This window comes from Salvelinus sp. IW2-2015, linkage group LG23, assembly GCF_002910315.2.
Source record: "Salvelinus sp. IW2-2015 linkage group LG23, ASM291031v2, whole genome shotgun sequence".
NCBI lineage: Eukaryota > Metazoa > Chordata > Actinopteri > Salmoniformes > Salmonidae > Salvelinus > Salvelinus sp. IW2-2015.
Window position 1 is genome coordinate 40,560,278 of NC_036863.1, and position 132,330 is coordinate 40,692,607.

The 132,330-nt window shown below is 43.5% G+C and overlaps 7 protein-coding genes, 1 long non-coding RNA gene and 1 other non-coding gene across 25 annotated transcripts in view; 5 read left to right on the plus strand and 4 right to left on the minus strand.

Moving 5' to 3' along the window:
* The first annotated feature begins 12,312 nt into the window (after positions 1-12,312).
* Positions 12,313-19,260, plus strand: LOC111950402 (cell division cycle protein 23 homolog). The gene is made up of 16 exons (XM_023967951.2): positions 12,313-12,450; positions 13,300-13,372; positions 13,527-13,664; positions 13,814-13,856; positions 13,961-14,066; positions 14,190-14,322; positions 14,468-14,645; positions 14,774-14,871; positions 14,960-15,041; positions 15,232-15,385; positions 15,488-15,607; positions 15,742-15,817; positions 15,937-15,998; positions 16,271-16,349; positions 18,150-18,269; positions 18,397-19,260. The coding sequence occupies exons 1-16, from the start codon at positions 12,344-12,346 to the stop codon at positions 18,547-18,549; spliced, it is 1,722 nt and encodes a 573-aa protein (XP_023823719.1). The 5' UTR covers positions 12,313-12,343; the 3' UTR covers positions 18,550-19,260.
* Positions 18,935-26,917, minus strand: LOC111950400 (kinesin-like protein KIF20A). 6 transcript variants are annotated; one of them, XR_011473990.1, is made up of 18 exons: positions 26,819-26,901; positions 25,831-26,015; positions 25,097-25,222; positions 24,892-25,011; positions 24,632-24,770; positions 24,324-24,499; positions 24,111-24,210; positions 23,687-23,902; positions 23,370-23,556; positions 23,132-23,275; positions 22,118-22,286; positions 21,235-21,384; positions 20,887-21,129; positions 20,560-20,767; positions 20,354-20,445; positions 20,115-20,252; positions 19,130-19,691; positions 18,935-19,084 (listed from the first exon to the last, which is right to left on the minus strand). XR_011473990.1 is itself a non-coding variant. In XM_023967949.2 (17 exons), the coding sequence occupies exons 2-17, from the start codon at positions 25,996-25,998 to the stop codon at positions 19,350-19,352; spliced, it is 2,718 nt and encodes a 905-aa protein (XP_023823717.1). In that variant the 5' UTR covers positions 25,999-26,004; positions 26,819-26,917; the 3' UTR covers positions 18,935-19,349. The 6 variants fall into 6 exon arrangements, 5 of the variants coding, with proteins under 5 accessions (XP_023823717.1, XP_023823714.1, XP_023823716.1 ...); XM_023967949.2 differs by having other exon boundaries at positions 18,935-19,691; positions 25,831-26,004; positions 26,819-26,917; XM_023967946.2 differs by having other exon boundaries at positions 18,935-19,691.
* A 569-nt stretch (positions 26,918-27,486) lies between these two features.
* Positions 27,487-27,559, minus strand: trnaa-agc (transfer RNA alanine (anticodon AGC)). Its single transcript has one exon. It is a non-coding gene; the product is annotated as a tRNA-Ala (tRNA).
* A 10-nt stretch (positions 27,560-27,569) lies between these two features.
* brd8a (bromodomain containing 8a) lies at positions 27,570-45,736 on the plus strand. Of its 5 annotated transcripts, XM_023968766.2 has the most exons (20): positions 27,571-27,801; positions 28,436-28,532; positions 28,763-28,832; positions 30,156-30,205; positions 30,419-30,541; positions 30,656-30,736; positions 30,828-30,892; positions 31,292-31,434; positions 31,653-31,844; positions 32,004-32,091; positions 32,357-32,503; positions 32,784-32,917; positions 33,235-33,703; positions 33,825-33,862; positions 34,653-34,882; positions 34,977-35,069; positions 35,179-35,247; positions 35,358-35,640; positions 39,074-39,118; positions 39,770-45,736. In XM_023968766.2, exons 1-20 carry the CDS (start codon positions 27,783-27,785, stop codon positions 39,827-39,829), a joined length of 2,496 nt encoding a protein of 831 aa, XP_023824534.1. In that variant the 5' UTR covers positions 27,571-27,782; the 3' UTR covers positions 39,830-45,736. The 5 variants fall into 5 exon arrangements, with proteins under 5 accessions (XP_023824540.1, XP_023824534.1, XP_023824536.1 ...); XM_023968768.2 differs by lacking the exon at positions 35,179-35,247; XM_023968771.2 differs by lacking the exon at positions 32,357-32,503.
* LOC111950606 (dnaJ homolog subfamily C member 18) lies at positions 44,450-51,648 on the minus strand. Of its 2 annotated transcripts, none has more exons than XM_023968331.2 (8): positions 51,048-51,648; positions 49,608-49,782; positions 49,311-49,456; positions 48,879-49,085; positions 47,329-47,441; positions 46,716-46,825; positions 46,136-46,308; positions 44,450-45,982 (listed from the first exon to the last, which is right to left on the minus strand). In XM_023968331.2, exons 1-8 carry the CDS (start codon positions 51,172-51,174, stop codon positions 45,858-45,860), a joined length of 1,176 nt encoding a protein of 391 aa, XP_023824099.1. In that variant the 5' UTR covers positions 51,175-51,648; the 3' UTR covers positions 44,450-45,857. The 2 variants fall into 2 exon arrangements, with proteins under 2 accessions (XP_023824099.1, XP_023824097.1); XM_023968329.2 differs by having other exon boundaries at positions 46,716-46,828.
* A 4,282-nt stretch (positions 51,649-55,930) lies between these two features.
* Positions 55,931-109,212, minus strand: LOC111950316 (protein phosphatase 3 catalytic subunit alpha). 2 transcript variants are annotated; one of them, XM_023967800.2, is made up of 14 exons: positions 108,862-109,210; positions 85,261-85,461; positions 71,829-71,953; positions 70,269-70,380; positions 69,219-69,364; positions 68,854-68,993; positions 64,977-65,054; positions 64,757-64,851; positions 63,121-63,246; positions 62,630-62,713; positions 60,309-60,393; positions 60,093-60,190; positions 59,445-59,495; positions 55,931-57,863 (listed from the first exon to the last, which is right to left on the minus strand). In XM_023967800.2, exons 1-14 carry the CDS (start codon positions 108,914-108,916, stop codon positions 57,679-57,681), a joined length of 1,581 nt encoding a protein of 526 aa, XP_023823568.1. In that variant the 5' UTR covers positions 108,917-109,210; the 3' UTR covers positions 55,931-57,678. The 2 variants fall into 2 exon arrangements, with proteins under 2 accessions (XP_023823568.1, XP_023823569.1); XM_023967801.2 differs by lacking the exon at positions 59,445-59,495 and having other exon boundaries at positions 108,862-109,212.
* LOC139022864 (uncharacterized) lies at positions 92,458-96,078 on the plus strand. Its single transcript, XR_011473920.1, has 2 exons — positions 92,458-92,655; positions 95,838-96,078. It is a non-coding gene; the product is annotated as an uncharacterized lncRNA (long non-coding RNA).
* Positions 109,213-111,498: 2,286 nt separating the features above from the next.
* LOC111950317 (ubiquitin-conjugating enzyme E2 D2) lies at positions 111,499-114,798 on the plus strand. The gene is made up of 7 exons (XM_023967802.2): positions 111,499-111,739; positions 112,911-112,974; positions 113,253-113,284; positions 113,378-113,455; positions 113,649-113,754; positions 113,951-114,044; positions 114,134-114,798. The coding sequence occupies exons 1-7, from the start codon at positions 111,716-111,718 to the stop codon at positions 114,177-114,179; spliced, it is 444 nt and encodes a 147-aa protein (XP_023823570.1). The 5' UTR covers positions 111,499-111,715; the 3' UTR covers positions 114,180-114,798.
* A 5,087-nt stretch (positions 114,799-119,885) lies between these two features.
* The window catches only part of LOC111950638 (CXXC-type zinc finger protein 5), a 16,293-nt gene continuing 3,848 nt past the window's right edge, over positions 119,886-132,330 (plus strand). Inside the window, exons 1-3 of one of the 6 annotated variants that reach the window (XM_023968386.2) lie at positions 119,887-119,993; positions 120,108-120,180; positions 127,059-128,086. In XM_023968386.2, the coding sequence (XP_023824154.1) occupies positions 127,280-128,086 (807 nt within the window). In that variant the 5' untranslated portion in view covers positions 119,887-119,993; positions 120,108-120,180; positions 127,059-127,279. The other 5 variants (XM_023968384.2, XM_023968387.2, XM_023968388.2 and 2 more) reach the window with 5 other exon arrangements.

Below are 132,330 nucleotides of genomic sequence, written 5' to 3' on the forward strand. Positions count from 1 at the left end.
TTTATTTTCTCTTTTACAGAAAAACAGCCAACACTTTCAAAAGAGATAATGATGTTTACTTGCAAAGCAAAAACCTCAAAGCTGTCAGAGGATTGTATATAGGCAGTCATCTTTTGAAAGCTTTTCACATGCCTTTGTTTCCCACATTGATCTTAGGACTTTTGTAAATTCGTTTTCCACCGTTACAAACAGCTTGGAAATGTCAGCATTAGTTCATGCTTGTGTAAGATGTGAAGAAAATAGCAGTTGGTTCACTTGATTGAAGCATGACGTTGAAGGGAAATCATATTCCTAAAGGAGGAGCAGTTGAATATCATGTTTATAGGTTTTTATTCAAAATTAAATGTATTTCAAATACATGTAGAATATTTTTCATCATGTAATGCCTGACAATATTCCAGAAATATCCATGGCTGTGACATCAAGTCTACAGAGTGGCCAAAGTGGTTACTTATTCGGCTTCTTAAATTAATCTTTACATATTGATCAATTGAGATATTTCTTTGGGCCAACAAGCCAAACATTTGGCAGTGATATAATTTCAATTGTGACGGTGGGTAAAAAAAATCTGTTTGATTTCACCTGATTTTAACATTCGGTCATAAAGAGCACATGTTCAACTTTTTGTAGTTATACTTGTTTATTTTCCATTTACAAAGACAACAACATCAACACAGTGACAACTTTCAAACTTGACAATAAACAATAGAAAAGGGGTGGCCTGGGTCCTAACAGGACACAGGATGCCCAGCGAGCCCTGCCACAGCAAGCAGGCATCCTGTGTGACCCGCCATATGTTCCACTTCATAAAAAAAATATTTCCCCATATCAACAGGTTAAAACAAAAATGACTAGAGTAAGTGCCTCTCTTCAACTTAGTAAATAATGAAGGAAAAAAACAGGCACTAGATCGGGCACTAAGCTGTTTAAAAAATATATATGTTTTTTGTTTTTATCGATTGAATCAATACATTGTATACATCTAGGGAGTTTTTCCTAGCCACCGTGCTTCTACACCTGCATTGCTTGCTGTTTGGGGTTTTAGGCTGGGTTTCTGTACAGCACTTTGAGAAATCCGCTGATGTACGAAGGGCTATATAAATACATTTGATTTGATTTGATTGTACAACACCCCACAATATGTTAAAGTTTAGGTCTAGGTGTTGTGCTTCCAATGATTGGTATGATACGGATCTACAGTGGATGGTTAGCGGTGCAATTAATGGTGCGTTCATTACCAAGGGGGAATTTACCACATCTAGGAAAAATCCACTTGAACACCCTGCCAACTGGTAATAACTAGTTAATTTAAGGATCGGACCCTTTTTTTCAATTTCAGCCTAAAACGTCATACCCAAATCTAACTGTCTGTAGCTCAGGACCTGAAGCAAGGATATGCGTATTCTTGATACCATTTAAAAGGAAACACTTTGAAGTTTGTGGAAATGTAAAATGTATGTAGGAGAATATAACACATTAGACCTGGTAAAAGATAATACAATTGTTAATAATAATATAATTGTTACATCATCTTTGAAATGCAAGAGAAAGGCCATACAATCAGATAGGAGTTTAGCTGTAATACAGATTTTGGCCATCAGATGGCAGCAGTGTGTGTGCAACGTTTCAGACTGATCCAGTGAAGCATTACATTACTACACTATATTTTGTATCAAGTCTGCCAGGAGTTTGCCCAAAAGTGCCGAATTGGTCAATTGATACATTTTCAAGTACATAACTATAGAGAACTTACAAAAATGCTATGGTAATAAAAAATTCACGTTTACACTCATCCAGGAATGTCATACATGATTGATAATTAGCTTCCCTACAGAAAAAACACAGGGTGCGTGTGGGTCCAGAGATAGCAGGGATTCAAACTGTAGAACCCAGTTCCTACATTTGAATAAAAAATGGATTTTATCAAACAAAACTATGCTACATTTAGTCTTTGGGAACCTCAGGATGACAAATCAGAGCAAGATTCCTACATTCAGAGGTGAATGTATCAAACCAGTTGCCGTGATAAAAGTGTTTTGTTGTTGTGCACTCTCCTCAAACAATAGCATGGTATGTTTTCACTGTAACAGCTACTGTAAATTGGACATTGCAGTTAGATTAAGAAGAATTTCAGCTTTCTGCCCATATAAGACATGCCTATGTCCTGGAAAGTTGGCTGTTACTTACAATGTCATTCTAGTCACATTAGCGCACGTTAGCAACAACCGTCCCGGTTTAGGGACACCAAACCCGTAGAGGTACACAATGAAATTAAACACAGACTACACTCTGCTAATCAGGAAAGTATTTTGTGGTGGACTGTCATTACAATTGCTTCACAGGAACCTGGTAAAATGAGCTATGTTTGTAGTATCACACTTGCTAAGCCACTGAATGGCTCTGAATTCACTGTGAGCATGCAGTCAAAGCTACCACACCTTTTGGAGCACACAGGGGCTCTCAAATCATATCCTGATGTCAACAGCAAATAGGAGTTTGGCTAATTTAGCTAACTAACATACATTTTCAGAAAACAAGATATATTAAGTAGCTAGCTATTTAGCTAGCATTAGCGATGTTTGGTGGTCAATGAAACTGAGAGCTAGCTAACCACCTGAGCTAGCGAACAACGTAACAAAAGTATATTAAAAATACTCCATCAACAGGTTCTGCATTTCAGGAATCACAGTAGCAAGTACCCTGGTACACTGTTAAATTATTTAGCCAAACAATAAAAACATTTGAGAAAACTCTCAGTTTTTCCCAATGGTCTCATTAGCTTTCTTGTATTTAAAATGTGAGCTTGTTGTTAGTGCAGACTGACATAAATGTTAGTGAGACTGACATAAATGCATGTCATACCAAAGAGCCCACTAAAGTTGAATTGTCAAGACAGTCACTATTTTGTTACAATATGATTTAGCATGTTTTATATTTGCCATACATTTTTATTTAAAAAAAATATTTCTTACAAATACAGTACCAGTAAAAGTTTGGACACACCTACTCATTCAAGGGTTTTTCTTAATTTGTACTATTTTCTACATTGTAGAATAATAGTCATGGAGTGTTGCATCAAATGACCTGGCCTCCACAATCACCTGACCTCAAACCAATTGAGATGGTTTGGGATGAGTTGGACCGCAGAGTTTAATTTTTAAAATGTATTTCACCTTTATTTAACCGGGTAGGCAAGTTGAGAACAAGTTCTCATTTACAATTGCGACCTGGCCAAGATAAAGCAAAGCAGTTCGACACATACAACAACACGGAGTTACACATGGAGTAAAACAAACATACAGTCAATAATACAGTAGAAAAATAAGTCTATATACAATGTGAGCAAATGAGGTGAGATAAGGGAGGTAAAGGCAAAAAAAGGCCATGGTGGCGAAGTAAATACAATGTAGCAAGTAAAACACTGGAATGGTAGATTTGCAGTGGAAGAATGTGCAAAGTAGAAATTTAAATAATGGGGTGCAAAGGAGCAAAATAAATAAATAAATAAATACAGTAGGGGNGCAAAGTAGAAATTTAAATAATGGGGTGCAAAGGAGCAAAATAAATAAATAAATAAATACAGTAGGGGAAGAGGTAGTTGTTTGGGCTAAATTATAGATGGGCTATGTACAGGTGCAGTAATCTGTGAGCTGCTCTGACAGCTGGTGCTTAAAGCTAGTGAGGGAGATAAGTGTTTCCAGTTTCAGAGATTTTTGTAGTTCGTTCCAGTCATTGGCAGCAGAGAACTGGAAGGAGTGGCGGCCAAAGGAGGAATTGGTTTTGGGGGTGACCAGAGAGATATACCTGCTGGAGCGCGTGCTACAGGTGGGTGCTGCTATGGTGACCAGTGAGCTGAGATAAGGGGGGACTTTACCTAGCAGGGTCTGTAGATGACCTGGAGCCAGTGGGTTTGGCGACGAGTATGAAGCGAGGGCCAGCCAACGAGAGCGTACAGGTCACAGTGGTGGGTAGAATATGGGGCTTTGGTGACAAAACGGATGGCACTGTGATAGACTGCATCCAATTTATTGAGTAGGGTATTGGAGGCTATTTTGTAAATGACATCCCCGAAGTCGAGGATCGGTAGGATGGTCAGTTTTACGAGGGTATGTTTGGCAGCATGAGTGAAGGATGCTTTGTTTGCGAAATAGGAAGCCAGGGCAAGCTATGAGGAGGTGTTCTTATTCTCCATGGACTTTACAGTGTCCCAGAACTTTTTTGAGTTTGTGTTGCAGGAAGCAAATTTCTACTTGAAAAAGCTAGCCTTGGCTTTTCTAACTGCCTGTGTATATTGGTTTCTAGCTTCCCTGAAAAGTTGCATATCACGGGGGCTGTTCGATGTTAATGCAGAACACCATATGATGTTTTTGTGTTGGTTAAGGGCAGTCAGGTCTGGAGAGAACCAAGGGCTACATCTGTTCCTGGTTCTAAATGTCTTGAATGGGGCATGCTTATTTAAGATGGTGAGGAAGGCATTTGAAAAAAATAACCAGGCATACTGACGGGATGAGCAGCACGAGCTCTGAAGATAGATGGGGGGCAATCAGTTCACATATGGTGTCCAGAGCACAGCTGGGGGCAGAGGGTGGTCTATAGCAGGCGGCAACGGTGAGAGAATTGTTTTTAGAGAGGTGGATTTTTAAAAGTAGAAGTTCAAATTGTTTGGGTACAGACCTGGAAGAGTGAAGAAAAAGCAGCCAACAAGCATACGTGGGAACTCCTTCAAGACTGTTGGAAAAGCATTCCAGGTGAAGCTGGTTGAGAGAATGCCAAGAGTGTGAAAAGCTGTCATCAAGGCAAAGGGTGGCTACTTCGAAGAATCTCAAATATAAAATATATTTTGATTTGTTTAACACTTTTTTGATTACTACATGATTCCGTATGTGTTATTTCATAGTTTTGATGTCTTCACTACAAATACATTTAAAAAATATGTACCAAATATATTGATGAATATATGTTATATATATTATAAAATATGTCTGAATGTATTTTGAAATACATTTTGCAATGCATTTAACATATATTCTGATGTGCATTATACATATATTTACATCTACATTTTAAATACATTCTGTAATATATGTTGGAATGTATTTAAAATCTATTAAATCGATTGTTTTTAAATACATTATTTTGCAAATGTTTTATATTTCACATGCATCCACATTTTTTTAAACAAAAAATATACAGTGCATTCGGAAAGTATTCAGACCCCTTGATTTTTYCCACATTTTGTTACATTGCAGCCTTATTCTAAAATGTATTACATGATTTTTTCCCCTCATCTGTCTACACACAATACCCCATAATGACAAAGCGACAACAGGTTTTTAGAAATGTTAAAACATTTATTAAAAAGAAAAACAGAAATACATTATTTACATAAGTATTCAGACCCTTTGCTATGAGACACGAAATTGAGCAGGTGCATCCTGTTTCCATTGATCATTCTTGAGATGTTTCTACAACTTGATTGGAGTCGACATGGGGTAAATTCAACTGATTAGACATGATTTGGAAAGGCACACTGTCTATATAAGGCCCCACAGTTGACAGTGGATGTCAGAGCAAAAACCAAGCCATGAGGTCGAATTAATAGTAGGTAAAACTCAGAGACAGGATTGTGTCGAGGCACATATCTGTGGAAGGGTACTAAAACATTTCTGCAGCATTGAAGGTCCCCAAGAACACACTGCCTCATTCCTAAATGGAAGAAGTTTGGAACCACCAAGACCCTTCCTAGAGCTGGCCGCCCGGGCCAGACTGAGCAATCGGTGGAGAAGGGCCTTGGTCAAGGATGTGACCAAGAACCCGATGGTCACTGACAGAGCTCCAGACTTCCTCTATGGAGATGGAGAACCTTCCAGAAAGACAACCATTTCTGCAGCACTCCACCACTCAGGCCTTTATTGTAGAGTGGCCAGACGGAAGCCATTCCTCAGTAAAAGGCACGTAAAGGACTCTCAGACCATGAAAAACAAGATTCTCTGTTCTGATGAAAGCAAGACTGAACTCTTTGGCCTGAATACCAAGCGTCACGTCTGGAGGAAACCTGGCACCATCCCTACGGTGAAGCATGGTGGTGGCAGCATCATGCTGTGGGGATGTTTATCTGCGGCAGGGACTGAGAGACTAGTCAGGATCAAGGGAAAGATGAAAAAAAAATGAACGTAGAAAAGTACAGAGAGATCCTTGATGAAAACCTGCTCCAGAGCGGTCAGGTTCACCTTCCAACAGGACAACGACCCTAAGCACACAGCTTAGACAACACAGGAGTGGCTTCGGGACAAGTCTCTGAATGTCCTTGAGGGGCCCAGCCAGAGCCCGGACTTGAACCCGATCTAACATCTCTGGAGAGACCTGAAAATAGCTGTGCAGCAACACTCCCCATCCAACCTGACAGAGCTTGAGAGGATCTGCATAGAAGAATGGGAGAAACTCCCCAAATACAGGTGTGCCAAGCTTGTCATACCAAATAAGAGTTGAGGATGTAATCGCTGCCAAAGGTTCTTTAACAAAGTACTCAGTAAAGGGTCTGAATACTTATGTAAATGTAATATTTTAATAAATGTGTAAAAATGTCTAAAAACCTGTTTTTGCTTTGTCATTATGCGATATTGTGTATAGATTGATGAGGATTTTTTTTGGTTTTAATCAATTTTAAAATAAGGCTGTAACATAACAAAATGTGAAAAAAGTAAAGGGGGCTGAATAATTCCGAATGCACCGTATTTTAAATGTATTTTTTCCCGTACGGGCTGTAACTCTTTCTACTGAGCTGTGAATAAGCGGCTCTGCTGGATTTTGGTAATGCTAGGTCAGGGTTCTGTAAATGAGGAGAAATCCCAAGACTTGATTTGCTCCGGAAAACTATTAGTATACATTATGAAAGTTTACACAGCCTTTAGTGTCCTGGATGATTCAACAATCGTTGTGATTCGATAACATGAGCATTGTGTGCCAAACCTCCACCTGTTTCAGTGGAACATACAGACAAGCCTTCCAATAATCTCTTTCTCGCTCTCTTTTTCTCTCTCTCCCCTCAATTTATTTCCTTCTCGCCCCCCCCCCCCCCCCCAGATCTATGTTTATGCTGTAACATTATGGAGGAGGAACAGATCTAAAGAACAGGCAGAACGGGGGGACAGAAGTTCAAGGATGATGACTGATGACTCCTCTCTCACCCTGCTCTGCTGTGTCTCTCTCTCTCTCTCTCTCTCTCTCTTTCTCTCGCTGTGCGGCTTGCCTCCTTGGACTCCTCGGTACACCCGATGAGTTACATCTGTCGGGGAATTAAGTTAAAGTGGGCTGTCCGCACTGCTAGCCTTACACACACTCATACACACAGGACCCAGTGAGTTACGTACAATATGAAATAACCAAAGACTGGGTTTTAATCAAATCTGAGGGGAAAAGTTGGCCTTCTTTCACGTAAATTGTGACGAGCTGACTGATTTAATGTGATGTATAGCCAGGAATGTATTCCTTGGTTCCCTATTTTCACCGCCAGACAACTTCTAAGCTGCACGTCCATCTGGGAGCAGCATTTCCTAACTCCGTACCCAAAACCCACAGTCCTCAACAAGGGACCAAAACAAGGGAGTGTATCACATTACAATAAATAATAACCTTGGGGTCAAACAGGGTGTTGACTGAGCTATTGCGTATGAATGAGATGCAGCTCTTCATATTTACAGGAATGTCAGTGACATACTTCATCGATAGCTAACCCCCATCAGATGCTCATGTTAGGCTTGCCGTTATGATTTCCCCGTTAACTCAGGTTAGCACTCAAACACACTTCTCCTCCAACTCCACCCCCAACTGTCCCAGGGGGCATATTAATCACATGCCCTAAATACAGCCCCCTTCCCTCCCTGGCTGCCTCGATGCCCAGACATTAGACTTCTGTCTCAATCATTATCCACAGCCTGACACCTCTCTGGAAGACATCATACAGCACCTTGTTATAAAGGATCTGTCCACTACCTCTCACCGTGTGTGTGTGTGTGTGCGTGCGTGCGTAACAGTATAACTTTAAACCGTCCCCTCGCCCCGACACGGGCGCGAACCAGGGACCTTCTGCACACATCAACAACGGTCGCCCACGAAGCATCGTTACCCATCGCGCCACAAAGGCTGCGGCCCTTGCAGAGCAAGGGGAAACCCTACTTCAGGTCTCAGAGCAAGTGACGTAACCGATTGAAATGCTATTAGCGCGTACCCGCTAACTAGCTAGCCATTTCACATCCGTTACACGTGCGTGCACATTTTACTGTACTTGTGAATACCAAAAGTACTCACAATGATAGTAAACCAACAAATATTCAGAGAAGTTAGGACATTTTGCCATTCCTCACACTAAAAAAGGCTATTTTTAGGCATAGGTTTTAGGTTTAGAATTAGGGTGAGGGTTAGAATTAGGGTTAGGAGTTAAGGTTAGGGTTAGGGTAAGGATTAGAGTTGTGTTAGGGATTAGGGAGTAGTATAGTAAGACATGTTTCAGTTGATATCTTAAATGTATGTCGTTCACATTTTTTGTATGCTGAATATAAAATACGATCATAAGTACAGTAGGACCCATCTCTGGGCTGCACTCAGGCAGTAAGTATGCTGGCCAGACTCTGGCTGTGTCTGTGGTGCAGCCAGGGGCTCAGGTGGTGGCTGCTGCCCTAATGAGGCCAAGCTGCTGGCTGCTGTCCTCAATCCAATGTGACGGCATCATCACAACCTCATCACAGAGTCCTGCACTTGGCCTCCGAGTACTGAGGTCTGGCTTAGACGGACTGTGCCAGTACAGCAGGAACACATTCACAACACTCAGAGATGAGGTGGCATGGAATATACTGCATACGTTGTGCCCTCAGCCCACACACACAACCAGAAGAGAAGAAGGGGTGAGGATACAGAGCTGCATTAGATGAAGACAAATTTGATCTGACGTGAAAGAGAATAGGGACGTGTAATGAAAGAGAGTGTGACTGAGAGAGGTGGAGGTGGCAGGGGAGGCTATCTCTGTGTACACAGCTTTGGGTCCCATGGTGTAGTGCTCTGTGGAGCACAGAAATAGAGCCAGGCACACTAGTGGGATATTGTCCCTTTTAATTACGCAGCATTCTCAAAAGTCTCCGAGCAACTTCCTCACGCAGTTCACTGGCTCTACTGCCAGGGCACGACCGTGTGTGTGTGTGTGTGTGTGTGTGTTGTGTGTGTGTGTGTGTGGTGTGTGTGTGTGTGTGGTGTGTGTACTGTGTGTGTGTGTGTGTGGATTGTGTGTGTGGTGTCGTTGCTGCGTGTGTGAAGATAGAAGCAGAGATAGAGATAGAAATAGAGGAAAGAAAGAAAGAGGAGGATGGGAGCGAGGTGTATTAACCTTGTTATTGGGAATCTTTCAACCTGTTCAGTGAGCCATGTGGTGCACTTGTTAAACTCTCTGACAATACTTTATCCTTGTCAGTCTATTAAAGGCGGCGTTTACACTGGAGGAGATAGAGAGAGAGAGAGAGGAGAGAGAGAGAGAAGAGAGAGAGAGAGAGGGAGAAGAGAGAGAGAGGAGGAGAGAAGAGAGAGAGAGCGAGAGAGAGAGAGAGAGAGGAAGAGAGAAGGAGAGAGAGAGAGAGAGAAGAGAGAGAGAGAGAGAGAGAGAGAGAGAGGAGAGAGAGAGAGAGAGAGAAGAGAGAGAGAGAGGAGAGAGCGAAGAGAAGACGAGGAGAGAGAGAAGAGGAGAGAAGATGAGAAGCAACTGAGGGGAGGTGGACTTAGGGGATGCAGGGAAAATAAATTGCCCACGCTGAGGTCTATATAGGTCCGCTAATACAGGACTAGTAAAGGCCCAGTGCACTACTTTTGTGAAAAATATTTAACTAAATGTATTCGAGTGTTTACCGGCATTTGTAAATTGAGTCTGATAATTATCTGTACAAAACAGTTAATCTGATAATACTTGTGGAATATAAAAATGCTTGATACGTTTTCCAGTTTCTTGAAATGCAACGTATCTCTATGTGAAAGCTGAAATGGTCTATTCATTCCTTTTTAGTAGACACTTTTATCCAGAGCAACTTACTGAGTGAGTGCACACATTTTCATACTGGTCCCCAGTGGGAATCAATCCCCCAACCATAGCATTGCAAGCTCCATGCTCTACCAACTGAGCCACATCATCACATCACATCATCACAAACCACTTGATGTCTCAATGTACTCAATTACTGTATTGAACATTGTTTTTCTTCATGGTGATAAAGTCTACAGGTACAAACCTAGATGACCAGCCTATGTACAATACAGTAATGTACATTTACATTAAGTGGTTTTTAAGGATGGTAAATGAATAATGCACAACAAAATGTGGTTGTTTTCCTTGTTATTTGATCAAGAAAAATATTTAATTTGATGTGGATGTTTGTGACTTTTCCCATAACTTTGCACCTTTTGATGTAAATGTTTGAGGACAGGATTTTGTTATTTCTGGATTCCATTCTTATGACAGTTTATTTTTTTATTTTTTTTATTTTTTTATTTATTTTTTTATCCGTTATTTTACCAGGTAAGTTGACTGAGAACACGTTCTCATTTGCAGCAACGACCTGGGGAATAGTTACAGGGGAGAGGAGGGGGATGAATGAGCCAATTGTAAACTGGGGATTATTAGGTGACCGTGATGGTTGAGGGCCAGATTGGGAATTTAGCCAGGACACCGGGGTTAACACCCCTACTCTTACGACAAGTGCCATGGGATCTTTAATGACCTCAGAGAGTCAGGACACCCGTTTAACGTCCCATCCGAAAGACGGCACCCTACACAGAGCAGTGTCCCCAATCACTGCCCTGGGGCATTGGGATCTTTGTTTAGACCAGAGGAAAGAGTGCCTCCTACTGGCCCTCCAACACCACCACCAACACCACAGTCACAGAGAAAGGGACAGGGGCAACAGCTCTTACAATTCCAACTATTGAAACCTGCAAGATTCTGTTCTTAATGATACCAACTACCTTTTTTGCCAAAGTGGAGAGGCGTTGTTGCCTGTGCTACAGAGGTCTATATTGGTCCGCTAATACTAGTAAAGGCCCAGCGCACTACTTTTGTCAAAACATACATTTTTAAAAATAATATATATTATATATATTTTTCTTCTTTTCAGCGCCCCTACTTCCCTCGGCTATGGTTGCAGATATAAATGTTACAAATAGAGCTTACATTCCTTATTCTACATGTCAGAGACGCATGTTTGTTCTACCTAGCATATTTCTGTCTGAATGTTCCAAAACCATGCGTCCTGCTAAAAGATCTTAAGGTCTTCCAGAGGAGGCTTCTAGGGAGAACCATGCCACAAACCCAAGACTGTGCTCCACATAACAAACTACAGATTAGCAGCATCAGACACAGTGGGTAAAACATACTCCCACAAGCTGTTATCAAAGCAACATTCTGTTCAGAAAGCAACAAAGGCAAAGATGTTTTGCGCCATGTTTAAACCTAAAATGCATTATGATCTTGCTCTCAACCTGTCAGCCATGTTTGTGAAGGGCCAATTCATGTGTAAAGTTCAGAGGGCACAGCATGAGCAGACACAACAGGGGTGCATTCAGTAAGACAAAACGGTGTGTTCAACATTTCATTCAACGGAAACGGTACTGTACTGAACGACCAGTTGATGAATGCTGTGATTATGGTGGCCCAGAGGGACTTGTGTGCTGCACGAGTTTTGCAATTTCAAAAGGTCACACCCATATTGATGAGGCCACATCTTACCAAACCCATCAAACAGGAGTAAACGGACCTCAATGCTTGTGGAAGAACTGTGCGCACCGTTTTGGGGAAACGTGTCGTTGAAATCGTCACGCAACGTAGCAAACGTTGAATCAAACTGAACGGACCAAAAATGGACCTTGATTGGATTTGAAGCTCACTGTCCTCAATGCAAAAGATTTGCCCGTACCTGGCACATTGATTGTACCTTGAATTGAGGACAGTCAGTATTAGAGGGGGAATTGGGATTTTGTGATTGCTTGCTTTCTCTCATTTTATCACACAGTCTAGCTGTCTTTCAAAGCAGCATTCTGTAAAGTTAACTGTGTTCTGTGGTATATGCTCCCACCCCCTGGATAAATTCTGAACTGCATTGTAGTTGATTTATTTACATCTTATTATTTAGGTAGCCTATTCTTAAAATACTTCCACAGATTTCGAAAACTGTTTTAAATTGTTAAAAATAAAAACGATGTAATGAATCACTTCAGATAATAAGCAGAAAAGCTAGAGCTAAAATGTGATTGGTCAAGAACGCTGTCCAATCACAATTTGTGTTTTCATGACGTACCAATCATGGTATGAAAAATGGCGGCCTTGTGTAGTGAGTTTGGTGATTTAGTTCAAATAAAAAAACAACTGATATCTGTAATATCGCTTTGTAAAGAAAGAGGACTTGTACATAGCGTGAAATGGTAAGTAGCGCTCTTCTTGATGTAATTATGATCACTGTTCCTTTCAGTATAGAATAGCTAGATTTGGTGATCTCACAGTTGTTAGCCAGCTAGCCAAAAATATCCAACATTTTCGTTAATTTATAGCTTGTCTTGTCTTAATTCATCGGAACGGTGCTGTCTGAATGTGGACAGCCAGAGCTGTAAATTATATGGCTGTGAAAACGTACCTCAATCCAGGGAAGGAATGTGTTGTTGTACTCCTAATAATCTTCAAATGATGAAAGGTGAATCGAGAATAACGTTATTGAAATGCTGGTAGATTTGAATTAAATCGCCGTTTTCGTAAGCATATTAGGCTAGTTAATGCTAAGCAACCCAGTGGATTTAACAACACTTCTTCTGGTAGCTACTCACTCCAACACTACGCGTTGCATTCTCATAGAATCCAATGGGCTGCTCTAGCATTAGCTACCCTAGCATGCTGGTGAAAACGGCAATTTAATTAAAAACGAACAGTATTTCAGTCTTCTCAATTAACTTTTAATAATTTCGGGATGATTATGAGTATAACGACATTCCATCCCTGGATTGAGTTACGTTTTCGCAGCCATATACCACTCCGGGCTCTGTCTGTCCACATTCCGGCATAGCACCATTCCGACAAAAAAAAAGAGAAGGGGAAATAGTCGGATCCTTTTGGCTGACGAGCTAGCTAATGATAGCTTGCAAGTTTAGTCGAATCTATTTTGTTCAGAGTCAGACATGAAGCCTTCATATTTTCTGAATACAGGGGTCACATTGAAGTAGATAACACACAGAATTAACCACGTCAGTGATATCACCGATGTTTGTGTGACATTATTTCAGGGCATCAGAGTTGGCATTTGCCCTGGACCCCCTGCCCAAGAATGAACTACCCCCACCCACATTTTTTACTGAGGTTTGTGTCCAGTAATGGCTAGTTCACGATAATATTGTCCTCACAAATGCATGAACAAGCTGCTGATCACTTTTGAATTGATCGCCATTGAATTGGAGATCATTTGAATGTTTGTTACTGTCTCTCTTTACTCTGTCTGGCTTCCTGGTTGTAGGAGGATGCTCAGGACCTGGATGCTCTCGGCCTGGCCAAGTCCTACTTTGACCTGAAAGAGTATGACCGAGCTGCCTACTTCCTTCGGGGCTGCTGCAGCCAGAAAGCATACTTCCTGTACATGTACTCCCGCTATCTGGTGAGATGAGGTTTCAGCATTCACAGTAACATCGCCTCTAGAAATCTACTTTAAAAAAAAAATGAGAATAGAGATTTTTGCCTGAATCCTTGCAACTCCTCCACGATGGCCATCCTGTGTCAGGCTCTTATTTTTCCTTTGTTTTCCAGTCTGGGGAAAAGAAAAAAGATGATGAGACAGTGGACAGCCTGGGTGAGGAGCTAAGCTTTCTCTGCTGCCTCAATCAAAGCTTTGTCTCTAGACAGAGTTCAATGTCTTGATTGGTTCTATTTGTTTTGGTCTGTGATTGACGGCAGGGCCTCTGGAAAAAGGTCAGGTGCGGAACGAGGCTCTGCGGGAGCTGAGGGTGGAGCTGAGTAAGAAACACAGTGCTGGAGAGCTGGACGGATTCGCTCTGTACCTGTAAGCCCCTCCCACAATATCACACACACCCACTCAGTGGACTTGAACATGCCTGACACACATGTCTAGTCAGTCTTTAACCTCTTAAAGCTGTAATGTCTTTGCGCGTGTTTGTGTTTACAGGTATGGGGTGGTGCTGCGGAAGCTGGATCTGCTGAAGGAGGCGGTGGATGTGTTTGTGGAGGCGACCCATGCCTTACCTCTACACTGGGGAGCATGGTTGGAGCTCTGTAACCTCATCACCAACATTGAAATGGTAATGCACACATACTCACAACTTAAACAGATTCTCTTTTGTACCCACTACAATAGTTCCCAGATCTACTAGACTACAAAACATGTCCATGAGCTTCTATGGCATATTCCACTGATATACTTGTGTCTCCTCTCCATTTCGTCAGCTGAAGTCCCTGTCTCTGCCAGACTGTTGGATCAGAGACTTCTTCATGGCCCACATGTACACAGAGCTGCAGATGATCAAAGAGGCGCTGCAGAAATACCAGAGCCTGATAGAGGCAGGTTTCTCCAAGAGCACGTATATCATGTCACAGATCGCTGTGGCCTACCACAACATCAGAGGTGGGTTTATTTCACGCTTTGCTGTATCAATTTAAATGAGCAATATGAAAAAATATATTATTAGCCTTCTCAACCAGGTCTGAAGTATTTTATCCATTTTCCAGTCTGTGCTTTTCTTTGTGATTTAGATATTGACCAGGCTCTGGCTCTGTTCAATGAGTTGCGGAAGCAGGATCCCTTTCGCATTGAGAACATGGACACATTCTCCAACCTGCTCTATGTCAGGGTGAGACCCCACTGCTGCGCCACAGTAATGCCTGTCTCCATCTGGAAGTCTCTCCGTCGTTATTGACCTGTGTCTGTTGTTTCCACAGAGCATGAAGCCAGAGCTCAGCTACCTGGCCCACAACCTGGTGGAGATAGACAAGTACAGGGTAGAGACCTGCTGTGTCATCGGTAAGGGTCCCGCCACCACACAGCGGACCCGAAAGCCACACCTCAACTCCAGACATAAACCCATATCAAAACTCTTACTACGTTCAGTGCAARACCCAGACCACGCAATGAGACTGAAACTAGACCTTCCAACAGTCTTAAGAAGTGTTGTCTCTRACCAGCTCTCAAGTGCTGTCTGTCCTGTGTGTAGGGAACTACTACAGCCTGCGGTCGCAGCACGAAAAGGCAGCRCTGTACTTCCAGAGGGCTCTGAAGCTGAACCCTCGCTGCCTGGGGGCCTGGACTCTGATGGGCCACGAGTATATGGAGATGAAGAACACCTCCGCTGCCATCCAGGCCTACAGGTCAGACTGACACTCCACTATGGCATGGCTCATCCTATGGGTCCTGGGGGAGTTGATCCTCTTGTTTTTTTTAATAGTTCTGTGTATGTTTTCTTTGTTCAGGCACGCTATAGAAGTGAACAAGCGAGACTACCGTGCCTGGTATGGCCTGGGACAGACTTATGAGATCCTCAAGATGCCCTTCTACTGCCTGTACTACTATCGAAAGGCCCACCAGCTCAGGTGTGCATTTGTGTAAAAAAACAAAAACAAGGGAGAGGGTTTTTCTTGTTGGTGCTTCTTATCGTGTAGTTAAGTGTATTACCAAACGGTCACATACTGTAGTGTGAATGACGTGTCACTGTGGCCCTCCTCAGGCCCAATGACTCTCGTATGCTGGTTGCTCTGGGAGAGAGCTACGAGAAACTCTCACAGCACGTCGAGGCCAAGAAGGTTAGCAACAGCACCATTGTATTCCCGTCACTAGTTTTCCTTTTCCTGTATATTTCAATGTCATATTTTTGTCACTCCTGTAAGTTGTCATTTAAGTTCTATTCTTCCTTTTTGGCCAGTGTTACTGGAGGGCGTACTCTGTGGGGGACGTGGAGAGGATGGCCCTACTGAAGCTGGCAAAGTAAGGAGATCTTAGCGTGTACTTGTGTGTACCCGCTTAATGATGTGTTTTTGAGACTTGGTGCCGGGATTCAATCCAGTTGCGCCTGGTCTTTTTTTTTTTTTTAAGGTAATGATTCTGTGTTTGCGGCGACMGCGTTCACTGTGAACGCTGCAGATGTTGGCTCAATCAGATATGATTTTTTAAATGTCAAGCGGACTATAACGTGGATCTACCGCTGATCGGGTTGAATCCCGACCTAACATCCCCTAACRTGTTTTTTTTGTTGACAGACTTCACGAGCAGCTTAACGAATCTGACGACGCGGCCCAGTGTTATATCATMTACATCCAAGACATCTTCTCCTGTGGGGTGAGCAACCTAACTGTCCTCTGTGTGTGTGTGTATATACAGTCAGGTCCATAATTGTTGACACCCTTGATAAAGATGAGAAAAAAAGACTATATGAAATAAATACAAATACTGAGCAACATTTTATGAATGTTTTTTTCCCTGAAATTATATACTTTTATAGTAAWACAATTGCTCATAGAAAGAGATTTTGTTTAACAAGTAACAAAACAAATCTCAAAGATGGGGGGGGGTCAAAATTATTGGCACCCTGTTTTCAGTATAGGGATGGGCAACTTTAATGGGGGTGGGGGCCATAGAAAATCTGAACTCATGAGGGGCTGCAGTTGCTCGTGGGTCTGYGTACCCACATCCACGTTGCGAGCGAAACATTTTAGTGGTCCCCTCTCGACAGCAAAGATAACGTTTTGGAGTTTATTTTGTGCAGCTCTACACATTTTTGCCATGGTTGTAGAGAATATGTTGCAGTTTTAAAGCAAGTATATTCTACTTTGCCAACTCACAACAGTAAATTGAGACCCAGACTTGATTTCCTTTCGAGTTTACCATCCCTGCTATAGCACACTCTCTTTGCGAGGATAACGACACTGCGCCTTTTTCTAAAATGGAAAGAAGGTATACGCAGCCCAGCTTAAACRTAAAGACAGGCTGTTGTAGTACAATACATGCTCAAATGCCCATGTGGGCCTGTTTACATTGGTCAGCCGAAACACGCGCACAAATTAGCAATAGCTGAAGACCACCTCTATCCGCACAAAAATATGGACCATTTGATCGCGTGGCATTACCTTAATGCTAATCATGCCTCTACTTTGAAATTCTGGTGAATTGAGAAAGTTGTTTCAGGGGCACTTTGGATCGACTGCTTAGATTGTGTCGCGCCAAAGTGTCTGTCTGAACAGCTCTCTCATCTTTTTTGTAATTACTTTGTTTATTTCTGTCTTTTTTTGCTATTCAAGTGGAATGTATGTGTAGGAATCTTGAATGATGGTCATACTCTTGCTTGAATAACCTGTGCAGTTGCTACTATTGACATGAGTGGGACAGTCCCCTGCGAGGGTATGTACTCTAGGTGCTTCCTACTTAAAGCTCTGATGAAGGCGATTTCATGCCGAAACGTAAGCCGACTTTTGTTTACATGTCCCGTCAATAAATCTGTCAAATTTACGCTGCAACTGAGTGCATCTTTTTTTCTTTGTTCTCCCGGATAGTCACCAGTTTAAATGTTCTTGTGTAAGGAATATTTTTGGGGATTTCCTTTTTCTAAAATGTTTTGAGATTTGGAGAACACTTTGGGAGGGATCTTGGATTATTCCTCCATACAGAATCTTTCCAGATCCTTGATATCCTTCATCTGATGTTATGGACTGCCCTCTTCAATTCAAACCGCAGGGGTTCAAGTCCGGAGACTGAGATGGCCATTGCAAAATGTAGGTTTTGAGTAGTGCTTGGTGTTGTCTTGCTGGAAGTTCCACTTCCGGACAAGTGTCAGCCTCCTGGCAGAGGCAACCAAGTTTTTGTCTAAAATGTMCTGATACTTGGTAGAGTTCATGATGCCATTGACTTTAACAAGTGCCACCCTATCTTGTAGAGATTACTTGTTTTAATAAAATCTTTCTGAGCAATTGTATTAGTGTAAAATCAATCATGTTTTGCTCATCTTTATCAAGGGTGCCAATAATTGTGGACCTGACTGTATATAGGTATGTTTTGACCATCGAGTCAGTCTCTATGGCAAGGCCCCCCCCCCCCCTGTGTTTGCACAGTTGGAGTTGGTGTGAAAGAAGTTTGTGCCAACAGGAGCAGCTGGAGCATGCGGAGGTGAGCACGGCCCTGCGTTACCTGGGCCAGTACTACTTCAAAAACAAGCTCTATGACGAGGCGTCACTCTGTGCACAACGCTGCTGTGACTACAACGACGTAAGYGCTCCCTGTACAACCTCACATTGAACCGGTAGTGTTCATTTTTGATTTAGATACACATACTGCTTGTCCTGTATAGGTAATGTGTCAGTCTTGTCTGAGGTACGGTGCGTTCTTCCACCAGGCTCGTGAGGAAGGCAAGGCTCTGCTCCGACAGCTCTCCCAGGTCAGAGACCAGACGGAGTCCTCAACCACAGACCTGTTTGGACCGCTCTCCTCCAACAACACTCCCATCAGGAGRGTGTCCCCCCTCGACTTGTCCTCCTTCACCCCCTGACACGATACCTTCTCTACCCCACTGGCTAGCAAAAAGCCCTGCTTCACTTTGACTCCATAAAYGGGACAACCTCATCTGTGCATTGTCATAGAGATTGTTTGGAAATGACTACCCCTTTTTGTCTCTAAATGAATGTAAATATTATCTGTGTAAGTTTACGTAGTGAGGTGCAGGAGTTGCCACTTTTGAATATGAGATGAACGGTCTGAAGTGGAAATGGCATGGAGAATAAATTCATTTCTTTCCAAGATTGAGGAACAATCTAGTTAATAATACTGCATCAGTCAACTAATTATTTTGTTGGGGATATAATACAGTTMATCTTTAAGACATTTTAAAAATGGACAAAATGAGATTAACAGTCATACAACTAGAATCTCCAAAGTTATCCTGCATTGACAAACATTACTCATTTATTCAGATCATAAGTGTTTAATACTCAAACAAGATATTTGAAGACCTCTCCTCGGGGACCCCCAGCTGTTCCATGTATATTAACTATTCTGCGGTTAGCACACCTGCTTCCACTTGTCAACTAATCATTAAGACACTTGAATCAGGTGTGCTAGTTCAGGATTACATTTTTTTTTTTTACTGTCTAGGGGCCCACGAGTTGAAGCATTGCTCTACAAAAACACATTCTATAGGAAGACATCTTCGTGTATTTACAGTAACATTTGGTATAAAATAAAGTGACATATTTGAAACGTGCCATTACAAGTAAACAGTACACATTTACAATTTGGTTTGCATAATGGAATAAGAATATAAATACAGACTCCTGATTTTCAGCTCTCAAGTTAACACTTTGTGACCCTGTACCTGCCAGAGGGGCAGGGACTAGAGGAAGGAGTCAGGTGGGAGTGCAGAATCCGTGAGTGGCGTGTGGTTTGATCCTCACGGCGTCCCTGTTTGTTTCGTGACGGGGTGCGTTGTGGGAAAAAGGAGAGGAAGAAGGGTCTTTTCTCTGGGGGATGGTTCTCAGTGTTGCCTGCTGCTGCCCCACAGCCCCTCTTCTTACAGGAGCCGGGCGTAGCAGAGGTAGAGGGGGGCATCTGCATCTGGGCCAGGCACTCTGCCTTCCTCCTCAGGTCAGCCTTGACCAGCAGCAGGCCGTTCTGCAGCTCCACCAAGGTCTGGTCCTGAGGGAGGGACAGGAGGAGACGGACAGGAGTGGACAGGGTTAGAGAGGATGGCGGGGCGGGTGAGTGGAAGGAGAAACGCCACCTGGTGCAGTTGTGTTAAGTCTTTTTTAGTTTAGTGTTAAACCTGACAGTGGGTTGAGTAAGAGGAAAGAAGAAGATGGGGAGAAACAATGAAAAGGTATTGGTCTAGGGCAGTGTCTACAGATTGAAACATCTCTTCACACTGTGGGAAATCATAGAAATGGTAGGGGAAACTAATGCTGACTCCCACCTGAATAAATAAGTTACTTTTCAGAGTAACAGAAACGTCCGATGCAAAGACACACAAACTAGCAGCAGCCCCGCCCAACCCTAGTTCCCTACCTCAACAAAGTCCAACCCTGGCTCGAGGGAGAATTCTATGCTAGAATAGACGTGTACCTGTTTGGCCAGTGTGCCGTCTGCAGCTGCGAGCGCATGGCGCAGCCTCTCCCCGTCTGTGTTGCGGCAGCATGCCCTCTCGCCAGACTGCAGGTTCAAACCCAGCTTCTGCAGGTCCAGACGCAACTGACGCAGGTTCTGCAGGAGAGGCACAAACATGTTCCAACCCCAGTAACCATACCCGGTTATAGTGTTTCATACAGAATGTGTGAGAGAAGACTAGGCCTCTGGGTACTGACCTTTTGGCCCTCCACCAGCTTGCGGTTGGCAGTGTTGGTCAGGGCGTCTGAGGGCTCTGGTGGTGTGCGCTGCCCCTGGAAACACCTCAGCTCTGGGAGACAAAAAGAGAATACTAGTTAGAAAGACCCAGCTCCAATCAACACGTCAACAGTTTAGACTTCCCTCTTGTTCCCACTCATCATCCTGTCCCTCCCTTTCTTCTAACCTTGTTTTTTCTCCAGCAGCTCAGCCCGCACTCTGCTCAGCTCTCCTGTGGTTGTGGAGGCCAGGCGCTGGGAGCGACGGGGGGCGGGCCCCTCCGAGACTCCTCCCAGGGCCATGGGTGGGAAGAGGGGAAGGGGGGCTGGCTCTGCTAGGGCTACCCCTCCCTTCTCCAAGGCAGCATTCAGAGCCACTATCTGTTCATCACGCTCCTAGGATGGGTGGGAATGTGGGAAATAATCAACCTTCCGTAGCATGAGAACGTCACCATTTTAAAACCAACCGAAGTAGCTGATAACTCATCACCGAAAGACTGTCCTATCCCTCTCACCTCGATTTCCTGGTTGTAGTATCTCTTGAGACTTTTCTGAAGGTTGTTGATCTTGCCCTCAAACCTCTCCTCCAACAGAGCCCTCTCTGTCTCTAGGGTCTGGCTGAAGTCCTTCTCCATACCAGAGATCACCTCCATCATCTCAGAGAACACCTGCTCCCTGATGTTGGCCTCCAGCACCTCCTTCTCCTCCCGCTGCCGCTGCACCTCCCTCTTCAGCACCTCGATGGCCCGCAGCAGAGCCTGAACACAGCACAGACGTGACTCAGTCATGCACACTGGTTGAGCTTACAGGTCTCCACATGCAAACCGGTTGATCATTTCTTCACGGGGGGGGGGACGACATACATCTGAATCGAACATGGTGATGTCCCCCTCTTCACCATCACTGTCCTCGTCGTCCTCCATCAGAGTGATGTCATTGGAGTGAGGCTGGGGCTCCCGCAGCAGGGACAGGATGTAGGCCACCCGGGTCTTAGTGGGCGGCCCATGGACCAGCTGAGAGAGGAGACAGACCACACCGACGCAGGGGCCGCATTAGCTTTCAGAAATCGTCACTTTCAAAACGCAGATCTTCAAAACAGCGCACCTATAGTTTTTCCTTCAAACAAAATACATTAGTGCAACACAWTTGGCAGGAAATCGTTTTCATCAGATGAAAGAAGTGCAACGCTATTTGACTAGCAGCCACACAAGTAAATTAGATTAAAATGAAAATGCAGGGTACTTTTTTTTGCAAAAAACATGCATGGCCATCATTTCTAATGCTTATCAGAGTAAGAATTTAGCCGGCTACATTTCAAAATGTTTGATTGAAGTTAATCTTGCATTTTAACTTGCTACWGTAGAAAAACTACACTGGAGGGAGGTACCGGAGAAAAGTAGCCTATACATCAGTCAGAGCGCTGTCTGGTGATACAAGAACAAAGATATTTTATCCAAGAGGAGGCGCAACTGAAGCACAAAACTCAGTCCTTTTCCAKTCATGATTTGGAGCCGACCCGACTGAAGCCGAGCAGAATTTACAATAAGAAGCATTTTAGATCTGCGTTTACAAAAACACAGCAAGATATTTTTTTTGCCGTTTTACCTTCCCTTTTCTGCGCGAAAAACGCAAAATCCTGCATTAAACACGACCCCGGCAAACGTCACAACTACACCCACTGGCCGGCTCTCTCTGATGCCAGGGCTGTGTAACTGCAAAGTAAGGCATGGTGAGATGGGTTTGTACCTGTGTGGCGATGGCAGAGAACTTGAGGGCCTGGAGGGTCTCGTCGTAGGTGGAAGCACAGGGGTTGATGTTGACCACCATACTGGAGCGCCCGCGGCCGCAGAAGAAGCCCTGGAGCACTCGGGTCAGTTTACAGTCCCTGAACGGCACCACCTGAGGGGGTCGCGACCTGTAGGGACAGGAGAATGGGTTCATCAAGAGACCATCTGGACAGCACATTTTATACCCCCCCCCTCCGTCTCAGCCTCCAGTATCTATGAAGCAAAAGTCGATGTGCCGCGGGGCTAGGCTCAGTCTGTTATATCTGGTGTAGTTCTCCTGTCTTATCCAGTGTCCTGTGTGAATGCAAATATGCTCCCTCTAATCTAATTCTCTCCAGGGGGCTGTCGGGCCCTAGGGTCATGCCTCAGGACGACCTGGCCTGATGACTCCTTGCTGTTCCGAGCCGACTTGGTCGTGCTGCTGCTCCAGCTTCTACTGTTCTGCCTGCRGCTATGGAACCCTGACCGGTTCACCAGACGTGCTACCTTGTCCCAGACCTGCTGTTTTCAACCAACTCTCTACCGCACCTGCTGTTTCGACATCTGAATGCCCGGCTATAAAAAGCCAAGTGACATTTACTCCTGATGTACTGACCTGTTGCACCCTCTACAACCACTGTGATTATTAGTTGATCCTGCTGGTCATCTATGAACGTTTGAACATCTTGGAGAACAACCTGGCCTTAATGGCCATGCACTGTTATAATCTCCACCCGGCACAGCCAGAAGAGGACTGGCCACTCCTCAGAGCCTGGTTCCTCTCTGGGTTTCTTCCTAGGTTCCTGCCTTTTCTAGGGAGTTTTTCCTAGCCACCGTGCTTCTACATCTGCATTGCTTGCCGTTTGGGGTTTTAGGCTGGGTTTCTGTACAAGCACTTAGTGACATCTGCTGATGTAAAAAAGGCTTTCTAAATTTCATTTGATTGATGTATTTGATGAATTCCTGTTGTTCTGGAATAGAGTGTGTAGCCTACTTGTTGTTCTGGTTGTGCCTCAGAGCAGCGATACAGCGGCCCAGGGTGTGGAGGGAGGTGTTGATATTGTTGGCCTCCTTCATCCGCTCCCCATTGCGCTGGTCTTTACAACGCTCTGAGCCAGCCAGGTCGCAGACAGACAGCCTAGTGGGACAGAATCACTATTACTAAATGCCAGGCCACGGATACTCAGGATAAGACAGTGGGCCGGAGAATGAGAAGCSTGGATGGGACGTACTCGCTGACGAGTGTGGCCTGGCCCTGGTCAGCCTCTGGGTGGACGTGCAGGATCCGGGTGGAGAAGATGCTGTGGCTGCGGCTGGAGTTGTGGTTGAGGTGAGTGCTGGCAAAGCTCTGGTTCCTCCGGCCAGCCCTGAGCACTCTCCAAGCCTCCTCTGCACTGCGGACCTGCACCCAGGTGAGGTCTGCACAACACAAAMAGCAGCAAAACTGTCAGTAATGTGAACAAACTACAACAAAAAGCTCTCCAAGATGATCTGCATAATATAATCACGATTAGAAACCATTCTCTTTGTGAATATAAGTGTGTGTTACCTTTCACGTAAGGGTTCCCCTGCTTGTCGTCACTCAGCCGCAGAGTGGCCCTCTTCTTGGGCTGCAGGGAGGGCGGAGCATCCAGCAGGTCGTACAGGAATTCRTTGTAGATCTCATAGAAGGCCACCCACACAGAGAACTGCACTCCCTCCTCCAGGTCCTCCCCTCCACTGTGGGACAGGCTGTCGGGCTCCAGAAACACACTGTTGTCTGAGTCTGCCGGGAGCGAGACAAGGGCATGTTGAGCAGTGGATAGGCAACCACCAGGATTATACAAAAAGGAAAACACTACATATTTCCAATGCCTATATTATAATAATAATAAGCAGCTTTGTAAAGCTGTGTACATATGCCTAACTCTAGACTCTGCTTTAGGGCCCACTGGGCGTCAGAGACCCGAGCAATGTTACATTCAGAACATTACCTTCTAGCTGGGTGGCGATGTGGCTGGTTATGGAGAGTCCACCGATGCCGCTGTCCCAGGTGCTGGTGCCGTCACGCATCCGAGAAGTCATGCCACCCTCCTGTGATAGAGGGGGGGGGGGGTAATGCACGTGTCACAACGTGACTTACAGCAACCTGGCCGTAAAATACTTCCACACTTCACTTCCTGACCCGTTCTCCCAGTCTCCCTCACCTCTTTGAGCAGAGAGTCTCTGCGGCTCTCCTCAGCCCGGACCTCACYGGCGTTCAGCTGGCGTACCTCCTGGTAGAGGACAGGCTTGAGGTCCATGGCCCCGTAGAGGCGGCCCTGCAGCTTCCTGAACACAGACACCAGGGCTCTGGGAAGGAGGCCTGCCTCTCGACCCACTCCTACAGGGGGAAAGGTCACGTCAGCGCTCGGTGAGATCTCCACTTAATATGGTCATATACTTACCAAACAGATAACCACACTGCAGTAGAAACGTTTGCCTTTCTGTGGTTACATCAACAATCCAATCTCACCCTGAACGGTGTAGGTCTTGCCAGAGTTGGTGACGCCGTATGTGTAGAGGAGACGGCTCTCTCCACGAAGCACGTCTCTCACCATCTCCTTCATTGTGCTCTCGTAGAAATCCTGTTGTGTGGTCTCCGGGCCAAAGATCTGCAGAGGTACATATGAAAAGACGCCAGTGAGCATCGCGAACGTGTATGTTACAACGTATTATGTGCGTCACAGTAAAGTCTTTCATCTCGCAGGTTGTTTATGAACGGGAATCTGTTACCCGTGAGTAGCTGAATTTGTGCACGCTCTGGGCGACTCCCCTCTCTGCACACTTCATGTTCTGGGAGTCTTTGGGGGCTTTGAGCATCAGGCTMTCTTCGTCTTGCACACACACACAGCCCTGAAATGAGAGGGAGGAAAATGACACGCCTTGACGCGGGGAATGTCATAATGAGCGAGACGCAATGATTAAGTGCAGATCGTACCTGTTCCTCTCCTCTTTCCTTCTCTCCCTCGGTCAGAGGGCGGATACGCAGAAACACCCTCACTCTGTCARTGCTCCCCTCGTCGCCGTTGCCTTTTCTGGCCACTCCAGGCTTCACCAACGTTTTCTAAATAATCGGACAGATATGTGCGACAGTACTGTATTTCTGTGATGAGCAATGGAGTTGTATGTATCGTTGAACATTTTCATACTTATAGGCCTATCCCCGATCCCCTTTTGTGTAAATCAGCTACACACTTAGAAAGTATCAATGGAAAGYGGTGTTCGAGGTGCAAAATGTTTGCGAATTAATAAATGACAAAAAAATAAAAAAAGACAGACAGGATTGATAGGTCAGAATGGCTCTGAGCATTTCTGAGAAAATGGTCACTAAGCAAATGGTTTGACCAAATGGTCTCTCGTTGCTGTGTGACAAGTTGTTGGAGGGCATCACRCCCAATAAATAACTGTCCAGCGTCTACCCTAAAGCCCTTTGCAAAGAAAAGGGACACAGTCTGGGAAAACTCAAACGCTCACAAATAGTCTCCAACTTCACTGACTGATAAACAGCTGTATCAACTGTAGCAGAAGAGTCATTGATAAAAGCGGTCACCGGAAACAGGAAGTCATCACAATGTCATGTTACTTTCGCTGATGTACCAGTAGGCCTGTAATAAAGGAACCGTGGATATCTTTTGAGCGCAGTGTTATTACTTCAGAGTTAAGGCCTCTCACCTCTCTGATGGATGGCCGATGTTCTAGCCCCGGGGAGATGATGGAGAGCTCAGGCAGAGTGACCCCGTTCAGTCGGCCTCCGATGTCAGCTGCCGTGGATTCAAACACAGCCATGCCATCTTCCTCGTTAGACAGGACTCCACACGGAGACGCCATAGATAATGCCATAACAACCTGTTGGATGACTGAATTAAGATTCTGGGATCACAGAGCTGTCACGGGTAAGTGAAATCTACATCAACATGTTTTCCAGGTTTACTTAGTTAGTTGGTGCAAAGGGTCCACTTTCATATATACACACACACGGCAATCTGTTAGAAGGGGACCTTACATAAATTGAGGGCCAAAAGTCAAGTTTGCAGGTCTGCAAAAGAACAGACTGGTGTTTATTCTAGAGGGTTGTTATCCCCGTTTGTTTTCCTCTCTCAAAAGTGGTTTAATGTCCAACTAAGTCCCACCTCATCTGTTGTGTAGAGCCAGTTAACGTTATTTTTATGCCTCAATCCAAAATGGAACGACGGCATTATTACTTTTAGACATRAAAGTAGCCACAGGACTGTTGCCGCAGAGCTGAAAACGCAGCCAAGATTTTTGAACCCACATAAAGCAATCCATTGGCTGTCTGTTATTGGCAGGTAACGTCACACGCAAGTGGACTAACTGGTTTGTTTAGCTAGCTAACATTTTAATAGTTAACGGCAGGTAGTTCATCGTTTCTTAATAATAATAAAACTAATTAGCTATGTGTTGAAGATTCTTTTTTTTCTTCATGTCTAGCTAGCGGATTAGCAAAAACAAGATCTCCTAGTAGTTGCTACCGTAGACAGTTACTGTTAACGTATGTTAGCAAAGCTAAGGTCCTTCCCTTCAGGCTTCTTTATCAAGTCAATGCTGAATTATTTACCTCGTCAGTCAAGGGGAAGAGCGGCGTCTGTRAGTTATCCTCGTAAATGCCAAAAATCGAACTTTTGAAACCGAAACAACTTACTCGATCTAGCCATGAAACTCCACCTGGCAAATGTCCCCTTGTTAGCCTTCGCGCACAGCCACTTCCCCCAACGCGACTACTGATTCAACCAATTCAAACATCGCGCTTCATGTGCACAACCAATCACAGGAAAAAGGTTACACAAATGCTGACCAATACGAAGTTCGTGGCTACAGACATAGTATTCTATTGGTCAACTAAAATGACTAAAGAATGCGAATTYAGAAAGTGTTTCTTTTATCATTTGAATGTTTTTGTTATTTGTGGGTTATTTTATATATACAAATGTTCTAATACTGTCTGTTATCTAGGAAMATGCCATTGCATGGACCCTTGTCCTGGATAAAAGATMATCCGGACCGGTTGTAGTCCAAGACTATGACTAGGTTTAGTCTATCAAATCTAAGGGGAACTGCTGAATGAGGGAAAGGGTGATTTTGTGGTTAGAGAGCAAAAACACTATATGCTGTGAGTACAGGGATGGGATTTATGTCACCAATGTAGCAATGAGGGTTTGAAAAGAAAACTTGAACCAGGCAGCATCGCCGACCTCTTCCATACGGAGAGGAATAACCATTTTAAAAATTAACTGTACACAGGCCAGGGTATCTATCTTATTAAGATGCGACATCAATACAAGGTGGGCATTTTTTAATTCACAAAAAAATTGGAGGATGCGGGCATCGATCCCGCTACCTCTCGCATGCTAAGCGAGCGCTCTACCATTTGAGCTAATCCCCCGATGTGTCAGTACGGGACCACATGAGTTTATAAACGAATAGTTATCAAACACATCACTATGGTGCTGTAAATTGTTCAGTTAATGTACTTATTACTTCTACACAGCGGCAGCCACAGTGAGTCTGCGCAAAATTAACATTTCCCTTTTTCATATGAACGATCTAATTTGGTTTATACTGTACTGAGTCATATTGGGTGGGTGGAGTAATTGTATGACCAGAAGATGGCGAGCGGGGTTGGAAGTGAGTAAACGAGACTGCTGTCAAATTAGATACTGTATATGCTTTTTTAATGCATGGCAYCCAAGTGTTCATGAACCGTTTGCACACGATAGTCATGTAATTGATCTAAAGTTAGACGGCATTGCAGATCGGTCAATTCTTACTAGCCTACCCCTGCTAGCACGAGCTTTGAATGAATGGCTCACTCTTCTCTTCGTTAGCAGAAGCTCGCTAGTTAGCTATAGTAAGTCACCAGCAAAACATTGCTAGTATGTGCTTGTGCGTATTTGTGCGGAAGTTAGTAGTTTCATATGTCCGCKTAGAAAGGTGTTGATATGGGTGCTTCATGACTTTTGAAATATTCGTAGGGCATTTCGTAACACTGCTCTCAAGGTGGTAGCTAGCTCTAGCTAGCGCAACATTTCTTTTCACCCGTCCGTACATATTCAGTGTGGCCTAACCTTCTTAGTTATTTATCTGAGGTCTTCTTTCATAATTGTTAGTTAACACAATGGGATTTGTTTTGCAGGATCTTGGGACATCCTGAGCTGTAAAATATAATGTGATTACCATAAATGTGTCAAAAAATATATATATTACCTGTATTACCTGTCCTGACTAATAAGTGGGCGTCCCTCCCTATCGTTATCTGCAGAACACAAGTTGCTTGCCATGGGGCCAACGGAGCCATGGTCGGTGAGGGAGAAGCTGTGCTTGGCCACCTCTGTCATGAAGAGTGGGGACCAGAACTGGTAATGCAGCACGCTTGTCGACCTACATCATGTTACTGTAATTATTTTTTTGGACAGACCAGTCGAATCTTAGCCAGCCACCAACTTTCACTGAGTAAGACTTCCATTAATGGAAACAAGCAATAGGGTAATTGTCAGGCAATTGATTATGTGAGGAAAGATTTTCGAATAGAACTGGTCAGTCGAATAGGAATTGTGATGATGCAATTATAGGATATCCATACCCACAGGGTGTCTGTCAGTCGAGCCATCAAACCATTTGCAGAGCCAGGACGACCCCCTGACTGGTTCTCACAAAAGGTAGGCTATGCTTCAATAGATGAACACCATGAACAAACAAGAACCTGATGATAGCATCTAAAATATATTAGCCTTGGTGACCACAATGCAGTAACCTTATGGACTCTTGCCGAAATGGTTGATTGAGTGAGATAGGTGGCATGCGTCCTTCAACGTTTCGCCTATATGCATTTAACAACAGCACACCGCTGTATTCATTTAAAAAAAAAAAAAAAAAAAAACTTGATAATAATTTTTGGGATGGTTACATGTTTTTAGTGTAAAGTTGAACAACTAATACCAGATATAAAGTATGTAGAACATGTAATTGACCAATATGTTTTTAAACAAGATCATCTTTGAGAACTAACAATTATCAAAATAAAAACGAGACAGTTGAGGAGAATCTAAAATGAAAGAGATGCCATGGCATGGGACCCCCATTGATTTAATTATAATGTTTGAGTCACTCAGATAGCATAAGAACATGGCATAAGCCATGGAAGAATATGTAGAATTGCAGGAAATGAGCTTTAAAACAGCAACATTTTGTCTCTGCTGCCAAGAGGAGGGCCTCTAAAACGGTGCTGATGGTCACACCCACAGCCCCGCCCCCCTCACACTAACTTTGCCACTGCTGCTGAAAAAAATCCTTGGGAAAACACTGGTACTTTGCATGAACTACTTTCCCGAGCCCTGTTCATTTTCCTCTTCCACTGGCCTGGACTGTCAATAAACTGAGTGTACAAAACATTATGAACACCTGYTCTTTTCATGACATAGACTGACCAGGTGAAAGCTATGATCCCTTATTAATGTCACTTGTTAAATCCACTTCAATCAGTGTAGATAAAGGAGCGGAGACAGGTTAAAGAAGGATTTTTAAGCCCAAAGGCAATTGAGACATGGATTGTGTATGTGTGCCTTTCAGAGGGTGAATGGGCAAGACAAAATATTTAAGTGCCTTTGAACGGGGTATGGTAGTAGGTGCCAGGCGCACCAGTTTGTGTCAAGAACTGCAACGCTGCTGGGTGTTTCACTCTCAACAGTTTCCCGTGTGCATCAAGAATGGTCCACCACCCAAAGGACATCTAGCCAACTTGACACAACTGTGGGAAGCATTCAGTCAACATGGGCCAGCATTGCTGTGGAACGCTTTCGACACCTTGTAGAGTCCATGCCCCGACAAATTGAGTCTGTTCTGAGGGCAAAAGGGGGAGGTGCAACTCAATATTAGGAAGGTGTTCTTAATGTTTTGTACACTCAGTGTATATGCAGCCTGTTGAATTCAAGGAAATAACTGCCTTATTCTTCTCTCTCCCTATCGCTCTCTTTTTCATCTAGCACTGTGCCTCCCAGTACTCAGAACTCCTGGAGACGACAGAGACCCCAAAGTGAGCACAGCAGTAACTCTTATGTTGATGTCTTTTCCTGTGTGCGACTGGATCTGTGATGGTTCTGCCGGTGCATTTCCTATGACCAGAGGCGGTTGGAGAACATGGATAGTGTGGCTAGCGTGTTAGTCTGAAGGAGGCAGGCAATGGTTTATGGATGACATGATCTTGTCYGGATGGGTTCATGTTCATGACACGGGTATCTCTCGCCAGACGGAAGCGTGGCGAGAAAGGTGAGGTGGTGGAGACGGTGGAGGACGTGATCGTCCGCAGGCTCACGGCAGAGAGGATTGAGGAGCTGAAGCGCTTGATCAAAGACACACAGGAGAARCACAGGTACACAGGCTTTGTGCTATCTCTGATAGAGGTGGGACTATCTATTCAAGAGATCTTTGCTGCTACTTTATTGACCCAACACTGATGTCAACTGTTGGTCTGCTGCATTCACAGGAAGCTGAAGAAAGAGGCAGAGCTGATCCAAGCCGGACACCTGGACTCCAAACTTGAGGAGCTATCGGGAGAGATTGTGCAGTATGAGACTTTCTGTTACTATTTCTGTATCTAATTACCTGTATCTATTTGTGTTTTTCTGGGGGGAAAAACGACTTTCTGTTCCTGTCAGGAAGAAGAAACAGGAAGAGGAGGAGGCAGAYGTGAAAAGAAAGGCCATAGATACAGCCTATCTAGGTAAAAGATAACCCACTTCATGCACACCACCAGCTGCTTTTGCCTGTAGCTTTTCTTTATCTGCTCAGTAAATATAACAGTATTTCCTGCTATTGCTCCTTGGTCACCCCTTTATATCAGTCTTATTCCAGACCTTGTAGAACTCAATATACCAGGCAGTATACAGGTTGATTCAGATGCGTTTTATGTTTCTTGAATGATTCAATAAACTCACAGGGGATGTTGAAATAAAAATCATGCCACGGGGTTTGGATGAGGAGCTCTATCAGAAAGTATGTCTCGGGCTGAGATAGATGTGTACACAGCCACAAACGCTGGTCAAAGTAATTAGTGGATCAACTGTAGTGTGATTGGTCAAACTAAGAACAGTCTCACCCCGACGCCCCACCCCCCTTCCAGCCAGACAGGCGGTGAAGAACACCCCTAAAAGAGTGCCCAGTGTGACCGTGCGCTCTCCCCCGGGGTGCGGCTCGCCAAGCCTCGAGTTCTGCCAAGGGGACACACCCCAGAGCACACCCGAGGACCCCAGCACCTCAGTGACTGTGAGTCCCTGTCAGCTACAGGGGAACGGGGCAGGGGCAGGGGCAGGTAGAGAGATGAATGATTGGAGTTCAGTAAAAACATTCTGTCATTGTCAATTTGATGTGCTGCCACATGCTACACAAAATGCCTTTTCTTCGGTCTGCCTGCCCTACTCCCTTGCATGTTATATCCCTCCTTTTCCCGTTTCCCAACTTAATTTCCCCCCTCCTCTCCGTAGGCCCCAGAAGCAGCAGGGTTCATGCACCTGACTGAGGCCTGTGGGCTGGTTGGTGCAGAGTCAGGCCTGGGCACTCTTCTGGATGACTCCCCACAAAAGAAGCTCTTGGGCCAGAAAGCCACGCCACCACCATCCCCTCTCCTCTCTGAGCTACTGAAGAAAGGCAGTTTCATACCCACGAGCCCCAGACTGGTATGTCCGAGAGGAAACACTATATTATGCCATAGGGATTGTTCACTTCCATACTATTTAAAAACATCCACATGTAACGACCCATAGCTGTTTCAACATCTCAGACTCGTCGTCAGATGATTCCTGTTGCAGTTACAGAGTGATGTGTTTGTCTTATAGGTTGGAGATGGTGACCTGCCTGGTAATATGACAATAGCACATGACCTACAGCTCACAGGCTCCATTCTCCCTGGCTGTCTAGCAACAGGTACACACACACACACACACACACACACACACACACACACACACACACACACACACACTCACACTTGTGCTTTTGCATAAACACCCAGCAGAAAGCTTGCTTCTAGAATGTTTGCAGATGTGTACCTGTCCATGTATGCGTTTGCTAAACTTAGGTAGTCAAATAGTTAAAAATGTTGTATTGCTTAGCGTGGCATTTGTGATTATAGATCAAGGATCGGTGCGCTGTGCGTGTGTGTGTGTGTGTGTGTGTCCGTGTGCGCTAGGTGCCCCTACACTCTCTCGTCTGCTGGAGGCTGGGCCTCAGTTCTCAGCTCCGCTGGGCTCCTTGGCCAGCAGCACAGACTCCTCCAGTGCCCTTCTCGCTGCTGCTGCACCCCCCACTATGGACTCCCCCGCCTCACTACACACAGGTCTCTCCCGTTCCCTCCCTCCCTCYCTCTGCTTTTATACAGATCCTCTTCCTTCTTTTCTCGTCACTTCCTCCCCAGCATCTTTTCTGTGTCTTTTCATCTGACCGTCACACTACTGTACATGGCATCTCATTCCATCTCATCTCCTCCGACATGAACGTGAAGCCTGTCACCATGATCTTGTCCTCCATCTGTTGTCTTTACGCGGAGATTAAATATGAATCATGTTATAAGGCTGTTAATACTACCTATATATATATATGTGTGTGTCTGTATATAGGCAGGGATGAGGTGGAGGCCTCCCAGCCTGGCCCAGGGGAGGGGACAGAAGAGGGCCTAGTGACGGTGCCCTACATGGGAGATGAATTGGACCTGGAGACAGTTGGGGACATCATCGCCATCATTGAGGATAAGGTGCTCGTCCTCCGCCTCACGCACCTAAAAACGTTGATGGATACCTGTTCTGCCTATAAAGCCATAGTTCTATCAGCCTTCTCTCTAATAATAACTACATAATAGGTCTTTCTGAGGTGTTCTGAAGTTGTGCTGGTAGCCTAGCGTTTTAAGTGCATTGGGTCAGAAACCGAAAGGTCGCCGGTTCGAATCCCAGAGCAGACTTGGTGAAAAATCKGTTTATGTTCCCTTGAGCAAAGCACTTAAACCGAATTGCTCCTGCTAAATGACAAAAAATGTCAAAATGAAGTGACAGGCTCTAACCTCTCACCCTATAGGGTGATGAGAATGCAGAGGCTCTGGATGCGGCTGCAGTGGAGGCCGCTCTGTCCCTGTGTGAGGAGACTGGCCACGCCCTGTCTGGCCCCCCCTGGGAGCCCGGGCCCTTCAAGCCCCCTGAGTCTAACCCTGCCGCCCCCACACGGGCCCCACAAGCCTCCTCCTACTCCTCCTCCCKCCACGGCAGTCTGGAGGTGAAGAGGGAGAGCCTGGAGATACGGGGTGGGGCCTCTGCATGTGACAGCCAGGACATCTGTACCTCAGGGTACACACACCCCCTAGGCATCAGTGGCCTTCCTCCCTCCTGCTCGTCTATGATGCTGGAGCACAGCCAGCCTATTGGCGCTCGTCTGCAGCATGGGGTCATGGGCGGGGCCGATGGGGAGGGAAGCCCTGTCTCTCCCCATGCCACCATCAAGTGTGAGAGTGAAGAGTGGACGCAGCAAGGAGCTGACACACCACACGCAGGTATACACACACTCATAGCCCCGGCACATCAAACTGACAGCCATACAAGATGCCAAAATCAACCTGTTAGGTTCTTAGCATGACTGCCTGTTTCTGTCTCTCTTTTCACTTTTTCCCTCAGACTCTGAGGGTGGCCCCATGACAAGAGGACACTCCAAGGTACACGTCCCACTGAAGAGAGAACAGACTTGTGCTGAGACCTGTTTTCCTTTTGTTCGAACAGGGCTCTTCAACCTTTTCTTGCCAAGGGACCCCCGCCCAGGCGACCCAGGGAACCCCATCATAAGTTAACAAAAAAAAGTCCTGTCTTATTATCAGTCACATTCATTTATAAAGCCCTTTTTACATCAGCAGATGCCACTAAGTGCTTATACAGAAACCCAGCCTAAAACCCCAAACAGCAAGCAATGCCGATGTAGAAGCATGGTGGCTAGGAAAAACTCCCTAGAAAGGCAGGAACCTAGGAAGAAACCTAGAGAGGAACCAGGCTCTGAGGGGTGGCCAGTCCTCTTCTGGCTGTGCCGGGTGGAGATTATAACAGTACATGGCCATTAAGGCTAGATTGTTCTTCAAGATGTTCAAACGTTCATAGATGACCAGCAGGGTCAAATAATAATCACAGTGGTTGTAGAGGGTGCAACAGGTCAGTACATCAGGAGTAAAAGGTGAATTATCAGGTGAATGGTAATGACAAGAAGAAGTAATCAACATTTTCAAATGAATTGATTTGGTAGATAGTTTTTCGTTAATTTGACCTCCCACACATTATAATTGGAAGAGGAAGTATGAACTCGTACGACTAGCAGGTCCTTTTTCAAAGCCTGTGTGAGATACTCCGATGAGTGGAATTTGCTCAATATTAGGAGGACAAAGGATCCTCCTCTTTTCTACTGTAGGTATCTAACACAGTCTCTCTCCCCATCTCTCTGTACCCGTGTTGCGTGTGAAGGAGGAAGAGGAGGGGGTGAGCGACGGAGAGGAGAGGAGTGCCTCAGAGACTAAAGAGGGCCTGGATGGGGGCGATGAGGAGGCCTACCTGTCTGAGGCAGAAGGGGAGACGGAGCTGGAGCCCCCAGCCAGTGAGAGTGAGGACAGCTATAGTCTGCACACAGCCTCCTCCTCTCTGCAGCTGCACACCACCGCAGACTCTATCCCCAGCAGCCCTGCCTCCTCCCAGTTGTGAGTCTCAGACACGCACACACACACACACACACACCACCAAGCATGTCTATATCATGTCAAAACGCCTTCTTCCTTTTCTTGGTCTATGCAGTTCGATGTGCAGTGAGGACCAGGAGGCCATGCAGGCTCAGAAGATCTGGAGGAAAGCCATCATGCTGGTATGGCGAGCAGCCGCCAATCACAGGTAACAAGCTCGCTCATGGAACCCAGGTCTACAGCAGGACCATGCACCATGCAGCCTGCCTCTCATTTTAGCTTTTGAAAGTGATGCCCTTGCTGTTTTCCTGGCGCAGGTATGCTAATGTGTTCCTGCAGCCTGTGACTGATGACATTGCCCCGGGGTATCACAGTATTGTGCACAGGTAAGCACTGACCACTGACACAGGGGACAGGCGCTTTCTCTGCTGGCTTGGTCGCCCCACTTAGTGGATCTGTTGGACACTCTGACCCCCTCCGTTCTCCTCCGCCCCAGGCCCATGGAYCTGTCCACCATTAAGAAGAACATTGAGACCGGTCTGATCCGCACCACTGCAGAGTTCCAGCGGGACATCATGCTGATGTTCCAGAACGCGGTGATGTACAACAGCTGTGACCACGACGTGTTCCACATGGCYCTGGAGATGCAGAGGGACGTCCTGGAACAGATCCAGCAGTTCCTGGCCACACAGCTCATCATGCAGACCTCCGAGTCGGGCGTCAGCGCCAAGAGCCTGAGGGGCCGAGAGAGCACTCGCAAGCAGGACCCCTCGGACAAGGTGCTCCTCTCAGTGGGACCACACGGGATGGAGGGTCTTTAGATGGGAATAGGAGGAGAGAGTATTGGGAATGGAGAGTCGAGGAGAGGAAAGGAAAGTGAGGATTTGGGGATGCAAGAAGAGCCAGGTTAGGGATCTGTTTAACTGCAGAGGAAAGGAGAGGACACAAGTCTCTTACCTTTTGGAAGGCAGCTGAACACATTCCTAGATTTTATAGGAGGGCGCCATGTATGTCAGTCATGGTGTTTTCCTAATGCATGATCATGTGCTTCGGTGTTCATTTTATCCATTTSCCCACTGACATCCTTCTCTCGTCTCCATTCTGAGTTGCCATCGATGGTGCCCATACTGTGGGTGGGCTTCATGGGCTTAGATGGTGATAAACTCATGAAAGTAGATAGGAACCTGACTCCCTCTGATAATACTGCTAATGCTGTTGAATTGCATTACAGACAAGAACACAAAATAGTCAGACGCATGCACTGCACCCATACCTGTGCAGATATAGGGACAACGCGAGACAGAGATCCCTGCGAGTCCACGCAGTTGAAATCAAATCAAAGTTGATTTGTCACGTGCACAGGATACAGCAGGTGTTAACAGGGGAGTGAAATGCTTGTTTTGCAAGCTCTTCCTCAACATGCAGTTGAGAGTCATATAAGTCATATAAAATAAATACACACCAGGAAATACACTGTATACAAGATCAGAACCAGTACATTACCAATCAATGTCAGGGATACTGGTGAAAGTTTAGGTAAGGCTATATATATGTAATCTGGTTAAATTTCTCTCAACTCTCTCAACTGTCAATCTGATACACACACACACACACACACACTGATATTTTCTTTCTCATCCTTCATCCTTCATCTTTTCACTGCCTCTGTGTCTACGCTTGTGTGTGTGTTAGCTTTTTGTTAGCTTCATTGATCTGTGTTTGTATCTGTGTCGTGTGTGTTTGTGTGTGTGTTTTTCATGCGTGTGTGTGTCTGTCGTGTGTGTGCGGTGTGTGTGTGTACCCCACTTCAGTGCATCAATGTGTGTAAAGACATAGCCATGGCAGCGCTCCGACCTTGTGTTCCTCTCCAGTGTCTCTGGCTGGTAGATAGTCTCAAAGCAGGAGAGAGGGTCAAGGTTTAGGGAGGTGGGGGGTTAGAATTAGTTATTTTGGATTTAGTGGGGCAAATCCAATTTTGTATTATAGTATTTTTTTAAATATATTTTTTAGGGGTGGATCAGCTTTAATATTGTGGCTTCTATCAGTGTAATTGTCTGCATCATTTCCAATCCCCTTTATGTTTAAAAAAAAAATACAGTACCAGTCAAAAGTTTGGACACACCTACTCATTCAAAGGTTTTTCTTTATTTTCAATAAAGAATAATAGTGAAGACATCAAAACTATGAAATGAGACATATGGAATCATGTAGTAACCGAAAAAGTGTTAAACAAAAAAAATGTATTTATATTCGAGATTCTTCGAAGTAGACACCCTTTGCCTTGATGACAGCTTTGCACACTATTGGCATTCTCTCAACCAGCTTCACCTGGAATGCTTTTCCAACAGTCTTGAAGGAGTTCCCACATATGCTGAGCACTTGTTGGCTGCCTTTCCTTCACTCTGCGGTCCAACTCATCCCAAACCATCTCAATTGGGTTGAGGTCAGGTGGTTGTGGAGGCCAGGTAATCTGATGCAGCACTCCATCACTCTCCTTGGTCAAATAGCCATTTCACAGCCTGGAGGTGTGTTTTGGGTCATTGTCCTGTTGAGAAACAAATTATAGTTCCACTAAGCGCAAACCAGATGGGATGGCGTATCGCTGCAGAATGCTGTGGTAGCCATGCTGGTTAAGTGTGCCTTGAATTCTAAATAAATCACAGACAGTGTCACCAGCAAAGCGCCCCCACACCATAACACCTCCTCATCCATGCTTCACGGTGGGAACCACACATGCGGAGATCATCCGTTCACCTACTCGGCGTCTCACAAAGACACGGCGGTTGGAACCAAGAATCTCAAATTTGGTAACTCAAATGAACGTATCCTCTGCAGCAGAGGTAACTCGGGGTCTTCCTTTCCTGTGGCTGTCCTCATGAGAGCCAGTTTCATCATAGAGCTKGATGGTTTTTACAAATACACTTGAAGAAACTTTCAAAGTTCTTGAAATGTTCCACATTGACTGGCCTTCATGTCTTAAAGTAATGATGGACTGTTGTTTCTCTTTGTTTATTAGAGCTGTTCTTGGTCTTAGTCTTAGTCTTAGTTTTATGGACTTGGTCTTAGACCTATTTGGTAAATCTTCTGTATGCCAACCCTACCTTGTCACAACACAACTGATTGGTTCAAACGCATAAAGAAGGAAAGAAATTCCCCAAATTAACTTTTAACAAGGCACACCTGTTAATTGAAATGCATTCCAGGTGACTACCTMATGAATCTGGTTGGTTGAGAGAATGCCAAGAGTGTACAAAGTTGTCATCAAGGCAAAGGTTGGCTACTTTGGAGAATCGCAAATATAACATATATTTAGATTTGTTTAACACTTTTTTGGTTACATGATTCCATATGTGTTATATATTGATTTTTTTTCTATATACCACCCCTCCCCTAATTGGAGTAAACTAATGGATAACAATACTTAGGCTTCTACTTCCAGTTCATACAGACAGTAGATTTTACAATAGTTATCTTTTGTTTGTTTTTAGGCCCATCCTTCAGCTACCCCCAACCCCTCCCATCTATCTCTGTCTCATCCAGTTTTGAATTCTAGCTGCCACATATTTTTCCACTGATGTTTCACAAAAGTCCTGAACCTTTCTATTCTCGTAGTTTCTACAGATTGTAAATGAAAGATACATATTTTTGCTAAGAGTATTATAGTATTTGAAACTATAACTATATAAGTATCTGCAATGCTACAGAATTTCATATTCGGCCAAAAGTCACATGGTACATGTTGTTGCATTTTGGAGCTCAAGTTTTAAGATGGAACGCTTATATTTAGTTAATCACAAAAAAGGCTCCAACGATATGGTCACAATCCAAGTGTTTGGKTACCCACCTGCGTTTAAGTAAAGGAGTTGGGTCAGTTCTTGGACCACTCCTGTGAGAAGATGGGTCCTGCTTCAGTATGCGTTCMCACAGGTTTATATTCGATACAGTATTTATAATGTCCATGAGTAGTGGTGTTCACTTATTTTATACCCTCCATGTTTTTCTGTATATGATGCACCTCATTTCTCCATCTTTTTGGAGGGGGGTCTATCTTCTTTTTTTTAATGCAGTTCTCTTTTCTTTTGGAGTGTGTCGTCAGTGTGTAGTCAGCGTGTCGTCAGCGTGTCGTCACTGTGTGTGCTCCACTACTCCTCTTCTTTCCTTGTTCTGTGTGTCTTTGTTCCCTCTCTCTGACTATCCTCTGTCCTCTCACAGGACAGTGTCCCCATGGCCTCTCCTGCCTTCCTTCTCTCTCTCTTTGTAAGTACCCAGTCTGCAGGTTATGAGCTGCAAGACTACAGCTGGGGTATTTGCATTCTGGCCCCAAGTCAGATTGAATACTTGCCTGACGACTCATCCTGAATTTGATTCCGTTGCTCTATCGATCGCTCCATGCGGAACCTGCTATCCTGGAAGTTGTTTGTGCTGTCGTCAAAAATGACGTGATTCGTGTAGGCCAGCTCTGGCCCAGCCCCATCGGTTTCTGGGGACCAATCAGAGCGGTCAGAATGTGTTTGCATTCGAGAAGCAAATCCAGACTCATCATGGAGAAGAAACGTTAGTGGGAGTGGCGTTTGGCCGGAGCGATGCGGATGGGTAGACAGGCAAATTGAATACCCCTGCTCTATAGTATTCTCTTAAATGTCCTCTCTTTCTCTCCCTCTTTCTCTCTCTCACACACATACGCTCCTAAAAACACATGCAGGCAAAGAAACACAAATTGGATCGCTAACTTTCATGCACACAAGCTAATTGACACATGCGTTTGCAAGTTGCATTGAATCAAAATGTTGAGCCATGTTTCCTATCATGTTCAAACAAACACTAAATATGAGGGCCAGTCTGTCCGGTGTTGTCTAGGTTGATGGCTTTGGACCAGAGTTAACCCGTCTCCTCTCTGTGCTTCTACAGGATGGGGGCACCAGGGGGCGCCGTTGTGCCATAGAAGCTGACYTGAAGATGAAGAAATGAGTCGCAGGGAGCACCTGCAGATGACTCTGGATGGAGTACAACTGATTGGTATCCTCTATCCATGGTCATGTCCCAGTTGATGAAGGTAACGAAGGACACCACAGTCTGCGTCAATGTCGTTTCATGTCCTCTCACTTCAACTGGACATGGTATGTCTGGCTGAGAGAGCAATGCAGTTCCTGAATTGCAGCTTAGAGTAAATGCAACCCCAACACTGAGAAAAACATACTCCAACTCCTGAATCGAGTCCCCTCCTAAACTGAGCAAGGCATTGTGACGTAGATAAACAGAGTGAGGAACAGTTGACTGAATGAGATGACTAGGGTCGTACTGTATGTGTCGGTCAACACAACTGAAATACCTTGCATTGTGTATGTGTTTCATGAGTTTAAGTCCTTTGTATAGTATTGTACAGGCATGTCCCTTTGTGTACATATGGTGCCTTTTTTAAAGGCAATGAATGTTTCAAAATAATAAATATTTGTTGCAAGATTGTGGTCCCCCAATTTAGCAAACCAGGTAATGTGTGATTTTTTGTTTTAAAGAAAACCAACAAAAGGGACTAAGGCTTGGACTCTAAGGCAATCCGTCTGAGCATTGTCGACAATGCGCTGTTTAAAGGCAATGTTCCCAAGTTCGTGGAGACGGCATTTATGGTAAATGCTGCATGTCGGCTCAATCGAAAATGGGCACATTGTCGACAGCGTGTGATTTTAACCAAATCCCGCCATAAGCTCGGGTGTAACACCAGTATATACAGTGCATTCGTAAACTATTCAGACCCCAGAGTCGCTGCACAGCTATTTTCAGGTCTCCAGAGRTGTTCGATCGAGTTTAAGTCCGGGCTCTGGCTGGGCCACTCAAGGTCATTCAGASACTTGTCCTAATGCCACTCGAGCATTATCTTGGCTGTGTGCTTAGGGTCGTTATCCTGTTGGAATGTGAACCTTCGCCTCAGTCTGAGGTCCTAAGCGCTCTGGAGCAGGTTTTCATCAAGACTCTCTCTGTACTTTTCTTCGTTCATCTTTCCCTCGATCCTGACTAGCCTCCCAGTCCCTGCCGCTGAAAAACACCCCAACAGCATGATGCTGCCACCACCATGCTTCACCGTAGGGATGGTGCCTGGTTTCCTCCATACGTGACGCTTGACATTCAGGCCAAAGAGTTCAATCTTGGTTTCATCAGACCAGAGAATCTTGTTCTCATGGTCTGAGAGTCCTTTAGGTGCCTTTTGGCAAACTCCAACTGGGCTGTCATGTGCCTTTTAATGAGGAGTAGCTTCCATCTAGCCACTCTCATCATAAAGGCCTGGTTGGTGGAGTGCTGCATAGATGGTTGTCCTTCTGGAAGGTTCTCCCATCTCCCCAGAGGAACTCTGGAGCTCTGTCGGAGTGACCATTGGGTTCTTGGTCACCTCCCTGACCCAACGCCCTTCTTCCCCGATTGCTCAGTTTGGCCAGGCTGGCCAGCTCTAGGAAGAGGCTTGGTGGTTCCAAACTTCTTCCATTTAAGAATGATGGAGGCCTCTGTGTTCTTGGGGACCTTCAATGCTGCAGACATGTGTTGGTACCCTTCCCCAGATCTGTGTCTTGACACAATCCTCTCTTGGAGCTCTATGGACAATTTCTTCGACCTCATGGCTTGGTTGTTGCTCTGACTTGCACTGTCAACTGTGGGACATTTTATATAGTCTAATCAATTGAATTTACCACAGGTGGACTCCAAGTTGTAGAAACATCTTAAGGATGATCAATGGAAACAGGATGCACCTGAGCTCAATTTTGAGTCTCATAGGAAAGGGTAAATAAGGTATTTGTTTTTTATTTTTAATACATTTGCCAACATTTCTAAAAACCTGTTTTCGCTTTGTCATTATGGGGTATTGTGGCTAGTTTAATACATTTTAGAATAAGTTTGTAACGTAACATTTGTTTAAAGGCAAGGGGGTCTGAATATTTTCCAAATGGACTGTGTGTATGTATGTGTGTATATATATATATATATATATATATATATAACTCAGCAAAACCAGAAACGTCCCTTTTTCAGGACCCTGTCAAAGATAATTAGTAAAAATCCAAATAACTTCACAGATCTTCATTGCAAAGGGTTTAAACACTGTTTCCCATGCTTGTTCAATGAACCATAAACAATTAATGAACATGCACCTGTGCAACGGTCGTTAAGACACGAACAACTTACAGACGGTAGGCAATTAAGGTCACAGTTATGAAAACTTAGGACACTAAAGAGGCCTTTAAACTGACTCTGAAAAACACCAAAAGAAAGATGCCCAGGGTCCCTGTGTGAACGTGCCTTATGCATGATGCAAGGAGGCAATGTCCGTACTGCTGTCATTAAGGCAAAGGGTGGCTACTTTGATGAATCTCGAATATAAATATATTTTGATTTGTTTAATACTTTTTTGGTTACTACATGATTCCATATGTGTTATTTCATAGTGTTGATGCCTTCACTATTATTCTACAATGTAGAAAATATTAAAAATAAAGAAAAACCCTTGAACGAGTAGGCGTGTCTGTACTTTTGACTGGTACTAACTCAAAAAAAGAAATGTCCTCTCACTGTCAACTGTGTTTATTTTCACAGTAGTAAAAATATTAAAAAATAAAGAAAAACCATAGAATGAGTAGGTGGCCAAACTTTTGACTGTTACACTAATATATATTAGTGGGCGGCAGGTAGCCGAGTGGTTAGAGCGTTGGGCCAGTAACCGAAAGGTTGCTAGATCGAATCCCCGAGCTGACAAGGTAAAAATCTGTCGTTTTGCCCCTGAGTAAGGGAGTTAACCCACTGTTCCTAGACTGTTGTTGTAAATAAGAATTTGTTCTTAACTGACTTGCCTAATCAAAAATAAAGGTAAATATATATATAATTAAGAGACCACTGCAAACACATACTATTTATAGGTATGTGTTTGGGTAAAATGAACATTTTTGTTTTATTCTATAAACTGACATTTCTCTCATTCCAAATAAAATATTGTAATTTAGAGCATTTATTTGCATAAAATAACTGGTCAAAATAACAAAAAAGATGGTGTTGTCAGACCTCGAATAATGCAAAGAAAATAAGTTCATATTCATTTTTAAACAACACAATATTTATACTTAGGAAGAGTTCAGAAATCATTATTTGGTGGAATAACCCTGATTTTCAATCACAGCTTTCATGCGTCTTAGCATGCTCTCCACCAGTCTTTCACATTGATGTTGTGTGACTTTATGCCACTCCTGGCGCAAAAAGCAGCTTGGCTTTGTTTGATGGCTTGTGACAATCCATCTTCCTCTTGAAAACCTCTGGAATGTGATCAATGGGGTTCCGGTCTGGAGATCGGACTGGCCATGACAGGGTCTTGATCTGGTGGTCCTCCATTCACACCTTGTGACCTTAATTGCCTACCGTCTGTAAGCTGTTAGTGTCTTAACGACCATTCCACAGGTGCATGTTCATTTAATTGTTTATGGTTCACTGAACATGCATGGGAAACAGTGTTTGAACCCTTTACAATGAAGATCTGTGAAGTTATTTGGATTTTCACTAATTATCTTTGAAAGACAGGGTCCTTAAAAAGAGATGTTTCTTTTTTTGCTGAGTGTGTATGTGTGTGTATATATATAAGATCTTACTTTTTGGATTAATGTCCTCTGGTCTGATGAAACAAAAATGGAGGAAAAAGGGGGAGGCTTGCAAGCCGAAGAACACCATCCCAACCATGAAGCACGGGGGTGGCAGTGTCATGTTGTGGGGGTGCTTTGCTGCAGGAGGGACTGGTGCACTTCACAAAATAGATGGGAGTCGGACTTGAGGAAGCATAATTATGTGGATATATTGAAGCAACATCGCAAGACATCAGTCAGGAAGTTAAAGCTTGGTCACAAATGAGTCTTCCAAATGGACAATGACCCAAAGCATACTTCCAAAGTTGTGGCAAAATGGCTTAAGGACAACAAAGTCAAGGTATTGGAGTGGCCATCACAAAGCCCTGACCTCAATCCTATAGAAAATWTGTGGGCAGAACTGAAAAAGCGTGTGCGAGCAAGGAGGTCTACAAACCTGGGGGCCAAAATTCACCCAACTTATTGTGCTWAGCTTGTGGAAGGCTACCCAAAACRTTTGACCCAAGTTAAACAATTTAAAGGCAATGCTACCAAATACTAATTGAGTGTATGTAAACTTCTGACCCACTGGGAATGTGATGAAAGAAATAAAAGCTGAAATAAATCACTCAACTATTATTCTGACATTTCACATTCTTAAAATAAAGTGGTGATCCCAACTGACCTAAAACAGGGAATTTTTACTAGGATTAAATGTCAGGAATTGTGAAACTGAGTTTAAATGTATTTGGCTAAGGTGTATGTAAACTTCCGACTTCAACTGTATATGAGAGAGAGAGAGTTGTATTTCTATTTTATTTCACTAGTTTCACTATTTCACTGCATGTTGAAGCTCAAAGCCAAAGATTTTCACTGTACCCTGCAATCACACCTGTAACCCTGTACATGTGACTATTAAACATTCTGAATCTGAATCAGTTGGGGAAAATGGGAGTATAGCATCAGGAAACAAAACAAAAGCTCCCCAGAGACACCAATAGATTGTTTAAGATTTTATTCAACCAGCTTGAAAACCTGCTCTGGCATCACAAATCAACAGGACACCAGAGTTTAGCCAAGAGGCCAATGGGTCTCCAGTTAGCATCAGGTCTAATCTGTAATCCATTACCGCCCCCAACCCCATCCTGTCGGTCTGCCACTAGTGTGGCCGTTAACCCTCCGTCTGCTGGATTTATGATCTGACTAAAAGGAAAGGTCAAGCATTAGAAGATTGAAACTATCACTGAAACAACTGTTCCTTTGGAGAAACCAAACCTAAAGCATGTTTAAAAGCTCTTTAGTAAAGTAAGTCGATTACATGAAATGGGCGGATTGATGTGGATTGCTCTTAATAGTCCTTCACAGAGAGTTGCGGTGTAGTGGCTGACTGAGCACCTGATGTGTAACACAAAGACCTGGATCAACTATGCATGCATCAGGGAATAGGGACGTAGGGCTCAGAATAAAACGGCATCAAAAATGTGCTCGAAGGAACCAAAATGACCAAATAATGGACAATAAATACAACTACAGCAACGCTGTCTGGCAAAGTCTTAATGCACGGCAAATTAAAAGGAGAAAAAAAAATGGGATCAATGCATCTGTCTTCACATAAAACAGAGATCCGCAGTTAAATTGTAAGTGGATCTAATATGCTAGAGATATATATAGCTCTTGCCTTGCTTTGTTTCTCTAACGAGCAGGCGTGACAAATCTACACATTTTCCTTCACAGTTTAAGACCATATAGATCTGTCTTTTCAAATAGAATCTCTCACGTCGTTTGCCTCTGTATCTGAACCTTTTCTAGAACTTACTGGCTTTCAGGTCCTTGCCTTTCGTCGCAATTAAAACGTTCTTCCCAATTCAAAACTAAACTCACGACTCTAGCTATGCTCTTTCCCAATACCTACTCAATATACTCCAATGTAACCCACGCCATAGAAACCAAGATAAAAATGAGTAACCCACCAGTACTAAACATGCTTCAAACAGGTGACTAACAGAAAGTGTACGTATGAACAGAACCATATTCTCAAACCTTGTAAGCAAGCCCATATTCCTTAATGTAAGGAAGAAGAAACAAGGCTCCTGTACATCAATACAACAATCCCAGAGCCAGCCAGGCAGGGCTTCATGTTATCTACAAAGAGCCAGGCTTGGCAGCTTACAGTACATGCTCCTCCACTTTCTTCCACCCGAGAGGAGAGAAGGCACAATGTTTCAATTCAAAATGGCTTTGGCTGCCACGGTGCTCTAACCAGAGAGAAGAGACGATTCTTCTTCTTCTTCTTCWWMWWMWWMAAAAAAAGTGACCCGATTTGAATAAATAAAATAAAATAAATTAAACGAGTAGTGTCGAATTCCCAGCTGCAAAGAGATGCCTCCCTCTCCTCCTGTCTAAGCCCCTCATTCTCCTCTCTGTCGGCCCACAAAGCGGTACAGCTTGTCACAGTTGTCCAGCTTCAGAGACTCAGCCTTCGCCTTCAGCCTGTCATCACGATACAGTTGGGCAAGGTTCGCCAAGTCCGACTCTGAACGAGGATGGAGAGAAAAACATATCAGTTTATATATGGATAAAATTCATACTCTGCAACATGAATAAACCATGCGTGGCTGCCTCAGTCAACATGTCTCCAAATGGGGACAGCGCCAAGCTGCCAGGATCTGACTGCAGCTGGACTTACTCTGCTGTTTCTCCTTCCAGCAGCTGCTCTGCAGGTGTTCAATGTAGTCACTCTCTATGGTCTTCTCCAGCTCCTCCAGGGACTCCCCACTGTACTCCTTCTGGAAGCCCTTGTCCACGTAGTAGGGCACACCCATATTCTGGGTCTCCCGGGAGACCACCAGGCCCATGGCCCTGAAAGACAAATATACAGTCAGTCCCACTACAGGCAGACTTAGAGGGTAATACACGTCACACCTCACCCGCTTACGCAGGGGTGGGCAATTCCAGTCCTCGAGGTCCTGATTGGTGTCACAGTTTTGCCCCAGCTCCAGCTAACACACCTGACTCCAATCACCTAATCATGATCTTCAGTTTAGAATGCAATTTGATTAAATCAGCTGTGTTTGCTAGGGATGGAGAAAAAGTGTGACATCAATCAGGCCCTCGAGGACTAGAGTTGCCCACCCCTGCTCTTAAAAGGGTCCTCGTGCACTCTGCACCCAGCCGTTACCATGGAACTAGTCTGAATGAGGTTCATAYGCAGTCTACTTTAGAGACAAACGTGTCATTAAGAAGCTTGGTTGATGTGGTTGACTCACGGTTTGTAGAAGAGACTGTAGGGAGGGTTGTTGGCCATCAGTTGGGTCACAACAGATATGAGGATCAGCACCAGCACAGGAAGAAGCTGCAGGAAGGCCGTGAAGGTGTTCTGCTGAGGAAAGGCAAAGCCAGAAAGAAATGCTAAAGCAAAAGTTTATAACAAACCATATACCTGTAAATATATTTAAAAATCAAATCTGCAGTAATGTTTCTAGAACTCTATTGCAAAAAAAAAAAGCTTGTTTACTCATTTTCACAGCGGGTCCATTTCATTGGTCAACCTTTAACYCCTACTGTAACTGACCCTCCTGGAGCAGCATACGGTTCTCATTTTTATTGTCTATTGTAGCACTGTATAAAGGGAAATAATATCTAAAATGGCAGAGACAGGATCAAAAACCAAACCTTAAAGAGTGGTGGCTCTAAATGTAAGGCCCAGCATTAATTGTGAACACATAGGAAATACATACGCTGTAGCCATGTGAGTTCAACTGTACGCCCATAGAACAATCCGCTGTAGCTCTGTTGGTTAATCACACAGCTACAGAACATCTATGATGTGAACTGGTGGGAGTTTCTAGGAGATTCCTCCTCATGTGGGCACTGACTGACCGGACTGCGGTTCTCCTCCACTTCCTCATCGCGCCTCTCATATGCACGTCGCCGACGAGGCTGGTAGAAGTTAGAGTAGGTGGCGCCTCTGTTTGTGTACACATGGATGTTGCCTGAGGGAGCAGAACATACTCGTAACTACTACGCAACAACCGGCAAGGTGACTAATCCAAAATGAAAGGAACAAGAGAAAACGCACACGCCATCTCTCTTTCAGACACATACATGCACACAGGTTATCGTTTTTATTTCTATTCATTTTTTCAATGTTTATTTAAAATGTGTGTTTAAGTTTGTTTTCCGACTTGATTTACTAGTTTTAGTTTTCATATTATTTMGTTTCAGTTCTAATGTTAAGGACAAAGTAGAGTAGGCGTGGGAGGCTAAGAGACATTTCAGTTTTGTAGGCCTATAATTTTGGGGGATGTGACTTCTTGCCACAGAGCAGTAATACATAAATTGATAGGTTTAAGTTGTAAAGTCAACTTCATTGTGACTTGGATTTAAAACAATTAGTGCCTAGACTGGTTGCAGAAATATGGGAGAAAACGTGCCCATTTTTACACTAATATTTTTAAAGCTTTTTCAGCTTTTGTAGTACATGTAAGAAACAAGTACCTATATCTGAAAAAGAGGAAAAAAAACAACAAATTAAGTCATGGCACATTTGTTAGCTAGTGATAGTGATGCACTAGTCTCGGAAATCCCAGACCTAGGCAACAGCAGCGCTAGGTCGGTCTTCTTAAGACACACAACTCTCTACAATTCATGAGTTTGGATAGTTGGGCCAGAACATCACGATTAGAAACTAAAGTTTGCAGGCAAAGCCTTTGCACTGGTTTTAGTGAAGGTAGATGCAAACTAGCCACTGGCGAAAAGYACTCATTACAAATAACCATTCTCCATCTTGCTAACTAGATACTACGTTGTGTCCGGCGGGAATGTTTTACACTTGGGCAACAAGCAGAGACGGCGGTGACACGCATCCCATTTCTGACTCCTCTCTGTCCCAACGGACGCAGACACTTCTACAGACGTGTTTGCAGGAACAGCGGTACATTGTGGGAGGCAACCTGTCAAGTCTTGAGAGACTAGTGATGCACAAGCTAGGCTTATTTGAAACATGGTCATCTCCATTTACCTGCCAGATTCAGCAAGCTTGAAAACCCCATGGGGGAAAAAAGCCTGAAAACCCCATGGGGGGRRRAAAAWAAMWYKWAAACCCCATTTAATTTTTGCCCAAAGTTTAGAAGAAAACAAACTAAAACAGAACATAATTTGATGTTTTTCATATTTGAGTTAGTTTCAGTTTTTCAAATGGGTTTCTTCATTTTATTTCAGTTTACAAAAGTCTTCATGATTTGTTTTAGGGCTCCATTCAATCTACCGCTGAAGCGTTACAGATTACGGAATAGAAATGTAAAGGTCATTTCTGATTGAGCCAAACATATGCAGCGTTTCCCGYGAATGTTTCCTTTCAATTTCAATCACGCTGTAGCCTTTTCAGTTTCCTCTAATAACCCCGACTTCCCCACACGCGCAAATCTTACCTGTGGGAAATCTTCCTCCGAAGAAGATATTGAAAAGCTCTTCAGGGGAGATGTCGGCCTCAAAGTCCCTGTTGAAGTTGCGGTAGTGTCCGTGGCGAGCTTGGGCTGAGGGGTGGGTGGTGCTCTCAGAGGGAGCCTGCTCTCCGTACTGGTCATACTTCTGACGCTGCTCAGCATTGCTCAGCACTGCATACGCATTGCCTATGGCTGTAGATGAAAAAAAAAACACTTATCAGGCCTATGATTGATGCTCTTAGTGTGACGTTGTCTGACTCGATGCACATACAGGGCCACAATAGCTAAGGAGCTAATTATCTGCACCAGCGGTCCCACAAAATACAGAGGCTCTATTTATTCATCTATTTTGTTGTTAGAATTTTTTTTTAGCTCACAGAGAAAGATGTGAATCAGATGAGTCCTGGATCAGGTTACCTTTAAATGCATCGGTGGCTCCCGGGGCACAGTTCTTGTCAGGGTGGAACTTCAGTGCCAGCTTCCTGTATGCCTTCTTCAGATCTTCATCGCTAGAGTCTTTAGGAACACCCAGGATCTCATAGAAGTCCTTGCATTTCTTTATCCTGCAATGGATCAAACCCCACAAAGATTAGTGCAAAATCTGATACCACAACAGGGCAACGTGCATTTGCCCTTTCACTGGGCGGATATCTTGACAAATGTAGCGATGGTCTGTAAGTGCTCAAAATGAACGTAGGCCTATCACTCAGGTACCTGAGAACACCCTGACGCTGATCCTCTGTGTAGGTCTTCTTCTCCTCGTTGGCCCCTTTGCGCGCTTCCTCTCGATCCCCGTCCTCTTCATTGGATCGAAAGCCACGCGGTGGGGGTATGTGGGGCTCCTCTGGAGCAGCAGAGCTCCCATTCCTCACTATGGCATCAATCAGCACTGATGGAGAGATCAGGAATGGGGACAAATATTAATAGAAGAAACAGCCAGTCTGGCCAGGCCTAACTTTTGGTGTGTAAGTAACATTATGTACCTGAAACATGTATTCCCCTAACCTAGTCCCTTCTTGTCTTCAGAAGATTAGTTACACTGTGTGTACAAAACATTAGGAACACCTTCCTAATATTGAGTTGCACCCACTTTTGCCCTTAGAACAGCATCAATTTGTCGGGGCATGGACTCTACAAGGTGTCAAAAGCGTTCCACTGGGATGCTAGCCCATGTTGACTCTCGCAGTTGTGTCAAGTTAGCTGAATGTCCTTTGGGTGGTGGAACAGTCTTGATACACACGGGAAGCAGTTGAGCATGAAAAACCCTGCAGCGTTGTAGTTTTTGACACACTCACACCGGTGTACCTACTACCATACCCCATTCAAAGGCCATTCGTCTTGCCCATTCACCCTCTGAATGGCACACATACACCATCATTGTCTCAAGGCTTAAAAATACTTMTTTAACCCGTCTCCTCCCCTTCATCTACACCAGTGGTCACCAACTGGTCGATCTCTAAGGCATTCCTAGTCGATCACCAAACATTTCTGTAAAAACCCAACGATAAAGCCTTGCACTCCTATTTTTTTTTGTTTCGCGCTGTTGGCGGTAGGTGTACTTGATTCAGCAGCCCTAGCGCCGGGAAGGCAAAGTGTTAATGTTAWCTAGGCAAGACAGTTAAGAACAAATTCTTATTTTACAATGACGGCCTACCGGGGAACAGTGGGTTAACTGTCTTGTTCAGGGGCAGAATAACAGATGTTTTACCTTGTCAGCTCGGGGWTTTGATCCTGCAACCTTTCGGTTACTGGCCCAACTAGGCTACCTGCCGCCCCGGTGTTCCAAATGTCTTGTACACTCCGTGTATATTAACAATAACAAACAATTTGGCTGGCTGAAAGCTGCACCTCCAGGTTGACTAATAACACGGCAAGTAAGTCGAATAAAAATTACTAGTTACAGTAGCTATACATTGTAGTGTGGCCTACAGGTTAGAAAAAGTTAATCCACTTAAAAGGCACAAACATGCTATCTAAAAATATTGTTTATTATAAGCCTGACCATGTAAATATTCAGATGACATGCATAACACATTCGCTGATTCGAGCATACATTATGCAATTCACATTCACAAGATACAGACGTTGCACTTTCTATTTTAACATTCAAGTTGGCAAGCAAGGCTAACAAGACGGCCATTACGGGACACTTACCTCTGGCCCGAGTACTGGGAAATATTTTCTGGGCTTCATACAACAGTTGAACGGCCTTTTCTCTCCGCCCTGACCGCAAGCACAACTTTGCTTTCTCTATCAACCGATCTGATTCCGCTTTATCCATTTTGACAGCTGTTCGATAGCTAACTACAGTAGCTAGCTTGTTACCGTTAGCTTATTCTCACAGAGGCTGCAACCCAAATTAGCTACAGTACGCTCGCTACACAAATGCGGTTGACTGCCTGAAATTTTTATATTTTAGCTAAGCTAGCTATCTTATGTTCAGAAGTACCTGGACGTTGTATGTCAACTCAATTAACGGTAACTAACTAGCTTTGTTTACATCCAGATAACAAGCTAACGTTAGCTAAGCTAGCCAGCAATCGGTTAGCTACGAGATTTCGCCGTAACTATCAGGTATCATAGCGATGATGGCGACTGCCACAAGTCAGACACGAACACGGGTGCTATTGCGCCTATTCAAGTCAACATACAAAACTGAAGCAGTAAAAATACATGCATGACTGAGAGAAATGTAATACCGACATTATTGAACTGGTGTGGTTTGTTTCAGGTTACCACAGCCCTAACCAATCACTTCCGGGGTACGGATTTTTTTACCGTTCTAAATAAACCCCCCGASGTAATAGTAAAAAAGTACCAATAACCTGTATTTAATAATTGTCTAAACAGTCATTCATATTTGTTCATATGTAAGTGAAATTTACTGGGGGAGGGGGAGACTGGTCCAACTCAACATATCATTAAAAAAAATGCACCCCCCCCAACGTAAAACCTACTGTATAAACACAAATAATTTAAAAAGTGGTCGGGATTACGCAATAAAGCTGGGTACTTATTTCCATTGTGGTCCCTACATTTGCTGCAGCATATGCTACAGTAATATAAGGACTGAATGCACGTTTAACTTACACATCTCCACCTGGCCTTCCAGGGTCGTCTTGTTTTTTTAACATAGCTACATCTTTGGGGTTTTCTGTCGTACGAAATGTGCGGTAGCCTATAACATAGGCTATGTTTTGGATAAGGGCACAATCATTATTTTTKGGGGACTTGGGCTCATAAAATGTATTTAATGTATAGCTCGTCAGGCTCAGGTAGCATCAGACTTGAATTGTCATGCCGATCAAAGCTAATCAAATCAAGACATATGCTTTAGAATTACACTTCCGGTTTGAGCGGGGAAAACATGGTTACCGTGGAGAAAAGTGATTATTCTCCAAATGAAAATACTGTTAAAACATTCAAACCTAGTCTGTAGTTTATTCTTTAGATGTTTGGGGCTGCTGGTGAACCATGATTTGCAGGCATAATCAAAGTGACACTGGACTAGCGCATTTATAGTCTTTAGTGTGTCTATAGGTTTCCATGCAATTGTCGACCGATTTTCATGCGAATATTCTAAAATATGCATAAAAACAATAGACACATACATTTAAGGGTTTCCTTCAGGAAGATTTGACGCTGGACAACGTGACCGGGAATATTTTAATTTACCAGACATTTGGTAAACGAGGGATATTGGCCAAATGAACCACATTTACGTGTCCTTAAAAACGGACTATAACACATAAAAAAACACTATTCCTTGTGTTTCGATGTGTAGCATATGCAAAACTTTATAGCCTATTTTTTGGTTCAGCTGTCGGAGATTTGAGCGCTAAATGCATGAGTGAATTGCATGCATAGGCATATAGGCTTAGATGTCCACTGTATGATATTAATATTTACAAAAAATATAGTCTCTATTTTTTTATTTCACCTTTATTTAACCAGGTAGGCAAATTGAGAACACGTTCTCATTTACAATTGCGACCTGGCCAAGATAAAGCAAAGCAGTTCGACACATACAACAACACATAGTTACACGTGGAGTAAAACAAACATACAGTCAATAATACAGTGAAAAATAAGTCTATATACAATGTGAGCAAGTGAGGTGAGATAAGGGAGGTGAAGGCAAACAAAATATATATATAAATAAATAAAAATATAAAAAGGCCATGGTGGCGAAGTAAATACAATATAGCAAGTAAAAAAATAAAATAAAATAAAAACACTGGAATGGTTGGTTTGCAGTGGAAGAAAGTGTAAAGTAGAGATAGAAATAATGGGGTGCAAAGGAGCAAAATAAATAAATAAATACAGTAGGTAAAGAGGTAGTTGTTTGGGCTAAATTATAGATGGGCTATGTACAGGTGCAGTAATCTATGAGCTGCTCTGACAGCTGGTGCTTAAAGCTAGTGAGGGAGATAAGTGTTTCCAGTTTCAGAAGATTTTTGTAGTTCGTTCCAGTCATTGGCAGCAGAGAACTGGAAGGAGAGCGGCCAAAGAAGAAATTGGTTTTGGGGTGACCAGAGAGATATACCTGCTGGAGCGCGTGCTACAGGTAGGTGCTGCTATGGTGACCAGCGAGCTGAGATAAGGGGGACTTTACCTAGCAGGGTCTTGTAGATGAACTGAGCCAGTGGTTTGGCGACGAGTATGAAGCGAGGGCCAGCCAACGAGAGTTACAGGTCGCAGTGGTGGTAGTATATGGGGCTTTGGTGACAAAACGGATGGCACTGTGATAGACTGCATCCAATTTATTGAGTAGGGTTTTGGAAGCTATTTTCTAAATGACATCACCGAAGTCGAGGATTGGTAGATGGTCAGTTTACAAGGGTATGTTTGGCAGCATGAGTGAAGGAGCTTTGTTCGGAATAGGAAGCCAATTCTAGATTAACTTTGATGGAGATGTTTGATGTGAGTCTGGAAGAGAGTTTACATTCTAACCAGACACCTAGTATTTGTAGTTGTCCACATATTCTAAGTCAGAGCCGTCCAGAGTAGTGATGTTGGACAGGCGGGCAGGGGCAGCAGCGATCGGTTGAAGAGCATGCATTTAGTTTTACTTGTATTTTAAGAGCAATTGGAGCCACGGAAGAGAGTTGTATGCATTGAAGCTCGCCTGGAGGTTGTTAAACAGTGTCAAAAGAAGGGCCAGAAGTATACAGAATAGTGTCGTCTGCGTAGAGGTGGATCAGAGAATCACCAGCAGCAAGAGCGACATCATTGATGTATACAAGAGAAGAGAGTCGGTCCAAGAATTGAACCCTGTGGCACCCCCATAGACACTGCCAGAGGCCCGACAAACTGGCCCTCCGATTTGACACACTGAACTCATCAGAGAAAGTAGTTGGTGAACACAGGCGAGGCAATCATTTGAGAAACCAAGGCTATCGAGTCTGCCGATGAGGATGTGGTGATTGACAGAGTCGAAAGCCTTGCCAGGTCAATGAATACGGCTGCACAGTATTGTTTCTTATCGATGCGGTAAGATATCTTTAGACCTTGAGCGTGGCTGAGGTGCACCCATGACCAGCTCTGAAACCAGATTTGCATAGCGGAGAAGGTGCGGTGGGATTCGAAATGGTCGGTAATCTGTTTGTTGACTTGACTTTCGAAGACCTTAGAAAGGCAGGGTAGGATAGATATAGGTCTGTAGCAGTTTGGGTCAAGAGTGTTCCCCCTTTGAAGAGGGGGATGACCGCAGCTGCTTTCCAATCTTTGAATCTAAGACGAAACGAAAGAGAGGTTGAACACGGCTAGTAATAGGGGTTGCAACAATTTTGCAGGATCATTTTAGAAAGAAAGGGTCCAGATTGTTCTTGCCAGCTGATTTGTAGGGGTCCAGATTTTGCAGCTCTTCAGAACATCAGCTTAACTGGATTTGGAGAAGAAAATGGGAAGGCTTGGGCGAGTTGCTGTGGGTGGGTGCAGTGCTGTTACCGGGGTAGGGTAGCCAGGTGGAAAAGCATGGCCAGCCGTAGAAAAATGCTTATTGAAATTCTCAAATTATAGTGGATTTATCCGTGGTGACAGTTTTCCTATCCTCAGTGCAGTGGGCAGCTGGAGGAGTGTTCATATTCTCATGGACTTTACAGTGTCCCAGAACTTTTTGAGTCTGTGTGGCAGAAGCAAATTTCTGCTGTGAAAAAGCTAGCCTTGGCTTTTCTAACTGCCTGTGTATATTGGTTCTAACTTCCCTGAAACGTTGCATAATCACGCGGGCTGTTCGATGCAATCCAGGGAACGCCATAGGCATGTTATTTGTGTTGGTTAAGGGCAGTCAGGTCTGGAGAGAACCAAGGGCTATATCTGTTCCTGGTTCTAAATTTCTTGAATGGGGCATGCTTATTAAAATGGTGAGGAAGGCATTTAAAAAAAATAAAAACAGGTATCCTCTACTGACGGGATGAGGTCAATATCCTTCCAGGATACCCGGGCCAGGTCGATTAGAAAGGCCTGCTCGCTGAAGTGTTTCAGGGAGCGTATGACAGTGATGAGTGGAGGTCGTTTGACCGCTGTCCCATTACGGATGCAGGCAATGAGGCAGTGATCGCTGAGATCTTGGTTGAAAACAGCAGAGGTGTATTTAGAGGGCAAGTTGGTTAGGATGATATCTATGAGGGTGCCCGTGTTTACGGCTTTGGGGTGGTACCTGGTAGGTTCATTGATAATTTGTGTGAGATTGAGGGCTTCAACCTTAGATTGTAGGATGGCTGGGGTGTTAAGCATGTCCCAGTTTAGATCACCTAGCAGCACGAGCTCTGAAGATAGATGGGGGGCAATCAGTTCACATATGGTGTCCAGAGCACAGCTGGGGGCAGATGGTGGTCTATAGCAGGCGGCAACGGTGAGAGACTTGTTTTTAGAGGTGGATTTTTAAAAGCAGAAGTTGAAATATGCGCAGCAGACACACACACTTCATCACGCAGAGCATGCTGTTTAGGCTTCGCATAAATTGTGAAAAGGCATCCTATTTACATCATGTTGCACACATTTCCTATCTATTGATAAGAAACTGGAAGCCACACTATTGGGTCATGCATATTTTATTCAAGAGTAAAAAATGTGATTTGTCCCATAGGGCATGCTTACAATATGTGTATTGTTTAGGAATTCAAATGCCAAAAATTAGTTCCAGAGAAAATTACAAGAAAAATTGTCACAAGTTAAAATCCATGAAATTCCTTCTTTGAAATAAACCATGTCTAGACCAATCAAGAGTCAGAAAACAGTGGAAGGGGGGGAAAAAACTGTAAGCTTAATCGTTAGAATCATAAGAATATCATCAAGAACTATAATGAGAATATATATTTTTTCCTTTTAAAAGAAAGTGAGACACAGGATTTTCATTATGTCCAATTTGTTTACATTTGAACAAACCATGCGAGCATGCTTTGGTAGCCTGAATGTTGCTTATCACGGAGTAATATGTTCATTCAAACGATTGAATAACTTCTGTACACCAACAGAACAGAAAAAAAACAAGGCTTCACACCTTAAAAAGAGAGCATCTGTGCCTGTAGAGCGAAACAATATAAAAATACAAAACAGTAATAAAATTAAAAATAATATTGATGAAAAAATGTACAAAAACAAATCAAAAGGAACCAAGAATGAAAAATGATATATAAAAAAAACCAAAATATCGTTGAAGAGGGAAATAATTCAAGTCTACTCTATTGAAACACATCACAATAAAAATTGTACATATCAATAAGGAACTTAATTGCATGCATTGATGCGTTCCATAACGTAGATGCTGTTAAAAATCATTATCTTTGTTATTGTCCATCTTTATAATGAATTATATATATAGATATAAGATTTTTTTTTTACTGCGACAGCAGATTTGACATACCATATGCATTCTCTCTCTTTAGTTACAGGCAAGTGAAAAACAATCAGGTAGAAGGTAGGTAGAAGGTAGCTGGAACTGCAGCCCCTAAACATGACAGACTGTGGCTTTGGTTGGTGGAGCGGCCACAGTCAAGCCCACGTTCCACCCCTACCCTCTGCAGGCTCATGGCGTCTTACCACAAAATAAATCAAGAAAGAAAAGTTCTCAGGTAAGATTGCATTGCAAGTAGTAAAATTTACATATTTTTCTTCTCAAATGCCCTTTCTTACAAATAACATTTTGTCTTTTTGTATTTGTTTTTATTACTACTAGTAGCAAAACATGTTGAGTAGCGAGATTATTTCTGTATGAGATGAGTTCATGAGTGAAACTCTTAATCAAAATAGTAAAATGTGTGTGTGGCATGGGTACTGTACATGAGTGTCTCGTATCAGACCCTTTGAGGATGTAGCGGACATGGGAGAGAGTTCGGGACTCTAAACCCTGCCTACTCGGTCTGCGATTGGACTGAGAAAGGGAACAGCAGACACACCCACAGGACCATACCCCCTGGCCTTCATCCCAACAAGTTCCCCTGCATCCCGCCCCGCTCGCCTCTTCTCCATGTCCCTTCCCTAATCTCTGACCCCACTACCCCCTCCCAATCCACAGACCACAGAGCGGGAAAACCTCCCCTTCTGAGCTCAGTTCCCCCATGTGGTGACCTGGCGTCAAAAAATATACCACCTTACCCATTTGTACAAGAGACTTTAACATTTGATTCGTTTCTCTAATTGGATGTAGGCGCAGCAGCGGTAGATGCAGATGTGTTGTGTCTGTGTTTTGTTGTATCTTTATTCTGAGGTCTGATATCACGATTTTGGCGATGTCTTGTCGCACAGCGCAGCAGTAGCATGAGCTCTGGGGCGGGCCTCAGCATCACTGGACGTTGCCATTGTCGTTGTCGTCGGTGCCGTTGGCCTCGGACATGTTCATCTTCCCCATGGACTGTCCCACGTGGTTGACCCCGACTCTGCGGGGTGGCATGCGCTCGTTGATACGGTCTAGCCCCTTAGCTTCCGCGAAGCTGGCGATCTTATGCTGGGGAGAGAACCCACGGATGGCTGAGGGGAGGGACAGGTGGGAGGAGAGAGGGGACACACAGGGGATCAGAATCACTGTCTCATGACAGCATTCATAAATAATAAGCCTGGATTTGAAATCCTTTGAAATTCCTCTTTGTGCACGCTCATATGATACAAATATTATTGGGAAGTACCACACTGGGCCTGAACATAATAGAACATTACAGTATTTCAGTCCCTTAAACATAGCGTTCTCGTGTCACACAGCAGTACAAGCTAGCATTGTGATTTCAAACATCATTTGACACGCGTCTAGAGAGAACGTCTGAACACAGCTTTGAGTAAGACGAAGACGATTTGAATAAGATTTAATTGTGGACAGAGTGATATCAGAACCCGTGGGGTGTTCACAGGCTCTTCTAAGAGAAACATCTGAGATAATGAGTCAACGACTCACCCAGCCACTCAGAGAAACAACCATGGCTATAATAGCACCCTCATGTCCTGTACTAGAATGACACCCTTGTTTACTACAATAGCACCCAGCACCCTCCTTTACTCAAATGGCACCCTCGTTTACTAGAATAGCACATTAGTTTATTAGAATGGCACCCTCCTTTACTAAAATGGGAGCCTTGTTTACCACAATAGCACCCTCCTTTACCTGAAGGGCACCCTTCTTTTACGGTTGTTATTATTATGCATCATGAAGCCAACGTGACATTACAGTACCAGCTACATGGCATAAGCATGTCATACTACATACCAGTGGAGGCTGGTGAGGGGAGGACAGCCCATAATAATGTCTGGAATGGAGTCAATGGAATAGTATCAATCACATCAAAGACTTGGTTTCCATGTGGTTGATACCACTCCATTGACTCCATTCTACACATTATTATGAGCCATCCTCCCCTCAGCAGCCTCCGCTGCTACATACGTAGTACTGATAGTGTGTTAGTTCATCACAACCCTGTCGTGATGCAGGCAGTTGTTTAACTGCAGCTGTCAAATGGGTACTAAGTGTCCAGGGACTCGATGGTTCACACAGATAGCATCACGCTCATGATATCATTCGGTTGACATCATGATGCATACTGTATTTCACCTTAGCGCTCTCACCTGTGTCCTGTTCTCCCTGCATGCGATGCATCTTTCAACCAGATGGGGGCGGGAGATAAGCCAAATCCCCAAAATAAAAGAAGGAATCATGCCTGAGCATAAAAAGGCACCCGAAACCATCATGCATCTCTTGGTAGCACCTCACTTTGCATGGCTTAAATTACTTCCATACAAATCCATGTGTTTATATGTACCGGTATATTTGTTAATATATGTGCATTTGTATTTTTATGGAAGGTATCAAAGTTGTGAAAAAGCGTTGTTTTTCATGAGCACACTATGTAATTATTGTTATATATCCTGACCCTTATATCATAACTGATATAGTTGACATATCTGGTAATCAAGRTACTGCAAAGTTCCGTGCTACCCACTCTAAACCAACTGTCCCCCTGAGATGTTCGACGCAGGCTGAATATGAACGGCTATTGTCACTGATGGGTAGTTGACCCAGTGCATGTCCTGCTGAAAGGGGTGGGGTGGGGGACGCAGCTTTACCTTCTCCGTCCTCAGTTTCTGTGTCGATGGCTTCGATGGCCTCGGTGGTGGCTGGGGGGAGGGGGAAAGGAGGGTAGCGAGTTACTTCTGACAAAGCCATGCAAATGTAGAATGCAGCCCCCCGGCGGTAGGTAGGCAGCTGGCCAGAGACCAGCGAGACACACATGTAACCCAGCAACACAGCCAGGCAGGCTGGATCAGCAGCCCACTCCAGTCTCTGTAGAACACAACAGACTGAGTGACCAAAGGACTGGGGAACACCCCAGGGCTGGGCTAGAGTGACTCTGGAGGCCCACAGACACCTCACCCAGCTTTTCAAAGAGCAACTCGATGGGAGTGAATACAGGTGAGATGACTGTCTCTCTCTCTCTAGTGTCGAGCTATAGCTAAAGAGGGCAGAATCTGCAGTCCTCCAGAGTCACGGGTGGCTGCACAAACCTGGGTCAGAAACAAAGGGACCAGAGGACGGATACGAAGACAAAGACCCAGGGAGAGATGGAGAGCGACGGAGACTGTGACAGAAAGAGAGTAAGAGTCACAGTGATAGAAAGAGGAACGGATAGACAGGGTGGGAGACGAGGAGAGGGCAGGCGGGACGGGGGGAGGGAGGATAGAAAAGCCATGGCCTGGCTTGGGCCTGGTCCTCACCACTCTGCAGAGTCTGTTTTCCCCCAGAGAGCACCCCACTGGGCAGCATGCCAGTAGGCGTCAGGCCCTTCAGCGTCAACACGTTCTCACTCTCCTCCCTGCAGGACGACACACACATCACCACACACAGGTCAGAGGGCATCCACAAAGAGCATCCATATTCCGCATTAGAGATGTGTACCAGCTCATGTGAAGTGAGGTGAAGAACATTCTCACCGAAGCACTTTGAACATCGTGGCCATTTTCCCGATGGCGCGGATCTTGTTCCTGATGACCTCCTTCCGAGCTGCAGCTGCGTTGGCTAGAAAGAGAGAACACTCATTTTCAGATCTCAGGAGTGAGTCTATGGGCCACATTGAAGTGATCCATTTCTATTCTTTACAGGTAATTCAAAGAGCCCCTCATAACAAACAAATACCCAGAAGCCATTTAATATACTGTACACATACATTGTATTTAAATTGTTTATCAGGATCTATGCCAGGGAGGGGAATGTGATACACTACAGCACGAATGGATTCTTAAAGGCCTAGTGCAGTCAAAAACTTGATTTGTCCTGTGTATTATATACTCTATCGTTCAAAAGTTTGGGATCACTTAAAAATGTCCTTGTTTTTGAAAGAAAAGCACATTTTTTTTGGTCCATTAAAATAACGTCAAATTGATCAGAAATACAGTGTAGACATTGCTAATGTTGTAAATGACTATTGTAGCTGGAAACGGCTGATTTTAAATGGAATACATAGGCGTACAGAGGCCCATTATCAGCAACCATCACTCCTGTGTTTCAATGGCATGTTGTGTTAGCTAATCCACGTTTATCATTTTAAAAGGATAATTGATCATTAGAAAACCCTTTTGCAATTATGTTAGCACAGCTGACAACTGTTGTGTTGATTAAAGAAGCAATAAAACTGGCCTGCTTTAGACTAGTTGCGTATCTGGAGCATCAGCATTTGGGTTCGATTACAGGCTCAAAATGGCTATAAACAAAGACCTTTCTTCTGAACTCGTCAGTCTATTCTTGTTGTGAGAAATGAAGGCTATTCCATGTGAGAAATTGCCAAGAAACTGAAGATCTCGTACAACGCTGTATACTACTCCCTTCACAGAAAAGCGCAAACTGTCTCTAACCAGAATAGAAAGTGGATTGGGAGACCCCGGGGAACAACTGAGCAAGAGGACAAGTGCATTAGAGTGTCTAGTTTGAGAAACAGACGCCTCACAAGTCCTCAACTAGCAGCTTCATTAAATAGTACCCGCAAAACACCAGTCTCAATGTCAACAGTGAAGAGGCGACTCCGGGATGCTGGCCTTCTTGGCAGAGTTCCTCTGTCCAATGTCTGTGTTCTTTTGCCCATCTTAATCTTTTCTTTTTACTATCCAGTCTGAGATATGGCTTTTTCTTTGCAACTCTGCCTAGAAGGCCAGCATCCYGGAGTCGCCTCTTCACTGTTGACGTTGAGACTGGTGTTTTGCAGGTACTATTTAATGAAGCTGCCAGTTGAGGACTTGTGAGGCGTCTGTTTCTCAAACTAGACACTCTAATGTACTTGTCCTCTAGCTCAGTTGTGCACCGGGGCCTCCCACTCCTCTTTCTATTTCGATTAGAGACAGTTTGAGCTGTTCTGTGAAGGGAGTAGTACACAGCGTTGTACGAGATCTTCAGTTTCTTGGCAATTTCTCACATTTAATAGCCTTAATTTCTCAGAACAAGAATAGACTGACTAGTTTCAGAAAGAAAAGGTCTTTGTTTCTGGCCATTTTGAGCCTGTAATCGAACCTACAAAGCTGATCTCCAGATACTCAACTAGTTAAAGAAGGCCAGTTTAATTGATTCTTTAATCAGCACAACAGTTTTCAGCTGTGCTAACATAATCGCAAAAGGATTTTCTAGTGATCAATTAGCCTTTTAAAATGATAAACTTGGATTAGCTAACACAACGTGCCATTGGATCACAGGAGTGATGGTTGCTGATAATGGGCCTCTGTAGCCTATGTAGATATTCTATTAAAAAAAGAGCCATTTACAGCTACAATAGTCATTTACAACATTAACAATGTCTACACTGTATTTCTGATCAATATGAATTTTTAATGGACAAAAAAATTGCTTTTCTTTCAAAAACAAGGAACATTTCTTAGTGACCAAACTTTTGAACGGTAGTGTATATATTTCCACACTCTGAGGTTGGATAATAATACTGTGAAAATGGATGACAATGCCCTTTCAGTGTAAGAGCTGTATGAAAAGACCACCTGAATTCAATTAAATTCATTAATAGACCAATAAGAAAGAGTTCCAAACCTCTCTGCCAATAACAGCTAGTTCTCAGTTTTCCCCTCCCCACTCAGACCACTCCCAGACAGTCCTAGCAAAATTATTGCTTGAGAAATTGCTCTTTGCTAAGAAGCATTTTTGGTTTCTTTTTGACCAGTAAGGTACTTCATTGTTACCCAGAAATGCTTTGATATTGAGATTTTGTTTTTAAATGGCTGCATTGGACTCTTAACAGTACAGTATATGAGTGACTCACCATCAAGGATCTCTTGGTCGTCTCCATCATTCATGAGTTCGTCGTCAGAGCAGATGCTCAACACGTTCACCAGCATCTCTGTGACTGGACAAGGGTCAAAGGTTCTCAGATGAGGGTGCTGCCGTACATATTTGTTTATGATAAAATGTAGTAAGAGGGTAAATAGAGGAAGGACACAGTCATTGCATATCGTAGCAGTGTAAGAGCCTGCATATGTCGCGCTGAATGTTAGTCTATACAAACATAGTCTATACTATCAAATCAAGATGATTTTTAACACAAACTTGGGGTCAGGAAAATAAATTWAAAAAAATCCAAAAGTGATCCCCCTGCATTTTTTTTGTGTGTCAATTTGGGGTTGTGTGCAGAAAAGGTTTGGGAACCCCTAACTTAGCTCAGTGTGATGAACCAGTATTAAAACACCACTGTACTCATTAGTCATTACACAGATAAATGCGCTACTCATGAATAAGAGAGGGTGGTGGTGGTACCTTTCTCCCCCACAAAGGGCAGGGACCAGGTGAACACGTCCATGAAGTTGGGCAGCCAGTAGGGATGAGGGGAACAGTTGAACTGGCGGATGTTCATCACGTTGTTCTCATACTTCAGCACTGCAGCTGTGGAGGGAGAACAACTGAGGGGGTCACGGTAACATAAACATTTCTACATGGACACACACATACTACACAAAACATAGATGTACAGAAACAATACAGTAAAAATGACCATCAGTGTGTTGAGTGATACATTACTAAAGCCCTGTATGTCTTCCAGCTCACGGTTCAATATCACATTCTCCATTTTGAGCCCCCTCCTATGTCAATGACGCAGCATGGTTTATTTTGCTGCGAGCGTATGCATGGAAATGCGTTCAAAATCCTGTCAAGTCCCAAGACGCCATGGTTTTTTCACCCCTCTCACACCAACGTTTAATGCCTTCAGTTGCAGACAGAACACAAAGCATCTGATGTGCTTCTTCCCCAGGGATATTCACAGAGATTGAGTTTTGATGTTTTGTTGTTGTTACATGTATTTGAAACAGCAGCAGCGGCTGATGCTAGCTAGCACTAGGATAATTATGACAATGCTACTCCCACTATATACTGTATAAGCTTGATATAGGAGTTTCGTCTCTTGACAAATATATGCTTTAGGAAGGATCCTTTTTACAAAAAATTGTAACACCATCCATGACATCGAAAAACACACGTTCTTTGAATGACTGTATAAAACACCACCACAATGAAAGACATCTAATAATCAAAAAATGAAACCAAGAGTAGAGCTCGTATAACACACTGGCTCTTCAGAGTGGCAAGGAGATACTAGGAGCAACATTCTTAGTCTTATGGGGGTGCACATCTTGATATGTGTTTGCGTGTGAGAGAGAGACGGACACAGACACTCAGGGACAGACAGACACAGAAACACAGAGACACAGAGACACAGAGGCAGAGACAGACAGAGGCAGAGTGAGAGGGAAACAGAGGCAGAGAGACACAGAAACAGACAAAGACAGACACAGAAAGAGACAGTGAGAGGGAAACAGAGGCAGACAGAGACCCATAGAGAGAGATGAGATGAGATCAACCACTAGGTGCCCCTCTTGAGCCCCAAAAATGCCGTGTAGCAACATTCTTAGTCTTATGGGGGTGCACATCTTGATATGTGTTTGCGTGTGAGAGAGAGACAGACACAGAAACACAGAGACAGAGGCAGAGACATACAGAGGCAGAGACATACAGAAGGAGAGACATACAGAGGCAGAGACAGAGTGAGAGGGAAACAGAGACCGAGTGAGAGAGAAACAGAGGCACAGGAAGAAAGAGACAGGCAGAGACCCATAGAGAGAGATGAGATGCGATGATCAACCACTAGGTGCCCCTCTTGAGCCCCAGAAATGCAGTTACAGTTCCATCAGGAGAGATAAAGCCACATGGAGACAGTCAGTCATACCGACAGTCCCTCCCACGCTCTCCCCATGTCCCACTATCCATCTCCACCAGCCACACATTGAACACCACCCACCAGCCAACACTTGCTCCAGCATACATTCCCTACAAATATTTACTGGTTCACAGAGATTCGTAAAGTAGCACCACAAATACATGGAGCAGATAGACTGACCTTTGTTGTTGTAAACATCAAGGTAGTTTGGCGCTGAGAAGATGGTGATGAGGGAGGGGAAGCCGGTGGTTTGGCTCTTTCGGTACATCCGGTAGCTATTGGACACCACAGAGAGAGTGGGAGGTGTTTCCAGGTTAATAATCTGGATGAATCATCAATTGTATAAAAGCTGCTGAAAAGTGTGTGTGTGAGAGAGAGAGAGGTGTGTGTGGGTACTTACCCAGCATCTTGTGCTTCATGTGCTCGGATGACTGATAATAAGTTATTGTTCTGTAGGAACTCACATACAGCTGGATAACTGCAAGGCAGAAACGAGAGAGATAGAGGGTTTAGGGATGTCATATATACATTCACACTGTTTGACACACATCGCAGTGCAACACAGCCTGACCTATGGAATTGAACAGCGTGCCGAATGCAGAAGTATTGTGTGACAGAGCATACACATTACATTCAACTGAATACAAAACATTATTTTCTGCATATGACATTCACGAAACAGAGCATGACCGAGCATGACACCCCTGGTCCGGCCACAGAGTAGAACATCGACATTGTCCTAAAAGAAAATAGAGCAGAGCATCAGCAGTCGTCAGTGTGCTGTTATCAGATCACTGCTCAGCATGATGCGAGATGTAACAGCCCATCCCAGCCCAGCACATGGCTCACAGGTCGCCCAAAGCAACTTAATGCCACTCACTGGGCCTTAAAAAACACAACAAACCATCATGTCAGCTCTCATTTGACGGCTAACTGGCTGTCAGTTCTACCCGACAGGAAGTCGTGAGGATTAGGACATTTTCCACCATCCTTTAGGCGTACTGTTAACGAGACGGCCTGCTTGACAGCATTGGTCCTCCGCCTCTCTCCCTCTTCACAGATCACTCCTTCCCTTGTAGCTCTCCCTCTTCCTATCACTCGCTCCGGTTTGGGCTGGAGGAGTGAGTTGTCATAGCAACAGCTCATTGCAGAGCCCCAGGGGGATTGTGGGATAGACGGCAGTGTTGAGTTGATACTGGCCCTTCTTTTATTCCACGCTCGACTCCGCCTCACCCACGGTGCATTTCAACCGCCTGGTGTGGAGTAGGAGATCCCCGTGTACTCGCCTACTCCCCCTCTCATCTCCTCTACATTCCTCTCCTTTAACCTCACAACAGCAGTTGCTAGTGGAGTTGATTCCCCACTAGCAGTATCTAATATATCCACCCCCCTCTGTATCTCACCCCATCCTGCTGATCCAGACAGACCGAGATGCTGATAGAGATTCAGCTCCATTCCATTCCAGTTCCTGAAGCTCCAATTTTACCTCTCAATCTATGAGCTTAACAGACGTTAAGAAGCCAGGATGTGTATATGGTTAAAAATCATAGTGTGTGTCGGTGTGTTTCTTCTGCAGGCATATTCACAGGGATTGAAAGGACCAACGAAGGTGGCAATTTTGGAAACAGCAGTGGTGGATGTTAGTAGGGCAAGATTAACGTAGAGGCTTACTGGGGCTGATTAAGGAACGATATACAGTATATATTATATACAGTGCCATCAGAAAGTATTCAGACCCCTTGGCATTTTCCACATTTTGTTACGTTACAGCCTTATTCTAAAACTTATCAGATGCATTTTTCCCTCGTCAATCTACACACAATACCCCATAATGACAAAGCAAAAACCGGTTTACCTTTTGCAGATTTCAAAATACAAATCAGGAAAAACGTAAAGTTTGGAAAGCAAATGCCTACTGCTGAAAAGAGAAGACTAATCTGTCTGTAGAACCAATAGAACTTATTTTGTAGCTAACAGCAACACTGTTTTTCAAAGTAGCTCATCTTGAGATTGGCTATTGCCACAAYGAGCACATAGGGCCATCACCGTGAATAGCCTATATCTTCATCATAGGTTATTTTTATTTTATTTATTTAACCAGGCAAGTCAGTTAAGAACACATTATTTACAATGATGGCCAAACCCGGACCAATTGTACGCCGCCCTATAGCACTCCCAATCAAGGCCGGATATGATACAGCCTGGATTCGAACCAGGGTCTGTAGTGAGGCCTTTTGCACTGAGATGCAGTGACCGCTACGCCACTTGGGAGTCAGCGTACAACTGGAATTTTGATTTAGTAGCCAATATATACTGTATATACAGTATATATTGCCTCCTAATATTGTACATTCTGTGTGTCGCTTCATTGGCCTGGGCTATTGTTTGTTAAATTCAAGACCATATTGATCTCAGTCTGTCAGTGTCAGTGTAGCCAGTTATTTCGGTCATATGTGTGGTATTAGAAAAGATTTCGCTAATGTCTTCTGTCATGTACATTACTTAGAACTGCATGAAATGCGTTTATAAAAGGCAGATTTTTTTGGGGGGGGGGAATCGTAAATATGCCTCTGCTCAACTGTAACCTATCTGTGTCATGGCAGTTAGCCTAGTGGGTTGGGCGTTGGGCCAGTAACCAAAAGGTTGCCAGATCAAATCCCTGAGCTGACAAGGTGAAAAATCTGTTGTTCTGCCCCTGAACAAGGCAGTTAACCCACTGTTCCTAGGCTGTCATTGTAAGTAAGAATTTGTTCTTAACTGACTTGCCTAGTTAAAAAATAAAAAAAAACAATTATGGTTTTATTATAACGTTTTTTTTCTTCTCTTCAACAGTAAATTTACCACGCATCCAATTGCATCTTGGCGCAGGGATTTGTTTACAGAAAATGATGGTGGGCCGGTTAGGGTGKAAAGGTTATAAAAAAAAAACAAAGCCCCAGGGCCTATGATTTCTTAATCTGCCCCTGGTTGCTAGCTAGCTCTCGGACTAATTATGACAGTGCTTCCCTATGCTACTTTACTATATACAATGAGATCATGAACATAAAAAAAGAGAGACTACAATCAGCATGAATAGAACCTGCAAATTGCTGTGGTAAATGATAGAAACATCTGAAAATAACAGGAGATTACTTTCACCATGGTTATAAACAATGTTTATGCACATACTGATGACTCAAGCCTGCATATTGATTGTGCATTTGTACCCAAATGTGCTGCAGTTTTTTAAATCCATGGCTCAGTTTATCAGAGAAGGTCGGTCTCTCGTGTCTGTGTCAGATTTGGCTCCTGAGGCGTTTCTCTGGACCACTGTAGTGCTGAAACCTTCAGGTGCTGAAGGCGTCGGGTTACAGAGTGACAGATGAGAAGCACTACTGAACTGTTCCCCCAGAGACACTATTGTAACTCCTCACTGACAAACCAGACCGTAGGTCTTTCACCTCATCATATCAAAACAAGCACAGTCCACCACCTAACAACAAGGATGCCGGGTGGGACTACATACAGTGTTATGTGGCTGTCTGATAGTTCCCTTAATGTATTGCTGTGGTCAGTCAGAATGATACAGTCCACAAAAGGACACAAAGCCTTTACAACATGGACATAAGCCAGCTGAGATTCACCAATAACACCTACTAATCCCCAGGGATCCCATATGCCCCCTCTCAAACTGACTGACCAATGACCTGAGGTGTGCACTTGCTTATGTGTGTAAAAAAAAAAGCCTCTTATGAGGATGTGTTCACCTACCACAGCCATGTATTGTACCAAAATCTCCATCCATCCCATCCTACCACCACCATCCCCTCTACCCCTCCCTACAGCCACGCTCCATCTAAGTTGTCATCGGCGTGTGAAATATTTAAGTGTTCAAAGATTTTGGGCAGGAAAGAAAAGAAACGAATAACGGCCGTGCTCTGAGCACCTACTGAGAGCCTACCGAATGCAGCCCCTATACATCCCAGGCTTTCCGCCCAAATACCCTCGGCACACAGAATGTAGGTCAGTGCAGCGGCTGCATCTCACACAGACATGACATACAAACGGCACACACTATGGCTGACAGGATACAGAACCACGGCAACACAGATGCACATCGGGGCTGTGTATGTGCTGTATTTCCCCGTGTGTGTACAATTTGAGATAGGATCCGTGCTGTTTGGTTTGGAGGTAATTGTTTGGTCGACAGATCCAGAGTGGGATAATTGACATCTCAAAAACACGAGGACTAGTTATGAAAGAAAGAAAGTGTTGAGGTGGAGCGAGAGAGAGCTGACCTGTAGAAGTAGGAGCAGCCTCGGACTGTGTTGTGGCTGAAGTACTCCTGGGTTTTCTCATTGCCAAAGTCCTCCAGAGGGTCAGACCACAGTAGGTCACACATGGGCCCAAACGCTGGAGGCTCCTTGAACCGGTCTATCTACAGCAGAGAAAAACATACTGAATTCAAACAGGAGCAAATACGCAAATATTCAAACACAAAAACAACACTCTCGCACGTACACAGGTACTCACGCATGCACTCACACACAAAATACATACACAAAATGCACGAGTGCTGTACTGAAGTATGCAAAGACGTGAAACACAGTTAACTTGATATTCCTATGCATGGCTTGTCAGTGCCACGGTGGTAGTTCAATACCTTCTTTATGTCATCTAAGTTGTGTATTTCTGGTGAGAGTCCTCCATGGACACACAGGAACTGCTGGTTCATGAGGGCAGCCAGGGGAAGGCAGTCAAAAGCGTCCATGCATGAGTCATACACCTGCTCCGAGTACTTGATTTTACCTGTCCACCACAGAGAGCGACAGACAGAGACAACTGGATCAGTGCAACGATACAGACAGGGACCACGCAAGTCATCCATCGAGGTGGAATCCTGATGTGAGATACGKGCTAATAACTTTGACTGTTACATAAGCTGTCCATTGACATTAATGCATGATTCACGCTTAAGAGAGCTTTCAGCCTGGAATAGACAGTCCGAGTAAGAGCAGACACAATATCTCACAGTCAAAAGCATTTACGTTTGAGTCATTTAGCAGGCACTCTTAGCCAGAGCAACTTACAGTAGTGAGTGCATACGTTTTTTTTGTAATAACATCCAACCATCCTCTCTCAAGAAGAGATACTGTATTGTGTGATCCGACAGAGCAGAGAAGAACAAGATGACTCCCGTCATGCACTTCTCCATGGATGTTAGAGGCCCAGAGAACTATAAAAATAAAGAGTCGCACACTTCATATATAAACTCCCAGTAATTTATTCGGTAAATCACCTAAGACCCAGAGAACCTTTCTACCTTCTGCCATATTCCTTCCCAGCTAAGGGATCTCGGATATTCATCACAACACCTTCTCACACTTTTCCCCAGGCTCGCCCGATGTCATCTTTGTTTGTGTGTGTCTGTATGCCATGGCAGTCTTTTTTCATTAACTTCTAATCCCCAACCTTTCACAGCATCGGTAACCACGGTGATCTGCCACCGGAGAAGATACGGAAATAGGTTCCAGGTCTACCTGTACTTGTAGCCTCCTGCCTGCTTCTCCTCATGGGATACCTCCGCTCGAACCATCCATCCACTACTTCTCTCTAATGTTGCACGCGTTCATTTTCAAGAATCCTTTCATAGCCTCTCAGGGAACAATGCACGAGATGACAGAGGAATAGAACATCTCTGGAGAGTACTCACATTCTTGTTTGAAGGTGAAGTATTCTGTCAAATGTCTACATTCGTGGTTTCCTCGCAGTAAATATAGCGTCTTTGGGTAGAGGATTTTCAGCGACCAAAGGTACAAAACACACTGTCAAGAGAGTAGATAAAGGGTTATTAGATCAGTTTACATACACACACAAAAAAACGGAATGATATGATACACTGTTCGGGACCTAAGAAAAAAGGCCTGCATCAGGCTGCAGCTTGGCCATAACAACGTCAACGTTATATAACGTGACATTGGATATGAAATCAGACCGTATCACGATCAATGACTGCCTTGAGCTCAAACCAGAAAGGGCCTGAAAATTGACCTTTATTTAAAATATATAAAACGCAACAATCAACAATTTCAACGATTTTACTGAGTTACAGTTCATATAAGTAAACCAGTCAATTGAAATACAATTCATTAGGCCCTAATCTATTGATTTCACATGACTAGGCAGGGGCGCAGCCATGGGTGGGCCTGGGAGGGCATAGGCCCACCCACTTGGAGCCAACCCAACCCACTGGGGAGCCAGGCCTAGCCAATCAGAATGAGTTTTTCCCCACAAAAGGGCTTTATTACAGACAGAAATACTCCTCAGATTTATCGGCTGTCTGGTCTCAGACGATCCCCTAATTGAAAAAGCCGGATGTGGAGGTCCTGGGCTGGTGTGGTTACACATGATCTGTGGGTTGTGAGGCCGGTTCGGCGTACTGCCAAATTCTCTAAAATGACGTTAGAGGCGGCTTATGGTAGATTGATGAACATTCAATTCTCTGCCAACAGCTCTGGTGGACATTCCTGCAATCAAGATACCAATTGCACGCTCCCTCAAAACTTGAGACATCTGTGGCATTGCGTGACAAAACTGCACATTTTAGAGTGGCCTTTTATTGTCCCCAGCACAAGGTGCACCTGTGTAATGATCATGCTGTTTAATCAGCCTTTTGCTATGCCACACCTGTCAGKKGAATGGATTATCTTGGCAAAGGAGAAATGCTCACTAACAGCGATGTAAACAAACATTTTAGAGAAATACGTTTTCTGTGCGTATGGAACATTTCTTGGATCTTTTATTTCAGCTCATGAAACATGGGATCAACACTTTACATGTTAGGTTTATATTTTTGTTCAGTGTATATCAGATGAGGACCCCCAGCCATTGATTTGCTGACAGCTGATAAAGATAGTGTGCTAATCATGAGAATTGGTGGAGCCAGTCTGTTTGCGGATAATCAACCCCTCAGGCCAGCGGGAGAGCCTTCCTTTATGCAAATGCAACTTGTCAGCATCGATTGCATGTGATTGGATGATTCCTCCTTCCTCCTCACGGAAGATTCCGGGGGAAGCTGGCCGCTTGACAGCGAGTGCAGCGCTGGTGTTTTTGCGGTGCTTCAGTGCACTATAGCTCCTCCACTATAGCAGCGCGGGGACGCAGCATAGCACACGGAGTGGCACAGGGAGGGAGGCAGCAGGACAGAGATGCCATTTGTCTCTCATTCCATGTGGAAACGACAGGAATGCCTCCCAGTCTAAAGGTCTCTTACCTCGATACTGAAGTATCCCCGGTCCACATAGTCTCCCAGGAAGAGGTAACGCGTCGTGGCCGGCGAGCCACCCACCTCAAACAGCTTCATAAGGTCAAAGAACTGCCCATGGATGTCCCCGCACACTGCAAAACATCAAATCCCACAGCATGAGAAAAGATGAGCACATTGTTACTGGATCTGTTAGCACTACATACAGTACACAGCGGGCATTTTATATACAGTTGAAGTCGGAAGTTTACATGCACTTAGGTTGGAGTCATTAAAACTTGTTATTCAACCACTCCACAAATTTCTTGTTAACAAACTATAGTTTTGGCAAGTCGGTTAGGACATCTACTTTGTGCATGACACAAGTAATTTTTTCCAACAATTGTTTACAGACAGATTATTTCATCTATAATTCACTGTATCACAATTCCAGTGGGTCAGAAGTTTACATACACTAAGTTGACTGTGCCTTTAAACAGCTTGAAATTCTAGAAAATGATGTCATGGCTTTAGAAGCTTCTGATAGGCTAATTGACATCATTTGAGTCAATTGGAGGTGTACCTGTGGATGTATTTCAAGGCCTACCTTCAAACTCAGTGCCACTTTGCTTGACATCATGGGAAAATCTAAATAAATCAGCCAAGACCTCAGAAAACAAATTGTAGACCTCCACAAGTCTGGTTCATCCTTGGGAGCAATTTCCAAACGCCTGAAGGTACCACGTTCATCTGTACAAACAATAGTACACAAGTATAAACACCATGGGACCACGCAGCAGGAAGGAGACGTGTTATGTCTCCTAGAGATGAACATACTTTGGTGCGAAAAGTGCAAATCAATCCCAGAACAACAGCAACGGACCTTGTGAAGATGCTGGAGGAAACAGGTACAAAAGTATCTATATCCACAGTAAAACGAGTCCTATATCGGCATAACCTGAAAAGCCGCTCTGCAAGGAAGAAGCCACTGCTCCAAAACCGCCATAAAAAAGCCAGACTACGGTTTGCAACTGCACATGGGGACAAAGGTCGTACTTTTTGGAGAAATGTCCTGTGGTCTGATGAAACAAAAATAGAACTGTTTGGCCATAATGACCATCGTTATGTTTGGAGTAAAAAGGGGGATGCTTGCAAGCCGAAGAACACCATTCCAACCGTGAAGCACAGGAGTAGCAGCATCATGTTGTGGGGGTACTTTGCTGCAGGAGGGACTGGTGCACTTCACAAAATAGATGGCATCATGAGGAAGCTAAATTTTGTGGATATATTGAAGCAACATCTCAAGACATCAGTCAGGAGGTTGAAGCTTGGTCGCAAATGGGTCTTTCAAATGGACAATGACCCAAGCATACTTCCAAAGTTGTGGCAAAATGGCTTAAGGACAACAAAGTCAAGGTATTGGAGTGGCCATCACAAAGCCCTGACCTCAATCCCATAGAAAATGTGTGGGCAGAACTGAAAAAGCGTGTGCAAGCAAGGAGGCCTACAAACCTGACTCAGTTACACCAGCTCTGTCAGGAGGAATGGGCCAAAACTCACCCAACTTATTGTGGTAGCTTGTGGAAGGCTAACCGAAATGTTTGACCCAAGTTAAACAATTTAAAGACAATGCTACCAAACACTAATTGAGTGTATGTAAACTTCTGACCCACTGGGAATGTGATGAAAGAAATAAAAGCTGAAATAAATCATTCTCTCTACTATTATTCTGACATTTCACATTCTTAAAATAAAGTGGTGATCCTAACTGACCTAAGACAGGGAATTTTTACCTGGATGAAATGTCAGGAATTGTGAAAAACTGAGTTTAAATGTATTTGGTTAAGGTGTATGCAAACTTCCGACTTCAATTGTATGATAAAGTGTGTGTGTATGTATGTATGTGTGTGTGTGTGCGTGTGTCTGCATTCTTGTAAGTCTGCGTGTGTGGTACTGAGAAAAAGAGAGTGCCTGTGTGATGCATGCTTTTCCTGTGTAAATTAGACTGTAGAAGATTCATGCTGTTTCTCAGCTCAGTGATTTTCTCAGAGAGTGTGAGAGAGAGAGAGGGTGTGTGAGAGAGAGAGATGAGAGAAGTTGCAAACTCCTGTTGCCATGGTGATATGATTTTTATGAGAATAAATAATGAAATAAATGGGAGTTTTTATTTATCTCGCCCTCGCATGGTGTTGGCATGGAGATGCTGCCTGGGTGTTTGCCCCCAGAGGCCTTTCTCTTTCTACCCCCAGTAGGAGGTGGGTGTGGCTCAGGGACCCTGGGCCTGGGGAGGGAGCCTGGGAGGCTGGGACTCTGGGAGGCTGGGACTCTGGGAGGCTGGCTCCAATCCCCTGGAGACAATAACAACTGGACTCTGGGTACTCAACACTGTGGCTTTACAGCCTAAACCTGCATCTCATTTCGTCATCTTTCCCCGTCTCCTCTCTTTCATCATCACCACTCTCTCGCTCCCACTCACCCTCCCTCTCCTCCTTCTGTCTGCCTCGGTCTCCCTCTATCAGCTCCACTGTGGCCTTTTGTCCACTCAAAGCTGGGAGCCTCTGCTTGTGTGAGTAAAGCAATCAACACACGCACACATGCTTGCACGCACACGCACAAATAGCATATGCACACCGCACATACAGTATTACATGAATGCATAAATACACACACACACAAAAGTAAGACTAAGCACAGACATCCAAAGACAGTGCTAGCAACAGCAAGAATACAGTCGTCTTACATAGAGATCCACACTTGCAACTCTATTCTTAAGAATGTCTTTGCACTGATACACACATCATCCAAATGTCATGCTCAACAAATGAAGCATATGACCCTCATGTTTGTGGCGCTTGTTCACCAGAGGGTCGAAGGACTACCCCTGTACTGTAACTAAGGTATCCCGTCTCCATTTACCATCTCCCACCAATCAATCAGTCAGTCCACCAATCAATCACTCAGTGCCAGGGGAGGAGCCATCTGTACATTGGGCTATGTCTATTCATCATGTTCACAACTCCTAGTATACCTTGGTAACACATGCTGCACAATGGTAACCAATGCCTTTTTCAGAGCAGGAATGAAATGAAAATGGGTACTAATACCAAATGAAATAACTAGAATTAGAAGAACCTATGCCCCCTAATGTCGGTGACACACAGTGTGCCTATTTTTAACTCAATTATAGCACACGAACAAGGACAGGCAGGCACCCCCGTACAAATAGATTTCTAATCTCAATGTAATCACCTGTATAAACACAGGATAAATAGGCAGTTATCTGACAAAGCAAATGGGTCGGGACTCACATTACAGCCCAGTCTAAGTGGACACCAGCTGCTGATGTAATACGGTACACTGTGAGTTCCTGTGTCCTCTACTGCCTCACTCCAGCCTTCCTCTCCCTCCATGGCCATAGTATGACGGGGGATTCAGACATGGGGGAAGAGTAGAAAAGGCTGATGTGTACAGAAGATAACCTCGTCTCTCTTTCGCTGAGGAAGTATTATGTAAGTTAGTCTGCATCTAGCATCCCATGAATGCTGGTCTTAATGACAGAGGCCAGACTAATATCCGATAAGGATGTGTATATGAGTGAACCAGCAATGTCCAATGAGTGTGAGTGTGCTTTTGCTGTGCTGTTGTGTTTGCAGGTTTGTGTATGCGTGCGTGCATGAGACTCGTGCATATGGGAGTGTTTGTACAGTAAGCGGCTTTATGTGCTGGTTGCTTTTGTGCACGTGTTGTGAGTTAGTATAACCCTATCTGTTCATAATGACTTGGTAAGATAAGCCAAAACGAAGATGAATAAAGTATGCGTGAAAATGGTCTATTATTAATGTCAAGTCCGTATCAAATAAACAAGTAGCTTTGAGAATGCTTATGGTAGATAGGTCTACCTGCTATGTGATTAGACGTAATGATAAATAGGTCTACTTGCTATGTGATTATATGTAATGGTAAATAGGTCTACTTGCTATGTGATTATATGTAATGGTAAATAGGTCTACTTGCTATGTCATTAGATGTAATGGTAAATAGGTCTACTTGCTATGTGATTAGATGTAATGGTAAATAGGTCTACTTGCTATGTGATTATATGTAATGGTAAATAGGTATACTGCTATGTGTTAGACGTAATGGTAAATAGGTCTACTTGCTATGTGATTAATGTAATGGTAAATAGGTATACTGCTATGTGATTAGAAGTCAATGGTAAATAGGTATACATTATATGCTATGTGATTAGATGTAATGGTAAATAGGTCTACCTGCTATGTGATAGAAGTAATGGTAAATAGGTATACATTATATGCTATGTGATTAGATGTAATGGTAAATAGGTTACCTGCTATGTGATTAGACGTAATGGTAAATAGGTATACATTATATGCTATGTGATTAGAAGTAATGGTAAATAGGTATACATTATATGCTATGTGATTAGATGTAATGGTAAATAGGTATACATTATATGCTATGTGATTAGATGTAATGGTAAATAGGTCTACATTATATGCTATGTGATTAGACGTAATGGTAAATAGGTATACATTATATGCTGTGTGATTAGATGTAATGGTAAATAGGTATACATTATATGCTATGTGATTAGATGTAATGGTAAATAGGTATACAATATATGCTATGTGATTAGATGTAATGGTAAATAGGTATACATTATATGCTATGTGATTAGATGTAATGGTAAATAGGTCTACATTATATGCTATGTGATTATATGTAATGGTAAATAGGTATACATTATATGCTATGTGATTAGATGTAATGGTAAATAGGTCTACATTATATGCTATGTGATTAATGTAATGCGTAATAGGTCTACCTGCTATGTGGTTAGAAGTAATGGTAAATAGGTATACATTAATATGCTATGTGATTAGATGTCATGGTAAAGCCAACTGACATTTACTCCTGAGGTGCTGACTTGCTGCACCCTCGACAACTACTGTGATTATTATTATTTGACCATGCTGGTCATTTATGAACATTTAAACATCTTGGCCATGTTCTGTTATAATCTCCACCCGGCACAGCCAGAAGAGGACTGGCCATCCCTCATAGCCTGGTTCCTCTCTAGGTTTCTTCCTAGGTTTTGGCCTTTCTAGGGAGTTTTTCCTAGCCACCGTGCTTCTCCACCTGCATTGCTTGCTGTTTGGGGTTTTAGGCTGGGTTTCTGTACAGCACTTTGAGATATCAGCTGATGTACGAAGGGCTATATAAATAAATTTGATTTGATGGTAAATAGGTCTACTTGATATGTGATTAGACGTAATGGTAAATAGGTCTACCTGCTATGTGATTAGACGTAATTGTAATTAGGTATACATTATATGCTATGTGATTACGGTAATGGTAAATAGGTATACATTATATGCTATGTGATTAGATGTAATGGTAAATAGGTATACATTATATGCTATGTGATTAGATGTAATGGTAAATAGGTCTACCTGCTATGTGATTAGATGTAATGTAAATAGGTATACATTATATGCTATGTGATTAGATGTAATGGTAAATAGGTCTACATTATATGCTATGTGATTAGATGTAATGGTAAATAGGTCGACCTGCTATGTGATTAGACGGAATGGCAAATAGGTCTACATTATATGCTATGTGATTAGACGTAATGGTAAATACTATTACTTGTATTATTGTTCTCCAGTACTACCAGAAAGCTATTTCACATATCTATCTACAACAAACACACGCATGCACACTCACGTAAACGCTCTCCGTCTCTCGCAATTGCTTCTCATGTTTACAATATCCAAAAGGTGCCTAGTGTTTTGAAAGGGTATCTTAGTCCATTTGAACCACCTGGGTGCTCCAGCAGCCAAGCAGCTTTCGCTGGGATGTGCTCATGCTCAGTGCTGTGGATTTGTCTGGAATTTCCAGCTCTACCATCGCTGTGGGCTGAGTGGAGTCACTGTACAAGAGAATGAACACTTATGAATATAACTATTGTTCCCTGAAGGAGGGAACGAGGTATAACATACTATGGAAAAACAACGACCAATCATTTTCACCTGAAGAAAACTGAAATCACGCCCAACGGACCAATGGATGCTGAGCCCGCCCTCGGAAGCCCCGCCTTCCTGGCTATAATACTGGGGCTGCCGTTCATTTCCTCAATTCAGTGACCCCAAATATGTTGGACCAACATATGTTATACCTCGTTCCCTCCTTCAGGGAACAGTAATTATATTCATAACCGTACGTTCCCTTTCAATCGGTCACTCGGAATAACATACTAAGGGATATACAATCACGCCACAAGCCGGCTCAGATGGTACCAAACTAGGAGGCCCATGGCAGCCCAAGCACACACACGTTTCACCAACTCCAAAAAGGGGTTACGGAAGCCACCCTTTTCCCTAATACTTACCGGAGAAGCCTGAACTGTCAGAGCCTGATGAGGACTGAACTGTCAGAGCCCCATATAGGGAACAAGAACCTGCTGCAACTTGGCTATGTNTAGGGAACAAGAACCTGCTGCAACTTGGCTATGTGTACTGACACGCTGCCACTACAGCCTAAGTCCACAGACCCCACGGTTCCAAGAACAATACTTACCTTGTGAGCCTGAAATGTCAGAACTCGTACAAGGAATCGCAAGTCCCAAAAAAACAGAACACCTGTCGTGACTCGGTATAGCGCACACGTGCTCTGCCTAGCATCGACCAGAGCCGATGAACCACGGCAGCTGGAGGCTCAAGCCCACARGAAACCTGCAGTAACTTGTGTACTCGCGCACTGCCACGGCAGCTCAAGGCGCAAGCCCAAAGGAAACTGTGGTAACCCTGATAATGCGCAATTTACATGCTGCCGCTCCCACAGGCAGCCCAAGGCTCAAACACATAGGAAACTGTGGTAACCCAGAGAAATSCACAACCTGCGCGCTGCCTAACACCCACTCCCAGACCCAGCCATAAGAACACTAGGAGCCACACTAGGAGCAGTTACATCCAAGTGATAAAACCTCACAAAAGGTATGTGGGGAACACCAACTTGCTGCAGCACAGGTATCACCAATTGTCATGCTCCTGAACAATGCCCAAGGAGCTGTCACACCCCTAGTGGAGTGAGTATGCATATCGCTAGGCAACCATTATTCTTTGGTGTCATATGCCAGGGACATAGCCTCCACGATGCAATGAGAAAGACGCGGCTTAGAAAGCGCCCTACACCGAGCTGGATTAGAAAAAAAGAAATACAAAAGCTGCTCACAATGCAGATATCCTTGGTCCTATCCGTATACACTATATATACACAACAGTATGTGGACACCCCCTTCAAATGAGTGGATTCGGCTATTTCAGTCACACCCGTTGCTGACAGGTGTATACAGCCATGCAATCTCCATAGACAAACATTGGCAGTAGAATGGCCTTACTGAAGAGCTCAGTGACTTTCAACGTGRCACAGTTATAAGATGCCACCTTTCCAACAAGTCAGTTCGTCAAAGTTCTGCCCTGCTAGAGCTACCCCGGTCAACTGAAAGTGCTGTTATTGTTAAGTGGAAACGTCTAGGAGCAACAATGGTTCAGCCGCATAGTYGTAGGCAACACAAGCTCACAGAMCGGRSCGCTGAGTGCTCAAGTGCGTAGAGCCTAAAAATGGTCTATTCTCGGTTGCAACACTCACTACCGATTTCCAAACTGCCTCTGGAAGCAATGTCAGCACAAGAACTGTTCGTCGGGAGCTTTATGAAATGGGTTTCCATGGCCGAGCAGCCGCACACAAGCCTAAGATCACCATGTGCAATGCCAAGCGTCGGCTGGAGTGGTGTAAAGCTCGCCGCCATTGGACTCTGGATCAGTAGAAACGCGTTCTCTGGAGTGATGAATCACRCTWCACCACCTGGCAGTCCGACAGATGAATCTGGGTTTGGTGGATGCCAGGAGAACGCTACCTGCCCGAATGCRTAGTGCATACTGTAAAGTTTGGTGGAGGAGGAATAATGATCTGGGGCTGTTTTTCATGGTTCGGGCTTGGCCCCTTAGTTCCAGTGAAGGGAAATCGTAACGCTACAGCATACAATGACATTCTAGACGATTCTNTAACGCTACAGCATACAATGACATTCTAGACGATTCTGTGCGTCCAACGTTGTGGCAACAGTTTGGGGAAGGCCCTTTCCTCTTTTAGCATGACAATGCCCCGTGCACAAACTGAGGTCCACACAGAAATGGTTTGTCAAGATCGTTGTGGAAGAACTTGACTGGCCTGCACAGAGTCCTGACCTCAACCCAATTGAACACCTTTGGGATGAATTGGAACGCCGACTGTGAGGCAGGCCTAATCGCTCAACATCAGTGCCCGACCTCACTAAAGCTCTTATGGCTGAATGGAAGCAAGTCCCCGCAGCAATGTTCCAAAATCTAGTGGAAAGCCTTCCCAGAAGAGTGGAGGCTGATATAGCAGCAAAGGGAGAACCAACTCCATTTTAATGCCCATGATTTTGGAATGAGATGTTCGACGAGCAGGTGTCCACATACTTTTGGTCATGTAGTGTACATGTGTAAAGCGCACACCGGACACAGATCCCATATCTGCGGTTGTGGGTGCCAAACTCTCCCGTGCGCCTGGGACAATATATCCCTCCACGGGTCCCCGCCCAACAAGAGGATGATCTCCGGGAACCAGGGTTGTCTGGGCCAACGGGAAGCCACCAGAATCAACGACAGACCCTCCTGACGGACCCTCTCCACGATTGCCTGAATCAGGTCCACCGGAGGAAACGTGTAGAGCAGGGTCAGAGGCTACTGATACGCCAAAGCATCCATTCCCAACAGAGCGCCCAGATCCTTCATTGAGAAGAACAGACGACAATGCACTTTTTCTCGCGATGCGTAAAGATCTACGTCGACCTTGCTGAACTGGAACCATATCTGGGCAACTACCAGAGGGGTGCAGTCTCCACTCTGTAGAGATAGGACCCCCGGAACGTATATCCGCATCCATGTTGAGAGACCTGGGAAGATACGTCAACCTGAGAGATAGGAAATGCGCACTGCTCCATGCGAGCAGATAATGGGCCAGGTTTAGGTGAGAGAGATACCAGTTAGAGGTCTTCAAGGGTCTAAAAAGATGGAAATGGATCCCCCATATGCATAGATTAAAAAAATAAAATAAAACATAGACACGTTCCAAATAGACCCCAGGACAGTCAGCCCCGTTCCAACAAGGACCGTGGAAAACAGACCCAAACAGACCCGTTTGGGTCTGGTTCAGATCCGAGAGGAGAAAAACAACAACTGTAAAACTACAACTGGGCCCTGCCAGCGCCATCAATTAACAAGCGATATTGGCCAAATGATCCACAGTTACGTGTCCTTAAAAACAAAAACAAATGATCAAAAAATGTTTTGTGTGCCGGTGCGCACTGCCTTTGGAACTTAATTTAGCCAAGAAAAATGTCTCAACAAAATCAAACAAAACACTTTTTGCACAGGCTATTTAAATAACTGGTTTAGATGATTAAATAGGCCTACAATAATAATTACAATGATAATAATGACTAAAGAATTGATAACAAATACGAAAATAAGTAGAAAATTGCTTCCAACCTCAATAGTGAGTTGCACACAGTCCATTTGGCCGCTCCAACGTTCTTCTCATCTTTGTCCACTACAATATAAAAACATTCTCCTACTCGGCATCTTTTCACTATACTCTTTCTCCTCTAACTTCTGTTTAACTTCAACAAAAAAGGACTCCATCTTCACAATCAACAGTAGCCTAGACCAAGGCTCTTTTTACACACCTTCTCTCTCGCTCTATCTCTTCAGCAGCAGGCGTAAGTGAGATGAGCAGCCGGAACCAGTTTCAGCTGGACATAAGCTATACGTTTTATTGAGTTTCAATTGGCTGACACAGATAACACATTTGCGCAGTTCTCAACACACWAAATTAACAGAGGACAGTTCCAATCGGGTCCAGTCGGTAAATCAATATTAATTGCACATGCCCGAGACTTGTGGCAATTATATCAGACCTGACCCAGATCCGAGACAAAAGTCTGAATTTAGGACCCGGATCCCAGGTCAGATCTCTGAATTTCGCGTCTGTGGAAAACGTGAAGACCTTAGACCGCATCCGTCCCTACCTGTTGATGCACGCCACCACCAACACGGGTCCTTCCAAGGAGTCAACRCCCTTAGACAAGACAGGGATACGTTGAGCAACCGATGGCTCTGTCGAGATGCATCAAGATGCGCAGCAATCACCCAGCGCTGACACAGACGCATCAACAGCTGTCCCAGAGGCACCACAGCTAWCATACTGGCCATCAGACCCAATAATCACTGGCACAAGTGAAAAGCCCCAGCTGAAACCGTGCCAGATAGAGCCAGTATGCAACTCTCCTCTGTTGGGACAAAAACACATGATTCAGAACCGAGTCCAGAATGAGACCCAGAAACTGAAAGTGCTGAGCCAGAGTCTAACAACTTTTCTCTTGATTCGCTATGAACCTCTGAGACTTAATTTGGGAAATCACCGCAGCAGTGTGGAGCTCCAGATAGGCCAATACGCTGATCCCCTGTCACCGCACCGGTGTCAAAGCCACCTCCACTACCATAGAAAAGGTGCGGGGTGATAGGGAGAGCCCGAAAGCCAGGACCAGAAACTCGTTGGCCACACCTTTGAAATGAAACCCCCGAAACTTTCTGTGGGGAGGATGTATAGCCACATGAAAATACGCATCCTTCAGATCTATGAACGTGAAACAATCTCTGGTGTGCACCGACTGCAATAGCGGCGAAAGTGTGAGCAAAGCGAAGAGCTGAAAGCTAATGTAATGCTAGGTAGMCAGCTGGCTAACAGCTGAGAGTGACAGCTGTCTATCGCCGCATCTGGATGACTAAGCCAGTGGTTAGCCTAAATTTGTTTGCTTTTTAATAATCACTAGGACCCATTTCTCAATACTTAGGTCACTTTTTCAAAACTCTTCACACAGTGAGTACAACAGCAGTCTATGTGGGCTAAACTGTCGATCGTTGTTCATTGCTTTGGCACAAAATGCATTCAATGACTACATCTTTCAAATTTCATGAATTATTTTCTCMCTCACGAGCACCACCAAAACTCTATGTACCTACAGGCCAATTTGCACATTTTTACATACTCTTTTCAAAACTGTTAAACTTAAGTTCAAAACCTAACATAACACAACATTGAATAAGACAGCAATTTGCTACATTTCTACATTTCTATTTCTATATTTCAATAATGTATTGAAATATATTCCACATATAAAAAATGAAATACTATAAAATCAATTAGACCAACCACAGCTGATTCCCATTGTAGCTGAACACCTACACAGGTGTTTGTCTTTCAATTTCATTACCATCTAGACAAAAGGGAACATGTTAGGAATAATGCTGTACTGTAATGTAAACATGGACCCAGCCGGAGATAGAGAAGTGGCTGACAGAGGAAGATTGCCAGGGATGGACCAGGCATGCCAAAAGATTCTTTCCTAGGTGTGTTGCCCAAGATGACATAAGATGTGATGTGGATGAGAACCTGTGGCCAAATGCAGAAGACTGGGTTGACCAGCATTGCTACTGTATCCGGTAGATGGTGTATATACAAAATCTTGTATTTTGGAATCCCTCAATGCCAAATAATGACATAACATATTGCATCATGTCTGATTCATTCCTGTAACATATACTGCAATGAATTCTAAACAGTGGAGAGGTGTCATTCTTGTTTTGTAAAGAAATTTGACAAAAGAAACCATTGTGTAATGCTACCTGTTGTTAGTGTTTTTTAGGTCGTTGTTTTATGAGTGACAGTGTGCTTGTTGGGTGACAAACTTTGCTGGTGTTATGGAAGAATGAGTTGATTTGAGACATGTATGAAGTGTTTTGGTAGTTTTAGTGCATTTTGGGTGTGAAATGAACTGCTGTGCCAAGCTTAAAGTTGGTTAGGAGAACTGTGTGAAGAGTTTTGAAAAAGTGACCTAAGTATTGAGAACTGGGTCCTAGCGATTGTAAAAATAAATAAAAAACTGTAATACGATTACGTTCCTAAGTGTGGAAAAGATATTTAAAGAAAACTAACTTATGACTGAACAGACAAATATAATGGAAATTATTCGCTAAATGATTAACTTTTACGCTAGTGACAAGAAACATATGGAATGTTCCATGCATCTGGACAGTGGATATAGCCAGAGCTATATATTTAGAGAGTTTGGCCAACTTTTTGAATTCGTAATATTGTTGTAATGTTGTTTTTGTTTTTTTACTAAATTCCATGTGTGATGTTAATGGGGTGCTACCATGGCTGAAGTGTTTGAAGTGTCATGTAGGCTAAAGGCATCATAATTCTCATTCTGTTAACGGGAGCTAACATGGCTGCCATAGAATGTTGTAGTGTCATGTAAATGCATCATAATGCAGAAACCTCAATGTCCCAACTGTCTAAACACATGGCTCAGGGSACAGCGCATAGTGTCCGATATTGCGTTTTGCAACAAAACACATTCTAAAGCACATCTAAAGTAAATGTTCATAGAAAGGGACAATTCATTTCAGATTAAAAAAAATGCTAAATTTGAAAAATGTGTGTTTATTGCGTTTTGGAATCAAACCCTTTATATGCAGGTGAGGTGACAAACCGCTGTACTTCTATGATTGGTTGAACAAGCCTCAGTATACTCTGGTCCTCATCATGTATAAGTGCCTGTCTGAGAGGTATCTTCAAACAACACTCAACATTGATGCTCTGATACTTGAAAAGAAAGATAAAGAGAGATACAGAGCGCTTGAGAAATATATTATTCTTACATGACTATAATACTTGAAAGTGACAGCTACCTGCTATGGGACTCTGCATATAGAGAGTCCTGCTTTGCTGTCTCTACTTTTCATCTTCATTTCAACTCCAGTCAGGTGCTTTGGAGTTTATTTTTGTATTTCAGGTCATTAATTTGCACACTCACTCCCAGTCTCTCTATGCTTGTCTTCCTGTTTCACTTTCAAACACTCTACTTGCCCACAAATATTTGCTTACAGACATAGTACAGTAAGACACCTTCACACACATACATTTATACATCAAACGAAAGTACATTCTCCAAGATAGCCAAAATACCAACTTCTCTACAGTGCAGGTTTACTCCAGAGCTCAGACTCACTCTCACGCTAACCTGCTTATAAAAGAGTCCCTCAGTCTGAAGCACTTTAGACCCACAGACCCACTCTCACAGCAACCTAGTCACTCATAATACTCTTTCTCACTCGCCACTGGATCAAATGACCAGAAGAAATCATATCTATTCTGACAGGTCTGTCTTCAACATTTTGATATGACTCCCTTCCTTCCTTCCTGTTGGACCGTGATATGAACGCTGTGAATGTTAGTCAACGTTTGTTTCACCAAAGTCAAAAAGGTAAAGGTGATCTCTTTTCCTCACCTGTGACTGGTGCTTCTATGTCCAGCATGGTTTTCTCCTGGCGCAAGATGGCGGCGCCCTCGTTGACGATGCGTAGTGCCACGGCTTCCTCCACGCGGCCCTCCTTGGTGAGGTGGGCTTTGAGCAGGTCCACCCTGGGCTTCCCCTCACTGTCAAAAACCTCCTTCAATGTGAGGCGATGACTCAGGGGGAAGGGCACGGCTGTGGAGACAACACAGTGAGACAACACACCCCAATGGGACGTCAAGACAGTCCGTGATCACCTGCTCTGAGACTAGGACACAAATACTTCAGACTTAAAGTTAAGCATGGGGGAAAGATCCCATATAATTCTAATCGCATAATGTTTTGTTTATAATAATAGCTGGCCAATTACTTTGTGATAATGTTTGCAAGCTACTTTAACTCTGGGCCAGATTGATGGTGCAGAGGTTTATTCTACATTGGCTAGCTTGTCCTTCCTATGACATTAGTTCCCTCTGTGGGATGTATTGTACCAGGGAACATGACTTCATGTACAATCCAATCGCTGAGGGCCCCAGATATAGGGGGCGGGGCAGATGAGAGCCAATGAGAAGAGGAAACAGACCCATCAAACCATCATGAGACAGGGAACAAAGACCACTCCACTTAGAGACCCTCACACTGTATATCAGTTGAACACAGAGCATCAGTTGTACAGCCAGCTCACAGGGGGAAACCGCTAGACATCCTCAGATGCCGGATTCCAAATAGTCTGAGAGCAGTATGGCAATAAAAGCGTCGCAGAGTGTCTATCAGCAGACCTGCACAGAGCACAACACAGGTGCGTTGAAACATTTCATTATGAGCTGCCTGGCGCTGTTTAACGGCCGTGGTGCTGAATCGGCGACCAGCCCCTCTTGTTTTAGTTCGTGCTGGTGCTGAACGTTTGTGTACCACTATAAGGACACAACAAGGGATTGCCGCGGGCTAGTTAGATGTCTTCATTGTACCGGCTTCTACAATTCATGTTACAACTAATGCCTAAAACAGATACTCTATCCTCCAATACTTTGGTTAAAACTGCTCAGCCAGTTCAATTATGGTGCTTATATGCATAAAGCTAACCCCGCCCTTCAAGACACCTAAAAGAAAGTCAAGCTTTTTTTTCTTTATGCAGAAATTGCAGAGGGGAAAAGTTCTGTCAACAAATTCTTCCAAAATGTGGCCTACTTTAATTATGGATGCTTCCACAGTATATTATAAATTTATGAATCGCTGTAAATGTACAATCGGATGTGTGGAATAAAAATATCCACGTGATTTTCCCCAGATAACACAACCTCTTTTTCAGTGAGAGTCAACAATCCAGTATGTATAAACAGCTTAACAAAAGTCTGCTGAACATAGCGGTGGCAAATGAAGCCCTCTATCCGAGTAATTACTGTATGTATCTCCGATCCTTAAAAAGAGGGAACTGATTGTGTTGTGTTCCAACCAGGGGGTGCAGTCATTTCTGATGAGAAAGCCAATATTACTGTAATACGACAGGGAACAAAACTTTAGTCTGAAGGAATAACTTCACTGGGTCGTTAATACAAATCTAAACCCATGAATAAGACAGCGCCTGTCTGCCAGACATCCTCTGAAAACATCCCATCCAACATCACATCCATTGCTTTGGGAGCAACAAAGGGAATTTTCTGCACTGAAGCTAATCTATCTGTGTCAGTGGTCGAAAGACTTTGGTGTTGGCTTTGCGTGCTGCATAATACAAAAAGGTCATGTAGCCACGCTTACTGATGCAGCAGCCTTTCTCACTGCTGGACCTGTGGCCTTACTAAGAAAGCAGGTTTGCATTCCAATCAACCGGTCATGGACAATTATGTTTGATTCAGATTGGATACTAAATCCAATACCATTGTGCTCTTATATCACAGACCATGTAACGGCTTTCGTTGGTGGAAGGAGAGGACCAAAGCGCAGCGTGATTAGTGTTCATCTTAATTTAATAATAAATAAATAAAAAAACAGAACACTTCAAATACAAAACAACAAAAGTGAAAACCGAAACAGTTCTATCTGGTGCAGACACACAAAGACTGAAAACAACCACCCACAAAACCCAACAGAAAACAGGCTACCTAAATATGGTTCCCAATCAGGGACAACGATTGACAGCTGCCTCTGATTGAGAACCATATCAGGCCAAACACAGAAAACCAACACAGAAATAGAAAACATAGATTACCCACCCAACTCACGCCCTGACCAACAAAAACAAAAGACAAAACAAAGGAACTAAGGTCAGAACGTGACAGACCAGTTAGAATGAAAACAGCACACATCAGGCAGGTCCTTTGACCCATAGGACAATGCACCTGTGAACTCACAACTATATAGGCCTGGGGGTCTTGATTGTTTCCATCGGCCAATAACACTACTGTAAAAACCTACAAAAAAGTATTTGATTGGATAGTGATTCCCTCACCAGTGTCTCAGCTCTAAACCTGTTGCTGACTGAAAAGTCATAATAAAAACCAGCTGATACCATGACATAAAGCAGAGTGGTGCTCCAGCCCCTGCAATATGGTTGTCTGAGACGTGCAAACACGCACACACACAGAGCAATATAGCAATATGGCCAAGTTTGTCGGCTAGAGAGTTGTGTTGCTCAGTGCATGTGGCGATGGGGAGCTGCTGAGCGGAGCACTGGGGGAATAGGAGAGCAGAGAGCTCTCCGAGCTGAGGCTCAACGTGATCAACATGCTGTTAAATAATGGATGCTTGACTAGAGGGGGAAAAGAGAGAAATCTCATGTTCCTGCTGCTGGGATAATGAGCCCAGGCCTGGCATGAGATTTTCACTGAGGTTAAATTAATCCCATTCAACAGTGTGTTTGTGTTTTATCTGTGCATGTGTCTGTGTGTGAAAGTCCATGTTAGTATATGTCTATGTGCGTATGTTTTGGGCTTGTGTATTTGCCTGAACGGTGCATGTTAACGTGTTTGTCTCTGTGCTTACATATACAGTAGGTGTGTATACCTGACTGTATTGTGTTTCCAAATATACACTGAGTGTACAAAACACTCGATGACCTAGACTGACCAGGTGAAAGTTATGATCCCTTATTGATGTCACTTGTTGAATCCACTTCAGTCAGTGTAGATGAAGGGGAGGAGACAGGTTAAAGAAGGATTTTTAAGCCTTGAGACAACAGAGACATGGATTGTGTATGTGTGAATGGGCAAGACAAAATATTTAAGTGCCTTTGAACGGGGTATGGTACTGTAGTAGATGACAGGCGCACCGGTTTGAGTGTGTCAAGAACTGCAACGCTGCTGGGTTCTTCACACTCAACACTTTCCTGTGTATATCAAGAATGGTCCACCACCCAAAGGACATCCAGCCAACTTGACACAACTGTGGGAATCATTCAACATGGGCCAGCATCCCTGTGGAATGCTTTCGACACCTTGTATAGTCCATGCCCCGACGAATTGAGGCTGTTCTGAAGGCATAAGGGGGGTGCAACTCAATATTAGGAAGGTGTTCTTCATGTTTTGTACACTCAGTGTATGTACGAGTTTGTGCAACTACTCGGAGCAAATAAAGTTCCCCCCTCAACGCTATAAACCAGATTGTGTTGTCACAGATAGCAGGAGCGAGATGAGGCAGAGCTGGGTGATCAAAAGAACATGTCACAATCTCAGTGGCCTGTCTGGTGTGTTTATATCTCAGTCTTACCTACAGACGTCACTGAACAGCCACTATAATACACTCAAAACAGCCCTAAATGGTAGAACTGCAGTGGTAGGTACTGTGCCTAATAAAGAGACTAGAGATACTGCATGTCCTGTATGTTTGTAGACATGTCTGTATGTGTTTGAGAGTGTGCATCATTTCCTTCAGTGTTTTTTTACACAACAGACAGTACTGTCCTTCTGATACTCTCCAACGCTAAAAGACTGAGAAGTCAGGGAGATTACTGGTGGACATTAGAGAGGGGGCGAGAAAGAGGGCGAGAGGGAGAGAGATGAGAGTGTAGAAGGGAGCAAGAGATAACGAAACAGAAAAAAGGAGGGAGGATTTAGAGGGAGAGAGCACCAGGCATGGTGAAAACACACAAGAGAGAAAGAGAGAGGGGGGGTTCAGATGGGAGACAGCTCACTTCGACTGGGCGCCCAAGCTAAGTTGAACTGTGGTGTATGTTGCCGGGCAACAGCAGCTAACTTTTGGAGTACAGCCAGTGTCAGCGCGAAATACTGCGATTTGCATGGGAGGATCAGAGACGTTCTCTCGTTCTCTCCTTTTATGAAGCACAATTTCCCCAAGACAATGCAGAAAGGGCAGGGAGCTTAATAATTGAGGAAGGATTTCAATAAACAGGAGACTGACAAAACACATATAGCTTTTCACCCATTCTGCTATTCCATGGACTTATCATCATTGCACAGCCTACACTAATTACCACCAGACACATGTACTGTACCTTCATTAATAAATGGTAATGTATGCCTTATTGCCTAGGTCCTTTTTTAACAGCCACTACTGTATACCAACCTGTCCAGCTGTCATGAAACATTGCCAGGCTGGATGCTGCAGAGAGAGAGACGGGGGAACTGTTGGTCGAACACTGCCCAGGTTTCTACCTAACTAATACAACAGCAGCAGTGAATACTCTCCATCCAGCCCTGGCATCCTGTCAATCTGTCCACACGTACAGCACACTACTCATCCTCTAGGTGTGTAGCTACTGTCCATCTGGATCTATGTGCACTTGTCTGTCTGTCTGTCTGTCTGTCTGTCTGTCTGTCTGTCTGTCTGTCTGTCTGTCTGTCTGTCTGTCTGTCTGTCTGTCAGGTCTCTCGCCCAGGTCTCTCGCCCAGGTTTGTGTTAGCTAGCTGCACCGGTCACTTGTCTCAGCCCTGCTTCTACCAAACCTGCTGTCCCCCCTCTATCTGGGCCTGTGACTGTCTTCATTACCACACAGGAATATGCGGCAGGGAGGGAAGTTGCTCCAGGACTCGGGCTCTTGTGGTTTATGTCATCCTAACTTTGTAAAGGGACATTGCACATAACTAAGAGTAGAATTTACTACCTAAGTACAGATTCCCGCCGAAGCCATATGCAGTGTTGCCAGCAAGCTTGTATTTGACTCAATAGACAAGACTAGAGACACGTGGAGATATTGTAAATAACATGGCAAACAATGTTGCCTGATCACTTGGGTGACAAGATGTTGCGTTCGGTACCTGTGTGCACTGTGAATAACTCTGACCTTTAAAGAGTCCATTCAATACCAATGTTGACGTTCCATTTATTTTGTTTAGTCTGTTATTATTGTTGTGATCATCACCGTACTCCATATAATTGGGACTGTGTGCTGTTGGGATAACTGAAGGGTTTGTTATCATAGCACTCAAAAGCCTGTGATGCGAATGTTTGAAATGTCTAAATGAGTGTGTTCACTGATTGGACCTACGTTGACCCGGTTTCTTTCCTGTGCAAAACCCCAAATGTGCAGAGCCCTAAAGTGCATTCTGCCTGCATGCACGGAGTCTGCCAGGCCGTATGGCAGCTGGCGGCCCACAGATCAGCCCATGCATGAAAACCCAATATGCTAAAGACTGGGAAGAGAAGGAGCCAAGGAGGAAGCCATGTTAGCGGGGATCTGAACAGAGCAGCCAGGGTAGACACTAGGCAGTGTTTGTTTGACCAGTCTACAATACTGATGATAATGTCCCAAAACCATAACAGGTAAACTCAGTTGAATTAGAGCTGCACATTGCTCTTCAATTATGCACAGAGCATACATTTGGACATTCACAAAATGACAGAACTCAGTCATCGGTTCATGTCTCTTTTTGTCACCACCCCATAATGGCTATAGRAGTTGGTTCTATGACCCATCTTCTAGGTGCTATGTTCTAGGTGCTATGTTCGGGTAGGCTGTCTCTCCCTCCAAACTGTATACTTTAAGTAGCACATTTCAGCCACCTATTTCCTGTGTTTGAGGGGTCCACTTGTCACTTACATTTCACTGGATTGATTGCTTTGATTTTACTCCTGAGACTCTTTCATACTCTTGCTTGTGCCTGCCATTTTTTAAATAAACATTGCGACCGTGGAAATGCTTATCAAACACATCCTGGTAATGGCTGAAATGAGATAAGAATGCTAACACTTTGTCGGGGGTGTAACGTATTGTCTCGACTCTTGCATCACAAGAAAGAAAGATTATTTGGGGTGTTCATTTTTTGTGCAAATAAAATATATAATACAGTTTAAATGTTTCCAAATGAGATGCGCTGAAATGAAAGCAACCTCCCAAAAGGAACACTTGGATTATAGTGATATTATGTGTGATTTTACAAACAATGTAAAGTATGTATAGATAGGTGTAATCTGGAGCCAAGATTGTTGATTTTTAATCCGAGGGTATCCTGCTATTGACACACTTGTTGAATAATGCAACAGAACGTGACAACAACAGTAATTAATGCAGCAGTCTAGACAGCGCAGGTGAGGGCAGGTTGTCCTGTTAATATCTTCCCGGTGTGAAATAGTTACCAATTGTTCTGATTGTGACGTCATGTTGTAAACATTTTCACAGCGTGAAAATAATTGCACGCGCGTTTGTGTGGATGGCTGAGCTCGTGCAGATGTTTTTCTCACACCCCCTCGCCCTTGCTAGCTAACTAGCATAATTAGCTGTAAACTGGTCTTAATGGCTTGTTCTCAGAAGTGTGCAATTTTAACTTGTTTGGATAGCTAACAAACATTTTATTCATTCATATATATATATATATATATGTGTGTGTGTCCAAACTTTTGACTGGTACTGTATATTTTGAAATGGTCTGAGATTTAACAACAATGCATTGGCAGGGCAATTCAAGCACAGCCAATATGTGGTGATAATGCACATACCTCATATATATATATACACCACCCACACACACCACACACACACACACACACACACACACACACACACCACACAACACACACACACAACACACCAACAACACACAACACAACACACAGTCAATCGTTAAACGCCCATATCTTTACAATCATTCACATCAACCCTCCGCACTTCGACGCGCGAGTCTGGGTATTTATATGCTGACCTCATGCCTCAACAAGCTTCTGATTGGTCAGAGTCAATACTCCTGGCCACCATTAATTGGCAGACGTGTGAAGCAAATGCGCATGGCCACAGAACAATTTTCCTAGGTCGAAGGAGGGTGTGCGAGAAAAATCCGCACGAGCTCAGCCATCCACATAAAGAGCTGCGCGCCCAATTATTGAACTGGGAACATATTCACGCTGGGAGAAGTTTTACAGCATGACGTCACAACCAGAACACCGAACGATCAGAACGACGTGGAATTATTTCACGCTGGGAAGATTTTTTACATGACACAGGTAGGCCTAGCTCTAGATCAATGGACACCAACCGTTTCTGAGTCAAGAGGACTTTCAAAATGCAAGCGATATCTATTGTTCAGATTTTTTTTACATGACTTAAAAAATATTAACATATGCAACATGAATCTATTAAAAACAGTTCTGTAGTAATGAGGTATGTCCATTATCACCACATATTGGCTGTGCTTGAATCGCCCTGCCAATGCATTGTTGTTAAATCTCAGACCATTTCAAAATATACAGTACCAGTCAAAAGTTTGAACACACCTACTCATTCCAAGGTTTTTGTTTATTTGTACTATTTTCTACATTGTAGAATAAACTATGAAATAACATATGGAATCCTACTGCTGGCTTGCTTCTGAATCTAAGCAGGGTTGGTCCTGGTCGGTCCCTCAACCGGAGACCAGATGCTGCTGGAAGTGGTGTTGGATGGCCAGTAGGAGGCACCCTTTCCTCTGGTCTAAAGAAAAATATCCCAATACCCCCGGGCAGTGGTTGGGGACATTGCCCTGTGTAGGGTGCTGTCTTTCAGATGGGAATTTAAATAGGTGTCCTGACTCTGTGGTCATTAAAGATCCCATGGCACTTATTATAAGAGTAGGGGTGTTAACCCTGGTGTCCTGGCTAAATTCCCAAGCTGGCCCTCATACCATCACGGTCACCTAATCATCCCCAGCTTACAATTGTTTCATTCATCCTCCCTCCTCTACCTTCTAACTATTCCCCAGGTTGTTGCTGTAAATGAGAAAGTGTTCTCAGTCAACTTACCTGGTCAAATAAGGGTTAAATAAATGTAGTAACCACATTTTTTGTTGTTGTTGAGATTCTTCAAACTAGACACCCTTTGCCTTGATTTAAATTAACTGCATTTAAATTAAACTGCATTTAAATGCATTTAAATTAACAGGTGTTCCTTGTTAATTTGTGGAATTTCTTTCCTTCTTAATGCGTTTGAGCCAATCAGTTGTGTTGTGACAAGGTAGGGGTGGTATACAGAAGATAGCCCTATTTGGTAAAAGACAAGTCCATATTATGGCAAGAACAGCTCAAATAAGCAAAGAGAAACGACAGTCCATCATTACTTTAAGATATGAAGGTCAGTCAATCAGGAACATTTCAAGAACTTTGAAAGTTTCTTCAAGTGCAGTGGAAAAAACCATCACTCACTATGATGAAACTGGCTCTCATGAGGACTGCCACAGGAATGGAAGACCCAGAGTTACCTCTGCTGCAGAGGATGAGTTATTCGAGTTACCAGCCTCATATATTGCAGCCCAAATAAATGCTTCACAGAGTTCAAGTAACAGACACATCTCAACATAAACTGTTCAGAGGAGGCTGCGTGAATCAGGCCTTCATGGTCGAATTGCTGCAATTCGATCTCCGCATGCGTGGTTCCCACTGTGAAGCATGGAGGAGGTGTGATGGTGCTTTGCTGGTGACATTGTCTGGGATTTATTTAGAATTCAAGGCACACTTAACCAGCATGGCTACCACAGCATTCTGCAGCGATATGCCATCCCATCTGGTTTGCGCTTAGTGGGACTATCATTTGTTTCTCAACAGGACAATGACCCAACACACCTCCAGGCTGTGTAAGGGCTATTTGACCAAGAAGGGGAGTGATGGAGTGCTGCATCAGATGACCTGCCTCCACAATCACCCAACCTCAATCCAATTAAGATGGTTTGGGATGAGTTGGACCACAGAGTGAAGGAAAAGCAGCCAACAAGTGCTCAGCATATGTGGGAACTCCTTCAAGAATGTTGGAAAAGCATTCCAGGTCAAGCTGGATGAGAGAATACCAATAGTGTGCAAAGCTGTCATCAAGGCAAAGGGTGGCTACTTTGAAGAATCTCAAATATTAAATCTATTTTGATTTGTTTAACACTAGTTTTGGTTACTACGTGATTCCATATGTGTTTTTTCATAGTTTTGATGTCTTCACTATTCTACAATGTATAAAATAATATAAACAAAGAAAAACCCTTGAATGAGTAGGTGTGTCAACCTTTGACTGGTACTGTATACATTTCAATATTTGAGGTAAGCTACATGATCACACCAGTTGCTGTATTACTTGTCGGGCACAGCTGAGTGAGAAGAAATGTTAATAATTAGCTTTTTTAAAATCTTACTGGGCTGATGGAGTCTGCATCTGATGGTCTGTCTCAGTGGAGGGAGAGGGCAGCAATAGTGTGCAACTGCAGTCTGCAATTCGGGGTGTTCCTGCATGCATCCCATTGGTTCCTTCATGAACCCCTCCCCGAGCATCCCATTGGTTCCTTCATGAACCCCTCCCCGAGCATCCCATTGGTTCCTGCATGAGTTTTTCGATCCCGCCTGCCGGAGTCCTCCTTGCTACCTAGCGGGACACCCTTACCGTCATTACTTACCGTCATTACTAGAACTGTGGGAAAACAGTGCCTGACAGGTGGGGCAAAGGACACGGTCTACCGGTKTCGCCCCTGCCTACCGGTAGCACAGCAGGTGGGAGGATGGGGAGACACTGTGTGCTAGCTAACTTGCTAGTTAGGGACACAGTGTGCAAGCTAGCAATCTAGCCAGTACCCGGTGTCGCCACGCCTCCCGCCTGGTGTGTATCGGACTGGCTGGCTAAGCTAGAACATAGTGTCCTTCGCTCCCACCTGCCATCGCCATCATTACCAGAACTGCCGGAAAACAGAGCCTGACAGCTAGCTAAAAAACAGTACTGGTGTACAGCTAGCCAAGTACCGTTGTCGCCCTCGCTCCTTCTGCTTCTGTGGGTTTATTGGCGACTGGCATCCAACATTATTGTGCATTGACGCCACCTACTGTACTGGAGCACCACCACCTCCTGCCTGTCCTAGTTTAAAAAGTTACCAATAGAAGTATAAAGAGGGGTTAGCGGAGATGCAGGAACACCCACATGCAGGAACGCCGCCGAATTGCAGGCCCCAATTGAACTCTTCATGGGGAGCAGACTGAGGGTCCGCCTCTCAACGTCCCTCTGCTCTCCCTTTCCTCCACTGACACTGACCAAAAAGGGACACCGTCTTCAAGCTGATGGCGAAACTCGAGACACACCGCAATTTCTGCCTCGTGCACAAATTCATGTTGTTACTGATATGACCAGAGAATGTCACACCCTGATCTATTTCACCTGTCTTGTGATTGTCTCCAACCCCCACCAGGTGTCTCCCATTACCGTTTTCGGGCTTGTCCCGCCAAGTCCTACCAGCGTGATCCCGTGTTTCCTGTGCTTTAGTTTTTGCTTTTTCTAGTCTTCCCAGTTGGGACCTTTCTGCCTGTCCTGACCCTGCCTGCCATCCTGTACCTGCCTGACTCTGATTTGGATTACGACTCTTTGCCTGCCTTGACCTACCGATTGCCTGCCCCTTGTACTGTAATAAAGTCTGAGACTCATATTATCCACCTCCTGTGTCTGCATCTGGATCTTAGCCTGAGCCTTGACAAAGTGAAATATTCCAAAGTATTAAAAAAAGACCCAATAATAACAAGGTAAACCTATCCATACACGTTCCTACTCATTCAGTGCAACTTCACTGCTGGTTGTAGCATGAGTGGAAGTAGGTAGAATGCACATTTTATGGCAGCTCTTTGCTGTATTCGTTAACAGTCTCTTCTTAGTCATGATTTTAAAAGTTTAGAAATTTCAGTCTCAATTGTGCTGTAGCTTTCTTTTACGCCTGCTACGTTACTGCAGACACGGTAATCTGAGCCATCCGATTGTCCATTGGTAGGCCTACAGTGCATTTTATTTGCTCCTGGGCACATGCACGCTGACTTCGGTCGCCAAGCTGTATGGTGTTTCCTCTGACACATTGGTGTGGCTGGCTTCCGGGTTAAGCGAGCAGTGTGTCAAGAAGCAGTGCGGCTTGGCGGGGTCGTGTTGACTCTTGACCTACGCATGACTCTCGACATTCACCTCTCCCAAGTCCATACGGCAGTTGCAGCGATGGGACAAGACTGTAACTACCAATTGAATATCACGAAATTGGGGTGAAAAAAAAAAGAAGGTATTAAATGGTTCAAAATGGGAACACGTCGCCTACCCGGCGTGTGCAGGGCAGCTGAATCGGGTGCACCTACCCGATTTTTGGTGTTTGCAGCCATGTTCCACCCCTTTACGTTAATGAATTCATACAGTATATGCAAATACACACCGTATATTTATGCAAATTAAGAACATATAATTTTCTTTATTTTAACACAAAATCTAAAACAAACGACACAACGTATATCTTATATAAACCTTATATAAGTACATTCTATGAACAAAAGTGAAATTTGACAGGAAATTGAACACCTAAATTCCCACCAAAATCCTTGAACTCCATTCATTATTTGTACGTGCCAGTAAAATGTTTTATGTGCCATAATTCAGTCAATATCTGATGGATAAAATAAAATAAACTTGTTGATGACTGTTGCTACTGTAAGAGCTCTCATGCGTGTGTGCAATCATGTGCGAGTGTCTCTCCTCCAACCCCCCCCCCCCTACTCTATCCTTTAGATTTGTCCTCTCCACTACACTACTCTCTCTGACTCCATCTCCCTCCTCTACCCCCTCTCATTGCTAGACCTCAGGGAAGTTTCATTATGTAAGAGGCCTGTGTGCAGTAAAACACTGCTGCAAACCAATCCTTAAATAATTCACCCACACTGCCAAATAAAGCTTGTGAGTATCGTGCATGCAGATAGCCTTCCGAGGGGGGCGAGCTGGGCGCAGGGTATCACACCATCAAGATCCACCACGTCCACGCCCACACATCTCAGGGGGTGGGCTCTACGCTGTCTGGCCAATGAGCCACCATGTCACTGATATTGTTCTCAAAAACAAACAAAACGCACACACACCCTCTTATATAGCATCCATGTGTCACGATCGTCGTTACGTGAAAGAGAGGAGGACCAAGGCGCAGCGTGAAATGAACACATATTTAATCAACGAAGACGACGAACGTGAAGCTATATAATGACAAGTGCAGACACAGGCAACTTACACATAGACAATCACCCACAAACTACCTAATGACTATGGTTGCCTAAATATGGCTCCCAATCAGAGACAACAATAGACAGCTGTCTCTAATTGAGAACCAATCTAGGCAACCATAGACATACATACACCTAGACTAAACACTGCCCCATAAACATACAAAAAACCCTAGACAATACAAAACACATACTTCCCCCATGTCACACCCTGACCTAACTAAAATAATAAAGAAAACAAAGATAACTAAGGCCAGGGCGTGACACCATGATAGTAATAAAACACACAAACGCTTATGAGAACAGGACACATCAACAAAAATAATAATAATAAATCCACAGAAAGTAATTCAACAAAGAGTGACACATTTCCATGGATACAGACACCTAGCAGAATCATACCAACATTATACGACATCTAAAAGTGAATCTCATTTCTCAAGCATAGGCATAGCAGAATGGTGAAAGGCCTCGTCTCCCACAGACCCTTATACGTGAACCCGATCTGACCCAAAACACACTATCCCACTACTTTCACAAACAGTGGGAACACAAAACACACAACAACTAGCTGTGCATTTTCACAGTGAATGTCAGAAATCTAATTGTGGGTGTAGAGAAACGGATCAGAAACAGCTGAATGTTTATTGTAAATATGGATGTCCAAAGGATGGTCACCATTTTTAGAAAGATCTCTATCCAGCCTAAGCTTTGGGAGAGAAAAACTGAGCGACTGCATATGTCATAATCATATTTCAGAAGAGAGATTCCCCCTGTGTGCTTACTGACTGGCTGTCTAAATCCAGAAGTGCCTCTACTGATAGGTCAGCCCTTTCCATGATTGTCTCCGTTTTGTTCTGAAAATAAATCTGGTATTGTGAGGGTTCCCGCTCTCAGACAAAAGGCATTCGTGATTTAAAATCCACAGTGATTTACCGAGCCCCACCAGAACTAACACCTATAATGTCCTAGAATCACTCTATGAGAAAGTAGGCCGCTCTGAGCCTAGCTTGTTCACACTCTCCAGACATGCCCTGACATGGGACCAGGCCAAGTGGCAGACAGACAGTCTCCTCTCCTCCAATAGCCAGTTCATGTCCTGGTCACAACAACCCTACTCATAGGCATCACTAATATCCTCATTCCTCTATACCAAGACTAAAATCACCATGATCCCTGGTGGCCACCCACCCTCCGACACAGAGAAGATACAGTAGTCCAGCTGATTGACAGAAGAACAGCACCTAGGACAGCTTTTTCAATGAACCCTCTTCCCTCTGTTACATTTCCTGTGTGGGCCAATCATGTATCACAGTGCTGAAGAGCGAGGTCAATACACACTCCTGAGACCCTACTTGTAAATAGAGGGCTCTCCTTGAACCAATGAAACAGTACTCATGCCACTGTGAATGTAGCACATGCCATTGTGACGCTGTCCTGTTACGTGGGAGGATGTAGCAAGTGGACATATGATAGTATCCATCACTGAGTACCAGAGTGAAATTATGTGACAAAATCAGAGGTTAACATCTAACCACCTGAAATATAACTAACCCTAAGAGAACATAAGAGTAAGTTTGACATTGTAAAAATAAACGCTGAGTAAAATCAAACAGGAAAACAAACGCTTAAACACAGGTGAGTCATTTATAGGCCAGTATGTTTAGCTGTGTGCTAAGCTTTGCTTCAGGGCAATTCCATGTTAACTGAATGACGCAGACTCCCATTTTTCACTTTAACACTTTGCCACACAAAAACCATTGGTTGCAAAGTTAAACGAACCATACAACTCTACGCACAAGGACTACTTTGAACAATTTCCCCCGAAAATTTTAAAACAACACATTTACTAGAAGAACCTTCAGATGTAAGGTTTGGTAACAGAATGACAATCAAATTTCCCTCCGATTTTTATGGGACAATGTACTCTGAATTAAGATTCCAAGATGTCAGTAGAAAGAATGGGGTGTCAGCTATGACATCTTGACTTAAAAAAAAAAAAAAATTCTGTTTTGGTTATTGTACTACAATAAGTGTTTGGATATTATTTTTACACAATGGCTATTATTCTAATGAGCTCCGCACCCAAACAAGACCAGATCAAATCAAGATTTGGTTGGTCTGGAGTGGACCAAATCTTTACCAATCATAGACATCTATGTTTCACAAGTTTGGACATCACAGTACAGCACAGTATACAGTAGATAAAGTACAATAGAGTATAGTTCAGTACAGTATAAAATACAGTAAAGTACAATACCGTCAATTATACTGTACTCTAGTGTGAAATCAGCACCCTGCACGCTATCCCTGATGCAGTGAAAATAATAAAAATAAAACAATGAAGTAAGCTTTTCTTTATTTGTAGAATAATAGTGAAGACATCAAMACTATGAAATAACACATATGGAATCATGTAGTAACCAAAAAAAAGTGTTAAACAAATCAAAATACATTTTATACTTTAGATTCTTCAAAGTAGCCACCCTTTGCCTTGATGACAGCTTTGCACACTCTTGGCATTCTCTCAACCAGCATCACCTGGAATTCTTTTCCAACAGTCTTGAAGGAGTTCCCACATATGCTGAGCACTTGTTGGCTGCTTTTCCTTTACTCTGCGGTCCAACTCATCCCAAACCATCTCAATTGGGTTGAGGTCGGGCGATTGTGGATGCCAGGTCATCTGATGCAGCACTCCATCACTCTCCTTCTTGGTCAAATAGCCCTTACACAGTCTGGAGGTGTGTGTTGGGTCATTGTCCTGTTGAAAAACAAATGATAGTCCCACTAAGCGCAAACCAGATGGGATGGCGTATCGCTGCAGAATGCTGTGGTAGCCATGCTGGTTAAGTGTGCCTTGAATTCTAAATAAATCCCAGACAGTGTTACCAGCAAAGCGCTCCCACACCATCACACCTCCTCCTCCATGCTTCACGATGGGAACCACACATGCGGAGATCATCCGTTCACCTACTCTGCGTCTCACAAAGACCCGGCGGTTGGAACCAAAAATCTCAAATTTGGACTCATCAGACCAAAGGACAGATTTCCATGAGTCTAATGTTCCACGCACATGTTTCTTGGCCCAAGCAAGTCTCTTATTATTATTGGTGTCCTTTAGTAGTTGTTTATTTGCACCAATTCGACCATGAAGGCCTAATTTACACAGTCTCCTCTGAACAATTGATGTTGAGATGTGTCTGTCACTTGACATTTTCCTGATTGACTGAAGGTCAGTCAATCAGGAAAATGTATGATGGACTGTCATTTCTCTTTGCTTATTTCAGCTGTTCTTGCCATAATGTGGACTTGGTCTTTTACCACCCCTACCTTGTCACAACACAACTGATTGGCTCAAACGCATTAAGAAGGAAAGAAATTCAACTATTTCACAGGGCATACCTGTTAATTGAAATGCATTCCAGGTGACTACCTCATGAAGCTGGTTGAGAGAATGCCAAGAGTGTGCAAAGCTGTCATCAAGGCAAAGGGTGGCTACTTTGAAGAATCTCAAATATAAAATGAGTAGGTGCGGCCAAACTTTTGACTGGTACTGTATTTGCCACAGCTGTAGCTGTGTAGAGTATTAGGATCTCTAAACAAGCACTAAGTAGTGCCACAATTCATCAATCTTCAGCCACCTCAAAAGAGATGTTTTTGTGAGCAGCATGAAGATATTACTCAAATTGATTGATCGGTTAATGAATTTCTRGTGCTATGAGATTGCTGCATTTACCAGTCCTGCCAGGGATGGCACAGGCATTGATCTGGGTGTGGTCATCCTGAAATCCCTTCACATTCAATACACAGTTGCAGTGGTTCATCCAGCATATCCCTCCTCCCTTACGATGCAACTGACCCACAGAAGACGGGATGTTCCTTGGAGAGAATTGTGCTCTGTATTAACAACTACAGTCAACTTTGAGTGAACCCATTCCACTGTCAACCCTTCGTCCTCTCTGCAGAAACTCGTTGAGATGCAGCACAGAAAACACACAGCTGTCTGCTGTCTCTGTATTGTCACCTGTTCAAAACAGTCCCTTTCCAAAACTATGTAGCTAGGCCCTCTCAGAATGGAATTGAGTACGAAGGGATCCATCCTTGCAATGCTTGCTGACTTACGATCCTGCAGCACATTCTTTTGCTAACTCATTACAACTTAAATATGCTCTGCTTCTGAAGCGATTATTATTAAATTCCCCTATTGGCTATAGCCCCAAAAAGATTAAACATATGACAAATAAATGATGTCTTCAATGGAACTGGTTACTTACTGTACTAACAAGAAGTTAGATAGTATGCAGGAACGCATTACAAGAAGACAGCCTATGCATATTCACCCTAAAAGTTGATATATCCAATACCAGTCATATATGTGTAACACCCTGATCAGTTTCACCTGTCCTCGCTATTGTCTCCACCCCCTCCAGGTGTCGCTTGTTTTCCCCAGTGTATTTATCCCTGTGTTTCCTGTCTCTGTGCCAGTTTGTCTTGTATGTGCCAAGTCAGACAGTGGTTTTCCCGTTTKCCTGCTTTTTGCTATTCTCCTTTTTCTAGTCTTCYSAGTTTTGACCCTTGCCTGTTTCTGGACTCTGTGCCTGYCTTGACCACAAGCCTGTCTGCCACTCTRTACCTCCTGGACTCTGATCTAGTTTTGACCTTTTGCCTGTCCACGACCATTCTCTTGCCTACTCCTTTTGGATAAATAAACATTAAGACTCCAACCATCTGCATCTGGGTCTCACCTTGTGTCATGATATATGCCATTTTTTCCCAAGTACCTGTAGGCAATATTAATGTGTGGGAGCSATCTAAACTGTATAGGCCTGAGCCTGTATGACATATTATAGGCTCCATCTGTGTTYTTGTAGCTTTGACCTATTGGATGTGGGGATGGTCCCACCATAGCATCATCAAATCATGTTGCCCTGCCCATCGTAGTACTGTAGGCGCACTGGGACAATTTGAAGAGCTCGCTCATTCTGAAACAAATCGAAACCCTACGCCTACCAATCCTGCATKAGGAGAGCAAACCGAGGCGAGATCCAAGACTGTAAAATATTCCCATGTTGTATAGGCCTATCAGTTTATATCAGAGGAGGCTGGTGGGAGAAGCTATAGCAGRACGGGCTCATTGTAATGGCTRGAATGTAATTTATGGAACTGAGTCAAATGTGGTTTCAATATGTTTGATACAGTTCTATTTAATCCAKTACAGCCATTACAATGAGCCTGTCCTCCTATAGCTCCTCCCACCAGCCTCTGGTTTTTATGTACTCTCGGTTAACCCAGAACTAAAGTCTCATGTAATTGGTCAGCTGCTTAAGTTCTGRGTCCAGAACTTAAGCTGTACCATAGAGGCACTGAATACGTTAGAGGAAAAACAAAGAAATGGAGGAACTTATTCAAGAAAGACCCAGTGTAATATATTATAAAAATAAAGCGAATTGGATGGAATATGGGGAAAAATGCACCAAATTCTTTTTCAATCTTCAATATAGAAAAGCTACCAAAAATGTGATAACTTGTTACAAATGGAGTCACGCATGAATCACCGAATGATATTTTGAAAGGGGAAGTAAAGTACTTTAAGAATGTTTTCGTTTCAGTCTTCATCTCCACTAACTGAAACTAATTGTATGGATTTTTGTATCTCCTAATAATGTAAAATTAACATCTGTACAGAAAGACTCATGTGAAGGCCAAATTACAGAGGAACTTCTTGATGCAATTAAATCCTTTAAGGCTGGGAACTCCAAGGCTGGATGGCATACCTGTGGAAGTAACTTTTTTTKATATACTCAGAGGACCATTATTAGCATGTTTTAACCACTCCTATATAAATGGTAGATTATCAGACATGCAACAAGAAGCTCTGATATCATTATTACTGAAACAGAACCCAAGTGATGTATGTATGAGTGTGTGTATATATATATATAAAGATCTAGTCCATAAAAAAAATTGGAGACCTCTTACACTTCAGTGTTGTGATGCAAAAATCCTAGCAAAATGCTTGGTGCATAGAATTAAAGTATTGTCAGATATTATTAATCCTAATCAGAATGTTTTTTTTACATGGACGATACATTGGAGATAATATAAGACAAGTACTGGAAACAATAGAACACTATGAAATATCGGGGACACCAGGCCTGGTTTTCATAGCTGATTTTGAAAAGGCTTTTGAAAAAGTACGACTGGAGTTTATATATAAATGCCTAGAATATATATATTTATTATTGCCATCGAAATGTTAGCTGTTAAAATTAGATCAAACTATAATATTAAGGAATTAGAAATCCGTGGCTTAAAATCTAAGGTGTCATTGTAAGCTGATGATTCATGTTTTCTTTTAAAACCACAATTAGAATCTATCCACGGCCTTTTAGAGGATCTAGATACTTTTGCTATCCTCTCTGGATTAAAACCAAATTATGATAAGTGTACTTACTATATTCAATATTGAATCACWAAAAAATTCACATTTTACATTACTGTGTAGTTTAYCAATTAAATGGTCTGACGGAGATGTGGACATACTCGGTATACAAATCCCAAAAGAAAGAAATGATCTCACTCCAATAAATGTTTATAGAAAGTTAGCAAAATAGATAAGATCTTGCTACCATGGAAAGGAAAATACCTGTCTATTTGTGGAAAAATCACCTTGATTAACTCTTTAGTCATATCACAGTTGACCTATTTGCTTATGGTTTTGCCTACACCTAGTGACCTGCTATTTAAATTATATGAACAAAAAATATTCAATTTTATTTGGAATGGCAAGCCAGACAAAATTAAAAGGGCCTATTTATATAACGAATATGAATTCGGAGGGCAGAAATGATTAAATATTAAAACATAAGACCTCTCACTAAAGGCATCAGTCATACAAAAGTTATGCTTAAATCTAAACTGGTTCTCTAGTAAATTGGTAGGAATGTCTCATCCTATGTTCAAGAATGGCCTTTTTCCCTTTATTCAGATTACACCTGCTCACTTTCGGTTGTTTGAAAAGGAAATAATTGTCACGCCCTGACCATAGAGAGYCTTTTTATTCTCTATTTTGGGTTAGGTCGGGGTGTGACTAGGGGGGGTGTTCCTATCTAGGTAGTTAATTTCTATGTTGGCCTGGTATGGTTCCCAATCAGAGGCAGCTGTTTATCATTGTCCCTGATTGGGGATCATATTTAGGCAGCCATTTMCCCACTGTGTTTTGTGGGATCTTGTTTCTGTGTAGTTGCCTGTGAGCACTGCATGAGCTTCAGGTTTCGTTCGTTCTTTATTGTTTTTGTGCGTTTCATTCAATAAACATGTGAACCCATATCACGCTGCGCGTTGGTCCGAGTATGCTTCCAACGGAAATCTTGACAATCTCCAAAATATCGTTATTTTTTAAACAAGCCTTAGAGAGTTGGTTGCAATTTCAGTTTAATCCACCTGAAAAGACAGAACAAATAATACAACAAATATTGTGGTTAAACTCAAATATACTAATTGATTAAAAAAACATATTTTTTGAAGATTTTTTTTTTTTTTAAGTATAATTTTTGTGAATGATATCATAAATAGGACTGGTGGAGTTATGTCACACATGCAGCTAACACAGACATATGGAAATGTCTGCTCTACCCAAAATTACAACCAACTAATTGCAGCATTACCACAAAAATGGAAGAGGCAAGTAGAAAGTGAAAAAAGTAAGGAACTTGTATGTCGGCCCTGTATTAAAGAACATAAATGGTTAAAGAAAGTGTGATAAATAAAAACATATACCAATTTCATTTAAGGACCAAAAACTGACAGTTGTGCCATATAAATTGCAAAATAGTTGGGAAGATATTTTTGATTTATTCATTCCATGGCACATGGTTTATGAACTGATACGCAAAACAACACCGGATTCAAAACTTCTAATTTTTCAATTTAAATTACTATACAAAATTCTTGCAACCAATAGAATGTTATATATATGGKGGATACAATCTTCCCAGCTCTGAAGATTTTGCTGTGAGGAGGCAGAGTCATTAGATCATTTATTTTGGTATTGTCCATATGTAGCTCGTTTTTGGTCACAGGTCCAGGAATGGCTGAAGAATTGCAACATTTTCCTAGAACTAACGCTGCAGATAGCAATACTGGATGATTTGAAAAGTCATAGTCAATCAATCAGTAATATAATAATTATTTTAGCAAAAATGTTTATTTTTAATTTACAATCTGTAGAAGCTATGAGAATAGGAAGGTCCAGTACTTTTGTGAAGCATCACAGCACAGTTGAAAAATATATGGCAAATAGAAATCCAAAATGGATGGTGTTGAGAGAGAGATGGGAGGGGTTGAATGGAGCTGAAGGGTGGGACTAATATCAAGATAACCAATGTAAAACATACGGGGTCTGTAAAATGTATATGGGTTCAGAAATGTTGTGAAATAGCACAGTTACAAATAGAAATCAAACCGGATGGATATCAGAAAGAGAGGAAGGACTAAAAACAAACAAGATATAACTGTTGTAAAATAGATTGTCTGTAAAATGTGTATAAGATGTATGGACTGAAGGTAGAAGCCTAAGTGTTGTTGTTTATTGGTTTACTCCAATTGGGGGAAGGGTGGTAGGGTTTGCGGGGAATAATAAAAGTATATTAAAAAAAAAAAAGTATGTCTATATAGGTATGTGTATGTATATATGTGTATATATATACATATGGGGGATTGGAAATGATGCAGACAATTACATTGATGGAAGCAACAATCTTTCCCCAATATTAAGCTGATCCACCCCTTTTGAAAAAAATAAGTTCTGGGTCCATACATGTTAAGAGAAGAGATGAAGAAATGTTAGAATGAGGAGCTCCACCTTCTCTCTTTGCAAGTTATGCGCCACCTCCCCTTCCCAAATTTCGAAAGATGCTAACACGGAACCCAAACCGGTTGCGCGCGTGCTCCATCGTGCATAAATGTATTTTGTCCCCCCACACCAAACGCGATCACGACACGCAGGTTAAAATATCAAAACAAATCTGAACCAATTATATTAATTTGGGGACAGGTCGAAAAGCATTAAACATTTATGGCAATTTAGCTAGTTAGCTTGCACTTGCTAGCTAATTTGTCCTATTTAGCTAGATTGCTGTTGCTAATTTGTCCTGGGATATAAACATTGAGTTATTTTACCTGAAATGCACAAGGTCCTCTACACCGCCAATTAATCCACAAATAAAACGGTCAACCGAATCGTTTCTAGTCTCTCTTCCTTCCAGGCTTTTTCTTCTCTTGACTTTATATTGCGATTGGCAACTTTCATAAATTAGGTGCATTACCGCCACTGACCTCGTTCGTCTTTCAGTCACCCACGTGGGTATAACCAATGAGGAGATGGGAGAGGCAGGCACGTGGGTACCTGCTTCTATAAACCAATGAGGAGATGGGAGAGGCAGGGCGATCTGCGTCACAAATAGAACTGACTTCTATTTTAGCCCTTGGCAACGCAAACGCTCGTTGGTGCGCGCGAGCAGTGTGGGTGCAATAATTGAATAATATTGATTTCTACATTTCTTTTGCAACGCTCGCGCACGCGAGCGGTGTAGTCAGCCTGTATCACCTTCGAAATCGTGATTTGTCCAAATAACCAGTGAAGACAAGCAAAACACGGGACCTAGTGCTGCTCCTTATCCTAGCATCCCATTAAATCCAAACAGATTATCTTGGTTTACAGACAGAATCTTTCCACAACAGATTAGTGCATGCCAGATAGTTATTTTACTTATAAACTAACCACATGTTATAGCAATCTGGTGCCTGGCAGAACAGTCATGACGTGACACCCAGCCATTGGTTGATGCATGCAACTTCTGAGCAGGTGCACGCGACCTGTATGTGACAGTTGTCAGGGGCTTGGTGGGTCTAGCAGGCAGTGATCGTCTTGATTTGATACTTTGCACATGTTCTGCAAGAGATTAGAGTCCCCTATGAAACACGGACCACATAAGGTTCCCACCCTAACATTACGATAAACCGAAGAGTAGATGTATAGCCCTATTTTCAATCAAGTGCTATAGTATTTTTATTTTAAACAATGCATATTCAATATATCACAATGCTGCTGTCCGGGCCTGGATAGCTGCAGTACCGAACTCGGGTTTACATTAGATTAAACCTGCGATTGCAGACAAGTGCAATATGATTGCAGACAAGTGCCACGGGGTTGAGGGTGCAATTGAGACACGAATTGTAAATAAAATGCGTCAGAAATAAACTATTCCAATATTGGAAAGCGGCAACCCCAAGGAGGAGCCCTGACGCACCACCGTAAATGACTAAAACTGTCATAAATCCCACGGGATGGCACATTTATAATAAAACGCCATTTAACATGAACGAGACGGCAAAGACAGTGACGTATTATTGAAGCTCAGTCGACACTATTTTACTTGTGGCATAGCCCCTATACATCATTGCAGACTACAGCACTTTTGACGCCAGAAAATGATATTGCAGAGACAATAGGGCTATTGAAAGAAAAGACTACAGGTCTACATTATGTTATATTTTCTATGATATGCATACTAATAGCCTACATCATAGCAGCATTGACGTTATTGGCACACGTGCCAAAGAAACGTGAATATAGGCCTAATCGAAACGAGTGCGTAGTTCCAAACTCAAGATCCAAGCAAAGATAACCTATATGTTTTACTCATCGACAGTGAAAACTGCCACATACAATTCCAATATAGATTGCAACCCACCCCATCCCCCAAGTGAGTACGTAGATCCACGTATTCACCAAGCGCCCTCTATCACAGCGCCAGCGAAATCATGCTGCATCACTGCCTCAACAGCAAAGACCTCCACGGCAACACGGCCTCATTTAGTCTCTTCTTCTGCCTGTCCATGACTAAATTCAATCACATTGGGACAGTGAAAACATATTGCCGTGACACGATTAGGAAGAGTCCCCCCCCCCCCACACACACACACAGTCTGTAGGCTATAGCTTTAAACACAGTCACTGCCTTTCACTGTTTATCAACATCACAGGTCCCGAGCAAAATACAATTATTTATATAGCACATCAGACATCCACATGACGCAATACCCAACCCTAAACGAGATCTTAAACGGCACACAATTAATAGCGTATAGCTCTTAATAGCCTATAAAATAATTAAAAAACTAAGAAAATGCACTCACTTTTTACTACCCGATCGGTGGCATTTAAGACTATGTCAACGTTAGACATCTTCATGGGCAGTTGCGCTCTTGAGGCAAACTCGTTTTTAGTCCTCCTTGCGGAAGTGACTGTTTATTCTCGGTGTGTTTTCGCGGTTGCGAGATTTGGTTGGTGCAGTGGCATCACTTGGATGCGTCCCTCAGTTTATCACTGCCTGCGCTGGGGTCTGGGGATGACTACTGCTACACAGTTAAGGTGGATGCTGCTGAGGATGCTGCTGCGCTGTGCTAAGCAGTCGTGTGGGGGAGGATGGAGGGAACGAATTAGGTGGGGGTGGAAGAGAGAGAGAGAGTGGGAGAGAGAGAGCTCTGCCCAGGAGATCCTCACTGCGCGCTGCACCACCCCGACATGGCGTTGAGGGGAACTCCTACGCAAATGTTTCACGGGGCTGCCTGATGCTGCCATCAGGTGGAGGCAAAGCCGGGGTTTCCCAAAAACACGCACGCGCCATGTTTTTGTATTCTATGCGCTTGCTGAAAGGGGTGGGGATGTGGCCTGAGACGCATAGGTCTGTCGCCTACTGTATTTAGTATGGTTGTATCAGTGAAGGTTCCTGGGGTAAAACATTGTGCCATTGATTTTTTGTTATTTCTCCAACATTTTCAAATATTCAGAGAGACCTATGGGAGAACAAGTGGCATCCGTAGAGGAGATGACAAGGCCAAAATATGTGTGTGTGTGTGTGTGTGTGTGACAAGAACACATTGAATACCTAACCAATCAACACAGCACATTTCCTGGAAATGTTCAAATAACCACGGCATGTGGTTGCGCAAACTGTTCTGCCTCTCAGACCAAATGTGTCTGGATGCCAAAGCCATCTTGGATCAGTAGGCCTATTAGAGGAAAGTGGAAGTCTTAACAGCAGAAGGTTTTCCTGCAGCCACAGGCCCATAACAGGTGCTTTGAATGAATATTCTCATTATATGAACTGCCAGAACGCGGCGCTGTTCAGTGTCCGTGGTTCTGAAACCAGCGACCAGTCAGTCCGCGCTCATCGCAGCGCTGTGCGTAGTGCTGAATGTTTGCGCGCAGGTAGGGCATCTTCCCGTAGGCTAGATTCACTGCGGATTCTAAAATGTAAGTTACAAAAGACAGACAACTTGTTTTGCCACCTCAACAACATACTGTGCTGTGGTGTCACAAGCACTTGGAAGACTATTTTTATTTATCTTTTTAGCAGGCCAAAAACAGGTAGCTTATGATGCGATCATGAACATTGTAGGTCTATCTTAATTTAGCCTATAGAGACCTACCTGTATATTGGGGATACGCTTTACAATAGCATTTACAATTTACATTATAGGCAGGTGGTAGACATACAGYGCAGCCTATAATGTGGCCTAATTGGCCATGACATTTTATTTTTGTTCTAGTAATTTCTACAATTTGTAACTCATAAGAATCCATCTAATGAAACGAATTTTGATGACTTAGCTCAAACAACTTGGCTGGGATGCCTTACTCATTCCCAGTGGGGTAAAGTACTTACGTATAAAGTACTTAAAAGCACGACTACTTTAAAGTACTACTTAAGTCGTTTTGGGGGGGGGGTATCTGTACTTAACTATTTATATATTTTTCACAACTTTTACTTCGCTACATTCCTAAAGAGAATAGTTTTCTTTTTACTGCATACATTTTCCCTGACACCCAAATGTAGCCGTTACATTTTGAATGCTTAGCAGGGCAGGAAAATTCTCAAATTCATGCACTTATCAATAGAACGAACCTGGTCATCTCCCCTAATGCGTCTGATCTGGTGGACTCACTAAACACAAATGCTTCGTTTGTAAATGAGGTCTGAGTTTTGGAGTGTGCCCGTGGGTATCAGTACATTTGTTAAAAAACAAGAAAATTGTGCTGTCTGGTGTGTTTAATATAAGGAATTTGAAATGATTTATACTTTAACTTTTGATACTTAAGTATATTTCACACCAAATACTTTTACAAAGGTAGTATTTTACTCTGTGACTTTAACTTTTACTTGAGGCCTTTTCTATTAAGGTATCTTTACTTTTACTCAAGTATGACGATTGGGTACTTTTTCCACCACCGCTCATTCCCATGTAGACCTATGGCTACAATAGAAGTCGCGGATTGGTGGGTCTTCTCTTCATCTGAATTTTGTAGGCATGACGGGGCTTGGACTTTGTGATGACTGTAGAAATGTGTGTGCTTGGCTAAATGTTCTATGATGTAACCTTATGCATATTACATGAACAAAATAAAGCTCTGAAAACAGTGAAACAATCTCTGTAGGCCTATTTCATTTTGACAGCTATGAGGTTGCAGGTCCATCTCTTACACATATGGTTCCACAGTTATTGTATATGAATATAAAGTTGACCATGACATGGGTAGGCCTAATTATGGATACAAGTGGGCTATCCTATTTATACATCTAGCTAATCATTAGAAAATATAGCACAAATTAATAAAATCATGGAGTCATATGGGAGGAACTAGTGGAGTTATGTAGCCTAAAGACTTATGTCAGTTGCATAGCTCTAACCTGTCCCACGGTTTCCAGCGGATGTAGCGTGTCGCAAGCAGACGATTGCGTCACAGTCTACCGAGAAGTGATGCGGTGCCCACTGCCCACAGCTGCTAGGAGGAGCCGGGTGAAGCGCACTGTATTTCAGTTTCGCTAGGCTACTCCGATAGTCAGTCGCCGCATTGTACTGTAAGACAACAATTAAAAAACGTAGCTAGATCATTTTAACTCGGGGGGTAAAATCTGTGTGGAGAGGCAATAATCGTTGTTTCGCAGAAGTAAACCGACCATACATTGACAGCGGCACGAACACAACAATGGCCCTGAAAAGAATTCATAAGGTAAGGAAGTAACGTTATCTTACTTCCGTGCTAGCTAATAGCTAGCCCCTTTTGGCCTTCGCTTTTTGGCACAATTACGAGCTAGGCTACTAAAGCAAAACGGCTTGCTAGCCCACATTTAGACCGCTTTCCTCATCTGCCGTCTGGTCAGTGGCTAACTTCTGATCAGATTAATTTGCTTTTGTTATTAACTAGCGTTAGCTAGCTGGCTACTAGGCAGTTAGCTAGCACAGTTTAGCGGCAGATGACATCGATAACAGTGCGCTATGCTAGCTAACAAGGTAACTAACGTTAACTATGGCTACTAGCTAGCTAGGCAACGACGTTAACTAATTTGATTAGCTAGTTAGTTAGTTAGTTAATTAGGTAGTTGGCATACTGGCAGTGGTAGCTAGTTAGCTTGGCTAAATAGTTAGCTAGCTTTAATCATAGCTTGCCAAGTGTAACTAGCTAACGTTAGCTAACGTTTTTCGGGAAAGTCCTTCCTAGTTAGTACTACYTACTAACGTTACTTCCTTGTAGTAAACAAATGAACATCAGCTGCTGGTATCGTTTACACCCCAACAAAAATCACGTTTGGCATAACTACCATGGTCCTGACCTGTCTAATGCCAGTAGTTACTTAAGCAACTTGACTTGAACAAACCAGTTAGTTACTGTAATTAGCTATAAAATAGTTTTACCAGCATTGTCTTCAGTATCAAAATGAAGTTGCTCTGTTGCCTTCATCTGACACTGGCTGATCAATGATTCATGAAAACGATTGAAGTTGACAGATTGTTAGACTTTGAAAGGAAAATATTTATCCGTCCATGCAATTCTAAATCTAGTACTATTTCTGTTTCATTGAGGACATTTAACTGACTTACTTTCAGTTATGGCTGTGGCGGAAACGATGCTCAGTAGTAAACATGAATCCCGCTAACCCGTACAGGACAGGTCTGACCACAATGTTGTTTGTAGTCCTTGAAATGAGTCACATTTTGATAGGTCTTTATCTTCTGGCAACAAATCTGAGCCTAGTCTACTACATACCAGCCCACATTCAGCATTGGAGACATTGTATGCAGTTTGACTGAATTACTAATACAATACAGGCATTGTTCATGGAACTATTATACTTTTTGGAAGAAATCAGAACTCTATTTTATTTTTTTATTTTTTCTCCTAGGAGTTAAATGATTTGGCTCGTGACCCTCCAGCACAGTGCTCCGCAGGACCAGTGGGAGATGACAGTAAGTCACCTCAACCTCTATCACACAACACCACCACCTGCAAATTTCAGTCAATATTCTTAATGGTTCATATCTTTAATCACAGAAAACAGTATTTGACTCCAAGATTACTGTTGATGAAATGTAGCCTATAGATGGGAGCCAATAAAGATTGATGCTGGTATTCATCAATGACACCAGTTGTCATTTGTATATTGGCACGGAAATCTAATTGAAACACTATTTACTTGTAATGGTGCTCTTAGTGTATTAAAACAGTTTTCTCCTCTCTTACCTAGTGTTTCACTGGCAGGCTACAATAATGGGACCTGTAAGTATACCCCCCTGTTCTGCTCTTTAAAGTTTAGGGGTTCACAGCCTTTACTTTGGGTCATATAGTAACCATCTATTTTCCTTTCTGCAGAATGACAGTCCGTATCAGGGTGGCGTGTTCTTCTTGACCATTCACTTCCCCACTGACTATCCCTTCAAACCACCAAAGGTAAGGACGTATCCTGGAACTTGTGGGCAGACTTTTAATGTAGCTATGAGCTAGATCTACATTGATCATAAAATTCCGTCACGCATGACTGTTTGGTTTCAGTGCATGCAACGTCTCGTCATTGCGGTAAAGGAGATGGTGTACATGTAATACATTTGCAAGATACAGAAAAAAAAACATGTCCTCTCTATAGGTTGCATTCACCACAAGAATCTACCACCCAAACATCAACAGCAATGGCAGCATCTGCTTGGACATCCTGAGGTCGCAGTGGTCGCCAGCACTCACCATCTCCAAAGGTAAATCCAAAATTGCGCTCTTGGTTTATGTTTGTGTGTGGGTCTAGATCATTTGTTTTGGTTGGCTTGAACCAGTATGGTTTGAGTTTTCACAACAGATTCTGGTAAGTATGTCCCGAATTATGCTCAGGAAGAGGTCCGAGATTTACGTTGATTGTCAGAACTGTGGTGACTCTTGTTGTTGGTCGTCCTACAGTCCTCCTGTCCATCTGCTCACTTCTCTGTGACCCAAACCCAGACGACCCACTAGTTCCTGAGATCGCCCGCATCTACAAGACAGACAGGGAAAAGTAGGTCTTACACATTTTCAACATTCAACACATTTTTGTATAACCTGTCTGCTACAAGGAAAGTGATTTGTATCCTCCTGTCATTCCAGATACAACAGAATAGCCCGGGAATGGACACAGAAATATGCAATGTAGTCGCAAGGCATAACAGCAGAGAATCTGCCTTTATATTCGAAGGCATGGAGCTTTGAACGAAAAGAGGAAAAAAGTCTTGTTGGTTTCCATTGGAGTGATTTCTTTGAGCCACACCCTCCCTCTCCCTACGCACTTCACCTCCATCCTCCTGCCTCACCACCTTCAAAACCTGTCCAGCTGCGGTGTTGTACATATTTCAGATTGCATATTGTATACCCCGCTGTCTGTTTCTGCCACTATGTCCACCGGCACCAATGTAGGACCACTCTTATTTGATTCCAAGAAGCATTCCTTATCATTTTCTATGAACCCAAGGTTTGCTTTCCCAAGGTTGAGGGATTTTTGTCTTTTTATTTTTTATTATTTTTTCCCCCCTCTGTGCTTCCAGCTATCCTGTGAGATGATGGTATGGGTGGGGAGAGATGGGACTCGGAGAGTGTTTTTGGCTATGATAAGAAATGGCTTTCAATCTGTCACTATGGTTCTGGAAACCTCTAGGGGACTTTTTCTGTTTGGCTACGGTATGCCCAGGAGCCTGCCTCAGCCCCACCACAATATTAATCACTGTCATTAAGATGATAGTTAAGTACCCGTGGACCCATCCGCACTGTATGAAGTGGGAAAATAGAATAATGAGACAGCGATCTATATATAGGAATATCTGAATATAACTTCCAAATGACTGTTTTCCCTCAACTTAGTCAAATGGTATACTCCTTGTTGTTTTTGCTAAAGAATAAAAATAGTACCCTTTTAGATTGCCCTTTGAGCCTTCATTATATAATTTTTCTCTCAATGGTGGCAAATCTTTCTTTTTGGTGTAGGTCTGATTTGGAAACAGCCAATGTTAGGCAGATAAGTTGGGGGTACAAGTAGTTTGTGACTGAAATGGTATTAATCCAGCTTGATCGTCCATTTGATCTAGCCTGAAAGGACAAAGTTTTGACATTAGTAATAAATCATGTTTGAAGGCAACTTCACAAGACAAGCTCTAAAATGTTTTAAGCAACAGTAGCACTAGACTAGACGAATATGATAAGAGTTGAACGGTCTACCCTCAAGTGGGCTAAGTTGAAGGAAACGATCTGATTGGGGTGTATTTTCAGTTATTTTCATAGAAAAACAAACAAAGTGAACTCATTATTCTGTATTCACACTTTATATATTTGAGCTGCCATTGTTGACTTAGCTCCAATGACTCATTGGCTGGATCTCAGAACCCTGGACTCAAGGACTTGAGTTCCAGACCGACAAACTTCTGTATATTTAATTACCCGGGAGCTCATGGAGCTTGTGTTAATTAAACTGTGTAATAAACATGATTATTAAAGTTGTGGGTTTCACTGTTTTATTTCATTTCCTTGCTCAAATGTGTGCTTTTACAATTTTATCTGAAGGCTTTGTCAATTTGAAAAGATGAATGTCTTGTACGGTTTGTTTGAGTATTTTCTTGTTGATTGAACCTTTTATTTAGCTAGGCGAGTCTTTCACGTGCCCTATTCATGTCTGAGGTTTTTGCTGATGTTTTGATCGCAACAATGAAACCTACGAAATGATCCTTTTTAATACAACTGTGGAACATTTTGCCTTCCTATTATTCCACCTGATTCCCACCATCATGTTGTCTCACTCAGGTCCCTTTTACAGCAAACTTTACATTAACATTTAGGGACCTGGCTCTTCTTATTACTGACAGCCAATTCAATCAATTACTTATGACATTATTTGAAGCAAAGTTACAGAACCTGCAACTACACTGGACCCGAATTCCAGTCTTGTATATTTGTGCTACGCTGCTCCAAAAGTTGTATGGAATATTTCAGAAAAAACTGTCTGATTTGTGAGACTACTGTACAACGCTGTCCTGAATTTTAAGGACAAAGCTGGGCCTAGAGCCGCATAATATACTTACACCAATTCAGCTGTCTCACCATGATGCTCAATTATAGTATGTATTTAGAAGGGGCTTTAGACCTTGTGTACAATATACAAATAAAGGTGTCTATTTTAGATTATTTTTATTCTCCCACTAGATGGCGCTCTATCATTGGTTTTGGCTCTAATGTTAGTTCGATTTTTCATAATGTAGGTTTAACGGCTTGTGCCATTCATTTGAGGGCCACAATCAGCTAGCCACTGTGGCATTTACAGTGGCTGTAGTCAATTAAGAGGTGGATGAGATGTCTTAGTTAAATGCCATTAGATACCGTAAACATATGTTAAATCTATATAATGACTATGTCCATTTGCCGTGGATCCCAAGGGTAGTTTGCGGCCTATCACATTCTGAGTGCAGAGAATGAACATGTGATTGCTTGCGGTCTGAACAGCAAATCCTTGAAATCACGCCAGCGCTGACTGCCAGCAGCCCACTGCAGCTTGGAGCGATGAGGCGCAGGTTAAGTCTACTATAGTCTACTCTACTGCATGTTTCAGTCATATACCTTGTGGTTGAGGACATTTACCCACACAGAGAACCCATATCACCTACAAAACCATGGTTCTTTCATTCACTACAGGGGCTCGAGGCAGGGCCCAATACCCTTCCACATTTTGTGTGTCCTTGAATTTGGCAATACTGAGGGGACTAATGAGTGGAGGGAGGCCAGCCAGATGAATGGGATGAGCCTCTGGACTAAAACAGGAAGTGTAAGGTGGGGAAGACAGCTGCACAGGGAGGTGAGGTACTGTCTTCTCATAAGGGTGTGTGGGGGTGAGAAATGGGAGCTGCACTGTGATGTTTGGAGAACTTGCGTGGCTTGCAACATTACTCAGTGTCTGAGAAACCGGATGTTCATCTCTCTCTCTCCCTTCCTCTCGCCCCTCTCTCCCTTCCTCTCACCCCTCACCCCTCACTCCTCTTTTAGGCTTCCTTTAGAGGCTCTCCTGTGGCGCTGGTCATGTGTGCAGCTGGAGAAAGAGGCCGTGTAACACTAATCCCCCGGCAGGCTCAGGAAAGTACTCTGCCTCGCTTAGCACAGAGAGAAAACAACAAAGAGCTGAGTGTGGCTGCAGCCCCAGGGCTCAGCGCGCCCACAAGAACGTCTCCTGTGTCACAGCTTGCTGCTGCCTCCTACCCATGGCCACTCTCACCCATTTCTCTCTCGATGTAACACTCTCTCTGACACACCCCATACCCGTGAAAAAAAATACCCTTTCGGAAAATATGATGCCTAACCTATGTGTGTGTGTGTGTGTGTGTGTGTGTGTGTGTGTGTGTGTGTGTGTGTGTGTGTGTGTGTGCACGTGCGTGCGTGTGTATGTGAGTGTGTGAGAGAGATTGACTTCTGAGGGTCCAGATCAGGAATGTAGACAAGCCTAGAGCAGACAGGAAAAATGTGGTCAGTCTGGACATTTTAAAATAACAAGGATGCACAGGCGCCTCTGCACTATATATCATATCAAAGTGAGGGACTCATGTCTGCGTGCTTTTAATCAATTTGAAACGAATAGGCCCATGTGACCAATTACAAGAGTTCAGTTATAAGTGTTATAACACATATTTTGGTAACGTGGTAAATATTGACCCCTTGCAGTGCATACGCGCAGTTCCTCAAATTTCGTGCACACCCTACTCCACTATGCACATGCCTCAGAGCTTGGAGTTGGTATGGCTGGTGGTCGGCATGAAAGTGATTTCCAAAGGCGCAAGGGATGACGAGGGGATTGACGTCTGCTTAATATGAGATAGGGTGAGACCAGGCATATTGCCAGAGCCGTGCTAGACACTCCAGGGATTACGGATAAATGCGTGTCCAATTTATGCACGGCAGTGCGTCTTGGGGGAATAGATGCGACCATTGTGCACTTACCTTGAACGGAACCCTTGCTTGTTGTCCCACGGCCACTCTCAGTAAACACAGAAGCCTACAGGTAAAAATGATAATAATAATTTTCAAATGATAATAAACCAAATGGTGGAATAGAACTATTAATTTAATAGATTAATGGTACATTTTGGCCCTACAGGTAGTCTAGCAACACCAACCTATAGCCTATATTCTACTGACATGGAGAGAATATAAACGTTTGGCTTGGCTAAATTACAACAAATTGCATGATGAGTTAAACAAACAGGGAGATAAGTAATCACAAGAAACCCAAACCAAGCGATTCACAGGTGGCCATCCATGTGCTCTCCTGTCACGTTAGTGATTCCTCCACAGAACGTGAGGTGTGAATTGAGCGTAATAACAATTCAACTTTGGTATCAAACCCAGTAATTAAGTCCATGTTTGGTGCTTCTAAAGTGCCCAAATTTACCCCATTTTTTGGCGGATTATGCAATGCTTAAACATGGATGATAAAGTTGGTCATGGACTTGTCAATTACAATTAGTGTTTACCAAATAGGTTATTTCTTTTTTCTTTTTGAGGATGTGAACACAATTACACATTAATGCATTACTCATTACGCATGAAATTGCCCTGCGTAATAGTGACCACAAGGCTGTGTTTGGTGACAGATAAAGGTTTACTATTCACTGTGTGTGTGTATATTTATGTGTCCAAGTGAGAGGGTGTTTTTGTGTGCGGGAGGTTGGCTGACTACTGCCAGTGTTGAACACCCCTCCCTCTCTCTCCCTCTCTCAAGCTGCCGCGTTATTTTCCAGCTCGGAACCTCAACCGCACGGCTCGATCGATTCGCATTGATTGTCCCTGACGAGCTGCTCCACTTTCTAGCCAATGTCAGCCCGTCTGCAATTGGGAAGGAGAGAAATGAAGGAAAATCTCTGCCGCCCTGGCGGTGTCATTTCCACACACTTCGGTTGGCCGCCTGCCAGTAGACAGGACATTCGAAAGAGGTGGAGTGGACTCTTGGTTTGAGCGAGAAGAGGAGCCGAGCGCACCGGTCATGGGCGATAACATAGCGAGTAACGACTGAGCGCCGTGTGGCCACTCCTGCGCGCACACACCGCTTCGAGTGTGAAAAACAACCCATCGCCTAGTTACCTAATTACGCACCGTCAGCCGCTGCGTAAAATAAACATGGTTACCATCAGAAACCACCAGTGACATGCCACACGAACGTGTTATCATCCTAAATTAGAACATTCAAATGTTAATGAAGGACAATATGATGTCAATTTATAATAATGAAGTTCTACCATCAACACAATTATGTTGTTTTGCAAATCAGACTCATTGCTACTGGAAAGGGGAATTGCAATAGCGCATCTTACCATACTTTGGTAGGATTAGGCGATTTTTTGAATAAGGTAATAGCCTAGACCTTGACACTTCGCATTAACAGGCTAGGTTTCACACACATGTGGATGTCCATCACTGAAAATCAAATAAGAGAAAAATATTCGTTTTTGTCCGTGCAATATTAACCATTGGATATGTTTCCATATTGATGGATTGCACTGTAAAAGTTATGTGTAAACATGAATGTGTTAAAGGAAAGTTAAGTCTTAAAGAGGTATGACGAAATATCAACGTGCGCTCATACAGAGAGAAACACATCATAATGTGCATACAGCCAGCACTCCACAACAACCAGTAAAATGCATCTCAAAGTCATAAATATGTAAAGCTTTAATAACAAACATGTTCTTCATTACACGCCCCTTGAATATTCAAAGTCGATCACCTAAAAGCCTCGAGAAGAGTAATACATCTCTATATTTTAAAAGGTTTAGGTGATATATTATTTTCTGTCGCCATGCTGCCGAAAGTCCAGTTCGGTTTTTCCGAGAAGCTCCAAAAATCGATGAAATGTGTTTGCATGTTCTTCTCCGCGAGCGGGGATGTAGGTAGGATTGCGAGAATCGAAAAGGTTGGAGATCCCACACGCTCAGCTTCCGAGAAAGTACGTTTTACAATAATTTATTATTATATTTCCCTCTTGTTCTATACAGGCGAGGACTATATTAATTTAATTGGTTTAGTGTAAGGTTTCTTTCCTTTATTTTTTTACATCAAGCTCTACGGTAGGCTTGGAGACGGACGGCTTGGACAGTGGGAGCCCTCCCCTCCACTCGGAACCGCTTTGGTAGGTGCGAACAAAAAAGAGCCAGTGTTTGCAAATATGCAGATACATAAGAGGGAGGGGGGATCATACTTTGTTGAAGTCTGCTGAAAGTTGGGATGTCATCTTCCTAACGATCAAGTTAACTGGGAGAATGGGAGAATGGTTCTTCACAAACGTGCTGGTGCAGACCATACGCTGGCACCGCAGAGACCGAGGTTTCAGATCATTGAGTCCAGACAAAAGGTATTTTTTTGTGCTGCTTTAATGTTAGATACAATTAGGATTCGCGGGTCTCGGATGCATGTGATGCATGCACGGTTACTGGCTTGTTATTTTTGAATGGCCATAAAAGTCATTCTGCTGTCACATTTGATCCTCATTTGTACATTTTTCTTCGATCATTTGGCAATGCTCTAGAGGTTTGTAGAATTGTGGAGAGCTGTTCTTTCATTCAAAGATTTTTGGGGTGAATATTGAAAGTGTGAATCATCTGTTAATGACATGCGCTCCAAGAAACTCTACGCTCTCCAGAAATATTTTCCATTGAAATTATGTCAGTTTGCATTGGGTCTTGATGACGTTTATGGTTGTAATCCTTTTAATGTCAGGTGGTGATGAGGCATCTCTTTACCTAGAGATACATTTAAACGGAACTTTTATTTTCTGCAGTGTTCCCTTGAATCATCAACAAATGCTTTTGTGAAAATGCATAGCCTAATGGCTGAAAAACGAGCAARATTTTTTGGATTTGTTTTCGATTTAGCCTATAGCCGAGTCATCCGAAGAACAGTATGCCAGGTGTTCTCAGAGTGATTTTATTGTAGAGTGAACGTGTTTGTTCTTCATTGTTCCGCATGCGACGATCAGCCAGTCTCTTGCGCGCGATGTCTCTGTGCTGTATCGCGGCTGCAAGCCTGGATTTACGGCGACCCCCCTGGTACTGCCGCAATCCGCCACCGGTAGTGGCGCTCTTATGCTGCATGTTTATGCAAATAATTAGTCACGATTTAACACAAATAATTAGTAACGATTTAACACACCATCGCATGGATATACTTTTGTTTATTTTAACTCAGGAATGGGGGGAAAACAGAGAGGCGCAGCAGGTTGGATATTTAATTCTGGTCTTTATAAACTTCCTTGGGTCTCGTGCACAAATGTGCCTGACGGCGTGTGTGCGTGCTAGTGTGTGTGCCAGAGAGAAGGGGGGGGGGGGGACAAGGGGAGAGGACTAGAAAGATAGGTGTGCGTGTCTGCGTGATCGTGCGTTTGAAGGGAAGGGAAGTGTTGTTTTTGGTTCTGCATTACCTGAACCAATAAGTAGCCTCTAGCTGAGCTACCTTGCAGCGTCCCACAACATAGACTTGGCAAGGCTTGTTGTTAGATGTTTTGGTGTTATGATTGATGCCAAAAATGAATATTTATTTCTTAATAGGCCCACATATTATTTTTTACACTGACAGCAAATATTGACCGAAAACTATTGCAATAAAGGCGCTATTATGCCGTATTGACAGTATTATCTATCCCAATTTTAATACCCAAAATAGTTTAGGCCTATCTGTTTATTTGTTAGCCTACTAGGCCCGCTCTTTTTATAGACTGTGGTTATTTTTCATAGGCCTAATGAAGATTTTATGAATACAGCAAATACTTTGCGGAATATTAACTCTATGTTCTAAAAATCGAAATGATTCATTAGGTCTATATCATGCAAACTTCAGTATGACTTTTTCCACTTGCAGATTTCAAAGATTGTTCAGTTCTGATAGTGGGTTAGTCCATTTTGTTTGTATATTCCATACAGAGCTCCCTTTCTCGTTGGCCTTGGGGAGCCTGTATGGTCAGACTCCTTGGGATGGTTTATTCAGCAGAGAGGGGCCAATTACCGCTGCGCGCTGACCTCCAGGGATGAAGCACGAGCCATGTCTCTAGCAGCTCCCCCCTGACGTAACCAGTTCGCGAGCAGGGAGAGTGGGTGCTTCAGTCGAAGTATAGTTGGAAAGTATTATTATGTTTTATAGTGGCAGTCCTATTTGTGATGCTATTAGGAGAAGTTGAGCACGAGGAAGAAGCTGTGGTAGAAGTTATAACCTACGGCTACCATTCGCATGATGGGTAATGACGTCACTGAGGAAGATACATTTCCCACAGTAATATACGTTTTTTTTGCACCAACCTGTTCCTCATTATGCATTCATCCTTGCTTTTCTAATCACCATCATCTCAACAGTATCAGCATTTGGGATAATTCTATTCAGAGAGAATACTTTGGTTACAGAAACTGGGGGGACTGTTGAGTGACAGAGAAGAGATGATCAGTCTAGGGTCAGGAAGAGATATCATTTGAATGGGAAAGGGGGATACTTACTCAGTTGTCCAACTGAATGTATTCAACTGAAATGTGTGTCCCGCATTTAACCCAACCCCTCTGAATCAGAGAGGTGCGGGCGGCTGCCTTAATCGACATCCACGTATTCTGTAAGCCCGGGGAACAGTGGGTTAACTGCTTTGCTCAGGGGAAGAACGACAGATTTTTACCTTCTCATTTCAGGGATTCGATCCAGCAACCTTCCGCTTACTAGCCCAACGCTCTAACCACTAGGCTACTTGCCACCCTGCACAGAGGGAGTGTGTGAATGACATGGCGGAGGCGCAGAGTGAGCCTGATATTAGGAGAACGAGTGAAAACAAGAAGGAATGTGGTCAAGGGGCAAGGAGTCACTGTGAATGATATGGAGGTGGGACAGAGACTATTATAAAGTCATGGCCTTGACGTTGGAAGACGGATGGTAGAGTGAGAAAGAGGCACTGAGATGGTTGGGAAAGATAGACTGTGAATGACGTGTTCACGTTTGATGGAGATGGAAAGAGTGCGAAGGATATGGGTCAGACAGAGAGACACTCTCAGCATAGATGGAGTGAGGCAAGGACACCAGAAAGAGAGAGAGAGACACACACACACACACACACACACACACACACAGGCATAGACGTTAGTGGAGCAGGCGGGCGGCCCTGTAGCAGCAGCGAGAGAGAGCAGAGCCCTGGTCAGACTCAGAGCAGGAGAGCAAGGAGAGGAGCTGAGTTGCTGGCTCCGGTCTGCTGGCGCCACGGACCCCTGAGCTGGTGAGAATGCGGGGGCTGTGCTCCTGCCTTTGAAGCTTTACCTCCCACTAATTTTGGCCTTCCAATTTCCACACACTGCGCAGACCCCATCCTCTCTCCCTCCCCTTCCCTTTGTTTCCCTTATAAGGACTGGCCCGGCCATTTCCTCCGTTTTTCTCAGGGAGGTGCTTGTTTGTGAGTGGGGACAGGTCAGTGGGATAGTGTGTCTCTTCATAGGAGGTTGGCCATTGAGATCTTTCAGTTGTACACACTCTGGATAAAGTATTGGAGTCAAATCCATTTCAGTCCATTTTAATTTATGAATGAATTGGGAAAAATACCCACCCAGCAAATTGGWTGTTTTTCAATAAGGATTGTGCAAATGAAATGGACTCATAGAGAATAATAAGATGTTCCCCAAGAGACACTGTCAAGCAGCATTTTAACCCTCCTGTTGTGTTCGTTTCATGTTAATTAATTCTGTGTTCCTGGTCCAAAATGACCGCCCCATTATAGCTGATTATAAATCCATAATAATACATATATTATCACCTAATGTTGTGTTAGATCTTTTTATCAACTTCAGTTCTTGTGAACATTACAAGTTTTGAACTTCTATTTGCTATTTATGGCCTTGTAGGCCTCATTGACCTGAGCTCATACAAGTCGTTTTTGAGTAAATAAAGCATAATGAATGGATTATTATGACTACAACAAATACTCAGATAAAACATTTTGTGCTATTTATCACAGACTACTTTGTGTCAAAGTTACAAGGACTCTCTCCTCCTCACCAGTTTCATGATCAAAGATATGATCAAGCGCCTCGCATACAGTATATCTTTTTGGTCATTGTGCTGCCACAGAATGAATTGTGAGCAAGGCCTCAAAAAAGCTTTATATACCAGAGCTGCGAAAAAGTTCTATATATTATTGAAACAATGTGCGATTGTTTGTGAGAATGCCAACAGGTGTGGTTCCCGTGGGGGAAAGATTCTATTGGGGAAAGGTTCTGTGGGGGTTACCATGGAAGCCAAGAAGGGGAGTGAGGTGTGTGTGTGTGTGTGTGTGTGTGTGTGTGTGTGTGTGTGTGTGTGTGTGTGTGTGTGTGTGTGTGTGTGTGCGGTGCGTGCGTGCGTGCCGGTGCGTTGCGTGGTGCGCGTGCGTGCGTGCGTGCGTGCGTGTGTGTGATCAAACACACATGCATGTGGGAGTCTGGGCGAGGAAGTGTGTCCATCTGATGAATGGGCATGTGCCTGAACTCAATTTTATGCACTAATTGTAGTCTCAGTCATTCATTGCTAATGACGGGTCATTTTTGACCGGGAACACCACAGGTGCACAAAAGTTAAATAAAACACCCAAAATGTAATGAAAATCATCCAAATGTATCTTGTGTGTTCAGATGCCCTGTGTGGACAAACTACATTTTTCAGAGAGAGAACTTGTAAATCGGTCCAATTTGACCTTGAACACAGCAGGAGGGTTAAAAGAGTCCTCCACTATCTGTGCACATCCTCCACTCTTTTTTGAACACAACATTATTGATTATCATAGGCTATACCACCATTATATGTGAATACAGCTAATTGGACCGAAAGTAGGGCATCCACAAGGCATAATGATGAGTTCAGATTACAACATTAGTACGTTATCTTTTGTACATGCTATTTGAGAGTTGATGATGTCATGAAGTATGACAACCAACAAACTTACAGTGTTGTAAGTGGTCAAGATGTGTTTGTTTATTTTTCTAAATGGCTGTTTGTGTGTTATTTCAAAATCAAATTTTATTTGTCACATGCGCCGAATAGAACAGGTGTAGGACCTTACAGTGAAATGCTTACTGACAGGCCCTTAACCAACAACGCAGTTTTAAGAAAAATAACTTTTAAAAGTAAGAAATAAAAGCAACAAATAATTAAAGAGCAGCAGTAAAATAACAATAGCGAGGCTATATACAAGGGGTACCGGTACAGAGTCAATGTGCCGGGGCACCGGGTAAGTCAAGGTAATTGAGGTAATGCTAACAAATACTAATTGAGTGTATGTAAACTTCTGACCCACTGATAATGTGATGAAAGAAATAAAAGCTGAAATAAATAATTCTCTCCACTATTATTCTGACATTTCACATTCTTAAAATATAGTGGTGATCCTAACTGACCTAAAACAGGGCATTTTTACTAGGACTAAATGTCAGCAATTGTGAAAAACTGAGTTGAAATGTATTTGGCTAAGGTGTATGTAAACTTCCGGCTTCAACTGTACATGTAGGTAGATTTATTAAAGTGACTATTCATCTACAAAGATTTGATGAATGCCTATATACACAAGATATGCAAACTATGTCAACATCTTTGCTATAGTCAATAGAAGAGTTTTGTTCCAGAACAATATACACACATATTTTTTCATCAGAAAGTATTTTTTATGGGTACCTTCATGTGTTTGTAAAATATTAGTATTCTCATATTTTTCATTCATGGATTTTAGTATTAAAATGGGGTTTGTTGAAAAACGCCGTACATCCATTGTTTAGTCGGAATGGATCGTTCATATCCTGTATATTTGACTGTGATATGTGGTTGTCTCACTTAGCAATTTTAAGGTGAATGGACTAACTGCATGTCACTCTGGAGAAGAGCATCTGCTAAATGACAAAATGTACATATTTTACATACAGATGTCATATTACTTTACTGATACATTTTGTAAAACTGGAGAATTTTTTTGGGGGGGGGTTTGTCACAATTGTATCATTTTTTACAGTTCTTTATTAAAAATGTAGTTATTTGTTACATTTTACTGTGTAAAACCAAGCAATATTATATCTCTGAGAGTGTGGCGGATATGTAGCATTTTGCAGCAGAACATGATTATTTGTCTCTCTGAAATGAATCCATCAAGTGATAGATTTCAAACAAGCACATTTGAACCACCCCAAGCCATGATTAGATAAAAACACACCAATCTCTTTCAGAAGTTCTTCAAACAATAAAAGCTTATATCCCCGTATTTCTAATACTGGATATATTGCATTTTGGAATGAAACTCTTCCATTAAATAAATAAACAAATGTTTAACATTGCCACATGCCAGGAGATCCTTCAAAAACATGAAGTGTGACCCTAACCAGCAGCGGTACCACCACTAACACTAAGTCTACGTTTCTGTGAGTAGGAGAGCGGGATGGCAAAGTGGGGATTGTTCATGGTCTGATGTCTTAATTCATGTGAAAATGGATTTCAATTGTGTCTGCATGTAGTGTGTGGGAATTATTGTTACAAATCCCTTTGATGGAAAGAGTGAGTCTCCACAGGCCAGCTCTTCTTGGTTTTCTCGTGGGAAATACTATGGCCGCATTCAACCTAAACCTAAAGGGTGGGAATTCRCTCGTAAATTGGTGAAATTGGAGGAGAAAACATAGCGGTGTCTGTTCTCTTCTGTCGCTGTCATGTAGTATAATTCATGTTTTGTTCTGAATGTTCTATTGTGTATTGCAGCCGGGGGGGGGGGGGGTTGATGAACATTTAGTTGTGTAAGTGGACACATCATCCCGGGCTATTACACTGTGGTCATGAGTTGTTTAGATACACACTGTCTTGTTTTTGCAGCTTTTTCTTTCCCCCCACGAGCTGTGTTCAATCTAATGACCAGGTAAACATTACGGCATGGCAGAGTTGCTGTCCCATTTATATCAATGGAGTCGGTTGTTTACTAAGATGCTGTCTAGGTCCAACACTGAGCCTGTTATTGAAGGACCCTTCTCGCTCTCCTCTCTCCCTGTGTCAGTTTGTAGGTTGCCAGTGAAAGGATGTGGATGAGGGCTGAGGTTTAGAGCGAGAGCCAGGGCTCTAGGGCCTGCCTGTGGTTGGCTGGCCGATTCGTCCACAGCAGGGAGGCGCCACCTCACCTGGGCTCAGAGCAGACTGTGAGAACCTACCGGCTCCCCCTCCTCTGCTCGCCCCCTGTCCCCCTCCCRCCCCGACCCCCAGCCCTGCACGTACTGGACCATGTCTAGCGGACGGTCGGAGGGAAGCCGAGACCGGACAGCCGAGGCCCTGGAGCGGAACAACTGCACGGAGGATGTCCCTGTCATTGAGCGCAGGAACCGCAGTGGCATCATCAGTGAGCCCCTGAGTAAGAGCCTTAAGAGGTCCCGCACCCTCTCCCAGTACACAGCAGCCTGCCCCACCAACACTAATGGACACGCACACCACAATGGAGAGGCCAAGAGCCACCCGGCCAAGCCCCAGCCGCCCCCACAGCCCCAGCCCACCGTCTCAGCGCTTGCGGCAGCCAAGCTGGACCGGACCCTGGAGCAGGTCTTGGAGGGACAGAACGGCCTCCTGCACTTTGCCCAGGCGGCGGAGCTGCTAAAGAGGGCTGGGATGGAGCACATGCTGCTGCCGGGGGGCATGGGGATGGGGATGGGGGGTAGCGATTCAGGCTCAGGGGCAAGCGACTTGGAGGGTGCGTCTGCTGTGGACTCTGTTGGCGGTGTTGCGGACTTCCCGTACGGTGTTGGAGGCGGCTTCCCGTTCAACCCGGGGCTGTTCATCATGACACCGGCAGGAGTGTTCTTGGCCGACAGCGCGCTGCACATGGCCGGCCTGGCCGAGTACCCGGCGCAGAGCGAGCTGGCCTCGGCCATCAACTCCGGCAAAAAGAAGCGGAAACGCTGCGGCATGTGCCCGCCCTGCCGCCGGCGGATTAACTGCGAGACGTGCAGCAGCTGCCGGAACCGCAAAACGGGCCACCAGATCTGCAAGTTCCGCAAATGTGAGGAGCTGAAAAAGAAACCGTCTGCCGCTCTGGAGGTAAGAGATGACATAGAGTGTCATAGAGGGTCATAGAGTGTCATAGAAGGGTCATAGAGGGTCATAGAAGGGTCATAGAGGGTCATAGAAGGGTCATAGAGGGTCATAGAAGGGTCATAGAAGGGTCATAGAGGGTCATAGAGTGTCATAGAAGGGTCATAGAGGGTCATAGAAGGGTCATAGAGGGTCATAGAAGGGTCATAGAGTGTCATAGAAGGGTCAGGCAGGTTGGGCTCCCGAGTGGCACAGAGGTCTAAGACACTGCATCTCAGTGCTAGAGGCGTCCCTACAGACACCCTGGTTCGAATCCAGGCTGTATCACATCCGGCTGTGATTGGGAGTCTCATAGGGCGGCGCACAATTGGCCCAGCGTCGTCCGGGTTTGGCCGGTGTAGGCCGTCATTGTAAATAAGAATTTGTTCTTAACTGACTTGCCTAGTTAAATAAAATACAGTACACAAAAAAGATGCTATCAAGAACCTAAAAGGGTTCTTCGGCTGTCCCCATAGGAGCCCTTTGAAGAACCATTTTTTAGTTCCAGGTAGAACTCTTTTGGTTCCAGGTGGAACCCGTTTTAGGTTCCATGTAGGACCCTTTCCACAGAGGGTTCTATATGTAACCCAAAAGGGTTCTACGTGGAACCAAAAAGGGTTCTACCTGGAGCCCAAAGAGTGTAGGTGTGGAGAGAGTGTTGTGAGTTTACCTTAACCATACACACTTACAACTCAACTTTATGCGTGTATGTATAGAGCGTGACACTGCTCTGAAGGGTGTGGAGCGACTTTTTGATGGGGCGAGGCTTTGAGCAGGGCAGGAGAATAACAGGTGGTGACGAGGGGGAGGGTGTGAGGGGGTAGACATTCCCCATGGGGTCTCTTTAATCTGTCCTCCACACGCACTGAGCAAACCCCTCTCCACACCCACCATGATACACAGCTCTTATTTTACGCCCCTCACAGAACAGGTAGATTGTGCGTTTCTCGACTGGGGGGGGGATCATTGCACGTTCTGTTAACACAAATGTGTGTGTGTGTGTGTGTGCGTGATGTTTTGTGTGATATGTTACCAAATTAGTGTGGCCTCGCGGGTCTGTGTGTAAGGAAGAATGAGGAGATAGAACGAGAGAGGGTGTGATGGACTTTTTAGGATTGTAAGAGTTTCTGTAGATGTTTGAGCGAGACCGTGTGTGTTGCAGTGCGTGATATTGTGGATGTGTTTGTGTGTATATGTTTTGGATGGGTAGTATGTATGGCAGAGCATATGTGTGTGTGACATGGTCCATCTGGCCATGGGGTTGTCATCTGGAGCACCAGGTGTCAGTGTGGCACAGGCGCCCCCCTCTCGACCGATCTCTCTCTCTCCTGTGGCACGCCTGTTTTGGCTAAATTGCCTCCAAACTTCTCATCTGGGTCACCTCAGTGGCACTGGGCCCAAACTCAAATCAGTGTCGCCCTTTTGTGACCTCAGAGAAGTTCATGTGGCGTATCCGATCGTGTTTTTAGGCTACCTTTGACAGTTACATTCACGATGTCAGTACTGTACAAAAGCTCTGATAAACATGCGATGACAAATGACATAACGTCCCTGACAATATTTTGGTGTATTACCTCAATTGTCACGATGACATTACGCAATATTGAATTACCATTAAGAGGGGTAAAGCAATTGACCTCTGTTAAAGAGGTGAGCATCACATACAAAAGTATRGGACTCATGTATGGTTCCTTTCTTAGATGGAAATACAATGGTGATGTTTTTAGGTTCTGCTGCCTGGGTATCGACATTTTTTCTCTGTCGGCCTCTGTTCCTCCAATAGCGACGCCCCCCATCGTCGCTTTTGTGATCAAGACAGGATTCCACTTCAGATGTCACGTCATATGGTTTCACTGTGAACAGCCATAACCTTACACTGAAACAGTTCTCTTAAGTAATCAGATGCTTGTGGATGTGTGCTGGTAATAGGATTCCCTGTATGTTATGATTTCCTGTATGTATGTTATATGGATTGATAGTATGCTATCAATGGTCACATGGTAGAAATGACCACCAATTGTTCACAGCATCGGATCAACAACAAGTGATTGACTATGCATGACTGCAACCTTTACTATTAACTCGATGTCTGCGTTTGTTCCCCCGAAACCACAAGGGAGAATCGTACAAACTAATCTCAGTTTCCCATGGATTTATGTCAGATAGTAGTAGGATTTTATGCTGCTAATAAAATCAGATTGCTTGTTGTCGTGTTTTCCTCATGCAGTGCATCAGCGGTACAGTCATAGCAGGGGACTTGCTGTGATATTAACGGGACAAATATGTACACACCTGTTTAGCATTTCCATTTGGAATAGTTTAGCATGGAATAAACTGTTGACCTCTCCTTCAGATTGGGTTAGTTCGTCTGTCTTAAAAATGGTGTGCCTGATCTGAACTGGCCGTCAGCAGGCCAATGCTGGCTAGAACTTGTTCTGTGTTAGTGCCAGAGTAGGTCCACGGGCCAGTAGGTCAGAGAGTAGACTCGCACAGTCGGTCAGTAGGTCAGACCGAGGTGTGTCATCATAGTACTGAAGGTCAAAGGTGAGAATAATGGCACAAAACATACTTTGTACAATAACACATCTGATATTTGGCCTCAGTATCCTACTTTGATCTTCCAGATTTGTGTGTTTATAATTTATTAGGGCTTGCCTGAGAGGACTGCCGTTCGTGTTCATCAATGGAGGGGGTTCGTTTAGTCTGTACAGTAGATTACACTGCTTGTACTATCAACCTRTATTCCCCTATTAAGTATCATCACACTGTGGACAGTACAGATAATATTTTATAGTTTACTCTGTTTTATGTTCTGTTAACTGGGGAATTATGGAATGGTTCAAAAATATTGCCCAACCCACTCATTACTCTTGGTCACTGAGGTTAGGACATGTTCAGTGACACCAGGGCAGCAGCACCCGGGACAAAATGGATGGCCATGACCATCCGGTCCGGCTCGTAAGCAGCACGCCACAGTCATCTGCTGTTTGCTTCAGCTGGAGTGTAGTGGAAACAGCCCCAGAGTGTCACATCTCACATAGCCTGCTGTCTAACAGGGAGGCTAATGGATGGGGATCACTTAGCGAGGTGGCATAGACTGTTAGCCATAGTGCTTGTAGTGTGTGTGCGCGTGTGTGTGTGTGTGGAGTGATGAGTGAGTGAGTGAGTGAGTGAGTGATGAGTGATGGTGAGTGATGAGTGAGTGAGTAGTGAGTGAGTGAGTGAGTGAGTGAAGTGAGTGAGTGAGTGAGTGGAGTGAGTGATGAGTGTGGTTGAGTGTATTTGTTCGTAAAGATGTGTCATGGCTCAATAAGTATTTTAATGCTTGTTTGTTTTGACCTCTTCAGACGCCCGAAATCTGGAAAAACAGGTTTTTTTGTGTTTGATACATTATTTGCTTTTGATAACATATTTATAATTCCTTATTACAAATTTGCAACAGATTTTATTACAGGTTAATTGTTGGTCTGTGTGTTAGTTGTTTGTTTTTGATGCACGTGAGTGGACATTAGTTGAAGTTATACAGTCTGATGTGGTCTGTGTAGTGAGAGTAGAAAGAGAGGCCCGGCTCGATCGTTTGGGGGTGTTGAAGGTTTCCCGTCGAAACCTCATGGCAGACAAAGATGGCTGTAAAAACAGAGTTAGGGGAGGTAGCGTGACGAGGCCCTTGCCACCTCACACCTCGCTGGCTGGAGATGTCTGGATTTATTTTGGGAACGCTACATTTGAACAGAAATAGACGGAGCCATGGAGAAGTAGTCCTTTCTGCAGCATGCTGCGTTTTCACAGCGGGCTCAGTCTCACTGTTACTATTTGCTTCTAGGTGAGAAAAGTATATTTAGGTCAAAATTGGTTTTCATATTGTGTATTTATTTGAATGCTCGTGTGTTTCTGTACTATGGTCTGTTGTTTTGGATTTGTTTGTCAGGGTCACTTGGGGCCTGGGGATTGTTTTGTTTTTTGTGAATGTTTGTGTGTGAGTGTATACATCACTGCTTGACAAACATTCTGCTATGGCTGTGTGTTTGTGTTGTGTGTCTCAAGTATCGTATGTCTGATGACAGATCGAGCCGACCCACTACAGGCGTTAGATGTCTGGTGACATGGCCAGTCTAGGCATGCAGACACTGGAGCCAGAGAGTTTTCATTAGTGTTTGTGACCCCCCCCCCCCTCTCAGAAACCCAAATGCAGACTGGAGTGCAGACTGACG

Bases quoted from the DNA above. Each gene is read 5' to 3' on its own strand.
- LOC111950606 (XM_023968329.2), bottom strand. From the start codon at position 51,174: ATGGATAAAGCGGAATCAGATCGGTTGATAGAGAAAGCAAAGTTGTGC. The intron at 49,457-49,607 runs GTACCTGAGTGA...GATCCATTGCAG, and splicing joins CAGCGTCAGGGTGTTCTCAG to GATAAAGAAATGCAAGGACT. The intron at 45,983-46,135 runs GTAAGTCCAGCT...ATCCTCGTTCAG, and splicing joins CTGGAAGGAGAAACAGCAGA to AGTCGGACTTGGCGAACCTT.
- LOC111950316 (XM_023967800.2), bottom strand. From the start codon at position 108,916: ATGAAGATGTCTAACGTTGACATAGTCTTAAATGCCACCGATCGGGTA. The intron at 85,462-108,861 runs GTGAGTGCATTT...TTGTCTCCACAG, and splicing joins CACCGATCGGGTAGTAAAAA to CCGTGCCCTTCCCCCTGAGT. The intron at 57,864-59,444 runs GTAAAGCTGCGT...CCCTCCCCTCAG, and splicing joins AGAAACTGAGGACGGAGAAG to CCATCCGTGGGTTCTCTCCC.
- LOC111950317 (XM_023967802.2), top strand. From the start codon at position 111,716: ATGGCCCTGAAAAGAATTCATAAG. The intron at 112,975-113,252 runs GTAAGTCACCTC...TCTCTTACCTAG, and splicing joins AGGACCAGTGGGAGATGACA to TGTTTCACTGGCAGGCTACA. The intron at 113,456-113,648 runs GTAAGGACGTAT...TCCTCTCTATAG, and splicing joins ATCCCTTCAAACCACCAAAG to GTTGCATTCACCACAAGAAT.